Source organism: Phyllobates terribilis, unplaced genomic scaffold (assembly GCF_046119375.1).
Source record: "Phyllobates terribilis strain yellow unplaced genomic scaffold, ASM4611937v1 Scaffold_9__5_contigs__length_417890890, whole genome shotgun sequence".
In the NCBI taxonomy this organism is placed as follows: Eukaryota; Metazoa; Chordata; class Amphibia; order Anura; family Dendrobatidae; genus Phyllobates; species Phyllobates terribilis.
In genome coordinates this window covers 190,205,741-190,349,919 of record NW_027362769.1, presented here as the reverse complement: position 1 = coordinate 190,349,919, position 144,179 = coordinate 190,205,741, and the positions used below count along the sequence as shown (strand labels likewise).

Below are 144,179 nucleotides of genomic sequence, written 5' to 3'. Positions count from 1 at the left end.
AGAAAACGTTTCACCTCTGTCATTGCCAACAAAGGAAATATAACAAAGTATTCAGATGAACTTGTAATTGACAAAATACTTATTTTCCACCAAAATTTGAAAACACTTTCTTTCGAAATCAGACAATGTGATTTTCAGGATTTGTTTTCTCATTTTGTCTCTCATAGTTGAGGTCGACCTATGATGTCAATTACAAGGCCGACCTCATCTTTGTAAGTGGGAGAACTTGCACAATTGGGGGCTGAATAAATACTTTTTTTCCCCACTGTATATCTGTCACTTGTGTGTCAGAGGTGACAGACAGTCGCCCTGCAGTGGGTTGCAGGAGATCTCTACATTTGGCATTGCAGACAGTTTCTTAGATAAGAGGCTGTCTTTAGGACCGAGTGGCTACCTCTCTCTTGTTAATTAGCTCTCTGGCCTGGGTGTATATATACCTGGTGTGTCTCAGAGGCTGTATCCATTTCTACTTGTGAAGCTTAGCAGGAGCAGTACTTCGTCCTCTCTGGAGCTTGAGGCCGTGTATATATTTGGAGTTCATCTAAAGCTAAGCCATTTCCCCTGTTTTGTCCACCCTTGTTGTCTATAGAGTTTAATGGAGGTTGACTAGTGCTCATCTCCTTCCATCCCTAGCCTTAGCCATACGCCAGGGAGAGTAGGGCGAGGCACACGTGCGGCGATTGCTGAGAAGGCTATATAGGGACGATAGTTGAGACAGGGTGACGCTAGACCAGACTAGGAGGTCTCCACTTCCCCCCTTTCCCTAGTGTCTAGGCTCCCTTTCCCTTTGTGTTGCACCAAGTCTTCCCCACACCTGGCGTGACAATATCTCTGTATACAGGGAGCTCCCCCTAGTAGAGACTGCAGACAGGATCTTATCATGTGTCTCTGTATACAGGGAACTCCCCCTAGTGGTGACTGCAGAGTATCTCTGTATACAGGGAGCTCCGCCTAGTGGTGACTGCAGACAGAATCTTATCATGTATCTCTGTATACAGGGAGCTCCCTCTAGTGGTGGCTGCAGACAGAATCTTATCATGTATCTCTGTATACAGGGAGCTCCCTCTAGTGGTGGCTGCAGACAGGATCTTATCATGTATCTCTGTATACAGGGAGCTCCCCCTAGTGGCGTCATACCCTATGTGCTCATGCTCCGGAGCCGCTGAGCGTCAGAGGCCACATGACAGTTTGTGAGTGTGCACGCTATGCACACCTGTCTTCCAGCTCGCCGCGCTGACGCTCAGCGGCTCCGGAGGCTGGACGTACACCCAGATTCAGTGCACAAGTGTGGGATCTGATGGGAGATTGCGGTTACGTAGGGAGCAGTGACCGGAAGGAATGATAATGCGATGGGCGGGGAGAATTTCAAAAGGCATTTCATTGACAGTGACTGAAAAGCCAGAAATCCCCCTGTGACTGAAGCAGAGGGCGTGTGAGGCAATCATGACAGTAGAAAAAGATTTTTGCACTGAATCCTGGGACGTTTTCCTTGAGATGAACATGTAGTGATGGCATTGGGGGCAGCTTAATAGCAAAAAAGAACGTGGCAGAAAACAAACCAACAATCGCCCTCCTCTTCCCGGGGTCTCGTCTGGTGTAATGTATTGGGAACCTGTGTATAGCAGCAATTATTGGGGGCTCTGCTGGAGTTATCAGGGGGAGGGGGGCTCTGCTGGAATTATTGGGGGTTCTGCTGGAGTTATCAGGGGGGTCTGCTGATATTATTGGGGGGCTCTGCAGGAGTTATTGGGGGGCTCTGCAGGAGTTATTGGGGGCTCTGCTGGACTTATCGAGGGGACTGCTGGAGTTATTGGGGGGGCTCTGCAGGAGTTATTGGGGGGCTCTGTAGGAGTTATTGGGGGGGCTGTCTGTAGGAGTTATTGGGGGGGCTCTGCAGGAGTTATTGGGGGGCTCTGCAGGAGTTATTGGGGGGGCTCTGCAGGAGTTATTGGGGGCTCTGTAGGAGTTATTGGGGGGACTGCTGGAGTTATTGGGGGGGCTCTGCAGGAGTTATTGGGGGGCTCTGTAGGAGTTATTGGGTGGGGCTGTCTGTAGGAGTTATTGGGGGGGCTCTGCAGGAGTTATTGGGGGGGCTCTGCAGGAGTTATTGGGGGGGCTCTGCAGGAGTTATTGGGGGGACTCTGTAGGAGTTATTGGGGGGGACTCTGCAAGAGTTATTGGGGGGGCTCTGCTGGAGTTATGGGGGGGGTTGGTCAGCCGGAGCAATTGGAAGGGGCTCTGCTGGAATTATTGGGGGGGGGTCTCTGCCGGAGTAATTGGGGGGCTCTGCCGTTATTATTGGGGGGGAGGGGGGCTCTGCCGGAGTAATTGGGGGGGGCTCTGCCGGAGTTATTCGGGGCTGATTCTATGTACAGTCTGCTGAAATAGTTCGGGGGTCTCTGCTGTCAGTATGTATGGGGGTTTGTGCCCAGTGTCGGTATCAGCCTCGGTCCCTGTCATCCTCCTGAGCAGAGAGGTTCTGCAGCAGCCGTGGTCTCTCTTCATCACACCTCAACCTAAGCCCGGGGCGGAGACTGGCCGCGCATGCGCCGTGCTCTCATCTCTACGGTTTTTATAGATACCGGGCGGAGCCTGAGACCGGAAGTTGTCAGCTGTGAGGGTCTGACACCCGGGCCGGGTCACTGTATACACCGGAGGCGGGAGATAGAGCGGAGAGATGAGCGGCGGAGAGGAGCCGTGCGGACTGTTCGACAACGAAGACACCGAGACCGGAGAAGAGGGAGCGGGCGGCGTCACACCGGGGGCGGCAGCGGTGAGGAGCGGCCCGGCGGACCTGGCCCTGCTTTGCCCTCCGTATCGTCACTTCGGCCCCTCTGTCGCCCCCTCCATATCGTTGCTGTGCCCTCTCCTCGCCCTCCGTATCGTCACTTCGGCCCCTCTGTCGCCCCCTCCATATCGTTGCTGTGCCCTCTCCTCGCCCTCCGTATCGTCACTTCGGCCCCTCTGTCGCCCCCTCCATATCGTTGCTGTGTCCTATCCTCGCCCTCCGTATCGTCACTTCGGCCCCTCGGTCGCCCCCTCCATATCGTTGCTGTGCCCTCCCCACGCTCCTCGCCCACCGTATCGTCACTTCGGCCCCGTGGTCGCCCCCTCCATATCGTTGCTGTGCCCTCCCCACGCTCCTCGCCCACCGTATCGTCACTTCGGCCCCTCGGTCGCCCCCTCCATATCGTTGCTGTGTCCTCCCCACGCTCCTCGCCCACCGTATCGTCACTTCGGCCCCTCTGTCGCCCCCTCCATATCGTTGCTGTGTCCTATCCTCGCCCTCCGTATCTTCACTTCGGCCCCTCGGTCGCCCCCTCCATATCGTTGCTGTGTCCTCCCCACTCTCCTTCGCCCTCCGTATCGTCACTTTGGCCCCTCTGTCGCCCCCTCCGTATCGTTGCTGTGTCCTCCCCACGCTCCTCGCCCACCATATCGTCACTTCGGCCCCTCGGTCGCCCCCTCCGTATCGTTGCTGTGTCCTCCCCACGCTCCTCGCCCACCATATCGTCACTTCGGCCCCTCGGTCGCCCCCTCCATATCGTTGCTGTGTCCTATCCTCTCCCTCCGTATCATCACTTCGGCCCCTCTGTCGCCCCCTCCATATCGTTGCTGTGTCCTATCCTCGCCCTCCGTATCATCACTTCGGCCCCTCGGTCGCCCCCTCCATATCGTTGCTGTGTCCTCCCCACGCTCCTCATTTCTCGCTCTCTGATGATCTCTCAGATCTTCTCTCACAGATGTTGGGGGAGGAATCTTTATTGAAGAAGTTTGAGATCAGCGTCTCAGAAGCGGAGAAGCGGACGGGGAAGAATGCGATGAACATGCAGGAGACGTACACAGCGTATCTGATAGAGACCAGGTGAGGCGCGTAGCCCCATGATGGTGTGGGGGCGGCGCTGGGACCTGGCTGACGTCTGTGCTTTCTGCAGGTTGCTGGACGCTCACGGTGACGGACACAGCTCTCTGGACTGTCTGTGGCGGAGATACAGCGAGTTTGAGCTTCTGCGCAATTATCTGTGCGTCACGTTTCCGTTCGTGGTTGTGCCGCCGTTACCAGAGAAGAGGGTAAAGTGCTGCATGGATGACACTGTTGTGCCGCGTGTTTGTAGGGACTGTTCAGCCTCCTGTAAATCATATCTTACTATTAATAAGATCTCTGCTTGCTGTCAGTGGTGGGACAGTTCATTATTTACACTTAGAGAATACTTGATGCATTGTAACAAACCCACTGCTGTGAGATGTTCAGTTTTCACATTCCCTAACAGGTAACAGAGGTCTGCCGCTTCTGTCTGTGGATGAGCTGCATGTGAAATCTCCAGTTGTGGGCGCTGTTCTGGGGTTTCAATAGTTGTGGGGTCCACTCTGTGCCTCGGGGTGGCCCTTGTCACCTAGTCCCTGTCTTTCCAGGCAGAGTTCGTGTGGCACAAGCTGTCGGCTGATAACATGGATCCGGACTTTGTGGAACGGAGGAGGATCGGACTGGAGAACTTCCTGCTGCGGGTGGCGTCTCACCCCGTCCTCTGTCACGACAAGCTCTTCACTTCCTTCCTGAACCAGGTACGCAGCTCCCTGCGGACCCATGTGGTAATAACACGTTCTGTGTGCTGCTCCCTCATACACGTGTGTTGTTTCCAGGAGAGTGGATGGAAGGAAGCGCTGAATGAAGCTGGGCTGCAAGGAAAGGTACCACGACCCGCTGCCGCCCCGAGGGACACAGGGCGCCATCATTGTGTTTTCTTTGTCTGGACCTCGGCGGTGAAATAACGAGAGCCGCTCTACGTGCACAGAACGAGCCACATACAGTCATAGCCAGCGAGTGCTGCCCACGTGGGGAGGAGACGGCTGTGATATACAGCCGCCCCTAACTGCAGTGTGACGCCCTCTACAGGCCGCTGACAGCAGTAGACATGGATCCTGTCCGCGTACGCGCCTGATTTCCGCTTCCATTACCCCTACGTGACACAATAGTGGGCTGCCGCCATCTTTGTACTCTCGTAACACCTGGCCAGTGGCAATAATGACCGCAGGCTGAAGACCCCTATAGGGGGGAGTTAAAATAATAAGTAGTAGTTAATAATAAAAATGTGCGAATCCGCCCCCCCTTCCCCTTGTTGTTTTTTCCAATCCAAAAATAAAGAAATACAAAAAAGAAGCAAAGTCTTCATCGCTGCATCCGTAAAAGTCTGATTCATGAAGATAGAAAAGTAATTAACCCGCACAGTAAACGCAAAACAGAAAGTACAAGTATCTAAACACCAAAATTGGTATTTTGTGGTCATCCGGCATCCCCCCCCCCCCCCCCCATCACCAAAAAAAAAACGACATCTCACCGCGCAAAAAATTCCTCCCACCGCTCCATCAACGGGAAAACAGCACACACGTTTGGTATCGTGTAATCACGGCCTGAAGAAGCGTGGCACCCGGTCATTTTCTGCTCAGTGAACGTCATAAAAACAATGGCAGCGTGGTGACTTTTATTTTACCTCAATTTCACCGCCCTCGGGTTCTTTTTCCTGTTTCCAGTTCATACACTATATGGCAAAATGAACGGTGTCATTCAAAACTACATCCTGTGATCGGAGTCCGTCCGTATGGTTGATGCCTCGGGATTTTTAACCAGTTCTCTGCTCTGTTTCTGACTAAATCAGTCTGGATACAGGGGTCTGGCCACCACGTCATGAACACGGGCCTCTTACCCCGGGCATTCCTCTACCTCGCTCTGGCGCCTCTCACTCTTCTGTATTTTACCTTTTTTTTTTTTCCCCTATTAGACTGATTCCCGGTTGAAGTCTCTGAGCGCAACTTTCCGCGTCAAAAACCCAGACAAGTGAGTGTGATAGGACGGTGTGTATTGGGGCAGCTGGGATCCCGCGTGTTGGGGCAGCCGTGCCCCCATCCCCTCAATAATACTCCATAAGTCGTCCCCTGTTACTTTAATACTGCTTCCACTGTTGTGTAAATGACAGTGATTGTAGTGATGAGTGAAGCTTCATTATTCAGGAGTCCTGATCACACAGCTGAGGGCCTGTTACAATTCCTTTGGCATTACATTCCAGACTGATACATTGTGACAAAGCTTTGTGCTGATTTGCTTAGCTCACAGAGAATTGTCTACACTGTAACAAACCATCTGCAGTGTGAGCAGAACTAGGTCAGAATGGATTTTTGAGCCTCTATATTCAGTTTTATTCACTGACAGGAAGCAGAAATCTACTTTTCCCGATCCCGAGTTTGGATAATGGGGCCAGTGATTATGTCTGTAAAGCGCCGTGGTATATGATGGCGATATATAAGTGAGTGAAGCAAACTCACAAATACTGCTGACCGCTCTCACGCTTTCATCTTGTTGGGGGTTGTGCTCAGCGGCTTCTCGGTGTGCGGTATCCGCAGTCTGCCTCTTCTCATGGTTACACCCAGCTCTTCCACTTTTGTAGGCGATTCACGGAGCTGAAACATTACAGCGATGAGCTGCAGTCCGTCATCTCTCACCTGCTGCGGGTCCGTGCGGTGAGTGACAAGAATCACGTAAACCTGTCCCATATCTGTGATAGATGCAGGATCCACCATCAGCATCGGTGTACCACCAGGCTGTGGCCCTCGCTGCTGTCAGCGAAGAGGCGTCTGCCTGACTCTTTAGCTGTACGGGAGATCCAAAAGATGCCTGTATAACGTCCATAGAAATGATTGTAGGCATGGTCCCCTCTGCACTGACAGCGGCACATCATGGGGTCCGCTCTCAAGAAAGCTGCAGCTCGCACCCCTGTATTCTGCATCCATCGGACATTTATGGCCCATCACATACTTGTGCCAGATGAAAGGAGTGGAGGGACCTATTAAAGCTTCCTCGGTATATGGTGGTAGAGGAAGCCCAGGGAAAGCTACAAGGTTCCCCTGAAATGTGTCCGCAGAGGAGGGAAGCTTATCCACTCGGTTTGCCACTGTCCCAGATTAACACTTTAAACGAAGTAGGCCGCAGTGTACTTGATGAGGATGGGCATGATTGGCCGATGGTTATTATCGCAGTTTGATATACTTTATAAGATGTCTTTCTCTGTGTCTCTTAGCGAGTGGCTGACCGGCTGTATGGCGTGTATAAAGTGCACGGGAATTATGGCCGAGTGTTCAGGTCAGTTTGTTCATCCTGCCACGTGGGCCGAGCATGTCCAGGTAGTGAGGCCGTAGTGGACCGTCCCGTGGGGGAAGATGTCCCCATGTAATGCTATCAAGAGCGGGGTAGTGAGATTAGGATGAATAAGGGAGGTGTCGGGGTAGTGAGGTCGGGACGACTGAGGGAGGGGTGGAGGTAGTGAGGGTTGGGACGACTGAGGGAGGTGCGGAGGTAGTGAGGGTCGGGACGACTGAGGGAGGTGCGGAGGTAGTGAGGGTCGGGACGACTGAGGGAGGTGCGGAGGTAGTGAGGGTCGGGACGACTGAGGGAGGTGCGGAGGTAGTGAGGGTCGGGACGACTGAGGGAGGTGCGGAGGTAGTGAGGGTCGGGACGACTGAGGGAGGTGCGGAGGTAGTGAGGGTCGGGACGACTGAGGGAGGTGCGGAGGTAGTGAGGGTCGGGACGACTGAGGGAGGTGCGGAGGTAGTGAGGGTCGGGACGACTGAGGGAGGTGCGGAGGTAGTGAGGGTCGGGACGACTGAGGGAGGTGCGGAGGTAGTGAGGGTCGGGACGACTGAGGGAGGTGCGGAGGTAGTGAGGGTCGGGACGACTGAGGGAGGTGCGGAGGTAGTGAGGGTCGGGACGACTGAGGGAGGTGCGGAGGTAGTGAGGGTCGGGACGACTGAGGGAGGTGCGGAGGTAGTGAGGGTCGGGACGACTGAGGGAGGTGCGGAGGTAGTGAGGGTCGGGACGACTGAGGGAGGTGGCGAGGGTCGGGACGACTGAGGGAGGTGGCGAGGGTCGGGACGACTGAGGGAGGTGGCGAGGGTCGGGACGACTGAGGGAGGTGTCCCAGGCTTTCTGGACGTGTTTTACAATGTTCTTGTCTGCAGTGAGTGGAGTGCGATAGAGAAGGAGATGGGGGACGGTCTGCAGAGCGCCGGACATCACATGGATGTGTAAGTGTAACGTGAGACCCGCTGGCCTTATTTCTTCTGCTTGTTCCTCTGACGTTCGGTCTCAGTGTTGTATCTTTTGGTTGGTCGTCTTCTGAAGTTTGATTTGGAGTTGATCGGGGGTGACTGCTCCTGAAGGTAACTCTTTCATGGTGTCCGCAGATACGCTGCTTCCATTGATGACATCCTGGAGGAGGAGGAACACTACGCCGATCAGCTCAAAGAATACTTATTCTATGCAGAAGCTCTAAGGTACTGGCGCACCTCTTATCTCCACTCTGTGCCGCTTATCATTGCGGAGGCCATAGACACTAGACAGATTATCGTCTGTAGGGATCTAACCATGGGAGCGGCGCAGGAGGAATCGGGAAGCCGTTCCATTCAGTATATAAACCTTGTATGGTGGCTGTACAGAAATACTTAAGATGCATAGACATCTCCCATCTCCCTGCCGGAGTGGAGACATCAGGTTATATTACAGTAGTAGAGAAGCCAGTGCTGGATTAACAGGTCCTTTCTCTAGCGTTTGCTGCCATATTAGCAGATTGCACTGTATTAGATCAGGGGACGGCGTGGAGAGCAATGCAGAGTTCTTGGTGGACTATTACCTTGGGTAGGATTGTATTTTTTAGCAATCCCTAATCCTGCAGTAAATCTGCTTGCAGAGCGGTGTGTCGGAAACATGAGCTCATGCAGTATGACCTGGAGATGTCGGCGCTGGATCTGGTCTCTAAGAAGCAGCAGTGTGAGGAGCTGGCCACCGGGGTGAGTGAGCCGCTGATCTGTGCGGTACCTGCACCATAGCTTAAACAGTCCTTCGAGGGCATTTCCACCATAATGGTGAGGTAGCATGGATCTACCTATGAAGGAGCATGAGGCCAGTATACTTGTACCTCGATATCCCATTGGTTTGACACTGACATGTCTCTGCTTTGACCCTCAGACGGTGAGAACTTTTTCACTGAAGGGAATGACCAGCAAACTGTTTGGTCAGGAGACTCCAGAGCAGAGAGAGTCCAAGATCAAGCAGCTGGAAGAGCAGATCGAGGAGGGCGAGGAGCAGCTGAAGGTGCAGAATGAAGACAGCAGGTGCGGCCATCTGTGGGTGCGGCCACCATTTTTGGGGGTATTTTATGTAGCACAATCTCACCATAAGAGATTTGACTTTTCAGAGACTTTGTGCAGAACGCCTGGCTAGAGATTGAACGGTTTAAGGATCAGAAGAATCGGGACCTGAAGGAGGCGCTGATCAACTACGCTGTGATGCAGATCAGCATGTGCAAGAAGGTGAGGAGCTGCGCTAGATGGGGGAAGAGCATCCACTCCAGGCCCAGAGTATCTGCAGCCCTTATTACATAAAGGCCTGATCATTTCTGATGCCCCCAGTATTGTACACTGTGATATGAAATTAGTTATCCAGCTCTACTGTCCTCGGGTAATATTGGCAGTGGAGAAGAGATTGGCAATGGTCAGGCTTGGCACTGCTATCGTGTGCTGTAGAGGGATGACCACGAGCGGCACCACAACCCACATCTGTCCTCGGCTGTGTCCCTTCCTACCACGCTCTGGCAGTCATGTCTGCACAAGGACTGCTCCTCCAGATCGGCTGATCCTTGTGGAATGAGATGAGGGAGCACATCCAGTTGTCCATGAGATCTCTGAAATGATTGTCACTTTCCTCAATTACTATGGATTTTATAGTTATTTTTTGCCACTTTTCCTCTGTTGGCCACAGGGCATCCAGGTCTGGACGAACGCTAAGGAATGCTTCAGCAAGATGTGACCCCCCCCCCCCCCGAGTCTGGAGTCCTCGAGTCAAGGAGCTAGATGGTGCTGTCACCACCTCGTCTGGTAACACGGGCATCCTCTATCCTGCCCACAGAACTGGTTATAACTGGAATATCTGTCACGGTGAAACCACGGTGGCCACACGCAGAATATGGCATCAGCCTTATGCCAAGAATTTTCTTGCGGCTTGCTTGCTATGTGACGGGCCAGGCCTTGTTCCCAACAGAACTGAAGCCGAATCCTCCTCTTATAAGTTAGGCTTTCACTTTCTAAGCTCGAGGAAATGACCTGGAGCAGATAATAAAGGGTCAAGTTCAGTCCTGGCTTAGTCCTTAGATCTGTACCTAAAGGTGGAAAGTCATGTGAATGCATCCAGGGCAGAGCGATCAGCACTCACTTAGTGATGTCACGTGGAGGTGATGGAAGCCATTTTTATAGCAATGTTCATCCAAGCTATGGGCCCCGCTGCTGTAACGTTGTCCACCACTTGCAGGACTCCAGCTACTTTTATACTTGTGTATATTAAAGGGCCGGTGCAGAGTAATAATGATTGGATGCCTAGTCCTCACCATTCCCAACACTTCTGCTTACCGCCATTTCACAGAAATATGGCCACAGGCTGTAACCGGTGCTGACCTAATCCTGCTCACACAGCCGAGGGTTTGTTATAATTATCGCCAGTAGTAACATCAGGAAAGGAGCGTTCAGTTGTGTGAGCAGGACAAGGTTGGGGTTTATGGCTGCTACCCTCACTGACAAATATATATATATCAGTTATTGGACTGGGTGGGCTGGTAGCCCTTCTTCCTACAGGCCGCGGTTACATTTGGTTGCCAGCCCATAACCTTCTGCATGGCGCTCTGCCTCACTATTGTCTTCTGATTGGTTCTTCTGTTTCCCTCATTACATGCCAGGTGCCAAATTTAATAAATTATCATTTCATCTGTTCTCCGCCGTCTCCTTCACACATTATAGCCATCGGAAAAACTGCAGCAAAAGTCACGACTACACTGACCAGAATAATGCAATGCAGAAGGCAGCTCCAGCCCCAATGTGGGACGAGCACACAACCACAATTTGCGGCCGTGCCTGGCCTATTTTTCATATGGCCATGTAGGTCTTTGATTTATTTTATATTGAAAGAATTTTTTTTACACTTTTTTTTCATATAGGGGTGTTAAATACTTTATCTACCTGAATACGAAAACAAAGTTTTCTGAGAAAATTGAACGTACTACTTTTGAATGTAATCCCCCTTGGCTTCACCATACTTATTTTACTTCCAATGACTAGATGGCGTCAGAATATGAGGAGATTTCTCCCTGTTGCAATCACCTTGCTCCTGCCTCTGGGACTGCATTATCAGCATTTGTTGCAAAAAATTTCTTCAGGTTCCAAAAAAGAAAGTAATAATTGTGAGCCGGGTCTGGACTGTAGGGCGGATGGTGACTAACACGTTGATCTTCCAAAATAATGGCCTCCACTTTATGGCACATTTCCTATGAAGGAGCTTTGACTGGTCGCCTTGAATGGGGGGGGTCCTCTTCAATTGATTTCCCCGCCCCATTTAAACTGCTTGGCCCAAAACTTTACTTGGTAGTAAAAGGTGCATCATCACCATATACAGCAATCATCCTTTCATGTGCTGCTTTTGTAATGAATTTAATTATTGACGCTCCAAATCCCTCACTTTCTTTGTAGAGCCGCAGTGTACTGCACTTGCCATCCTGTCATTTCCAGTGCTTTCATCAGACTGAACTTCTGTTGCATGTCCAGACCCGTCTCAACATGCACAGAAAACCTCAGAAAATGCGGGGGTAGATAACTTTTTGAACGCCTCTGTAATTTGTTCCCCAGAGATTTCTTTTCCACTGAAATTGGAACATCCATAGTTACAGGAAATAGTGCTGCATTATAATGAGTGACCCGTCACTGGAAAGTAAATCTGGCTCTGCTAGGACCCAGCCGCTCTGTTATCCAATCACATGATCACCAGGTCCTATAGTAGTATCGCTGTACTGACGCTTCTGTAGCCCTCACTGAGAGCTATGTAATAACCTGCTAGACCAGGATCCAAGGCTGTGACAGGAGCTATAATCTGGCACTCATGAGTGCCGGACTTTCTATTGACCATTTGATGTTTTACTCCTGAGCACCAGTTCAACACAATTGAGCATCCAATTTCCTATCCAAGGAGCTATAATCCTACGCTGTAAATTTACACTGGTGCAGGGTTATAGCCCAGGACCACGCACTACACATGTATAGGTTATCAGGTTAAAAACAATGTTTTGAGGATGTTTCTTTACAAAACATTGGTCTGCATGTAAAGACCACCCGCTATTCGCTATGGCACAGGCACTCTGCAGGGCAGTATCACCTACATAGTGAGCACTCCTCACCCCACTATTAGCTATGGCGGAGGCACTCTGCAGGGCAGTATCACCTACATAGTGAGCACTCCTCACCCCACTATTAGCTATGGAGCAGGCAAACTGCAGGGCAGTATCACCTACATAGTGAGCACTCCTCACCCCACTATTAGCTATGGAGCAGGCAAACTGCAGGGCAGTATCACCTACATAGTGAGCACTCCTCACCCCACTATTAGCTATGGAGCAGGCAAACTGCAGGGCAGTATCACCTACATAGTGAGCACTCCTCACCCCACTATTAGCTATGGAGCAGGCAAACTGCAGGGCAGTATCACCTATATAGTGAGCACTCCTCACCCCACTATTAGCTATGGAGCAGGCACTCTGCAGGGTAGTATCACCTACATAGTGAGCACTCCTCACCCCACTATTAGCTATGGCGGAGGCACTCTGCAGGGCAGTATCACCTACATAGTGAGCACTCCTCACCCCACTATTAGCTATGGCGCAGGCACACTGCAGGGTAGGACCATATATTTACTATAAGTTTATGCTCAAATTGTTACTCTGCTTTCTATCTGGCCAAACAAGTCTACTTCACCGCCCTCATCACATCACTTGCCGACATTCCAAAACAACTGTTTGAAACTTTCCACTCCCTACTGAGCTCTAAAAGTACAGGCCCCAGTCACCAATCTCAGCGCAGACGATCTGGCCACTTCCTAGAAAAAAAAAAAAAAATCAACAGTAATTGTCAGGACATTTTTGCACAGTTCCCTCGAAGCCTGGCTCCCCTTCTCTCCCACACCTCGAGCTCACTTTCCACCTTCAAGCCTAATACATAAGTAGACGTTACCAGGCTCCTCGCTTCTTCTTGCCCTACAGCCTGCACCAGTGACCCTATTCCCTCACGTCTCTTCCCAGTTGTTACTACCCACCTAACTAAAATATTTAACCTCTCTTTCTTCCGGTACCTTTCCCTCTTCATTCATACATGCCATCGTAACCCCTTTACTAAAAAAAAAAAAAAAAAAAAAAAAAAAAACCACAACAACCCTGGCTCAAAAGTGCACAGCTAATTATGCACCTGTCTCTAATCTTAGCTTAATCTCTAAACTCCTGGAACGCTCGGTCCACTCCCATCTAATCCACTATCTCTCAGGTTACTGTTTTCTTTTCTCGAGCTTTTACAATCAGGTTTCCACTTCTTACACTCTGCTGAAACTGAAAAAAAACACAAGCAAAAAACGACCCTCCTACTATATACACAACACTATTGAAATTACCATAAAAAGGGGGGAATTAGACATACTAATAAAGTTACAGGGGAGAAAACAGGCAGTGGGAATTACTCTATGAAGGCCTCATATACTGTCCCTGCCTTGCAGCGGAGGTTGGCACCATAATGTTGTGATCCTGCCCCCCATCTGCTTTCCCTCTTGACCCTTATTAAGCCCTATTCATAAAAAATATGATAAGTGCAGGTAGTAAAAATAATATCAATAATTCACGTCTAAAAAAGGCCATCAAAAAGAGATGGTTGAAGCATAAGATAGAATGCAACAAAGTACTGTTAAATAGAATATATAGATAGCTGTAAACATAACTCATTCAGGTAATTTCCAGTTATGTAGTGGAGAAATTATATAGGGAGGAAACGTTGCCACCTTTATGACATGATGGGTCAATAAAACCTCATATGAATTGGAACTCTGGAGTGCTGCATCTATTTTTCTTGGACTTGGAAGAGGACTAGAACTCTAGTGCCACCTATTGGTTAAGATTGTTACTTCAAATAGGTGGCACTAGAGTTCTAGTCCTCTTCCTCTCTGAAGAGGCGATTTGCATATTCCCTACAGCCAATCACTCACTCGCATCTTAAAAACATCTCCAGAAATCAACCTTTTATAACCTTATAAACAGCAAAAAACTCTTACTGTCGCTCTTATTCATTCTCATCTGGACTACTGTAACTCTATACTGATCGGTCTCCCTCTAACTAAACTCTCTCCTCTCCAATCCATCCTTAATGCGGCAGCCAGTGTCGTATTTCTGTCCAGCCGCTACAACAATGCCTCCTTCCTGTGCCAGTCATTGCACCGGTTGCCCATTCGCTACAGAATACAATACAAACTTCTCTCACCCACAAAACGCTCAACAGTTCTGCACCGCTCTACATCTCCTCACTCATTTCCATCACCCTATCCATCCTGCAACTGATCTAAGACCAACATCCTCCGTAACCTGAATTTCACACCTCTGTCTCCAAGATTTCTCTTGTGATGGGCCAGTTTTCTAGAATGCACTACCCCTGACAATCTGACTAATACCTAACCCCCACATTTTAAAACATGCTTTAAAGACATCTTTTTAAATAGTCCTATACCCTCAATTCACTAACCTAACCCTTATTTATTCCCAGAAAAAAAATAGTAACAAGTCCATTCACCTTGAGGGGTGTGGAGTATGTGCAATCCCGCACGGATCCAGTCAGAGCAGCTGTGATGAGGACTAGGAAAAAATAAACGATCCAGCGGGAACTGCTAAAGTTAGTAAAATGTAGCTTTTCTTTAGCCTTTAAAACAAAATACTCTACCATATGTTGACATTAGTGCACTATAAGAGTTACAACCCACACGTTTCAACGTTAGTCTTAATCTTGGATTAAGATTAACGTCAAAACACGTAGGTCGTAACTCTTATAGTGCACTAATGTCAACATATGCTGGAGTATTATGTTTTAAAGGCTAAAGAAAAGCTAAGTTTTCCGGCTGGATCGTTTTGTATTTTTTCCTTGCCTATTCCCACTTCCTAATTTTTACTCAGAATCTGGTCTCTTATTCTTCAGTCTCTACGCCTTCCAACCAACAGCGCTTGGTGATTGCACTAAGATAGCTCCTGACATTTATTATAATGATGGCCGGACCGTACGGGACGTTCTACCTATTGTTTCCAAGCTATTTCTTTACAAGTTGTAGTTTGCTGGCAGCAGGGCCCTCACTCCTCCTGTAACTAGTGAACGGTGTTACTTTGTTTTTATTGTCTGAACATGTCCCTGCTTAATTGTAAATTGCTGCAGGATATGTTGGTGTTCAAAGAAGAGGAGAACGCTGAGTTAAAGCTGATATAAAACTATTTTTATTGCATCAATTAATAAAATGATCAAGCTGACTTCAGCTATACTTTTGTGTCTGGCGGGTGGGTGGGTGCTCCAGCCTTACACTGGGTTTCTCTACGATTTCACCTCATGATTTGTGCTAATATCAGGTATGCAATATTTTATTAATTGATTCAATAAAAATTGATTTATATCAGCTTTAACTCTGCGTTCTCCTCTTCTTTGAAGTCTATCATGAGTTGTATAGCTACAATATAGGGCACTTGCCTCTTTTTGAAAATAAAACTAGGAATGTATTTCTGGAACATATATGTATTTATAATGATATGTTGGTGCTATAGAAATAAAATTTATTTATTTATAGTGCAGGCATTCTGCAAAGCAGCACGACATACATAGCAATTGCTCCTCACACCTACTACTATGGCACAGGCACGCGGCAGAGCAGCACCACATACATAGCGAGCACTACTCATCCCACTATTAGCTATGGTGCAGGCACTCTGCAGGCCAACACCACATGCATAGCAAGCGCTACTCACCCCTACTACTAGCTATGCTGCAGGCACTCTGCGGACCAATGCCACTTACATAGCGGACACTACTCACCCCTACTACTAGCTATGGTGCAGGCACTCTGCAGGGCAGCACCACATACATAGAAATTGCAACTCGATCCTATTAGCTATGATGCAAGCACTCTGCAGGGCAGCACCACATAAATAGCGAGCGCTACCCATCCCACTGTTAGCTCTGGAGCAGGCACTCTGCAAGGCAGTACTACATACACAGTGAGTGCTCCTCACCCCTACTACTAGCTATGGCGCAGGCACTCTGCAGGGCAGCGCCACATACATAGTGAGCACTCCTTACTCCCCGAGGCAGCACTGTATATGACATAATAAAACTTTCATAATCTCTGTACGACCGTGGGGAGTGGAGGTCACGCTCTCATTCTCCTCAGTCTATATTAACGCTTACAATGACACAGCACAACCCTCGCTCCAAATGAGCCTCAACCCTGCTCTCACCAATGCTACCCAGGCAGATCTCAGCTTGGTAGATGCCACAAATCACACAATGTCCTGTATAACACTGCATTTATGACATTACCATGGCAACTTAGGTAAATTCTCCACAGCAACAGGGACACTAGTAACCCATAGCAACCAAAAAAGACCTGACCGTTCATGGCAGAACAGTGGGGTCAGGTGGCACCAGTCATTCGTACCTAGCGGAGGGTGATAGACCCATCTTTAGGCTAAAGTCTCACGTCGGGGTACAACCCGAGATGTCAGGATCAGGCACGGGACTCCAGCTATAAATGAGGCTGTTGAGTTTGGCAAGGAGACATATGGAAATCATGGTCCGTACATGGACGTCTGTATTTGTCCTTCCCCTCGTACATGGGTAATGAGCGGATCTGGTATTAGTGCATCCTCCCCTCACTGCGTGCCAGCTGGAGATCCCGGAGACACAGAAGGACCTTTAGCTGCTGGCGGCCATAACTTCTCATCGACAATTATGCTAAGGTTTAGTTGCAAAAATATATATATTTTTTTAGAAGACAGTCATGGAAGCATTGGGCTTGCTGTGGCGTTGTCATGGTAATACCAGTAGACATGATGTCACTGCAGAGTGTTGATGCTGCCATGGCAACCTCAGAGGAAGCACACTATCTCTGTTTGCAGCAGTGCGGCGATTGAAGGGGGTCGTTACGCTCTTATAACGTGCGCGGTTTGGATGAAATTAATTCTTCTCCGGAATATGGTCCAGGCTCTGAATGTTTTCTGTGTAGGGGCCTGGGGTAGGACTTCAGATTTGTGCTCCACGTGAATCATGGCGCCCGCCACCTAATCCATACTGATAAGAGGGAAAACAATGTCGTCATGGCAGCAGCGGGTCCATGAAGCGATCTCAGGAGCAAATAGAAATTACGAAGAAAAAAATAAGAAAACATTTTGGTTCTTGCACAATAGAGAGGCAAAACTGGTAAAAAAGTTACCAGTACTGGTGCTACGTCTCCTAGTATAGGTTGCGTCATGGAGAATATGGTGCTCACGGAACGGCACCCAATTTCCCTCCAACAACTCCACGTACCCCGGCTGTGACATCTGTCCAGTATCATCACGGCGATTTCCCCCAATGACTCCACATGCCCCGTCTGAGACTCCTTTCCAGTATTATCATGGCACAGCGCCCTATTTCCCAGATGACTCCATGTTCCCCAGCTGTGATGCCTGTCCAGTATCATTACGGCGCGCACGGAATAGCGCCAGATTTCCGCGATGACTCCACGTGCCCTGGCTGTGACGCCTGTCCAGTATCATCACGGCGCTCACGGGATGGCACCCAATTTCCCCGATGGCTCCACGTGCCCCGGCTGTGACACCTGTCCAGTACAATCACAGCACCCAGTTTCCGCGATGACTCCCTGTGCCCCGGCTGTGATGCCCGTCCAGCATCATCACGGCAGTGTCCGATTTCACAGATGACTCCACGTGCCCCGGCTGTTATGATCGTCCAGTATCATCACGGCACATGGGACAGCACCAGATTTCTTTGTGCCTCAGCTGTGACGTCCGTCCAGTATCATCACGGCACATGGGACGGCACCAGATTTCTGCCATGACTCCACGTGCCCCGGCTGTGACGACAGTCCAGTATCATCACGGCACACATGGGAAGGCGCCCAGTTTCCCAAATGACACCACGAGCCCCGGCTGTGACGCCCGTCCAGTACAATCACAGCACCCAATTTCCGCGATGACTGCCCGTGCCCCAGCTGTGACGCCCGTCCAGTATCATCACAACGCAGTGTCCGCTTTCACCGATGGCTCCCGGTGCCCCGGCTGTGACGCCCGTCCAGTACAATCACAGCGCAGTGTCCGCTTTCACCGATGGCTCCCCGTGCCCCGGCTGTGACGCCCGTCCAGTATCGTCACAGCGCAGTGTCCGCTTTCACCGATGGCTCCCCGTGCCCCGGCTGACACCCGTCCAGTACAATCACAGCGCAGTGTCCGCTTTCACCGATGGCTCCCTGTGCCCCGGCTGACGCCCGTCCAGTACAATCACAGCACAGTGTCCGCTTTCACCGATGGCTCCCCGTGCCCCGGCTGTGACGCCCGTCCAGTATCGTCACAGCGCAGTGTCCGCTTTCACCGATGGCTCCCCGTGCCCCGGCTGTGACGCCCGTCCAGTATCGTCACAGCGCAGTGTCCGCTTTCACTGATGGCTCCCCGTGCCCCGGCTGTGACGCCCGTCCAGTATCGTCACAGCGCAGTGTCCGCTTTCACCGATGGCTCCCCGTGCCCCGGCTGTGACGCCCGTCCAGTATCGTCACAGCGCAGTGTCCGCTTTCACCGATGGCTCCCCGTGCCCCGGCTGACGCCCGTCCAGTATCGTCACGGCAACAGTGTCCGCTTTCACAGATGGCTCCCCGTACCCCGGCTGACGCCCGTCCAGTATCGTCACGGCAGCAGTGTCCCCTTTCACCGATGGCTCCCCGTACCCCGGCTGACGCCCGTCCAGTATAGTCACGGCAGCAGTGTCCGCTTCCATCGATGGCTCCCCGTGCCCCGGCTGACGCCCGTCCAGTACAATCACAGCGCAGTGTCCGCTTTCACCGATGGCTCCCCGTGCCCCGGCTGACGCCCGTCCAGTATCATCACAGCGCAGTGTCCGCTTTCACCGATGGCTCCCCGTGCCCCGGCTGACGCCCGTCCAGTATCGTCGTGGCACACGGGGCGGCGGCAGTAATCCACGAGGCAGCCTTCTTCAGTCTGTGACATGGCAGCAGGATATAATAGCGGCAGATCGGCGCTGCTCTTCGTTCTTACGGGTGAGTGGTCGTCTTCTGGACAAATCACGAGTCCACGTCCTCAGTGAACCGCGACCGGCTCCAGCCGCCCCGTTACCCGGCCGTACAGCGGTGCTGCGCACATATATCACCGGTCACACTGACTCCGCCGCGGTCACACCGCCATGTGCTGCGCCTTTCGCCTCCACAGGCCTCGTACGCCGCTGGTTCAGTCGCCATTTTCTGTTCCTCAGCGATGGAGGCAGGGGACATATCGGTGGAGATCACCACACGGTGTGACAGGATCGCTGTGTTATGTGGAGCCGGTGTGATGAAGGCCATGGTGACCGCAGATTCCTGTCAACCATCTGACCATGGCGCCGTCAGTGACAAAAATTCACCTCAGATTCTGCGCTGAGGGGACTCCCGCCATTATATCTGCCCCGAGACTGAGAGAACGCGCCACCCGCGGCAGCCAATCAGATCACCTTTTCCATAACGTCACTGAGAGAAGAAATGAAAGCTGATCTTTGATTGGCTGCGTCTCCTGTGAGGCGATTTCCCGCCGGTTCTGAGCTCTGTACCGTGCGCGCTCAGTGATGGCGCTGCCGTGTGCAGCATAGAGCGCGTGTTGTGCGTTATACGTCGTACACACAGGGCCGTCCCGCCCTCTTCCCCCGGCATGCATTGCACGGGGCCGCCCAGTCTCCGGTTCCGGTGGGGGAGGAGGAAGAAGCCGCCGCTGACACCGGTTGGACCGGCCCGGGACTCAGGAGAATGCGGGTTAGTGCAGGAATAGAGCCCAAATACAGGCAGAAGAACGGAGAGGCCTCAGGTCCGGGGGAAACTCAGGAAAGTCCGGAGCTCTGAGGAAGCAGCAGGCCGCGCGCACCGGAACCGGGGCTGGGGGAGGAGCCAGAGACCGGGGGAGGCGGGGCCAAACACCCGAGACCGGTGGTGGGGGAGGGGGAAGTGTCTACAGGAGCGGAGCCTCTATATAACGGGGGGAGGAGGAGGAGAGGAGCTTCTATATAACGGAGGAGAGGAGCCTCTATATAACGGGGGAGAAGGAGAGGAACCTCTGTATAACGGGGGAGAAGGAGAGGAACCTCTGTATAACGGGGGAGGAGGAGAGGAACCTCTATATAACGGGGAAGGAGGAGAAGGAGAGGAGCCTCTATATAACGGGGGAGAAGAGGAACCTCTATATAACGGGGGAGGAGGAGAGGAACCTCTATATAACGGGGGAGGAGGAGAACGAGAGGAGCCTCTATATAACGGGGAGAAGAGGAGCCTCTATATAACAGGGGAGGAGGAGAGGAGCCTCTATATAACGGGGGAGGAGAAGGAGAGGAGCCTCTATATAACGGGGAAGGAGAGGAGCCTCTATATAACGGGGAAGGAGGAGAAGGAGAGGAGCCTCTATATAACCGGGGGAGGAGGAGAGGAAACTCTATATAACGGGGGAGGAGGAGAACAAGAGGAGCCTCTATATAAACGGGGGGGGAGAAGGAGGAGAGGAGCCTCTATATAACGGGGGAGGGGGAGGAGGAGAGGAGCCTCTATATAACGGGGGGAGGAGGAGAGGAGCCTCTATATAACGGGGGAGGAGGAGAGGAGCCTCTATATAACGGGGGAGAAGGAGAGGAGCCTCTATATAACGGGGGAGAAGGAGAGGAGCCTCTGTATAACGGGGGAGGAGAGGAGCCTCCTAGATAACGGGGGGAGGAGGAGAGGAGCCTCCTAGATAACAGGGGGAGGAGAGGAGCCTCTATATAACGGGGGAGAAGGAGAGGAGCCTCTATATAACGGGGGAGAAGGAGAGGAGCCTCTATATAACGGGGAAGGAGGAGGAGAGGAGCCTCTATATAACGTAGGAGGAGAGGAGCCTCTATATAACGGGGAAGGAGGAGGAGGGGAGCCTCTATATAACGGGGAAGGAGGAGAAGGAGAGGAGCCGCCTCCTCCCCCATTATATAGAGGTTCCTCTCCTCCACCTCCGTTATATAGAGGCTCCTCTCCTACTCCTCCCCCGTTATATAGAGGCTCCTCTCCTTCTCCTCCCCCGTTTATATAGAATCTCCTCTCCTTCTCCTCCCTCGTTATATAGAAGCTCCTCTTTTCCTCCTCATCTCCCGCTACGTAGAGACTCCTTCCCTCCATTATATAGAGGCTCCTCTCTTTCTCCTCCTCCCCCGTTATATAGAGGCTCCTCTCGTTCTCCTCCTCCCCCATTATATAGAGGTTCCTCAGCTCCTCTCCTCCTCCCTCGTTATATAGAGGCTCCTCTCTTCCTCCTCCTCCTCTCCTCCCCCGTTATATAGAGGCTCCTCTCCCTCTCCTCCCCCGTTATATAGAGGCTCCTCTCCCTCTCCTCCCCCTTTATATAGAGGCTCCTCTCCCTCTCCTCCCCCGTTATATAGAGGCTCCTCTCCCTCTCCTCCCCCGTTATATAGAGGCTCCTCTCCCTCTCCTCCCCCGTCATATAGAGGCTCCGCTCCCTCTCCTCCCCCATTATATAGAGCTCCTCTCCTTCTCCTCCGTTTATATAGAGGCTCTTCTCTTCCTCCTCCTCTGTAATATAGGGGCTCCTCTATAATAATAATCTAATAATAATTTTATTTATATAGCTTAAACATATTCCGCAGCGCTTTACAATTCAGACAATTTTACAGACATTATCGCCCCTGTCCTCACTGGGGCTCACAATCATTTCCTATCAGTCTTTTGGAGCATGGGAGGAAACCCGAGAACCCGGAGGAAGCCCACACAAACATGGGGAGAACGTACAAACTCCTTGCAGATCTTATCCTTGGTGAGATTTGAACCCAGGACCCCAGCTCTGCAAGGCTGCAGTGCTAACCACTGAGCCACCATGTACTAACCACTGAGCCACCGTGCTGCCCAGTTCCGTTATACAGAGGCTCCTCTCCTCCTCCGTTATACAGAGGCTCCTCCTCCTTCCCAGTTATACAGAGGCTCCTCTCCTCCTCCTCCTCCCCCCCAGTTATACAGAGGCTCCTCTCCTCCTTCCCCGTTATATAGGGGCTCCTCTCTTCTTACTCCCTTGTTATAGAGACGACTCCTCTCCTCCTCCCCGTTATATAGAGGTTCCTCTCCTCCTCCCCTTTATATAGAGGCTCCCCCACCCCCCTCCCGTTATATAGAGGCTCCTCTCTCCTTCCTCCCTTGTTATACAGAGGCTCCTCTCCTCCTCCTCCGTTATACAGAGGCTCCTCCCCTCCTCCTCCGTTATACAGAGGCTCCTCCCCTCCTCCTCCGTTATACAGAGGCTCCTCCCCTCCTCCTCCGTTATACAGAGGCTCCTCCCCTCCTCCTCCGTTATACAGAGGCTCCTCCCCTCCTCCGTTATACAGAGGCTCCTCCCCTCCTCCTCCGTTATACAGAGGCTCCTCCCCTCCTCCGTTATACAGAGGCTCCTCCTCCGTTATACAGAGGCTCCTCCCCTCCTCCTCCGTTATACAGAGGCTCCTCCCCTCCTCCTCCGTTATACAGAGGCTCCTCCCCTCCTCCTCCGTTATACAGAGGCTCCTCCCCTCCTCCGTTATACAGAGGCTCCTCCTCCGTTATACAGAGGCTCCTCCCCTCCTCCTCCGTTATACAGAGGCTCCTCCCCTCCTCCTCCGTTATACAGAGGCTCCTCCCCTCCTCCTCCGTTATACAGAGGCTCCTCCCCTCCTCCTCCGTTATACAGAGGCTCCTCCCCTCCTCCGTTATACAGAGGCTCCTCTCCTCCTCCTCCGTTATACAGAGGCTCCTTTCCTCCGTTATACAGAGGCTCCTCTCCCTCTCCTCCCCCGTTATATAGAGGCTGCTCTCTCGTTATACAGAGGCTCCTCTCTTCTTCCTCCCTTGTTATAGAGACGGCTCCTCTCCTCCTCCGTTATAGAGAAGCTCCTCTCCTCCGTTATACAGAGGTTCCTCTCCTCCTTCCCAGTTATACAGAGGCTCCTCTCCTCCTCCTCCTCCTTCCCCATTATATAGGGGCCACTCTCCCGTTATATAGAGGCTCCTCTCTTCTTCCTCCCTAGTTATAGAGACGACTCCTCCTCCCCGTTATATAGAGGTTCCTCTCCTCCTCCCCCCACCCCCCCCCCCCGTTATATAGAGGCTCCTCTCTTCTTCCTCCCTTGTTATATGGAGGTTCCTCTCCCCCCTCCCTGTTATATAGAGGCTCCTCTCCTCCTGCTCCTCCGTTATACAGAGGCTCCTCTCCTCCCCAGTTATACAGAGGCTCCTCTCCTCCCCAGTTATACAGAGGCTCCTCTCCTCCCCAGTTATACAGAGGCTCCTCTCCTCCCCAGTTATACAGAGGCTCCTCTCCTCCTCCCCAGTTATACAGAGGCTCCTCTCCTCCTCCTCCGTTATACAGAGGCTCCTCTCCTCCTCCTCCGTTATACAGAGGCTCCTCTCCTCCTCCTCCGTTATACAGAGGCTCCTCTCCTCCGTTATACAGAGGCTCCTCTCCTCCGTTATACAGAGGCTCCTCTCCTCCGTTATACAGAGGCTCCTCTCCTCCGTTATACAGAGGCTCCTCTCCTCTTCCTCCTCCGTTATACAGAGGCTCCTCTCCTCTTCCTCCTCCGTTATACAGAGGCTCCTCTCCTCTTCCTCCTCCGTTATACAGAGGCTCTTCTCCTCCTCATCCCCAGTTATACAGAGGCTCCTCTCCTCCCCAGTTATACAGAGGCTCCTCTCCTCCCCAGTTATACAGAGGCTCCTCTCCTCCTCCCCAGTTATACAGAGGCTCCTCTCCTCCTCCTCCGTTATACAGAGGCTCCTCTCCTCCGTTATACAGAGGCTCCTCTCCTCCGTTATACAGAGGCTCCTCTCCTCCGTTATACAGAGGCTCCTCTCCTCTTCCTCCTCCGTTATACAGAGGCTCCTCTCCTCTTCCTCCTCCGTTATACAGAGGCTCTTCTCCTCCTCATCCCCAGTTATACAGAGGCTCCTCTCCTCCTTCTCCCCCGTTATACAGAGGCTCCTCTCCTCCTCATCCCCCGTTATATAGAGGCTCCTCTCCTCCTCATCCCCCGTTATATAGAGGCTCCTCTCCTCCTCATCCCCCGTTATACAGAGGCTCCTCTCCTCCTCCCCGTTATATAGAGGCTCCTCTCCTCCTCCTCCCTTGTTATAGAGACGACTCCTCTCCTCCTCCCCGTTATATAGAGGTTCCTCTCCTCCTCCCTGTTATATAGAGGCTCCTCTATTCTTCCTCCCTTGTTATATAGAGGTTTACTCTCCCCCTCCCCGTTATACAGAGGCTCCTCTCCTCCTCCCCAGTTATACAGAGGCTCCTCTCCTCCCTTTTATATAGAGGTTCCTCTCCTCCCCTGTTATATAGAGGCTCCCCCCCCCACCCATTATATAGAGGTTCCTCTCCCCCCCCCCCCCTTATATAACGGACTTGAAGAGAAGAGCCTCTATATTTAAGGGGGGGGGGTGAGGAGAGAAGCCTTTATATAATGGGGGAGGAGGAGAGGAGTCTCTATATAACGGGGGAGGAGAGAGGAGCCTCTAGATAACGGGGGGAGGAGGAGAGGAGCCTCTATATAACGGGGGAGAAGGAGAGGAGTCTCTATATAACGGGGGAGGAGAGAGGAGCCTCTATATAACGGGGGAGGAGAGAGGAGCCTCTATATAACGGGGGGGGGGGGGGTACAGAGATTTTTCTGTCGGTCATGTGATCTGTCTAGAGAATGTGATTGGTTGCAGATCTAGCATGTAATAGATAATACATTACGGACGATCCTTATTATTGGACATTTAGGGACGATTTACCTTTGCATTTCTGCCCTTTTTGTGGTGACCTCTCGATCAGGGTTGGTTCACATGAGTGTATTTTTGTTCCGAGTGCTGTGAAAACAGATGACCGTGAGAAAAAACATGTGGACGAAAAAGAGATGATTTCTTAAATGCTTGTGTGAACTCGGCTTTAGTGATTTTTTTTTTTGATTTGCGACATATTAATCAAACGTCTTTTGTTATGTAGTTTTACTACAAGTTAAAGAATAGAAGCAATTAATGAAAGGTCCCTTAGAGCTGTAATAGGGAGGAATAAAACCTTAAGGCCACGTCCCCACTATCAGTATCCGGTCAGTATCCGGTCAGTATTATTTCTCAGGAGTTGGAGCCAAAACCAGGTGAGGAACAATCAGAGGAAAGGTAGAATAGAAACAAGTCACCAATTCAGCATTTATTACCCACTCCTGAGATCAAATACTGACCGAATACTGACAGTGGGGCCGTGGCCTAAGACGTGTGCACACAATGAGTATTTTTAGCGGATTTTTCTGTATCGTATGCACATTTGTGATGCGATTTTTTTTTTTTTTTTGCTTTAATTTTATTTGAATAAGTGAAAAAACCTTCAAAGAATTGACGCTGCAGACTAGAAACAACGCGTCAATGGCTAAAATTCACAAGGGAAAAAGTAAGCAGCCAGAGACTTCAGAAAACGCGTGGCAAAAACGTGTGTGAACAAGCCCTGAAGGGGTTTTCCACCACTGGACGACCTTAGCTTAATCAATTCAGGGCCCCCAATAAGAATAAAATCAGTATTTACTCGCCTGCTGTTCCCGGAGAGTGATGGGACTTGTGCCACGTGCCGCCGGGTGATGTCCGCCATGACCTCATATATTAGCTGTGGCCGTCCATTGGCTGCAGCCGTCAGGTGACACTAGTCACATCGCTCTCCAGGAAGGAGATCTGGAGGCTGATTGGATGTTATGTGCCTTTTCTTTACAGGGGGATTGGGACCATGAAGTCATTGATGGAGTGTAGGACCAGGGTTGTGGTGGGGCGGCCATCCCACATGGCTCCTCCATTATTGCACGTGTCTGTAGCGCTCCAGCACTGGGGCTGACAGGGTGGACGTTGTCATAGCCCCTTGTCATTTTCTCATTGCCACTTTTAACCTCCGCAAATCCCCCCTTCTACATCAAGAGGCCGTCCTATATTGCTGCCCATGCTTACATGTGGCTGTGATCTGCTGCAGGTGATCCACTCCTGCACCTGTACATGTGATTAACCCCATAATGACCAGCCTGCTTATAGAACCGTGCCAGGAACATAATGCCGCACATACTGTATGGTGGTGTCACGTTAGGCCTCATTCAACGGTGCTCCATGACTAACAGCTGGCGCCTCATGGGTGAAATAAAGTTCACTTTCTCCCGGTGCCTCACGTTCAGCACAGCCGCCAGGCACCTCGTACCGCCATTATCTTTCAGATTAACCCTATATCTGCAGGTTAATGCTGCTATTGAACCTGACAAGTTCCCTTTAGAAACAGGCAGCATACAGATAGCAATATGGGCCTTCAGTGATTTTTCACAGACCCACAGGGGCTGATACATGAAAGTGTTTATGCCAAAAAAAAACTGGTTTTAAACACTTTGAACAGTCTCAAAATTTGTTGTGCAAAAATGTTGGACTTTGGTACTTTTCCACAAATTTCCACAAATTAGTGAAGCTAAGAGAGGAGCCAGGGCTGAATGGGACCCACCCGCCAAAGTCATAGAAAGTGGTGATGCTTCTTCCAGAAATGTTCCTCGAGGTCCTGGCGCGGAGCACAAGCCGCTCACTGACTACATCCGCCACAGTCATCGGCCATTCTTATTTCTTCAGCCGGTATCGTCTTCCGTGTTTCTGTTTTCCTTCCCTTCTTCCAGGAGCCATAGCTTTTATTTAATTACTGTCGGCATAGCTGTACGAGGGCTTGTTTTTTTGCGGGACAAGTTGTACTTTTGAAGGGCATCGTTCATTGTATCGTATGGCTTACTGGAAACTCCAAGTTCAGAGGAATGATGTAAGAAGCTCTATTTTGCCATTGTTTCAGGTTTTGTTTTTACAGCGTTCATTGTACGGTAGGAGTGACGTTATCACTCTCCAGGTTGGTACGATTACAGTGATACCAAACGTTCACTGGGGTTTTTTTTATTATGTTTTTTTTTTTACTTGGGGGCAAAAATTTACGAACAAAAAAAAAAATGTGCTTGTCGTCCTATTCCAAGATCTGTGCCGTGTTCAGTTTTGGGTGGTGGGCGAGGGATGTTTTTTTTGTGCCCAGACTTTTTTCTTGGTACCACTTTGGGGTAGATATATTTTGATCGCCTCTTATTGTTTTTTTTCGGCTTCTGAATCATCGCAGTTCTGCGTTACAGCTTTTGGTTTTTCTCCTTCTAACGTTTTCCGATGGGGTTATTGTGCTTTTTGATATGTTGATAGATCGGTCTTTTATGGATGTGGAGATAGATGTGTATTTTTTTTTTTAATTTCTTTATTTTTAATTCGGGTAAATGTAGCAAAATAATAAAAAGTCCTATAAATCTGTTATGATTGTAATTGTATTGACCTGAAGAATAAAGCCGTCTTATCACTTATTTCACTCCGAACGTCGTATCAAAATAAAAACAAGTTGTGAATTGTTATTTATTTGTTCTCTGCCTCCCAAAAATTAGAATTAGGCTATGTTCACATGTTGTATTTTTGCCATTCGGGTTTGCAATGAAAAACGCCTTATGTTACTGTCCCAGCAAAGTGAATGAGATTTCTGAAATCTCCCTTGTGTTGCTTATTTTTCCTTACAGATTTGAAGCAGTTTCATATCTGAAGCATTTTGGCGTTTTTGTAGCATTTTCCACCTTTTTAATGAATGGGGAAAACACATTAGAAATACCCAATTATACACATCGTCTCCTAACCTCACCCCTGCATTACTACAAAACACCAGTGATTGTCTTTCCGCTGTCTCTAACATTATGTCCTCCGTCTATCTGAAACTGAACCCATCAAAAACTGAACTTCTTGTATTTCCTCCCTCCACTAACCTACCTGTGCCCAATATTGCCATCTCCGTGTGTGGCTCCACCATTACTCCCCTGCAGCAACAAGCCCGCTGTCTTGGGGTCATACTTGATTCAGATCTTTCCTTCTCTCCCCAGATCCAATTACTCGCTCGTGTCCTCTACACCTCAAAATCATCTCTAGAATTCGATCGTTTCTTACCTATGACTCTGCAAAAACTCTTACTGTCGCTCTTATTCATTCTCGTCTGGACTATTGTAACTCTCTACTTATCGGTCTCCCTCTTACTAAACTCTCCCCTCTCCAATCCATCCTGAACGCAGCAGCCAGCATCATATTCCTCGCCAACCAATACACCAATGCCTCCACCCTGTGCCAGTCGTTGCACTGGTTGCCCATCCAATATAGAGTTCAATATAAACTCATCACCCTCACCACAAAGCGCTCCATGCTTCAGTACCCCCCTACATCTCCTCCCTCGTCTGTCTACCACCCTACACGTGCCCTCCGTTCTGCTAATGACCCAAGATTAACATCCTCAATAATCCGGACCTCCCACTCCCATCTCCAAAACTTCTCATGTGCTGCGCCAATTCTTTGGAAAGCACTAACCAGGACTCTTAGATTAATCCCCAATACCCACAGTTTTAAGCGTGGCCTAAAAACCCATTTCTTTAGACTGGCCTATCGCCTCACTTATCTAACTATCCCCCCCCACCTGCCATACAAAACTTCCTTCCAAATCAGGACCCTCGTATCATCTGTTCACACCCCCATGTTGTCTACTTGTTCACATTCTGGTTGGTGACTGGTTCATGCAGCGTTATGTGATTACCCTTTTTATTACATTGATGGTTGACCGTATAATACAAGCAATTGTTACCCTCCACCATTCGTGTCCCCCCTATTTCCTCATAGATTGTAGCTTTCGAGCAGCGGGGTCCTCGCTCCTCCTGGTATCTGGTGATTTATATGATTATTGTTATTCTGTAATGTCTTTTATTGTCTGTACAAGTCCCCTCTAAAATGTAAAGTGCTGCCGAATATGTTGGCGCTATAGAAATAAAAATTATTATTATTAAATAAAAAAACACATCACAAACGGCAACACGCGCGTATTCTCACTCAGCATTTTTCCTGCCAACACATCAGGATTTGCAACAGATTTTTCTGCTTCAGATACTGACCATGTGCGCAGAGCTCAAGGCTGCGGGAGTCCGAGTCGCTTCTCATTTATCCTGCGCTCTTCGCTGAGTGCTTACATCGGGACTTCTGTGCAAATCCCTGAAAACATGATTCAGGTAACCCCCCGGCAGAAGCACTCGCTACAGTCAGGCAGATGGGGTCTCTGGTACGTCTGGCCTCTGTTCCCACTGAGCCCCCGTCATTTTATCGCCAAAATGGGTTGTCAACTTCAGTCATGTGCATGAGTCAAAAGTCAGACACCACCGAGACCGGGGCCAAAGTGGCTTCATCCGCCTCATTATAGTCAGGGCTTCCACCGGGGGTTTCTTTTTTATCACAGTTTTGGGGGTTTAGATAGAAACCCCGATGTAAGTGCTCAAGCATAGAGAACAGGATAAATGTGATTCTAGACTTTTACTGAAAGTGAGAAAAACATGTTCTGTAACCCAGAAATGTCATCAATAAAAGCTTCAACTTATCCCACAAACAACAAGACCCCACTCAGGTCATCATCTGTCAGTGGAGATATAGGGGGTTTCCACATTACTAGGAGGACACATGACCTGGCTCCCATCCCCCACTTTCCCCAAATAAAATCCACTGAAATCTGCGCTCCCAATGCCCCCTTCATTCTGAGTCCATTTGTGCCTAAACCGCAGATAGAATCTCCATGTTTAGCATTATTGTAGTGGGGAGAGTGCTCGTAACAATTTACAGGGTGCATGTCACCAGAATCACGAGCTGGGCACAATGTATGGGGTGATACAATGTATGGAGGCACTACACTGTGGGGGCACAATGTATGGGGTGATACAATGTATGGGGGCGCTACACTGTATGGGGTGATACAATGTATGGGGGCGCTACACTGTGGGGGCACAATGTATGGGGGCGCTACACTGTGGGGGCACAATGTATGGGGGCGCTACACTGTGGGGGCACAATGTATGGGGGCGCTACACTGTATGGGACACTACGATGTATGGGACACTACGAAGTATGGGGGCGCTACACTGTATGGGACACTACGATGTATGGGGGCGCTACACTGTATGGGACACTACGATGTATGGGGGCGCTACAATGTATGGGGGCGCTACACTGTGGGGGCACAATGTGTGGGGGCACAATGTATGGGGGCGCTACACTGTGTGGGACACTGCAATGTATGGGGGCGCTACACTGTATGGGACACTACGATGTATGGGGGCGCTACACTGTGTGGGACACTACGATGTATGGGGGCGCTACACTGTGTGGGACACTACGATGTATGGGGGCGCTACACTGTGTGGGACACTACGATGTATGGGGGCGCTACACTGTGTGGGACACTACGATGTATGGGGGCGCTACACTGTGTGGGACACTACAATGTATGGAGGCGCTACACTGTGTGGGACACTGCAATGTATGGAGGCGCTACACTGTGTGGGACACTACAATATATGGGGGCGCTACACTGTGTGGGACACTACAATGTATGGAGGCGCTACACTGTGTGGGACACTACAATGTATGGAGGCGCTACACTGTGTGGGACACTACAATGTATGGAGGCGCTACACTGTATGGGACACTACAATGTATGGGGGCGCTACACTGTATGGGACACTACTGTGTGGGACACTACGATGTATGGGGGCGCTACACTGTGTGGGACACTACAATGTATGGGGGCGCTACACTGTGTGGGACACTACAATGTATGGAGGCGCTACACTGTGTGGGACACTGCAATGTATGGGGGCGCTACACTGTGTGGGACACTACAATGTATGGAGGCGCTACACTGTGTGGGACACTACAATGTATGGAGGCGCTACACTGTGTGGGACACTACAATGTATGGAGGCGCTACACTGTGTGGGACACTACAATGTATGGAGGCGCTACACTGTGTGGGACACTACAATGTATGGGGGCGCTACACTGTGTGGGACACTACAATGTATGGAGGCGCTACACTGTGTGGGACACTACAATGTATGGGGGCGCTACACTGTGTGGGACACTACAATGTATGGGGGCGCTACACTGTGTGGGACACTACAATGTATGGAGGCGCTACACTGTATGGGACACTACAATGTATGGGGGCGCTACACTGTATGGGACACTACTGTGTGGGACACTATTATGTATGGGGGCGCTACACTGTGTGGGACACTACGATGTATGGGGCGCTACACTGTGTGGGACACTACGATGTATGGAGGCGCTACACTGTATGGGGTGATACAATGTATGGGGGCGCTACACTGTATGGGACACTACAATGTATGGGGGCGCTACACTGTATGGGACACTACGATGTATGGGGGCGCTACACTGTGTGGGACACTACAATGTATGGGGGCGCTACACTGTGTGGGACACTACAATGTATGGAGGCGCTACACTGTGTGGGACACTGCAATGTATGGAGGCGCTACACTGTGTGGGACACTACAATGTATGGAGGCGCTACACTGTGTGGGACACTACAATGTATGGAGGCGCTACACTGTATGGGACACTACTGTGTGGGACACTACGATGCATGGGGGCGCTACACTGTGTGGGACACTACGATGTATGGGACACTACTGTGTGGGACACTACGATGTATGGGGGCGCTACACTGTGTGGGACACTACGATGTATGGGACACTACTGTGTGGGACACTACGATGTATGGGGGCGCTACACTGTGTGGGACACTACGATGTATGGGGGCGCTACAATGTATGGGGGCGCTACACTGTGTGGGACACTACGATGTATGGGGCGCTACACTGTATGGGACACTACTGTGTGGGACACTACGATGTATGGGGGCGCTACACTGTGTGGGACACTACGATGTATGGGGGCGCTACAATGTATGGGGGCGCTACACTGTGTGGGACACTACAATGTATGGGGACACTACACTGTGTGGGACACTACAGTGTATGGGGGCGCTACACTGTGTGGGACACTACGATGTATGGGACACTACGATGTATGGGGGCGCTACACTGTATGGGACACTACAATGTATGGGGCGCTACACTGTATGGGACACTACAATGTATGCGGGCGCTACACTGTGGGACACTACAATGTATGGGGGTGTTACACTGTGTGGGACACTACGATTTATGGGGGCGCTACACTGTATGGGACACTACAATGTATGGGGGCGCTACACTGTATGGGACACTACAATGTATGGGGCGCTACACTGTATGGGACACTACAATGTATGGGGGCGCTACACTGTGGCACACTACGATGTATGGAGGCGCTACACTGTGTGGGACACTACAATGTATGGGGGCGCTACACTGTGTGGGACACTACGATGTATGGGGGCGCTACACTGTATGGGACACTACTGTGTGGGACACTACGATGTATGGGGGCGCTACACTGTGTGGGACACTACGATGTATGGGGGCGCTACACTGTGTGGGACACTACGATGTATGGGGGCGCTACACTGTGTGGGACACTACGATGTATGGGGGCGCTACACTGTGTGGGACACTACGTTGTATGGGGGCGCTACACTGTGTGGGACACTACGATGTATGGGGGCCCTACACTGTGTGGGACACTACAATGTATGGGGACACTACACTGTGTGGGACACTACAGTGTATGGGGGCGCTACACTGTGTGGGACACTACGATGTATGGGACACTACGATGTATGGGGGCGCTACACTGTATGGGACACTACAATGTATGGGGCGCTACACTGTATGGGACACTACAATGTATGGGGGCGCTACACTGTATGGGACACTACAATATATGGGGGCGCTACACTGTGTGGGACACTGCGATGTATGGAGGCGCTACACTGTATGGGACACTACAATGTATGGGACACTACGATGTATGGGGGCGCTACACTGTATGGGACACTACAATATATGGGGGCCCTACACTGTGTGGGACACTACAATGTATTGGGGCGCTACACTGTGTGGGACACTACAATATATGGGGGCGCTACACTGTATGGGACACTACAATGTATGGGGGCGCTACACTGTATGGGACACTACAATGTATGGGGGCGCTACACTGTATGGGACACTACAATATATGGGGGCGCTACACTGTATGGGACACTACAATGTATGGGGGCGCTACACTGTATGGGACACTACAATGTATGGGGGCGCTACACTGTATGGGACACTACAATATATGGGGGCGCTACACTGTGTGGGACACTGCGATGTATGGAGGCGCTACACTGTATGGGACACTACAATGTATGGGACACTACGATGTATGGGGGCTCTACACTGTATGGGACACTACGATGTATGGGGGCGCTACACTGTATGGGACACTACAATATATGGGGGCGCTACACTGTGTGGGACACTGCGATGTATGGAGGCGCTACACTGTGTGGGACACTACATGTATGGGGGCGCTACACTGTATGGGACACTACAATGTATGGGACACTACACTGTATGGAGGCGCTACACTGTATGGGACACTACAATGTATGGGACACTACGATGTATGGGACACTACGATGTATGGGGGCGCTACACTGTGTGGGACACTACAATGTATGGAGGCGCTACACTGTGTGGGACACTACGATGTATGGAGGCGCTACACTGTGTGGGACACTACGATGTATGGGGGCGCTACACTGTATGGGACACTACAATGTATGGAGGCGCTACACTGTGTGGGACGCTACAATGTATGGGGGCGCTACACTGTGTGGGACACTACAATGTATGGGAGCGCTACACTGTGTGGGACACTACGATGTATGGGGGCGCTACACTGTATGGGACGCTACAATGTATGGGGGCGCTACACTGTGTGGGACACTACAATGTATGGGAGCGCTACACTGTGTGGGACACTACGATGTATGGGGGCGCTACACTGTATGGGACGCTACAATGTATGGGGGCGCTACACTGTGTGGGACACTACAATGTATGGGAGCGCTACACTGTGTGGGACACTACAATGTATGGAGGCGCTACACTGTGTGGGACACTACGATGTATGGGGGCGCTACACTGTATGGGACACTACAATGTATGGAGGCGCTACACTGTATGGGACGCTACAATGTATGGGGGCGCTACACTGTGTGGGACACTACAATGTATGGGGGCGCTACACTGTGTGGGACACTACAATGTATGGGAGCGCTACACTGTGTGGGACGCTACAATGTATGGGGGCGCTACACTGTATGGGACGCTGCAATGTATGGGGGCGCTACACTGTGTGGGACACTACAATGTATGGGGGCGCTACACTGTGTGGGACACTACAATGTATGGGGGCGCTACACTGTATGGGACACTACAATGTATGGAGGCGCTACACTGTATGGGACACTACGATGTATGGGGGCGCTACACTGTGTGGGACACTACTGTGTGGGACACTACGATGTATGGGGGCGCTACACTGTATGGGACACTACAATGTATGGGGGCGCTACACTGTATGGGACACTACAATATATGGGGGCGCTACACTGTGTGGGACACTGCGATGTATGGAGGCGCTACACTGTATGGGACACTACACTGTATGGGACACTACAATGTATGGGACACTACGATGTATGGGGGCTCTACACTGTATGGGACACTACGTTGTATGGGGGCTCTACACTGTATGGGACACTACGATGTATGGGGGCGCTACACTGTATGGGACACTACAATGTATGGGGGCACTACACTGTGTGGGACACTACAATGTATTGGGGCGCTACACTGTATGGGACACTACGATGTATGGGGGCTCTACACTGTATGGGACACTACGATGTATGGGGGCGCTACACTGTATGGGACACTACAATGTATGGGGGCACTACACTGTGTGGGACACTACAATGTATTGGGGCGCTACACTGTGTGGACCACTACAATGTATGGAGGCGCTACACTGTGTGGGACACTACAATGTATGGAGGCGCTACACTGTGTGGGACACTACGATGTATGGGGGCGCTACACTGTATGGGACACTACAATATATGGGGGCGCTACACTGTGTGGGACACTGCGATGTATGGAGGCGCTACACTGTATGGGACACTACAATATATGGGGGCGCTACACTGTGTGGGACACTGCGATGTATGGAGGCGCTACACTGTATGGGACACTACAATGTATGGGACACTACGATGTATGGGGGCTCTACACTGTATGGGACACTACGATGTATGGAGGCGCTACACTGTGTGGGACACTGCGATGTATGGAGGCGCTACACTGTATGGGACACTACAATGTATGGGACACTACACTGTGTGGGACACTACAATGTATGGGGGCGCTACACTGTGTGGGACACTACAATGTATGGAGGCGCTACACTGTGTGGGACACTACGATGTATGGGGGCGCTACACTGTATGGGACACTACAATGTATGGAGGCGCTACACTGTGTGGGACACTACGATGTATGGGGGCGCTACACTGTATGGGACACTACGATGTATGGAGGCGCTACACTGTGTGGGACACTACGATGTATGGGGGCGCTACACTGTATGGGACACTACAATGTATGGAGGCGCTACACTGTATGGGACGCTACAGTGTATGGGGGCGCTACACTGTGTGGGACACTACAATGTATGGGAGCGCTACACTGTGTGGGACGCTACAATGTATGGGGGCGCTACACTGTGTGGGACACTACGATGTATGGGGGCGCTACACTGTGTGGGACACTACAATGTATGGGGGCGCTACACTGTATGGGACACTACACTGTATGGGACACTACGATGTATGGAGGCGCTACACTGTGTGGGACACTACGATGTATGGGGGCGCTACACTGTATGGGACACTACAATGTATGGAGGCGCTACACTGTATGGGACGCTACAATGTATGGGGGCGCTACACTGTGTGGGACACTACAATGTATGGGGGCGCTACACTGTGTGGGACACTACAATGTATGGGGGCGCTACACTGTGTGGGACACTACGATGTATGGGGGCGCTACACTGTATGGGACACTACTGTGTGGGACACTACGATGTATGGGGGCGCTACACTGTGTGGGACACTACGATGTATGGGGGCGCTACACTGTGTGGGACACTACGATGTATGGGGGCGCTACACTGTGTGGGACACTACGATGTATGGGGACACTACACTGTGTGGGACACTACAGTGTATGGGGGCGCTACACTGTGTGGGACACTACGATGTATGGGGGCGCTACACTGTATGGGACACTACAATGTATGGGGCGCTACACTGTATGGGACACTACAATGTATGGGGGCGCTACACTGTATGGGACACTACAATATATGGGGGCGCTACACTGTGTGGGACACTGCGATGTATGGAGGCGCTACACTGTATGGGACACTACAATGTATGGGACACTACGATGTATGGGGGCGCTACACTGTATGGGACACTACAATATATGGGGGCCCTACACTGTGTGGGACACTACAATGTATGGGGGCGCTACACTGTGTGGGACACTACAATGTATGGAGGCGCTACACTGTATGGGACACTACAATATATGGGGGCGCTACACTGTATGGGACACTACAATGTATGGGGGCGCTACACTGTATGGGACACTACAATGTATGGGGGCGCTACACTGTATGGGACACTACAATATATGGGGGCGCTACACTGTGTGGGACACTGCGATGTATGGAGGCGCTACACTGTATGGGACACTACAATGTATGGGACACTACGATGTATGGGGGCTCTACACTGTATGGGACACTACGATGTATGGGGGCGCTACACTGTATGGGACACTACGATGTATGGGGGCGCTACACTGTATGGGACACTACAATGTATGGGGGCACTACACTGTGTGGGACACTACAATGTATTGGGGCGCTACACTGTGTGGACCACTACAATGTATGGAGGCGCTACACTGTGTGGGACACTACGATGTATGGGGGCGCTACACTGTATGGGACACTACAATATATGGGGGCGCTACACTGTGTGGGACACTGCGATGTATGGAGGCGCTACACTGTATGGGACACTACAATGTATGGGACACTACGATGTATGGGGGCTCTACACTGTATGGGACACTACGATGTATGGGGGCGCTACACTGTATGGGACACTACAATATATGGGGGCGCTACACTGTGTGGGACACTGCGATGTATGGAGGCGCTACACTGTGTGGGACACTACATGTATGGGGGCGCTACACTGTATGGGACACTACAATGTATGGGACACTACACTGTATGGAGGCGCTACACTGTATGGGACACTACAATGTATGGGACACTACGATGTATGGGACACTACGATGTATGGGGGCGCTACACTGTGTGGGACACTACGATGTATGGAGGCGCTACACTGTGTGGGACACTACGATGTATGGGGGCGCTACACTGTATGGGACACTACAATGTATGGAGGCGCTACACTGTGTGGGACGCTACAATGTATGGGGGCGCTACACTGTGTGGGACACTACAATGTATGGGAGCGCTACACTGTGTGGGACACTACGATGTATGGGGGCGCTACACTGTATGGGACGCTACAATGTATGGGGGCGCTACACTGTGTGGGACACTACAATGTATGGGAGCGCTACACTGTGTGGGACACTACGATGTATGGGGGCGCTACACTGTATGGGACGCTACAATGTATGGGGGCGCTACACTGTGTGGGACACTACAATGTATGGGAGCGCTACACTGTGTGGGACACTACAATGTATGGAGGCGCTACACTGTGTGGGACACTACGATGTATGGGGGCGCTACACTGTATGGGACACTACAATGTATGGAGGCGCTACACTGTATGGGACGCTACAATGTATGGGGGCGCTACACTGTGTGGGACACTACAATGTATGGGGGCGCTACACTGTGTGGGACACTACAATGTATGGGAGCGCTACACTGTGTGGGACGCTACAATGTATGGGGGCGCTACACTGTATGGGACGCTGCAATGTATGGGGGCGCTACACTGTGTGGGACACTACAATGTATGGGGGCGCTACACTGTGTGGGACACTACAATGTATGGGGGCGCTACACTGTATGGGACACTACAATGTATGGAGGCGCTACACTGTATGGGACACTACGATGTATGGGGACACTACTGTGTGGGACACTACGATGTATGGGGGCGCTACACTGTATGGGACACTACAATGTATGGGGGCGCTACACTGTATGGGACACTACAATATATGGGGGCGCTACACTGTGTGGGACACTGCGATGTATGGAGGCGCTACACTGTATGGGACACTACACTGTATGGGACACTACAATGTATGGGACACTACGATGTATGGGGGCTCTACACTGTATGGGACACTACGTTGTATGGGGGCTCTACACTGTATGGGACACTACGATGTATGGGGGCGCTACACTGTATGGGACACTACAATGTATGGGGGCACTACACTGTGTGGGACACTACAATGTATTGGGGCGCTACACTGTATGGGACACTACGATGTATGGGGGCTCTACACTGTATGGGACACTACGATGTATGGGGGCGCTACACTGTATGGGACACTACAATGTATGGGGGCACTACACTGTGTGGGACACTACAATGTATTGGGGCGCTACACTGTGTGGACCACTACAATGTATGGAGGCGCTACACTGTGTGGGACACTACGATGTATGGGGGCGCTACACTGTATGGGACACTACAATATATGGGGGCGCTACACTGTGTGGGACACTGCGATGTATGGAGGCGCTACACTGTATGGGACACTACAATATATGGGGGCGCTACACTGTGTGGGACACTGTGATGTATGGAGGCGCTACACTGTATGGGACACTACAATGTATGGGACACTACGATGTATGGGGGCTCTACACTGTATGGGACACTACGATGTATGGAGGCGCTACACTGTGTGGGACACTACAATGTATGGGACACTACACTGTGTGGGACACTACAATGTATGGGGGCGCTACACTGTGTGGGACACTACAATGTATGGAGGCGCTACACTGTGTGGGACACTACGATGTATGGGGGCGCTACACTGTATGGGACACTACAATGTATGGAGGCGCTACACTGTGTGGGACACTACGATGTATGGGGGCGCTACACTGTATGGGACACTACGATGTATGGAGGCGCTACACTGTGTGGGACACTACGATGTATGGGGGCGCTACACTGTATGGGACACTACAATGTATGGAGGCGCTACACTGTATGGGACGCTACAATGTATGGGGGCGCTACACTGTGTGGGACACTACAATGTATGGGAGCGCTACACTGTGTGGGACGCTACAATGTATGGGGGCGCTACACTGTGTGGGACACTACGATGTATGGGGGCGCTACACTGTGTGGGACACTACAATGTATGGGGGCGCTACACTGTATGGGACACTACACTGTATGGGACACTACGATGTATGGAGGCGCTACACTGTGTGGGACACTACGATGTATGGGGGCGCTACACTGTATGGGACACTACAATGTATGGAGGCGCTACACTGTATGGGACGCTACAATGTATGGGGGCGCTACACTGTGTGGGACACTACAATGTATGGGGGCGCTACACTGTGTGGGACACTACAATGTATGGGGGCGCTACTGTATGGGACACTACAATGTATGGAGGCGCTACACTGTATGGGACACTACAATGTATGGAGGCGCTACACTGTATGGGGACACAATGCTGTATGGGGGCGTTACACTGTATGGGGACACAATGCTGTATGGGGGCGCTACTCTGTATGGGGACACAATGCTGTATGGGGGCTCTACTCTGTATGGGGACACAATGCTGTATGGGGGCTCTACTCTGTATGGGGACACAATGCTGTATGGGGGCGTTACACTGTATGGGGACACAATGCTGTATGGGGGCTCTACACTGTATGGAGACACAATGCTGTATGGGGGCTCTACTCTGTATGGGGACACAATGCTGTATGGGGGCTCTACTCTGTATGGGGACACAATGCTGTATGGGGGCGTTACACTGTATGGGGACACAATGCTGTATGGGGGCTGTACTCTGTATGGGGACACAATGCTGTATGGGGGCGTTACACTGAATTGGGGCACAAGGTACTGACAATTATCTGGCAGATTTGCAATTTTCCAGAAAAAAAAAAAGCTTAAAGTGGAAGCCACAAAGTGAGAACATTTGTGGGGCCAAGACCGTCCCTGCAGCCGTAGATGCCTTCATTGAGAGCTGCAATTTCCAATATGTGGTCACTTTTGTGTTTTTTTGCTGTTCTGGCTCCTTCCAGACGTCACCCCGTCTCCCGCTCAGCCCGGCCGCACTGCAGCTCCCAACAGCGAGGGATAGGAAATCTCATAATAATTCCTGCAAAAAAAAAAATAATAATAATGAAAGATTTGTGGCTATTAATCAATATTTTAGCAGAAAAAAAAGTTAGTTTTCATTCCACTGTGCCTTACTTAATTCCTGTGAAGCTCTTGAGGGGTTAAAAAAAATTCCTGAAAGCCGTTTAGAATAATTGAGGGGGAAGTTATTGAAGTTCTACCATTTTTGGTTTTTGTTCCGATACATCGGCCCCTCGAAGTCCCTTAAATACTGAATAGGTCCAGAAAAAATAGGAGGTTCTGTAAGAGAAAATTGTTGCTTAATTTTAACCCTTCTAACAATCTAGCAAAATAAAAGGAGGCTTGAAAAGTGTTGCTGAGGAGCAGAGATACGGAAATGTCCTTTATTAACTACTGTGAGGTCTGACTATTTGGCTTAAGGATATAAATTGCAAATTTTTCTAGTTGCATCAAATCTCAGATTTTTCACACAAAAAAAAGCACAAAACATATTGACTTAAATTTACTGATAACATAAAGTACAATATATCATAAAGGCCAGGCTCGGGCTCTGTTCACACGTTACGTATTTGCTGCAGATATTAAATGTGTGCATGGTTTTTGCGGTTTTTGATTCATCATTTTTCCTGTTGATTGGAAGGTGTGAATATCTGGCTAGAAGCCCCTCTTCATGGTTGCTGGGGTCCCCACTGATGCAGGTGTATGACTTGTGGGCTTTGTGTCAGTGCCCGATGCTTCACAGGATTGGACCCTTCAATCCCCCTGTTTTCTTCTCAGGTCTCTGTGTGAATTATGAACACTGAAAGCAGCAGTATCATCGATGGTTTTCTTAAATGTGGGGACATAAGCGTCCTGCAGCGTCCCACCAGGGCTCTGCCTGGAAAGGGGGGCACTGAGCCGCTCTGCTCCACCGCGCTGTCACGGACAGACCCCGACCTCGGTTTAGAGGGTCCTGCTTTATCGGTGCGTGCGGAGATGATGTCACAAGATGAGCTAATGGTACAAGAGGAAACAGTGAAAAATGATGAGGAGGATGTGGACCCCCACGAGAGGCTGCTGCCCCCAGGATTCCAGTACATGGTCAGTATTGTCCCTCTGTGCATCCCCTACACACCTCGCCCTTTTGTGCTGTACAACTGTAACTTAGGTTGTATACCATAGTCAGGAATAGTGTTATTTGTGCATGATGAGGTTCTGCGGCAGCTGAGGTGTCTTATGAGGCTGTGCAGCAGCTGAGGTGTGTATGATGAGGTTCTGCAGCAGCTGAGGTGTGTATGATGAGGTTCTGCGGCAGCTGATGTCTGTATGATGAGGTTCTGCAGCAGCTGAGGTGTGTATGATGAGGTTCTGCAGCACCTGAGGCATGTATGATGAGGTTCTGCAGCAGCTGAGGCGTGTATGATGAGGCTCTGTGGCAGCTGAGGTGTGTATGATGAGGTTCTGCGGCAGCTGATGTCTGTATGATGCGGTTCTGCAGCAGCTGAGGTGTATGATGAGGTTCTGCAGCAGCTGAGGTGTGTATGATGAGGTTCTGCAGCAGCTGAGGTGTGTATGATGAGGTTCTGCGGCAGCTGAGGTGTGTATGATGAGGTTCTGTGGCAGCTGAGGTGTGTATGATGAGGTTCTGTGGCAGCTGAGGTGTGTATGATGAGGTTCTGCAGCAGCTGAGGTGTGTATGATGAGGTTCTGCAGCAGCTGAGGTGTATGATGAGGCTGTGCAGCAGCTGAGGTGTGTATGATGAGGTTCTGCAGCAGCTGAGGTGTGTATGATGAGGTTCTGCAGCAGCTGAGGTGTATGATGAGGCTGTGCAGCAGCTGAGATGTGTATTATGAGGTTCTGCAGCAGCTGAGGTGTATGATGAGGTTCTGCGGCAGCTGAGGTGTGTATGATGAGGTTCTGCGGCAGCTGAGGTGTGTATGATGAGGTTCTGCGGCAGCTGAGGTGTGTATGATGAGGTTCTGCGGCAGCTGATGTCTGTATGATGAGGTTCTGCGGCAGCTGATGTCTGTATGATGAGGTTCTGCGGCAGCTGAGGCGTGTATGGTGAGGTTCTGCGGCAGCTGAGGCATGTATGATGAGGTTCTGCAGCACCTGAGGCATGTATGATGAGGTTCTGCGGCAGCTGAGGCGTGTATGATGAGGTTCTGCGGCAGCTGATGTCTGTATGATGAGGTTCTGCAGCAGCTGAGGTGTGTATGATGAGGTTCTGCAGCAGCTGAGGTGTGTATGATGAGGTTCTGCAGCAGCTGAGGTGTGTATGATGAGGTTCTGCGGCAGCTGAGGTGTGTATGATGAGGTTCTGCGGCAGCTGATGTCTGTATGATGAGGTTCTGCAGCAGCTGAGGTGTGTATGATGAGGCTCTGCGGCAGCTGAGGCGTGTATGATGAGGTTCTGCGGCAGCTGATGTCTGTATGATGAGGTTCTGCAGCAGCTGAGGTGTGTATGATGAGGTTCTGCAGCAGCTGAGGTGTGTATGATGAGGTTCTGCAGCAGCTGAGGTGTGTATGATGAGGTTCTGCGGCAGCTGAGGTGTATGATGAGGCTGTGCAGCAGCTGAGGTGTGTATGATGAGGTTCTGTGGCAGCTGAGGTGTGTATGATGAGGTTCTGCAGCAGCTGAGGTGTATGATGAGGCTGTGCAGCAGCTGAGGTGTGTATGATGAGGTTCTGCAGCAGCTGAGGTGTATGATGAGGTTCTGCAGCAGCTGAGGTGTGTATGATGAGGTTCTGCAGCAGCTGAGGTGTGTATGATGAGGTTCTGCAGCAGCTGAGGTGTATGATGAGGCTGTGCAGCAGCTGAGGTGTGTATGATGAGGCTGTGCAGCAGCTGAGGTGTGTATGATGAGGTTCTGCAGCAGCTGAGGTGTGTATGATGAGGTTCTGCAGCAGCTGAGGTGTATGATGAGGCTGTGCAGCAGCTGAGGTGTGTATTATGAGGTTCTGCAGCAGCTGAGGTGTATGATGAGGTTCTGCGGCAGCTGAGGTGTGTATGATGAGGTTCTGCGGCAGCTGAGGTGTGTATGATGAGGTTCTGCAGCAGCTGAGGTGTGTATGATGAGGTTCTGCGGCAGCTGAGGTGTGTATGATGAGGTTCTGCGGCAGCTGAGGTGTGTATGATGAGGTTCTGCAGCAGCTGAGGTGTGTATGATGAGGTTCTGCAGCAGCTGAGGTGTGTATGATGAGATTCTGCAGCAGCTGAGGTGTATGATGAGGTTCTGCAGCGGCTGCGGTGTATGATGAGTTTCTGCAGCGGCTGAGGTGTATGATGAGGTTCTGCGGCAGCTGAGGTGTATGATGAGGTTCTGCGGCAGCTGAGGTGTATGATGAGGTTCTGCAGCAGCTGAGGTGTGTATGATGAGGTTCTGCGGCAGCTTAGGTGTGTATGATGAGGTTCTGCGGCAGCTGAGGTGTGTATGATGAGGTTCTGCAGCAGCTGAGGTGTATGATGAGGTTCTGCAGCAGCTGAGGTGTATTATGAGGTTCTGCAGCAGCTGAGGTGTATGATGTGGTTCTGCAGCAGCTGAGGTGTATGATGAGGTTCTGCAGCAGCTGAGGTGTATGATGAGGTTCTGCAGCAGCTGAGGTGTATGATGTGGTTCTGCAGCAGCTGAGGTGTATGATGAGGTTCTGCAGCAGCTGAGGTGTATGATGAGGTTCTGCGACAGCTGAGGCGTGTATGATGAGGTTCTGCAGCAGCTGAGGCGTGTATGATGAGGTTCTGCAGCAGCTGAGGTGTATGATGAGGTTCTGCAGCAGCTGAGGTGTATGATGAGGTTCTGCAGCAGCTGAGGTGTGTATGATGAGGTTCTGCAGCAGCTGAGGTGTGTATGATGAGGTTCTGCAGCAGCTGAGGTGTGTATGATGAGGTTCTGCAGCACCTGAGGTGTGTATGATGAGGTTCTGCAGCAGCTGAGGTGTGTATGATGAGATTCTGCGGCAGCTGAGGTGTGTATGATGAGGTTCTGCAGCAGCTGAGGTGTGTATGATGAGATTCTGCGGCAGCTGAGGTGTGTATGATGAGGTTCTGCGGCAGCTGAGGTGTATGATGAGGTTCTGCAGCACCTGAGGTGTGTATGATGAGATTCTGCGGCAGCTGAGGTGTGTATGATGAGGTTCTGCGGCAGCTGAGGTGTATGATGAGGTTCTGCAGCAGCTGAGGTGTGTATGATGAGGTTCTGCGGCAGCTGATGTCTGTATGATGAGGTTCTGCAGCAGCTGAGGTGTGTATGATGAGGCTCTGCGGCAGCTGAGGCGTGTATGATGAGGTTCTGCGGCAGCTGATGTCTGTATGATGAGGTTCTGCGGCAGCTGAGGTGTGTATGATGAGGTTTTGCGGCAGCTGAGGTGTGTATGATGAGGTTCTGCGGCAGCTGATGTCTGTATGATGAGGTTCTGCGGCAGCTGAGGTGTGTATGATGAGGTTCTGCGGCAGCTGATGTCTGTATGATGAGGTTCTGCGGCAGCTGAGGTGTGTATGATGAGGTTCTGCGGCAGCTGATGTCTGTATGATGAGGTTCTAAGGCAGCTGAGGTGTGTATGATGAGGTTCTGCGGCAGCTGAGGTGTATGATGAGGTTCTGCGGCAGCTGAGGTGTGTATGATGAGGTTCTGCGGCAGCTGAGGTGTGTATGATGAGGTTCTGCGGCAGCTGAGGTGTGTATGATGAGGTTCTGCGGCAGCTGAGGTGTATGATGAGGTTCTGCAGCAGCTGAGGTGTGTATGATGAGGTTCTGCAGCAGCTGAGGTGTATGATGAGGTTCTGCAGCAGCTGAGGTGTATGATGAGGTTCTGCAGCAGCTGAGGTGTGTATGATGAGGCTCTGCGGCAGCTGAGGCGTGTATGATGAGGTTCTGCGGCAGCTGATGTCTGTATGATGAGGTTCTGCGGCAGCTGAGGTGTGTATGATGAGGTTCTGCGGCAGCTGAGGTGTGTATGATGAGGTTCTGCGGCAGCTGATGTCTGTATGATGAGGTTCTGCGGCAGCTGATGTCTGTATGATGAGGTTCTGCGGCAGCTGAGGTGTGTATGATGAGGTTCTGCGGCAGCTGATGTCTGTATGATGAGGTTCTGCGGCAGCTGAGGTGTGTATGATGAGGTTCTGCGGCAGCTGATGTCTGTATGATGAGGTTCTAAGGCAGCTGAGGTGTGTATGATGAGGTTCTGCGGCAGCTGAGGTGTATGATGAGGTTCTGCGGCAGCTGAGGTGTATGATGAGGTTCTGCGGCAGCTGAGGTGTGTATGATGAGGTTCTGCGGCAGCTGAGGTGTGTATGATGAGGTTCTGCGGCAGCTGAGGTGTGTATGATGAGGTTCTGCGGCAGCTGAGGTGTATGATGAGGTTCTGCAGCAGCTGAGGTGTGTATGATGAGGTTCTGCAGCAGCTGAGGTGTATGATGAGGTTCTGCAGCAGCTGAGGTGTATGATGAGGTTCTGCGGCAGCTGAGGTGCATGATGAGGTTCTGCAGCAGCTGAGGTGTGTATGATGAGGTTCTGCGGCAGCTGAGGCGTGTATGATGAGGTTCTGCAGCAGCTGAGGCGTGTATGATGAGGTTCTGCAGCAGCTGAGGTTTGTATGTACTACTCCCTGATGCGCGGGGTTTGGCGGGGAGCACCGGGCGTCTCATGGGTCTTCCGCTTCCTCACATCAGGTCCATGTGAAGCAGGAGATGAAGTTCACCGAGGAGATGGAGGCTCAGATGATGGAGACCACGCAGCTGCCGGAGCCGGTCGATCTGCAGAAAAAGAAGAAAAGGAAGCAGCGATCCCCGGCCAAGGTAGAGCAGAGCCAGGTGTGTGCAGGACGGGTGCAGAGCAGGCGGAGCCGTATGTCACCACACACTACTGCTTGTCTTTCAGATCCTCACTATTAATGAGGACGGCTCGCTGGGATTGAAGATCCCCAAATGTCACGTGTGTGAGCACTGCAACGCCGCGTTCAGGACCAACTATCACCTGCAGAGACACGTCTTCATCCACACAGGTAACGGCGCAGGAGACGCGGGCAGTGGGGGGCACGGGAGACGCGGGCTGCATGGGGGCACGGGAGCACGAGCTGCAGGGGGCACGGGAGACACGGGCTGCGGGGGGGCACGGGAGACACGGGCTGCGGGGGGGCACGGGAGACACGGGCTGCGGGGGGCACGGGAGACACGGGCTGCGGGGGGCACGGGAGACACGGGCTGCATGGGGGCACGGGAGACACGGGCTGCATGGGGGCACGGGAGACACGGGCTGCGGGGGGCACGGGAGACACGGGCTGCATGGGGGCACGGGAGCACGAGCTGCGGGAGGCATGGGGGCACGGGAGACACGGGCTGCGGGGGGCACGGGAGACACGGGCTGCGGGAGACACAGGCTGCAGGGGCATGGGAGATACGGACTGTGGAGGTGCAGCACGGGGTCCATCATATTGTCAGCACCTGCTGTGATGCTCCTAGACGTTGCTGCCCCTCACATTGTTTCCCAGTCGTGCCTCCTATAAGTCCTGCGGCCAGAGCTGAGCATGCTCGGCAGTGGGACTCGGCAGTGGGGCTCGGCAGTGGGGCTCGGCAGAGGGGCTCGGCAGTGGGGCTCGGCAGTGGGGCTCGGCAGTGGGGCTCGGCAGTGGGGCTCGGCAGAGGGGCTCGGCAGAGGGGCTCGGCAGAGGGGCTCGGCAGTGGGGCTCGGCAGTGGGGCTCGGCAGAGGGGCTCGGCAGAGGGGCTCGGCAGTCGGTGATAAACATGTTTTGGGCCAGTAAGTGAGTCTCACCGCTCTCCCTCTCTCAGTAAATGGCGCCGCTGGTTGTAATGCAGACGTGTGGTTCATCAGTCACACCAGCGATGGCAGGTTACTGACCAGTGTCTCCCCGAGGTCGGCGTCTACCTGATGGCTGCGTTGTGTCGTTGCAGGGGAGAAGCCGTTTCAGTGCAGTCAGTGTGACATGCGTTTCATTCAGAAGTACCTGCTGCAGAGACACGAGAAGATCCACACGGGTGAGCGGCCGGCACCTGCTCCTCTCATGCTGCACCTGATTCCTTGTACCTGCAGACTCCAGGGCTAAGGGGTTGTGTTCTGCCATTATGTAGACTCCACTAATAGAAATTATCTTGTATCACAGGAGAAAAACCTTTCCATTGTGATGAATGTGGGATGCGCTTTATTCAGAAATACCACATGGAAAGACACAAGAGGACGCATAGCGGAGAGAAACCATACCAGTGTGAATACTGCCTACAGGTGTGTAATAATACCAGAGCGCTGCCCGCACCGTGTAATAATACCAGAGCGCTGCCCGCACCGTGTAATAATACCAGAGCGCTGCCCGCACCGTGTAATAATACCAGAGTGCTGCCCGCACCGTGTAATAATACCAGAGCGCTGCCCGCACCGTGTAATAATACCAGAGCGCTGCCCGCACCGTGTAATAATACCGGAGCGCTGCCCGCACCGTGTAATAATACCGGAGCGCTGCCCGCACCGTGTAATAATACCGGAGCGCTGCCCGCACCGTGTAATAATACCGGAGCGCTGCCCGCACCGTGTAATAATACCGGAGCGCTGCCCGCACCGTGTAATAATACCAGAGCGCTGCCCGCACCGTGTAATAATACCAGACTGCTGCTCGCACCGTGTAATAATACCGGAGCGCTGCCCGCACCGTGTAATAATACCAGACTGCTGCCCGCACCGTGTAATAATACCAGAGCGCTGCCCGCACCGTGTAATAATACCAGAGCGCTGCCCGCACCGTGTAATAATACCAGAGCGCTGCCCGCACCGTGTAATAATACCAGAGCGCTGCCCGCACCGTGTAATAATACCAGACTGCTGCTCGCACCGTGTAATAATACCAGAGCGCTGCCCGCACCGTGTAATAATACCAGAGCGCTGCCCGCACCGTGTAATAATACCAGACTGCTGCTCGCACCGTGTAATAATACCAGACTGCTGCCCGCACCGTGTAATAATACCAGAGCGCTGCCCGCACCGTGTAATAATACCAGACTGCTGCTCGCACCGTGTAATAATACCGGAGCGCTGCCCGCACCGTGTAATAATACCAGACTGCTGCCCGCACCGTGTAATAATACCAGAGCGCTGCCCGCACCGTGTAATAATACCAGAGCGCTGCCCGCACCGTGTAATAATACCAGAGCGCTGCCCGCACCGTGTAATAATACCAGACTGCTGCCCGCACCGTGTAATAATACCGGAGCGCTGCCCGCACCGTGTAATAATACCAGAGCGCTGCCCGCACCGTGTAATAATACCAGAGCGCTGCCCGCACCGTGTAATAATACCAAACTGCTGCCCGCACCGTGTAATAATACCAGAGCGCTGCCCGCACCGTGTAATAATACCAGAGCGCTGCCCGCACCGTGTAATAATACCAGAGCGCTGCCCGCACCGTGTAATAATACCAGAGCGCTGCCCGCACCGTGTAATAATACCGGAGCGCTGCCCGCACCGTGTAATAATACCAAACTGCTGCCCGCACCGTGTAATAATACCAGAGCGCTGCCCGCACCGTGTAATAATACCAGAGCGCTGCCCGCACCGTGTAATAATACCAGAGCGCTGCCCGCACCGTGTAATAATACCAGAGCTCTGCCCGCACCGTGTAATAATACCAGAGCGCTGCCCGCACCGTGTAATAATACCAGAGCGCTGCCCGCACCTTGTAATAATACCAGAGCGCTGCCCGCACCGTGTAATAATACCAGAGCGCTGCCCGCACCGTGTAATAATACCAGAGCGCTGCCCGCACCGTGTAATAATACCAGAGCGCTGCCCGCACCGTGTAATAATACCAGAGCGCTGCCCGCACCGTGTAGTAATACCAGAGCGCTGCCTGCACCGTGTAATAATACCAGAGCGCTGCCCGCACCGTGTAATAATACCAGAGCGCTGCCCGCACCGTGTAATAATACCGGAGCGCTGCCCGCACCGTGTAATAATACCAGAGCGCTGCCCGCACCGTGTAATAATAACGGAGCGCTGCCCGCACCGTGTAATAATACCGGAGCGCTGCCCGCACCGTGTAATAATACCGGAGCGCTGCCCGCACCGTGTAATAATACCGGAGCGCTGCCCGCACCGTGTAATAATACCGGAGCGCTGCCCGCACCGTGTAATAATACCGGAGCGCTGCCCGCACCGTGTAATAATACTGGAGCGCTGCCCGCACCGTGTAATAATACCGGAGCGCTGCCCGCACCGTGTAATAATACCAGACTGCTGCCCGCACCGTGTAATAATACCAGAGCGCTGCCCGCACCGTGTAATAATACCAGAGCTCTGCCCGCACCGTGTAATAATACCAGAGCGCTGCCCGCACCGTGTAGTAATACCAGAGCGCTGCCTGCACCGTGTAATAATACCAGAGCGCTGCCCGCACCGTGTAATAATACCAGAGCTCTGCCCGCACCGTGTAATAATACCAGACTGCTGCCCGCACCGTGTAATAATACCAGACTGCTGCCCGCACCGTGTAATAATACCAGACTGCTGCCCGCACCGTGTAATAATACCAGAGCGCTGCCCGCACCGTGTAATAATACCAGAGCGCTGCCCGCACCGTGTAATAATACCAGAGCGCTGCCCGCACCGTGTAATAATACCAGAGCGCTGCCCGCACCGTGTAATAATACCAGAGCGCTGCCCGCACCGTGTAATAATACCAGACTGCTGCTCGCACCGTGTAATAATACCGGAGCGCTGCCCGCACCGTGTAATAATACCAGACTGCTGCCCGCACCGTGTAATAATACCAGAGCGCTGCCCGCACCGTGTAATAATACCAGAGCGCTGCCCGCACCGTGTAATAATACCAGACTGCTGCTCGCACCGTGTAATAATACCGGAGCGCTGCCCGCACCGTGTAATAATACCAGAGCGCTGCCCGCACCGTGTAATAATACCAGACCGCTGCCCGCACCGTGTAATAATACCAAACTGCTGCCCGCACCGTGTAATAATACCAGAGCGCTGCCCGCACCGTGTAATAATACCAGAGCGCTGCCCGCACCGTGTAATAATACCAGAGCGCTGCCCGCACCGTGTAATAATACCAGAGCGCTGCCCGCACCGTGTAATAATACCGGAGCGCTGCCCGCACCGTGTAATAATACCAAACTGCTGCCCGCACCGTGTAATAATACCAGAGCGCTGCCCGCACCGTGTAATAATACCAGAGCGCTGCCCGCACCGTGTAATAATACCAGAGCGCTGCCCGCACCGTGTAATAATACCAGAGCTCTGCCCGCACCGTGTAATAATACCAGAGCGCTGCCCGCACCGTGTAATAATACCAGAGCGCTGCCCGCACCTTGTAATAATACCAGAGCGCTGCCCGCACCGTGTAATAATACCAGAGCGCTGCCCGCACCGTGTAATAATACCAGAGCGCTGCCCGCACCGTGTAATAATACCAGAGCGCTGCCCGCACCGTGTAATAATACCAGAGCGCTGCCCGCACCGTGTAATAATACCAGAGCGCTGCCCGCACCGTGTAATAATACCGGAGCGCTGCCCGCACCGTGTAATAATACCAAACTGCTGCCCGCACCGTGTAATAATACCAGAGCGCTGCCCGCACCGTGTAATAATACCAGAGCGCTGCCCGCACCGTGTAATAATACCAGAGCGCTGCCCGCACCGTGTAATAATACCAGAGCTCTGCCCGCACCGTGTAATAATACCAGAGCGCTGCCCGCACCGTGTAATAATACCAGACTGCTGCCCGCACCGTGTAATAATACCAGAGCGCTGCCCGCACCGTGTAATAATACCAGAGTGCTGCCCGCACCGTGTAATAATACCAAACTGCTGCCCGCACCGTGTAATAATACCAAACTGCTGCCCGCACCGTGTAATAATACCAGAGCGCTGCCCGCACCGTGTAATAATACCAGAGCGCTGCCCGCACCGTGTAATAATACCAGAGCGCTGCCCGCACCGTGTAATAATACCAGACTGCTGCCCGCACCGTGTAATAATACCAGAGCGCTGCCCGCACCGTGTAATAATACCAGAGTGCTGCCCGCACCGTGTAATAATACCAAACTGCTGCCCGCACCGTGTAATAATACCAAACTGCTGCCCGCACCGTGTAATAATACCAGAGCGCTGCCCGCACCGTGTAATAATACCAGAGCGCTGCCCGCACCGTGTAATAATACCAGAGCGCTGCCCGCACCGTGTAATAATACCAGAGCTCTGCCCGCACCGTGTAATAATACCAGAGCTCTGCCCGCACCGTGTAATAATACCAGACTGCTGCCCGCACCGTGTAATAATACCAGAGCGCTGCCCGCACCGTGTAATAATACCAGAGCTCTGCCCGCACCGTGTAATAATACCAGAGCTCTGCCCGCACCGTGTAATAATACCAGAGCGCTGCCCGCACCGTGTAATAATACCAGACTGCTGCCCGCACCGTGTAATAATACCAGAGCGCTGCCCGCACCGTGTAATAATACCAGAGCGCTGCCCGCACCGTGTAATAATACCAGAGCGCTGCCCGCACCGTGTAATAATACCAGAGCGCTGCCCGCACCGTGTAATAATACCAGACTGCTGCCCGCACCGTGTAATAATACCAGACTGCTGCCCGCACCGTGTAATAATACCGGAGCTCTGCCCGCACCGTGTAATAATACCGGAGCACTGCCCGCACCGTGTAATAATACCGGAGCGCTGCCCGCACCGTGTAATAATACCAGACTGCTGCCCGCACCGTGTAATAATACCAGACTGCTGCCCGCACCGTGTAATAATACCAGAGCGCTGCCCGCACCGTGTAATAATACCAGAGCGCTGCCCGCACCGTGTAATAATACCAGAGCGCTGCCCGCACCGTGTAATAATACCAGAGCGCTGCCCGCACCGTGTAATAATACCAGAGCGCTGCCCGCACCGTGTAATAATACCAGAGCGCTGCCCGCACCGTGTAATAATACCAGAGCGCTGCCCGCACCGGGTAATAATACCGGAGCGCTGCCCACGGGCGAGCAGTTGTGCTGGCACCGCCATCCTGAAAATCAGCTGTGTGATATAGCAGTAACATTGTGGATTAGATTTTATAGAACATCATTCACACACTGGAGAATTTCTGTAATGTAGATTGACGAAATCTACAATGAATCCATTTTTGCTGCAGATTTTGCTGATGATTTCCTGCTGTGGATTTGAGATTTTGGGGGATTTGTGCAGCCGGTCCTTGTGCTGATACGTTTCCGTGGGTTCAGCATCTCTGTACTAACCCGACCTTTGTTCTTACAGTACTTCTCCCGGACCGACCGCGTTCTGAAACACAAGCGCATGTGCCATGAAAACCGCGAAAGGAAACTGGGCAAAGGCTCCAGCAAATCTTCCCTCTTACCCTCCGACGGAGACATCTGCTTCTCTCCCACGTGTCAGGATGGGGCATTACCCAAGAAGAAGCAGAGGGCCGATAAGATGAAGCTCTTGGGGATGAGCGCGAAGGAAAACCCTCTAGAGAAACCAGAGCAAAAAAAGGAGAACGACTTCCTCCCCCTCTTCCCGGAAAATACCAAAGTGAAGGATGAATTCATGGTGGCCGAGTACGCGGTGGAGATGCCTCACGCTTCGGGCAGTGATTTGCACTTGCAGGAGGCGGTGGTGGGAGATATCAGTCCTACCAAGCTGCTGATTAAGAAAGTGAACAGCAAGAAGAGCATGAAGCTTGGGGTGCTGGAGCAGAGCTCGGCCATGACAGGACTCGCAGCCTTTGATGATGCCAAAGTGGCTAAGTACACCTTTGAGCTTGTAGATAAGCAGGCACTGCTGGACTCGGGAAGCAATTCAGACATGGATCACAATGATCCGCTCCAAGAAGGAAGCGCCAAACCAGCCAACAGCAGCGTCAGCTACGACGAGGCCATGCAGTTCTCCAAGAAGAAGCGCTACCTGCTGGCCGCCAGCACCAACAGCAGGGAGTACGCTCTGAACGTGGGCACCATGGCGTCTCAGCCGTCTGCCACCCAGGCAGCAGTGGCCAGCGTCATAGATGAGAGCGGCACGGCTGCCCTTATAGAGGCCCAGGCATTGAGTGTGGACATTAAGGCAAACCACGACAAGAATGTGATTCCAGATGAGGTGTTACAGACGCTCCTGGACCACTACTCACACAAGGCCAACGGGCAGCACGAGATTGCTTTTAGTGTAGGAGACGCTGAAGTCACCTCCAGTATTTCCATAAACTCTACAGAGGTGGGAGAATCCAGCCAGACAGAGACTTTGGGGTCCTCCATCCAGGTCCCCCAATCTGACAAGGCCAGCATGCTGCAGGAGTACAGTAAGTTTTTGCAGCAGGCTTTGGAGCGGACGAGCCAGAATGACGCCTATCTGAACAACACCAGCCTTAACTTTGTCACTGACGCCCAGAGTCTCTCCAGCACAACTACCTTCCCACCGCTGGACAAACAAGTCTACGCCACACTACCCATAAGCACCTTTCGAGCAGGTCTGAGCACCCCGCTCCGAGTATCCCCCGACAAATCTCACTTCGGCCTCATCGTGACCGACTCCCAGAACGCCTTCAGTTTCACAGCGGATGATGGTAGCCACACGTCTCCTGCATCGTCCTCTTCCACGCAGGATTTTATAGATCAAGTGACTGGACAGAAGAAGACGGAGGCTCAGACTGTCCTTCAGACCTACCAGCTTAATGCTTTTGAGCCGCCCTTTAGGGCACAGTACCATGGCAGTCGGCCTGGAATATCACCCCAGTTCAATGCTGCCAATGGACAGGTGAACCTGAGGCAGCCGGCCACCAGCAGTGATTTTACAGACTTTTCCCTGGTAAATGTTAATGAAAGCAGGACCCAGATGGCTTCTGCCCCTGACCCCGCTACTAGCCAGACTTTTGGCTAATTCACTCTCTTCGCCTTTTGTCACCAGAGAGGATTGTTGCATATTGCTAAACAAAGCGAGCCTTTCAAGAAGTCACTGTGTCACAGCAGACACCTGCGTGTAGCGTTACAGCAGACGTTGCTTTCTCCTCTGGGTCCGCTGCGCTGGCTGCTTCTGCTGTCTCGTGTGATGCAGCCGGCCGGCACTTTCTCCTGGGGGTCCGTGCCGCTGGCAGTACTCCTCCTGATCTCGTGTGATGCAGCCGGCCGGCACTTTCTCCTGGGGGTCCGTGCCGCTGGCAGTACTCCTCCTGATCTCGTGTGATGCAGCCGGCCGGCGCTTTCTCCTGGGGATCCGTGCTGCTGGCAGTGCTCCTCCTGATCTCGTGTGATGCAGCCGGCCGGCACTTTCTCCTGGGGATCCGTGCTGCTGGCAGTGCTCCTCCTGATCTCGTGTGATGCAGCCGGCCGACGCTTTCTCCTGGGGTCCGTGCCGCTGGCAGTACTCCTCCTGATCTCGTGTGATGCAGCCGGCCGGCGCTTTCTTCTGGGGGTCCGTGCTGCTGGCTGCTTCTCCTGTCTCGTGTGATGCAGCCGGCCGGCTCTTTCTCCTGGGGGTCCGTGCTGCTGGCTGCTTCCCCTGTCTCTTGTGTTGGAGCCGGCGCTTTCTCCTGGGGGTCCGTGCTGCTGGCTTCTTCTGATCTCTTATAATGCAGCCGGCCGGCGCTTTCTCCTGGGGGTCCGTGCTGCTGGCTGCTTCTGATCTCGTGTGATGCAGCCGGCCGGCGCTTTCTCCAGGGGGTCCGTGCTGCTGGCTGCTTCTCCTGTCTCGTGTGTTGGAGCCGGCCAGCGCTTTCTCCTGGGGGTCCGTGCTGCTGGCTGCTTCTCCTGCCGGCCGGCGCTTGGCTTTTTCTTTCCCTGTTCTGCATCCTGATATGTGAGGTCTGGGATAAGAGAAGCTGCACTTACTGCACACGCAGTCATCCCGACAGTAACAGGACCTGATTACCACAGGGTTTGGTCCTTGCTGTGCTCGATCTGCTGTGTTTAACCCTTAGGGGCCCACTGGAGATGCTGATTTTACCCCCAAGAAAGGTAAAAATTAGATATATGGCACTTTAAAGAAAACATTTCAAGTTGTGGTCCAGGCCAGGAGGGCGAGCTCTACAACCTGGGATCTCACAGGTTAAAGGAGCCGTCAGGGTTTGGGATGTTTTCTGGTCCCTGTTGATATCTGCAGAGCATTGCTCTGAGAGGTGTGTAACGTGGGTGCAATAGTCTGTAGAGGAGGCAAAGCACTTACCTTTCATTTATACCTTTTGTTTCTGGATTATTATTATTGTTTTCTGTGCACTTATTTAGGATTCTGGTTTTGTGTGACACATGAAGCTGTTGTACTTGTGGCCGGTGCACAGGCAGGGTATACATGTATACATATATATATACTTATATGTATGGACAGCTCTGTTACATTGTAGCTCTTGACATGGGGTCACAATTTATCTCTTTGTATTGATTATTATGCAGGCTGCATCCCGGTAGAGATCAGTCCCCGTCCCACTTGCACCTTTTAAATGTTTTTAGCTTTTTTTCTGCAATGTCTTAATGTTAGTGGCAGGAATAAGATTTAAAGAGAAAAAAAAAAGTTTTAGTTTTTCAGCTTTTTAGTTGTTTATTCAGTCACTCGCATCAGCACCCAAAGATCGTCGTATGTGAAATCCTCCAGCTTTATGGTAGAGAAGCTGCTGGTACATGTAGTACGTGAGGCGGACGGCACAACCATTGGCCAGAGGCTTCTCCTGCCATCTTGGAAGCTAACCTGTCACCTCGGAAAATGCTATTTCCCTGCAGTTATAGGGTTAATCTGCCTGGCCGCCACCCTGAGAGTGCGACACGCTGTGATCGGCGGCTGTAGCCGCGGCCGCTGTGCTGCCCAGCTGTCAGTCACAGTACGGGGCTGCGGTTACAGCCGCCGCTCACAGTATGTCGAGCAGCTCTGTGCGCGGTGTCTGCAGCCGCTCCGCACGTCCCAGGACTAACAGACGGCGGCGCCTCCCGGTCACAAACCAGTTTCTCACGGTAGCCGCACTCTCGGTACGGTGGCCAGGCAGCGTTGTAGCCCTAATTACCAGCAGATGACCCCACATTGTTTTCGGAGGTGACTTGTTCCCACTAACAGTCGCCCTTTTGTGTTTTTTATTTGCGCCCAAAATCCACCGTTGCATTGTAATAAAGAGCAACGTCCGCCCTCGTAACAGCTGCCGCTCCGCAGTCCGGCCCGTAGGGGGCATCATTCTTATATGTTGCGGCTGACGGCTACATCTGAATCCTGTGATCTGTTGTCGCTGCCCCTCCCCCACACATTGGCACTTCATATCATCAATGTGTACGGGCAGGGGACATTCAGGAGAATATTAGCCTTTGCCATTTCACGGCCGGAGTTGCTCTTTACGTTTCGCACTTTAGAGACGGGTGAGGACGGTGTCGTTCTGGGGGGCATTGTTCTGTGTTCGGCATCACGTCTCCTCATGGACCCTCGCGGTGTCACCGCTGCGCCTGACACTGTAATCCGTGTCCATTGGGACATTTCAGCTAAAGCACTTACACCGAAATATAGCACTTACATCACTCTGTGATTGGTAAATTATTGATATCGTCCTTATTAGAGCGCCTCATACAATGCTGCCACATTTAAAAATGGCGTCCAGATGGCTAAATCACCCGATTGTAGTCTGTGTCACAGTGTGTCAGTGCAGAATGGACCGACTGATACATTGTAACAAATGGTCACGTGTGATTTGTATCATTCATGTCCTTTTTGATGATTGGCTAAGATGAACCGGGGGTAAAAGTTTATGAAAGAGTTGCAGAGCTTTCCATTCTAGAAGGATTTGGCCTCTGATGACCCCGAGTTCAGAGGTCGGTCGTCCTCCTCCTCTGCAGTCCACATAGTGAGGGCTGTGAGGTGAACACTGCTGGGGCAGGAGACGTCCTGGTGGCGGTTTTGGCCCCGCTCCCCTGCACTTTATATACATTTGTCTCACCGTTTTAGTGGTACTTTTTATTTCACATCTCTGTGGAGGTTTGTTACGTCTGAAGCTTTAATGTGCTGGTGGTGATGGCTCCCGGGAGCCGTCCGGGGGGGCCCCGTCCAGCTGCTCGCACTAAACCGCTCTTACAGCCCTAACACCAGAGAATAATCCCACCTGATAAAAATTGGGGTTATAATCCCATCAGCTTTCCCACAGTCCTGAACAATAAATCCAACTACTTCCTTTCTGCACAGTGGTATATACCATCCATTCAGGGCTCTAGAAAAACCGGGTGCTTGCCCGTCACACCGGTCATGGCAGCGCTCGTGACCGGACGCACATATCTTTGGGGCTAATCCTAAATTCGGGGATTTCCTGCCCTGTAATGTCCGCTCTCAAGAGTAAGGAGGGGTCCGACCACGGGACGTGTGCAGGTACTTCTCTGCCCATGCACTTACCATGGGGGGAACCCGTTATGAGGGGGTGCCGTGATGGTATGGTAGTAATAATCACCTTCATGATCTCTCTTCCAGGGGACGTATTGTTCGTAATGCTGATGCTTTCTGAATACTTTCCCACATTGTAATTTCTATAAGTGATGGATCCCTGTGCGGGGCGCCGTGATTAAAGTGTCAGCCCTAATGTCCTCCGACTTCAAAAGGGTTTTCTGTAAAAGATTAAGATGAAAAGTTCTCCATCTTTCTATACACTTGTATTACTGTTCATCACAATATTCCAGCTCTTTGCTTCCTGTCAGTAAATTACCTAAAAATCTGATGTAGAGATTTTGTAACAGCTGACGACCTTGTCACCATGTACAGGCCGGGGGACAAAACCGCCGGTCCCTTCTGGTAAAGTAAGAGAACCCCACAATGATCGCTAAAGTAACCAGACACTGACAAAAGTGATAATGACAATTTCCTGAATATCAATGACAATCAGACTTAGCTCCTGAATTTTAGCTCAACAGAAAAACATAAAAAAACAGCTAATGTCCCGGCCCAGACACAAACGAGGGTCCTGAAACTCTGGATTTTGTTGCACGACCTTGAGAGGCGATCGCTGCACGCAGAATTTCTGTGCCTCAGTGAGACTTCTGCCCCCGTCCACAGATATCGTGGCCGCTCCTCATAAGCTCCTTGTGTCTCAGGTGTGGAGGCGTCTTCTCCAGACTGCAGGTCTCGGCTCCGTCCACAGATGTTCTGTAGGATTTAGATCAAGGCGGTAGAAGCCTCTTAAGAAGAGTCCGACGCTTTGTTCTGAGCCGTTCTTGGATGTTACTCTCTGTGTTGGGTCATTTTCCTGTTGGAGGAACCACGACCTGCGGTTCAGACCGAGCTTTCTATTCTAAACTCTGCAGCACATTTCTCTCCAGATAGCCTAGCTAGTACCGAGATTTCATTGTACCCTGTGTCAGATGCAGCCGCCCCAGAACATCCCCGAGCTCCTCCATGTGTCAGATGCAGCCGCCCCCGAACATCCCCGAGCTCCTCCATGTGTCAGATGCAGCCGCCCCCGAACATCCCCGAGCTCCTCCATGTACCAGATGCAGCCGCCCCCGAACATCCCCGAGCTCCTCCGTGTGTCAGATGCAGCCGCCCCAGAACATCCCCGAGCTCCTCCATGTGTCAGATGCAGCCGCCCCAGAACATCCCCGAGCTCCTCCATGTACCAGATGCAGCCGCCCCCGAACATCCCCGAGCTCCTCCGTGTACCAGATGCAGCCGCCCCCGAACATCCCCGAGCTCCTCCGTGTGTCAGATGCAGCCGCCCCAGAACATCCCCGAGCTCCTCCATGTACCAGATGCAGCCGCCCCAGAACATCCCCGAGCTCCTCCATGTACCAGATGCAGCCGCCCCCGAACATCCCCGAGCTCCTCCGTGTGTCAGATGCAGCCGCCCCAGAACATCCCCGAGCTCCTCCATGTGTCAGATGCAGCCGCCTCAGAACATCCCCCAGCTCCTCCGTGTGTCAGATGCAGCCGCCCCAGAACATCCCCGAGCTCCTCCGTGTGTCAGATGCAGCCGCCCCAGAACATCCCCGAGCTCCTCCGTGTGTCAGATGCAGCCGCCCCAGAACATCCCCCAGCTCCTCCGTGTGTCAGATGCAGCCGCCCCAGAACATCCCCGAGCTCCTCCGTGTGTCAGATGCAGCCGCCCCAGAACATCCCTGAGCTCCTCCGTGTGTCAGATGCAGCCGCCCCAGAACATCCCCAAGCTCCTCCATGTGTCAGATGCAGCCGCCCCAGAACATCCCTGAGCTCCTCCATGTACCAGATGCACCCGCCCCCGAACATCCCCGAGCTCCTCCATGTACCAGATGCAGCCGCCCCAGAACATCCCCGAGCTCCTCCATGTACCAGATGCAGCCGCCCCAGAACATCCCCGAGCTCCTCCATGTGTCAGATGCAGCCGCCCCAGAACATCCCCGAGCTCCTCCATGTACCAGATGCAGCCGCCCCAGAACATCCCTGAGCTCCTCCATGTGTCAGATGCAGCCGCCCCCGAACATCCCCGAGCTCCTCCATGTACCAGATGCAGCCGCCCTAGAACATCCCTGAGCTCCTCCATGTGTCAGATGCAGCCGCCCAGAACATCCCCGAGCTCCTCCATGTACCAGATGCAGCCGCCCCAGAACATCCCTGAGCTCCTCCATCTACCAGATGCTGCCGCCCCAGAACATCCCTGAGCTCCTCCATGTGTCAGATGCAGCTGCCCCAGAACATCCCCGAGCTCCTCCATGTACCAGATGCAGCCGCCCCCGAACATCCCCGAGCTCCTCCATGTGTCAGATGCAGCCGCCCCAGAACATCCCTGAGCTCCTCCATGTGTCAGATGCAGCCGCCCCAGAACATCCCTGAGCTCCTCCATGTGTCAGATGCAGCCGCCCCCGAACATCCCCGAGCTCCTCCATGTACCAGATGCAGCTGCCCCAGAACATCCCCGAGCTCCTCCATGTGTCAGATGCAGCCGCCCCCGAACATCCCCGAGCTCCTCCATGTGTCAGATGCAGCTGCCCCAGAACATCCCCGAGCTCCTCCATGTGTCAGATGCAGCTGCCCCAGAACATCCCCGAGCTCCTCCATGTGTCAGATGCAGCCGCCCCAGAACATCCCCGAGCTCCTCCATGTGTCAGATGCAGCCGCCCCAGAACATCCCCGAGCTCCTCCATGTGTCAGATGCAGCCGCCCCAGAACATCCCCGAGCTCCTCCATGTACCAGATGCAGCCGCCCCCGAACATCCCCGAGCTCCTCCATGTGTCAGATGCAGCCGCCCCCGAACATCCCCGAGCTCCTCCATGTGTCAGATGCAGCCGCCCCCGAACATCCCCGAGCTCCTCCATGTGTCAGATGCAGCCGCCCAGAACATCCCCGAGCTCCTCCATGTACCAGATGCAGCCGCCCCAGAACATCCCTGAGCTCCTCCATCTACCAGATGCTGCCGCCCCAGAACATCCCTGAGCTCCTCCATGTGTCAGATGCAGCTGCCCCAGAACATCCCCGAGCTCCTCCATGTACCAGATGCAGCCGCCCCCGAACATCCCCGAGCTCCTCCATGTGTCAGATGCAGCCGCCCCAGAACATCCCTGAGCTCCTCCATGTGTCAGATGCAGCCGCCCCAGAACATCCCTGAGCTCCTCCATGTGTCAGATGCAGCCGCCCCCGAACATCCCCGAGCTCCTCCATGTACCAGATGCAGCTGCCCCAGAACATCCCCGAGCTCCTCCATGTGTCAGATGCAGCCGCCCCCGAACATCCCCGAGCTCCTCCATGTGTCAGATGCAGCTGCCCCAGAACATCCCCGAGCTCCTCCATGTGTCAGATGCAGCTGCCCCAGAACATCCCCGAGCTCCTCCATGTGTCAGATGCAGCCGCCCCAGAACATCCCCGAGCTCCTCCATGTGTCAGATGCAGCCGCCCCAGAACATCCCCGAGCTCCTCCATGTGTCAGATGCAGCCGCCCCAGAACATCCCCGAGCTCCTCCATGTACCAGATGCAGCCGCCCCCGAACATCCCCGAGCTCCTCCATGTGTCAGATGCAGCCGCCCCCGAACATCCCCGAGCTCCTCCATGTGTCAGATGCAGCCGCCCCCGAACATCCCCGAGCTCCTCCATGTGTCAGATGCAGCCGCCCCCGAACATCCCCGAGCTCCTCCATGTGTCAGATGCAGCCGCCCCCGAACATCCCCGAGCTCCTCCATGTGTCAGATGCAGCCGCCCCAGAACATCCCCGAGCTCCTCCATGTTTCCCAGTCGGTACAATGTTCTGTTCTTTGCTTCGTTCTTGCATCTGTTAACACAGCTGATGTGATGCCACAAGCTCCATTTCTGTCTCTTCCGTCCACAGGACTTTCTCCCAGAAGCTTTGTGACTTGATAATATATATTGTGACAAATTCCAGTTTCACTTTATGATTTGCTTTCAGCGGTTTCTTCCTCGGTTGTCTTTTCTGAAGTCCGCCGGACGGTGCGATCTGACACTGATGGACATTGACCACAAAGTTCTCCTCTAATCTCTGGAAGTTGTTCTGGGCGCTTTGGTTTCCATTCAAATTATCAGTATCATCGATTTATCAACAGTTTTCCTCATGCGACTGCGTTCAGGGAAGTCGGCTACAGACCCATGCTGCATGCCTTTACTGTAGCTGCACAGATTATCCAGAAATGTAATAAGGGTATGTGCACACGGTGCGTTTTTTATGCATTTTTTATGTAAATCCGCGTGGAATTGGCTCCCAGAACATATTGCAAACCTTATCCGAGCATTTTCTATGAGAATTTGGAAGATCTGTGCACATGATAGGAATTTTCCTGACCGGATTTCACGTGCATTTAAATAAGCAGCCTGTCCATTCTTTGTGCGTTTTTCCTATACAATGCATTGGGAAAAACGCATGGCAAAAACGCTGTGGAATTTGCCAAGTGGTGCAGAACCTTGCAGAAATTTCTGTAAGCAAATACTGATCGTGCGCACATACCCTAACAGGAACATCCGGCTGTAGGAGACGTCTTGTAGCCTTTACCTTTCCTCTCTAACCTTCTGAGACAACTCTCTTCTCAGCTTTCTGTGCTCCGTGTCGTACATCATGATACCAAACAGCACAGTGACTACTTTTCACCCTGTAAATAGGCGACTTACCGATTACAAGTTTAGTTTTACAACCCCTGGCAAAAATTATGGATTCACTGGGCTCATTTCAAATGGCAACTTTAGGGCTTTAAGAAACACTAAAAGAAATCAAGATTAAAAATGTGGTACTCAGTAAGGGTAATTTTTTTCAGACCAAGCAGAGGGAAAAAATTATGGAATCACCCAATTTTGAGGAAAAAATTATGGAATCATGAAAAACAAACACTAAAAAGAACACTCCGATACATCACTAGTATTTTGTTGCACCACCTCAGGCTTTAATAACAGCTTGCAGTCTCTGAGGCATGGACTTAATGAGTGACAAACAGTACTCTTCATCAATCTGGCTCCAACTTTCTCTGATTGCTGTTGCCAGATCAGCTTTGCAGGTTGGAGCCTTGTCAAGGACCATTTTCTTCAACTTCCACCAAAGATTTTCAATTGGATTGAGATCCGGACTATTTGCAGGCCATGACATTGACCTTATGTGTCTTCTTTCAAGGAATGTTTTCACAGTTTTTACTCTATGGCAGGATGCATTATCATCTTGAAAAATGACATCATCATCCCCAAACATCCTTTCAATTGATGGGATTAGAAAACTGTCCAAAATATCAATGTAAACATGGACATTTATTGAAGATGTAATGACAGCCATCTCCCTAGTGCCTTTACCTGACATGCTGCCCCATATCATCAATGACTGTGGGAATTTGCATGTTCTCTTCATGCCGTCATCTTTATAAATCCTATTGGAACGGCACCAAACAAAAGTTCCAGCATCATCACCTTGCCCAATGCAGATTCACGATTCATCACTGAATAGGACTTTCATCCAGTCATCCACAGTCCACGGTTGCTTTTCCATTGTAACCTTGTTTTTTCTGTTTAGGTGTTAATGATGGCTTATGTTTAGCTTTTCTGTATGTAAATCCCATTTCCTTTAGGCCGTTTCTTACAGTTCGGTCACAGACATTGACTCTAGTTTCCTCCCATTCGTTCCTCATTTGTTTTGTTGTGCATTTCCCGTTTTGGAGACATAATTGCTTTAAGTTTTCGGTCTTGACGCTTTGATGTCTTCCTTGGTCTACCAGTATGTTTGCCTTTAACAACCTTCCCATGTTGTTTGTATTTGGTCCAGATTTTAGACACAGCTGACTGCGAACAACCAACATCTTTTGCAACACTGCGTGATGATTTACCTTCTTTTAAGAGTTTGATAATCCTCTCCTTTGTTTCAATTGACATCTCTGGTGTTGGAGCCATGATTCATGTCAGTCCACTTGGTGCAACAGATCTCCAAGGTGTGATCACTCCTTTTTAGATGCAGACTAACGAGCAGATCTAATTTGATGCAGGTGTTAGTTTTGGAAATTAAAATTTACACGGTGATTCCAAAATTTTTTCCTCAGAATTGAGTGATTCCAAAATTTTTTCCGTCTGCTTGGTCTGAAAAAAATTACCCTTACTGAGTACCACATTTTTTATCTTGATTTCTTTTAGTGTTTCTTAAAGCCATAAAGTTGCCATGTGAAATGACTTTAGTTTTGTGCCATGTCTGTGATCGGCTTTTTTTCAACAACATTAAACAACTGAATGAACATCCTCCGAGCCCGGTGATTCCATCATTTTTGCCAGGGTTTGTACGTGTCCCTATGGACAAGTGATTTTCCATCTTTTCTAGGGGAACCACCATTTGTGTCCAGGACATTTTCATTAAGTTTGTTGCTTTTTTTTTTTTCTTTCATTTTTTTGTGGAACCAAAATTCACAAGCAAAAAAAAATCAAAGTCTGATTCTCATTACTGTTATTCAGTAAATTTACATTGACAAACGTTATTTTCAGTCTCAGGTTATTTCAGTGACCTTTGTGGGATTTTCTTACTTTACCAGAAGGGACCAACTATTTTGTCCACGTGTGTATCCGTGTCCTCTGCGAGGTGCAGACATCAGACGCCCACATTTTCTGCCCTGATAGTTTGTTACCATGTATCAGTCTGGAGTTTACAATCGCTGTAAGGCTCTGTTCACTCGCAGCAATTTTTTTCTGCATCCAAAACCTGCTTTCTTGGCAATAAACGCTAATAAACATGCCTAATAAAGTTGGTTTTTATTCACAAAAAATGCAGAAAAACCCTTTATGCTGCATTTTTACTGCATTTACTCTCATTGCTTTCTATGGGTGAAAAAAACACTGAAAGATTTCACAAGCTGCCGATTTCAGTAACGCCGCTATTCTCAAATTCAGTCAGGAAAAAAAAAAACAAGGGCGTCCAGGGACTTTCTGAAATCTCAGAAGGGCAACTTCTGAATTGCAAAAACTGTATGTGTGAACATAGGCTAAGAGTTAGGTCAAAATGGATTTTCAGTCTGGGTTTATATCAGCATTTTGTGATTCACAGAAAGCAAGCAGTGGTATGGAAACCAATGAAAAACTAATATAAAGACTTAAATTGACAGAACTGTTCAGAAATGAGGGAGGGTGCGTCCACAATAGAATTTGGGGGGGGGGAGGGTCCCACTTAGTGATGACCAGGGTACATGGCTGTTATGGAGGGTGGACACAGCCGTCGCTTCCCCCCTGTGACATTATCCAGTCTCCTTTTGTCGCCGTGCAGCTGCCGCTTGTCTCCAACCGGGGTCGCCCGTCGCACGGACACTTTTTCTATTTGCTTTTTCATTATTCTGTTCTGCTGACATTGGTTTTGCTTAGCAGTTGTCACCCCGCAGCAGATTTCCTGACCAAACCCGCATCATTTCTAATGAATAAAATCAATTGTATACGTATCCGTGTGATTTATCATCAGTGCGATATCGCGACTCATGGGGCGCAGCTAACAGTGCTGGCAGAGAGGAAACCACATGGAGTGGAGGTGATCACCGCCCTGCGGGGGCGGAGCTGAAGGTGTTAGCGGAGAGGAAATCACGTGGAGTGGAGGTGATCACCGCCCTGCGGGGGCGGAGCTGAAGGTGTTAGCGGAGAGGAAATCACGTGGAGTGGAGGCGATCATCGCCCTGCGGGGGCGGAGCTAAAGGTGTTAGCAGAGAGGAAATCACGTGGAGTGGAGGCGATCACCGCCCTGCGGGGGCGGAGCTAAAGGTGTTAGCAGAGAGGAAATCACGTGGAGTGGAGGCGATCACTGCCCTGCGGGGGCAGAGCTGAAGGTGTTAGCGGAGAGGAAATCACGTGGAGTGGAGGTGATCACCGTGCTGCGGGGGCGGAGCTGAAGGTGTTAGCAGAGAGGAAATCACGTGGAGTGGAGGCGATCACCGCCCTGTGGGGGCAGAGCTGAAGGTGTTAGCAGAGAGGAAATCACGTGGAGTGGAGGCGATCACCGCCCTGTGGGGGCGGAGCTGAAGGTGTTAGCAGAGAGGAAATCACGTGGAGTGGAGGCGATCACCGCCCTGTGGGGGCAGAGCTGAAGGTGTTAGCAGAGAGGAAATCACGTGGAGTGGAGGCGATCATCGCCCTGCGGGGGCGGAGCTGAAGGTGTTAGCAGAGAGGAAATCACGTGGAGTGGAGGCGATCACCGCCCTGCGGGGGCAGAGCTGAAGGTGTTAGCGGAGAGGAAATCAGGTGGAGTGGAGTCGATCACCGCCCTGTGGGGGCAGAGCTGAAGGTGTTAGCGGAGAGGAAATCACGTGGAGTGGAGTCGATCACGGCCCTGTGGGGGCAGAGCTGAAGGTGTTAGCAGAGAGAAAATCACATGGCGTGGAGGCGATCATCACCCTGCGAGGGCGGAGCTGAAGGTGTTAGCAGAGAGGAAACCACATGGCGTGGAGGCGATCACCGCCCTGCGGGGGCAGAGCTAAAGGTGTTAGCGGAGAGGAAATCACATGGAGTGGAGGCGATCATCGCCCTGCGGGGGCAGAGCTGAGGGTGTTAGTGGAGAGGAAATCACATGGACTGGAGGCGATCATCGCCCTGCGAGGGCGGAGCTAAAGGTGTTAGCGGAGAGGAAACGACATGGCGTGGAGGCGATCATCACCCTGCGAGGGCAGAGCTGAGGGTGTTAGCAGAGAGGAAATTACATGGACTGGAGGCGATCATCACCCTGCGAGGGCGGAGCTGAAGGTGTTAGCGGAGAGGAAATCACATGGACTGGAGGCGATCATCACCCTGCGAGGGCGGAGCTAAAGGTGTTAGCGGAGAGGAAACCACATGGCGTGGAGGCGATCATCGCCCTGCGGGGGCAGAGCTGAGGGTGTTAGCGGAGAGGAAATTACATGGACTGGAGGCGATCATCGCCCTGCGAGGGCGGAGCTAAAGGTGTTAGCGGAGAGGAAACGACATGGCGTGGAGGCGATCACCGCCCTGCGAGGGCAGAGCTGAGGGTGTTAGCGGAGAGGAAACCACATGGCGTGGAGGCGATCATCGCCCTGCGGGGGCAGAGCTGAAGTTGTTAGAGAGGAAACCACATGGAGTGGAGGCGATCACCACCCTGCGGGGGCAGAGCTAAAGGTGTTAGCAGAAAGGAAATCACGTGCAGTGGAGGCGATCACCGCCCTGCGAGGGCAGAGCTGAGGGTGTTAGTGGAGAGGAAGCCACGTGGAGTGGAGGCGATCACCGCCCTGCGGGGGCGGAGCTATAGGTGTTAGCGGAGAGGAAACCACATGGCGTGGAGGCGATCATCGCCCTGCGGGGGCAGAGCTGAGGGTGTTAGCGGAGAGGAAATTACATGGACTGGAGGCGATCATCGCCCTGCGGGGGCGGAGCTGATGGTGTTAGTGGAGAGGAATCCACGTGGAGTGGAGGCGATCACCGCCCTGCGGGGGTGGAGCTGATGGTGTTAGTGGAGAGGAATCCACGTGGAGTGGAGGCGATCACCGCCCTGCGGGGGTGGAGCTGATGGTGTTAGTGGAGAGGAATCCACGTGGAGTGGAGGCGATCACCGCCCTGCAGGGGTGGAGCTGATGGTGTTAGTGGAGAGGAATCCACCTGGAGTGGAGACTATCACCGCCCTGCGGGGTCGTTGCTGATGGTGTTAGTGGAGAGGAATCCACGTGGAGTGGAGGTGATCACTGACCGGCTGCTGCTCTGGGGATCCGGCCTGAGCCCAGTCTGTGCTGAAATTGAGTTAATATTTAAATGCATTTAAAAAAAAAAAAAAATTAAACAATTTTGCAAAAGTTCTTGACTAAACTCACTTTTATGAATGCAACATCGGGCGGTGCTTATATGATTGCATTAGTGTGCACAGCCCTTTATTATAGTGTAGCAGCAAGGTGCATTTCATGGTGTAAGATGAGGCGTTTCATAAGCTTGGGGGGCCACATGTTACTTTACTCTGCCACTAGGGGGTGCTGCTGCACTGCTTAATATGGCCAAGATAAACGTGGTAGCAAACGTGTCAGATACAGCGGTCCTGATGCATCTGTGGATGGGGATGGTGTCCTTGTTATGTGGTCACCTCTGTTACCTTGACCCTTCTGATCTTCCTCTTACCACACAATGCCCACGACTTCCATCTGTCCTCGGTTTTATATTCAGTAGTAGATATCACATACAACACTGCACAGATAATGTAGTAGATGTCACTTGCAGTCCTATGTAACACCACAGGTAATTTGGTAGATGCCCTATTTAACACCACAAATAACATGGTGCAGATAATGTAGTAAATGTCATCTGCAGTCTTATGTAACACCACAGATAACACATTGTGAATATACACTACCGTTCAAAAGTTTGAGGTCATTTAGAAATTTCATTATTTTTGAAAGAAAAGCTAATTTTTTTTCAATGAAGCCGACATTAAATGAATCAGAAGTACCCTCTATACATTGTTAATGTGGTAAATGACTATTCTAGCTGCAAACATCTTGTTTTTATTGCAATATCTACATAGGTGTATAGAGGCCCATTTCCAACAACCACCACTCCAGTGTTTTAATGGTACATTGTGTTTGCTAACTGTGTAAGAAGCTAATGGATGTTTAGAAAACTGATTGGCTGATTTGAGAAGCTATAAAATTGACCTTCCTTTGAGCTAGTTGAGAATCTGGAGCATTACATTTGTTTGTTCTATGAAACTCTAAAAATGGCCAGAAAAAGAGAACTTTCATGTGAAACTCGACAGTCTATTCTTGTTCTTAGACATGAAGGCTATTCCATGCGAGAGATTGCCAAGAAACTGTAGATTTCCTCCAACGGTGTGTACTACTGCCTTCAGAGGAGAGAACAAACAGGCTCTAACCAGAGTAGAAAGAGAAGTGGGCGCCGCGCTGCACAACTGAGCAACAAGACAAGGACATTAGAGTCTCTAGTCTGAGAAATCGACGCCTCACAGCTCCTCAACTGGCAGCTTCATTAAATAGTACACGCAAAACGCCAGTATCAACGTCTACAGTGAAGAGGCGACTCCGGGATGCTGGCCTTCAGGGCAAAGTGGCAATGGAAAAGCCATATCTGAGACTGGCTAATAAAAGTAAAAGATTAATATGGGCAAAAGAACACAGACATTGGACAGAGGAAGATTGGAAAAAAGTTTTATGGACAGACGAATCAAAGCTTTAGGTGTTTGGATCACACAGAAGAACATTTGTGAGATGCAGAACAACTGAAAAGATGCTGGAAGAGTGCCTGACGCCACCTGTCAAGCATGGTGGAGGTAATGTGATGGTCCGGGGTTGCTTTGGTGCTGGTAAAGTGTGAGATTTGTAGAAGGTAAATGGGATTTTGAATAAGGAAGGCTATCACTCCATTTTGCAACGCCATGCCATACCCTGTGGACAGCGCTTGATTGGAGCCAATTTCATCCTACAACAGGACAATGACCCAAAGCACACCTCCAAATTATACATGAACTATAGGGAAGAAGCAGGCAGCTGGTATTCTATCTGTAATGGAGTGGAGAGCGCCGTCACCAGATCTCAACCCCATTGAGCTGTTGTGGGAGCAGCTTGACCGCATGGTGCAAAAAGTGCCCATCAAGCTAATCCAACTTGTGGAGGGGCTTCAGGAAGCATGGGGGGAAATGTCTCAAGATGACCTCAGCAAATTAAAGCTAGAATGCCAAAGGTCTGCAATGCTGGAATTGCTGCAAAGGAGCATTCTGTGACCAGTATACAGTATAATGGGTCCCGCATAGTCCTCCATACAGTATAATGGGTCCCGCATAGTCCTCCATACAGTATAATGGGCCCCACATAGTCCTCCGTACAGTATAATGGGCCCCACATAGTCCTCCATACAGTATAAAGGGTCCCACATAGTCCTCCATACAGTATAATAGCCCCACAAAGTCCTCCGTAAAGTATAATGGGCACCATATAGTCCTCCGTACAGTATAATGGGCACCACATAGTCCTCCATACAGTATAATGGGCACCACATAGTCCTCCATATAGTATAATGGGCCCCACATAGTCCTCCATACAGAATAATGGCCCCACATAGTCCTCCATACAGAATAATGGCCCCACATAGTCCTCCATACAGAATAATGGGCCCCACATAGTCCTCCATACAGAATAATGGGCCCCACATAGTCCACCATACAGAATCGCCCCACATAGTCCTCCGTACAGTATAATGGGCCCCACATAGTCCTCCGTACAGAATAATGGCCCCACCTAGTCCTCCGTACAGAATAATGGCCCCACATAGTCCTCCATACAGTATTATGGCCCACATAGTCCTCCATACAGTATTATGGCCCACATAGTCCTCCATACAGTATAATGGCCCCACATAGTCCTCCATACAGTATAATGGCCTCACATAGTCCTCCATACAGAATAATGGCCCCACATAGTCCTCCATACAGTATAATGGGCACCGCATAGTCCTCCATACAGTATAATGGGCCCCACATAGTCCTCCATACAGTATAATGGGCCCCACAGAGTCCTCCATACAGTATAATGGGCCCCACAGAGTCCTCCATACAGTATAATGGGCCCCACATAGTCCTCCATACAGTATAATGGGCCCCACATAGTCCTCCATACAGTATAATGGGCCCCACAGTCCTCCATACTGTATAATGGGCCCCACAGAGTCCTCCATACAGTATAATGGGCCCACATACTCCTCCATACAGTATAATGGGCGCCACATAGTCCTCCATACAGTATAATGGCCCCACATAGTCCTCCATACAGTATAATGGCCCCACATAGTCCTCCATACAGAATAATGGGCCCCACATAGTCCATCGTACAGTATAATGGGCCCCACATAGTCCTCCGTACAGTATAATGGGCCCCACATAGTCCTCCATACATTATAATGGGCCCCACATAGTCCTCCATACAGTATAATGGCCCCACATAGTCCTCCATACAGTATAATGGCCCCCACATAGTCCTCCATACAGTATAATGAGCCCCACATAGTCCTCCATACAGTATAATGGTCCCCACATAGTCCTCCACACAGTATAATGGACCCACATAGTCTTCCATACAGTATAATGGCCCCACATAGTCCTCTATACAGTAAAATGGACCCCACATAGTCCTCCATACAGAATAATGGCCCCACATAGTGCTCCATACAGTATAATGACCCCACATAGTGCTCCATACAGTATAATGGTCCCCACATAGTCCTCCACACAGTATAATGGACCCACATAGTCTTCCATACAGTATAATGGCCCCACATAGTCCTCTATACAGTAAAATGGACCCCACATAGTCCTCCATACAGTATAATGGCCCCACATAGTCCTCCATACAGTATAATGGCCCCACATAGTCCTCCATACAGTATAATGGCCCCACATAGTCCTCCATACAGTATAATGGCCCCACATAGTCCTCCATACAGTATAATGGCCCCACATAGTCCTCCATACAGTATAATGGCCCCACATAGTCCTCCATACAGTATAATGGCCCCACATAGTCCTCCATACAGTATAATGGGCCTCACATAGTCCTCCATACAGTATAATGGGCCCCACATAGTCCTCCATACAGAATAATGGGCCCCACATAGTCCTCCATACAGAATAATGGGCCCCACATAGTCCTCCATACAGAATAATGGGCCCCACATAGTCCTCCATACAGAATAATGGGCCCCACATAGTCCTCCATACAGAATAATGGGCCCCACATAGTCCTCCATACAGTATAATGGCCCCACATAGTCCTCCATACAGTATAATGGCCCCACATAGTCCTCCATACAGTATAATGACCCCACATAGTGCTCCATACAGTATAATGGCCCCACAAAGTCCTCCGTACAGAATAATGGGCCCCACAGAGTCCTCCATACAGTATAATGGCCCCACATAGGCCTCCATATACAGTCATGGCCAAAAGTATTGAGAATGAGACAAATAGTAATTTTTCCAAAGTTTACTGCTTCAATTTTTGTAATGGCAATTTGCATATACTCCTGAATGTCAAAGAGTGATCAGCTTAACAGCAATTACTGTACTTGCAAAGTCAATATTTGCCCAGAAAATGAACTTTAACCCCCAAAACACATTTCAACATCATTGCAGTCCTGCCTTAAAAGGAGCAGCTAACATCGTTTTAGTGATTGATCCATTAACACAGGTGTGGGTGTTGATGAGGACAGGGCTGGCGATCAATGAGTCATGATTAAGTAAGAATGACATCACTGGACACTTTAAAAGGAGGCTGGTTCTTGGTATCATTGTTTCTCTTCAGTTAACCATGGTTATCTCTAAAGAAACACGTGCAGCCATCATTGCACTGCACAAAAATGGCCTAACAGGGAAGAGTATCGCAGCTACAAAGATTGCGCCTCAGTCAACAATCTATCACATCATCAAGAACTTCAAGGAGAGAGCTTCCATTGTTGTCAAAAAGGCTCCAGGGCGCCCAAGAAAGACCAGCAAGCGCCAGGACCGTATCTTAAAACTGTTTCAGCTGCGGGATCGGACTACCAGCAGTGCCGAGCTTGCTCTGGAATGGCAGCAGGCTGGTGTGAGTGCTTCTGCACGCACTGTGAGGCGGAGACTCTTTGAGCAAGGGCTGGTTTCAAGGAGGGCAGCAAAGAAGCCACTTCTCTCCAGAAAAAACATCAGGGACCGACTGATATTCTGCAAAAGGTACAGGGAGTGGACTGCTCAGGACTGGGGCAAAGTCATTTTCTCTGATGAATCCCTTTTTCGATTGTTTGGGACATCTGGAAAACAGCTTATTCGGAGAAGAAGAGGTGAGCGCTACCACCAGTCTTGTCTCATGCCCACTGTAAAGCATCCTGAAACCATTCATGTGTGGGGTTGCTTCTCAGCCAAGGGAATCGGCTCACTCACAGTCTTGCCTAAAAACACAGCCATGAATAAAGAATGGTACCAGAATGTCCTCCAAGAGCAACTTCTCCCAACCGTCCAAGAGCAGTTTGGCGCCCAACAATGCCTTTTCCAGCATGATGGAGCACCTTGCCATAAATCAAAGGTGATAACTAAATGGCTCATGGAGCAAAACATAGAGATTTTGGGTCCATGGCCTGGAAACTCCCCAGATCTTAATCCCATTGAGAACTTGTGGTCAATCATCAAGAGAGGGGTGGACCAACAAAAACCAACAAATTCTGGCAAAATGCAAGCATTGATTATGCAAGAATGGACTGCTATCAGTCAGGATTTGGTCCAAAAGTTGATTGAGGGCATGCCAGGGAGAATTACAGAGGTCTTGAAGAAGAAGGGACAACACTGCAAATATTGACTTGCTGCATTAACTCATTCTAACTGTCAATATAACCTATTGGTCCTCATAATATGATTGCAATTATATTTCTGTATGTGATATAAACATCAGACAAACACTAATAAAAACCAGAGGCCAGCAGATCATGGGAAAAGATCATTTTGGTGTCATTCTCAAAACTTTTGGCCATGACTGTAGTATAATGGGCCCCACATAGGGGTGGGGGTTCTGGTGTCGTGGGTCAAAGAAAAACCACCCTGCGGGCCAGATTTGGCATGTATGGGTTACACTAATGCACTGTAACAAACCAGTAGCAGCGGCATCGACATCCAGTGTACGACCCCACAGAAGCGTTGTGAAATGTCTCCATTTAACACAGTGGAAGTAATGGAAGAGCTGAAGCCTCCAGTCAGACATTTCTGCTTTAGTCCTCTTACCGTGTTGCCACTCATTTTTTTATGCCATTTTGCCTTTATAAATGGTTATTGATTGGCTAAGCCAGGGGTCCTCAAACTACGGCCCGCGGGCCACATGCGGCCCGCGGAGGACTTTTATCCGGCCCGCTGGGCTGTGGGCAGAGGAGAGCGGTGTCAGCGCCCGCCCTTCCCCCCGCTTTCTCAGAGCCCCGGCAGCCCGATACCTCTCCCCGTGCCTCCGCCGATCCGCTGTCTTCCTGGTCTGCGCTCCCTGTGACGTCTTTACACCGCGCCCTCCCCTGAGCCGTCACAGGCAGCGCAGAGAGGGACGACGACGCCGCGACGCTGGAGTCCGGACCTGAGCAGCGGCACCAGGCAAGGAGGGAGGTGAGTATTGGAATTTTTTTTTTTTAATGTATGGAGGCATGGGACATAATATTAGGGGTGACATCCTGCATGGGGCATTATATGGGGGGGGGGTGACATCCTGCATGGGGCATTATATGGGGGGGGGGGTGACATCCTGAATGGGGCATTATATGGGGGGGGTGACATCCTGAATGGGGCATTATATGGGGGGGGTGACATCCTGAATGGGGCATTATATGGGGGGGTGACATCCTGAATGGGGCATTATATGGGGGGGGGGTGACATCCTGAATGGGGCATTATATAGGGGAGGGTGACATCCTGAATGGGGCATTATATGGGGGGGTGACATCCTGAATGGGGCATTATATGGGGGGGTGATATGCTGCATGGGGCATTATATGGGGGGTGACATCCAGCATGGGGCATTATATGGGGGGGTGACATCCAGCATGGGGCATTATATAGGGGGGGTGACATCCTGAATGGGGCATTATATGGGGGGGTGACATGCTGCATGGGGCATTATATGGGGGGGTGACATCCTGAATGGGGCATTATAAAGACAGGGGAGTGATATCTTGCACGAGGCATTATATGGTGGGAGAAAGGGAAATCCTGCATGGGGCATAATAAGGGGGGAACAGCCTGCATAGGACATTATAAGGGGGAAACAGCCTGCCTATTAAGGACATTTACCTGCCTATTGGGGACCTATGCTGCCTATTGGGTACATTACCTGCCTATTGGGGACATTTACTTGCCTATTGGGGACCTATGCTGCCTATTTGGGACATTTACCTGCCTATTGGGAACATTTACCTGCCTATTGGGGACCTATGCTGCCTATTGGGAACATATGCTGCCTATTGGGAACATTTACCTGCCTATTGGGGACCTATGCTGCCTATTGGGAACATATGCTGCCTATTGGGAACATTTACCTGCCTATTGGGGACCTATGCTGCCTATTGGGGACCTATGCTGCTTATTGGGAACATTTACCTGCCTATTGGGGACCTATGCTGCCTATTTGGGACATTTACTTGCCTATTGGGGATATTTACCTGCCTATTGGGGACCTATGCTGCCTATTAGGGACATTTACCTGCCTATTGGGGACCTATGCTGCCTATTGGGGACATTTACCTGCCTATTGGGGACCTATGCTGCCTATTGGGGACATTTACCTGCCTATTGGGGACCTATGCTGCCTATTGGGGACATTTACCTGCCTATTGGGGATATTTACCTGCCTATTGAGGACCTATGCTGCCTATTGGGTACAGTTACCTACCTATTGAAATACCGGTTGATTTAACTTTACTTGTTCTTCATTTTAAATATTGTATTTGTTCCTGTATTGTTTTTTTTTACTACAAAATAAGATATGTGCAGTGTGCATAGGAATTTGTTCATATTTTTAAAAAAAAAACTATATTCCGGCCCTCCAATGGTCTGAGGGACCGTGAACTGGCCCCCTGTTTAAAAAGTTTGAGGACTCCTGGGCTAAGCGCAGTGTAGAAAATATTTTCACAGTGGCTTGTATGGATGAACTATTTTATATTGGGATTGGAGGAGAACTTATATAAAACTGCAACATTCATTAGGTGCATAAACCACAGCGATCAGCAGATTCATAGACCACAGCGATCAGCAGATGCATAAACCATAGCGATCAGCAGATGCATAAACCACAGCGATCAGCAGATGCATAAACCACAGCGATCAGCAGATGCATAAACCACAGCGATCAGCAGATGCATAAACCACAGCGATCAGCAGATGCATAAACCACAGCGATCAGCAGATTCATAGACCACAGCGATCAGCAGATGCATAAACCACAGCGATCAGCTGATTCATAGACCACAGTGATCAGCAGATGCATAAACCACAGCGATCAGCAGATGCATAAACCACAGCGATCAGCAGATGCATAAACCACAGCGATCAGCAGATGCATAAACCACAGCGATCAGCAGATGCATAAACCACAGATTACACTAGTATCCCCACATCAAAAAATCAGTATATAAAATACTCAGAATACTAAATACATCATTATGTCCCTTATACCATTACGTTTAAGGAAACCAAGAGTATTTTGCCAAACAAGCAATCTTTATTATTAGACAGAATCTTAAAAAAGAGTGCGAGTGCATACCACAGAAGCAGGGAATATATAGCAATACAAATAATTCTCTGGCCGTCTCATTAGGGCCCATATAGATACAAGTTAATATACCATCTCAAATTATAGACAAACTGTCCTTAATAAAGCACTTAAAGTACCATATAGCTCAGATCGTCTCTGTAAAGTGACAGTGCATCCCTAAGGCTAATAAAGTGCCACTAGTGAGATGTGCAAATTGGCATAATACAGAACTATACAGTCATTTGTAAGTCAATATTACCTGATATTGGATGGTTATGGAATGAACGCTGCTGCCTCTACGCACGTTTCGCCCTTTTCTTCTTCAGGGAGCAAATCAGCAGATGTATAAACCACAGCGATCAGCAGATGCATAAACCACAGCGATCAGCAGATGCATAAACCACAGCTATCAGCAGATGCATAAACCACAGCTATCAGCAGATGCATAAACCACAGCTATCAGCAGATGCATAAACCGCAGCGATCAGCAGATGCATAAACCGCAGCTATCAGCAGATGCATAAACCGCAGCGATCAGCAGATGCATAAACCGCAGCGATCAGCAGATGCATAAACCGCAGCGATCAGCAGATGCATAAACCGCAGCGATCAGCAGATGCATAAACCGCAGCGATCAGCAGATGCATAAACCGCAGCGATCAGCAGATGCATAAACCGCAGCGATCAGCAGATGCATAAACCGCAGCGATCAGCAGATGCATAAACCGCAGCGATCAGCAGATGCATAAACCGCAGCGATCAGCAGATGCATAAACCGCAGCGATCAGCAGATGCATAAACCGCAGCGATCAGCAGATGCATAAACCGCAGCGATCAGCAGATGCATAAACCGCAGCGATCAGCAGATGCATAAACCAAAGCGATCAGCAGATGCATAGACCACAGCGATCAGATGCATAGACCACAGCGATCAGCAGATGCATAGACCACAACGATCAGCAGGTTCATAGACCAAAACGATCAGCAGATGCATAAACCACAGTGATCAGATTCATAGACCACAGCGATCAGCAGATGCATAAACCACAGCAATCAGCAGATTCATAGACCACAGCGATCAGCAGATGCATAAACCACAGAAATCAGCAGATTTAGACAACAGCGATCAACAGATGCATAAACCACAGAAATCAGCCGATTCATAGACAACAGCGATCCGCAAGTACAGAAGCTACAATGATCAGTGGATATTATATACTGTAGCTAGCCCTTTTCTCGTATCATCTATGACTGTGGAGATCTTCTCTACTCCCATCACAAGCTCCACACACAAGGTTTGGAGTCAGAAGCCACTTGTCATACAGTCCCCAGGGCTACTGGCTCCAACCTGCATGTCCAGAATCGACGAACAAGGATGGCAGAGCTCAGGATGTTAAAGGTTGACATTGTCAGGTCTCGCTAATTTTTCTGTATATTTATGGACCTCACCAATAACAGATTACAGTCACAGATTCCCGGTGAAATCAAGTTACCATGATCCACAGGATAGGAGATAAATGATAGATTGTTGGGGCCGACCGCTGGAACCAGCCAACACATTGGGGCACATGTGTCCTTAGAATGGAACAGCGCACGCCGAACGGCATCCTGCAGCCGACCGTCTAAATGGCTCAATTTCTGCGGTTGGTCGTGGTCTCGTCAGGTCACTATGAGATCCCTTCAGTGCTGCTAACTTGACTTTTTATTTTTTCTGGGTGGTTTATCAAAATTTAATTGATTAATTGTAAGTGGGCGGAGTTTTGGCCTTGGGTGGGCGGTGTTTTGGCTGCATCAACGTCATCTTAAATATATGTTCACCTATGGTGAACACATATTTAATAGGGATCTATTTAGGATCCAAAAGCCGGCTCTTTTTGGTGAGCGGAGCCAGAAAAGCCAGATCACCAAAGAAGAGCTGGACTGCCGATCACTAATCTCCATACATAACTAACAAATTTACACTCTTAGCGCTATAGCATGCAAACTTGAAATATATGACATTTGAATTGCATTACTGCTCTAGAAAATAGGAAAAAATGAAGATATTTAGCACATAATTTGGCCAATTCATGCATGCCCAGTAGCCACGGCAAGGCGACCTTTTCTGGGAACCTAATAAAATGTAGACAAAAAAGATAATTAGCTCATATCACCTGATACTCACAGGAATCCCAGGCTCATGTATTAGTGTCCAGCGTACACTTGCAAGAATATATAAAGAAGGTAAAATCCGGTGCCACACGCGATAAATCCTTTTATTCCAAAATTAAAAATCACAACATGTCCTTAGGAGGGGAACAACTGGACGCGTTTCGAGGACACAGCCCCTTATTCGTCAGTGTAATAAAATGTGACTCCTCTCCTGGGCTGATAGCCTACATTTATATGTATAGGTAGGATCCTGTTGTGATTAAAACTGCCTCAGGCTGATGGGTGGAGTGCTCGGTCACAGAGCCTACGTATAAATATCAAAGACTGACCGTCACTTCCAAACACAATACTGGTGTGTACAGGTGCATACTAAGAGCAGCAAACTCCATACATAACTAACAAAGTTGCACTCTGTAGTGCTATGTAGGCTATCAGCCCATGAGAGGAGTCACATTTTATTAGGTTCCCAGCAAAGAAGGTTGCCTTGCCGTGGCTGCTGGGCATGCATGAATTGGCCAAATTATGTGCTAAGTATCTTAGTTTTTTCCTATTTTCTAGAGCAGTAATGCAATTCAAGTTTCATGTTTACTATAGCGTTACAGAGTGCAACTTTATTTGTTAGTATTATTACAGACTGTAAGCAACCCTGGACACACTGACAAGTATAGTGGGATGTATACTATAGTGAGAGCAGTTCCCTATATTGGGGGGTTGTATTATACAGTGGGGGGGCAGGTCACTGTATTTGGGGGATATATAGTATAGTGGGGGGCAGTTCACTGTATTAGGGGGATGTATACTATAGTGAGAGCAGTTCCCTATATTGGGGGTTGTATTATACATTGGGTGGGCATGTCACTGTATTTGGGGGATGTATAGTATAGGGGGGACAGTTTCCTGTATTGGAGGGTTGTATAGTATAGTGGGGGCAATTCACTGTATTGGGGTGTTGTATAGTATAGTGAGGGTCAGTTTCCTGTATTGGGGGGTTGTATAGTATAGTGAGGGGCAGTTTCCTGTATTGGGGGCAGTTCCCTGTATTGGGGGGTTGTATAGTATAGTGGGGGGCAGTTCCCTGTATTGGGGGGTTGTATAGTATAGTGGGGGGCAGTTCCCTGTATTGGGGGTTGTATACTATAGTGAGGGGCAGTTCCCTGTATTGGGAGGTTGTATAGTATAGTGGGGGCAGCTTCCTGTATTGGGGGGCAGTTCCCTGTATTGGGGGGTTGTATAGTATAGTGGGGGGCAGTTCCCTGTATTGGGGGGTTGTATACTATAGTGAGGGGCAGTTCCCTGTATTGGGGGGTTGTATACTATAGTGAGGGGCAGTTCCCTGTATTGGGGGGTTGTATAGTATAGTGAGGGGCAGTTTCCTGTATTGGGGGGGTTGTATAGTATAGTGGGGGCAGCTTCCTGTATTGGGGGGCAGTTCCCTGTATTGGAGGAGATTGTATAGTATAGTGGGGGGCAGTTCCCTGTATTGGGGGTTGTATAGAATAGTGAGGGGCAGTTCCCTGTATTGGGGGGGGACTGTATAGTATAGTGGGGGGCAGTTCCCTGTATTGGGGGTTGTATACTATAGTGAGGGGCAGTTCCCTGTATTGGGGGGTTGTATACTATAGTGAGGGGCAGTTCCCTGTATTGGGGGGTTGTATACTATAGTGAGGGGCAGTTCCCTGTATTGGGGGGTTGTATAGTATAGTGAGGGGCAGTTTCCTGTATTGGGGGGGTTGTATAGTATAGTGGGGGCAGCTTCCTGTATTGGGGTGCAGTTCCCTGTATTGGGGTGGATTGTATAGTATAGTGGGGGGCAGTTCCCTGTATTGGGGGGTTGTATAGTATAGTGGGGGCAGCTTCCTGTATTGGGGGGCAGTTCCCTGTATTGGGGGGGATTGTATAGTATAGTGGAGGGCAGTTCCCTGTATTGGGGGGTTGTATAGTATAGTGGGGGGCAGTTCCCTGTATTGGGGGGTTGTATAGTATAGTGGGGGCAGCTTCCTGTATTGGGGGGGTTGTATAGTATAGTGGGGGGCAGTTCCCTGTATTGGGGGGTTGTATAGTATAGTGGGGGCAGTTCCCTGTATTGGGGGGTTGTATAGTATAGTGGGGGCAGCTTCCTGTATTGGGGGGCAGTTCCCTGTATTGGGGGATTGTATAGTATAGTGAGGGGCAGTTCCCTGTATTGGGGGGGTTGTATAGTATAGTGAGGGGCAGTTCCCTGTATTGGGGGGTTGTATAGTATAGTGAGGGGCAGTTCTCTGTATTGGGGGGTTGTATAGTATAGTGAGGGGCAGTTCCCTGTATTGGGGGGTTGTATAGTATAGTGGGGGGCAGTTCCCTGTATTGGGGGGTTGTATAGTATAGTGGGGGGCAGTTCCCTGTATTGGGGGGTTGTATAGTATAGTGAGGGGCAGTTCCCTGTATTGGGGGGTTGTATACTATAGTGAGGGGCAGTTCCCTGTATTGGGGGGTTGTATACTATAGTGGGGGGCAGTTTCCTGTATTGGGGGGGTTGTATACTACAGTGAGGGGCAGTTCCCTGTATTGGGGGGGGGGGTTGTATACTATAGTGAGGGGCAGTTCCCTGTATTGGGGGGTTGTATACTATAGTGGGGGGCAGTTTCCTGTATTGGGGGGGTTGTATACTATAGTGAGGGGCAGTTCCCTGTATTGGGGGGGTTGTATACTATAGTGAGGGGCAGTTCCCTGTATTGGGGGGTTGTATACTATAGTGGGGGGCAGTTCCCTGTATTGGGGGGTTGTATAGTATAGTGAGGGGCAGTTCCCTGTATTGGGGGGGTTGTATACTATAGTGGGGGGCAGTTTCCTGTATTGGGGGGGTTGTATACTATAGTGAGGGGCAGTTCCCTGTATTGGGGGGGTTGTATACTATAGTGAGGGGCAGTTCCCTGTATTGGGGGGGGTTGTATACTATAGTGGGGGGCAGTTTCCTGTATTGGGGGGGTTGTATACTATAGTGAGGGGCAGTTCCCTGTATTGGGGGGTTGTATACTATAGTGGGGGGCAGTTTCCTGTATTGGGGGGTTGTATACTATAGTGAGGGGCAGTTTCCTGTATTGGGGGGGTTGTATACTATAGTGAGGGGCAGTTCCCTGTATTGGGGGGTTGTATACTATAGTGAGGGGCAGTTCCCTGTATTGGGGGGGTTGTATACTATAGTGAGGGGCAGTTCCCTGTATTGGGGGGTTGTATACTATAGTGAGGGGCAGTAACCTGTATTGGGGGGTTGTATACTATAGTGAGGGGCAGTTCCCTGTATTGGGGGGGGGTTGTATACTATAGTGGGGGGCAGTTTCCTGTATTGGGGGGGTTGTATACTATAGTGAGGGGCAGTTCCCTGTATTGGGGGGTTGTATACTATAGTGGGGGGCAGTTTCCTGTATTGGGGGGTTGTATACTATAGTGAGGGGCAGTTCCCTGTATTGGGGGGTTGTATAGTATAGTGAGGGGCAGTTCCCTGTATTGGGGGGTTGTATAGTATAGTGGGGGCAGTTCCCTGTATTGGGGGGTTGTATAGTATAGTGAGGGGCAGTTCCCTGTATTGGGGGGTTGTATAGTATAGTGGGGGGCAGTTTCCTGTATTGGGGGGGTTGTATACTATAGTGAGGGGCAGTTCCCTGTATTGGGGGGTTGTATAGTATAGTGAGGGGCAGTTCCCTGTATTGGGGGGGTTGTATACTATAGTGAGGGGCAGTTCCCTGTATTGGGGGGTTGTATACTATAGTGGGGGGCAGTTTCCTGTATTGGGGGGTTGTATACTATAGTGAGGGGCAGTTCCCTGTATTGGGGGGTTGTATAGTATAGTGAGGGGCAGTTCCCTGTATTGGGGGGTTGTATAGTATAGTGGGGGCAGTTCCCTGTATTGGGGGGGTTGTATAGTATAGTGAGGGGCAGTTCCCTGTATTGGGGGGGTTGTATAGTATAGAGGGGGCAGTTCCCTGTATTGGGGGGTTGTATAGTGGGGGGCAGTATAGTATAGTGGAGGGCTGTACAGTATAATGTGGGTGAAGGTTGTATGTCCTCAGGAGCTTTCTAGGAGATAGATTTTGCTGGACCCTGAGACCCCCGGTCGCTCCAGTGTCGGCTCCCGCGCGGGCTCTGGGCGCACACAGGTGACCCGTCCATCGTCCTGGAGGAGGTGTCGGGCGGTCGGGGCGGGTCGGAGCTTGTGGTGTCCGAAGAACACGTGGCTGAGGTGACGAAGGAGCGGATCCCGGGACACAGAGGAGCGGGTGAGTGAGGGCAGACGCCGGGAACTGCTGCTCCGGGATATATGTCTGCACGAGAGATACCGGCCACCCCGCCTGTATATATCTGTATACACCACTGGTAGGGAACCACCTATAGAAGCTATATACCTGTATACACCGCTGAGAGCCACCTATAGTAGCTATATACCTGTATACACCGCTGAGAGCCACCTATAGTAGCTATATACCTGTATACACCGCTGAGAGCCACCTATAGAAGCTATATACCTGTATACACCGCTGAGAGCCACCTATAGAAGCTATATACCTGTATACACCGCTGAGAGCCACCTATAGTAGCTATATACCTGTATACACCGCTGAGAGCCACCTATAGAAGCTATATACCTGTATACACCGCTGAGAGCCACCTATAGAAGCTATATACCTGTATACACCGCTGAGAGCCACCTATAGAAGCTATATACCTGTATACACCGCTGAGAGCCACCTATAGAAGCTATATACCTGTATACACCGCTGAGAGCCACCTATAGAAGCTATATACCTGTATACACCGCTGAGAGCCACCTATAGAAGCTATATACCTGTATACACCGCTGAGAGCCACCTATGGAAGCTATATACCTGTATACACCGCTGAGAGCCACCTATAGAAGCTATATACCTGTATACACCGCTGAGAGCCATCTATAGAAGCTATATACCTGTATACACCGCTGAGAGCCACCTATAGAAGCTATATACCTGTATACACCGCTGAGAGCCACCTATGGAAGCTATATACCTGTATACACCGCTGAGAGCCATCTATAGAAGCTATATACAGTACAGACCAAAAGTTTGGACACACCTTCTCATTTAAAGATTTTTCTGTATTTTCTTGACTATGAAAATTGTACATTCACACTGAAGGCATCAAAACTATGAATTAACACATGTGGAATTATATACTTAACAACAAAGTGTGAAACAACTGACAATATGTCTTCTATTCTATCTATCACACCGGTGAAGTCTCCAGTTCTTGCTCTTATTTTATTGTTATTTTTTCTTGCCGCTCACCTGCTTTTTCTGTTGTCTTTTTTTTACATCCACAATACAGGTCCAGAGATCTGGGCCTCTTTATTCAGTGTTAATTTTCACTGTCTTTACCAAGAGGGAGTGGCTTAGAGTAATTATGAAAATCAGCCTAAAGCCACGCCCTCAGGGAATCCTGTCAGCTCCGCCCCCTCCGTAAAGTCCATAACATTTAGCTCTAAATAAAAAGACCCAAATTTCCGTAAACCGCACGACAGGTTAAAAAAACCCCCAGAATACAGAAAATCATGAGTTGTGTGTGAGGCCCGGCTCAGGAGCCGCGTTTCCAGACTGCGTAAGGTGGGCTTTGCTGCCACATCCAGGGGTCCAGCCTTTCTGTACCGGTTATCGTCATAGCTTTGTATCCGCTCTGTGTGGTCTTATGGCGGTCACAGATGAAACGTTTCGGGCATTAGGGCTCGCTCACATGAGGGTAGGACACGGCCGAGTCCTATGTAATGTGTTATCACATCGCCCTTGGACCAATGTTCTATTATGGGTCAGTGCCGACCAGAACTTTTTTTCTAGTGACAATTACAACCAACAAAACTGTCAGTGGATCAGCCGGGTAATCGCACAGATCCCACCGCTGTCACCAATATGTCAGGGAACAGCTCTCTGCTGCCTCCAGTCATCAGGACTATTACACAATTGACTGAGTGACGGACGAGGCCGCAGCTGCTTCTACCACTAGGCCGGTTATTAGGAAACTCACAGTGAGCGGACGGTATATACACCTCTGATTCCAGCGCATGGAATATGCTGTATATATACGCCGGTACAGTCACTGCCAGCTACAAAATAACTAAGGGAAACTACTTGCTGCCACCGCTAATCGTTTATACAGGCCGATTGGACGCCCGTTACAGGTAGCGTATGGATACAGGGGTTTACAGAGCAAGAGGAACAGAAATATTACATTTTATAGAATTAATCTAGAAAGACAGGCAGTGTTTATAAAAAGTATGCAAGATATTACCAAAAGGAAACAAAACAATACGTTCTACACAATTACATAGAATAAAAAGGGATAACGAAGAGAGAACCAATCCTGTGACATCAGGTTTAGTATTTGTCTCGAGGGGAGATCCTAGTTTTTGGGGGGGTTTACAGTACAGAAATACAGTGCACTGTGTCTCCCAGGACTGACAGTGATCATAGCTCCGCATTTACTTTTATTAACACCAATCACGCCAGCATACCTCCCCTCTGGTGACTTTTAACAGGGCTGGTCAGGGGATGTGACTATGTCTTTAGAAAATTATGGGATCCCCAACTTTCACGATATCTTCACCCCTGGAGGTCCCAGGCGAGAGACATTAATGCCATATTTCCTATCACGATTTTATCTTTCTGTTTAGGGAAAATATATATCTCTGTACCGTGTTAGCCAGTAATTAGTTGATTTATGTCATTCTACATCAACTAAGGAATGTGCTCCTCAGACCTGTGGGGGCATCACAGCCCCTGAACAGACTTTAATCACAGGATAATAAAACTTTCACACTCCTTATCTATGAACTATTCCAATATTTACGGCCACAACTGTTTATCCCTCTCCCATAGTAATAGCTCTGCTTTACGTCACTTGTCTCATCTATTGCATTATTTCTGTGTCTTATTGTGTATAAATATGTGACTCTTCAGATTTTGTGGTATACTATGCCTGATGAAGAGACCTGAGTAGTCTCGAAAGCTGCAATTTGTTACCATCTTTTCAGTTAGCCATTAAAAGGTATCAACCACTGAGGACTCTCAAATCTAAATATTTGTCTTTCTATATATAAGAAACATGGCATAGATGTTGTCATCCATCTGACCGATATTAATTTGGAGCTGCTGCTGCGACCGCTCAGTGATGTAAGACAATGCGTCACGTTCGCCTCTCATATCGGTCATAGCGCTGCCATTCATAAAAACGCCAATATTCAAACTGGTCACCGTGAAGCCAAAGGTGATGGGTTATGTCCACCGGCCATAAATCTGTCGTCTTCCAAGTCCCTCTGTCAGCTGTACCTGATCTGCAATCCATCAGCAGGGGGGTGGGGGGGTCCCAGCCGAGAATAAGGGTCATGTGGATGTCATAGAGTGCGAGCCTCCAGCCTCGCTTCAGTGTTCACTTGTGAGAATTATGAGATGGCTTTATAGATTTTGCAGTTACATCTATGACAAAAACAATCGCAGCATGCTACGAGTGCATCAGATGATCCGACCATGCGCACCCATACAACTCTATGGGTGAGTGTGAAACATCGTAATGTGACTCACCCCCTGGGCCGTGGGGCACCCGGAACCGGGCTTCAGTGCGATGCTGGGGGTAGTAGTGGCAACCCGGTCCCGTGGCTCAGGGTGGTCAGACCAGTGGCAGTCTTTTATATGTTTTAGGTAATGTCCGACTACGCCACCCGTGGATTGCGGTCAGGGATGACCGCCGCTGCAAGGCAGACCTCTGAGGCTGGTGTTGGTGTGCAGCACAGGGATAGGATAACTCCCCACGGGGAGAGTGTAGCCTCAGGGCAATGTAGGTGGATGCTGGGAGTGATGGTGCAGGCGCAGCAGAAATCACACAGAGTCCAATGATGCAGTCCAGGGTCTTTATTGTTGGTATTACTAATGACCCAAGAGGAGTACCGGGCAGGAATGGGCCTGGGTGTCTGAGAGCATTCGGGCGAGCCCCACTGGTCAGGGTGAGTGGGTAGGCCTACCGTTCCTTCTCTGCCCTTGCTGACTATCCCCCTTTTCGTGGTGTAATAGCCCACGTCCCTGAGCTGGCCGTGTACTTCGCCTGTATGGCTTGCGACTCGGGCCTTAGGTACCTGTAGCTTCTCCGTGCTGTACTGGTCCCTCTGTGTGGCGGACCTAGAATCCCTCGCGAGTTGGTTCTCTGCTGCTGGGCTTGCAAGCCTGACAGCCTCGGACCCCAGTGTCCGGTTGTGTAGTTCCCTCAGCCAGGACCGGCTCTCGTCGCCTCTGTCCCTGGCTCGCAGCTTCTCCTCGGCTACAGCTGAACTGTCCCTCCTTCTCTGGGACTAGTCTCAGTCCTGAGCTAGGTCATCCAGTTCTCCCTAACCCTGCCCCCAGTACCAGCTTTTATAGGGGCAGCCAGCTCCCCCTACTGGCCTGGGAGAGGAGGTGCTGTATGCTAATTGTCCCTGACCAGAGAACCTCCCTCCTGCTCTCAGACACAGCCTTTAATATTCGTGGCATCCAGGCCTGGGGTGACACATTCCCCCCTAGTAAATTTTAGTACTCCGGGACTAAACAGGAAACACAAATACAGGCTATAAATACACGACCATAAACACAACAGGGAAGGAAATAACGAACAACATCACATATTGAGTTCTTTAGGTCACAGTGTGGTCTGTGACCGGGTGTCCATATCACCAACAAAAGGAGAGGGTCACAGTATGATCTGTGACCGGGTGTCCATTTCACCAACACAACGGGAGCCTTAACCAGGTGGGGGTCTGTCCTTGCCCGAGTCCTTGACAGTCTTTATTCATTCCTTTGGTTAGGCTCCGAACATATTTACAAGGAAGTCCCGGTTACTCAAAGTTCATAACCTGTTAGTCCATATATCTAGAAAAACTGGGAAAACAGTATTAATAACCAGAGGCAACGGAGGAGATGGAGAAATTAAAGGGACTCTGTTAGCACAGAATGACTGATCAAACCAAGTCCAGGTGTTCTGTGCTTCACGACGGCCAATCATTTATATACATTTTCCCGCCTACTAGTTTTCCATCTTTGCCTTTCTCTGACTCTGTGAAGCCGGAGCTGTCAATCAAAGTAAAAGGGGTGGTGGAGATTGAGGGGAAAAAAAGCAGGTGGGAAGGTGCACTGACCTGTATGGAGCCATGAAGCACCGAGCGGCGGGACTTTGTCAGCACAGAACGATAGTTCAGAGACCCTTTCAGTTCTCCGTCTTCTCCGCACCTGTGCTGCGATTCCGTCGAGGATGACCCTAAGGTGACGCTCTGATGGCCCTAAGGTGACGCTCTGATGGCCCTAAGGTGACGCTCTGATGGCCCTAAGGTGACGCTCTGATGACCTTAAGGTGACGCTCTGATGACCCTAAGGTGACACTCGGATCTGACTGTGAACCTAGCATAATCAGGCCAATTGTCTTTCATGAGAGAATCGAGGGCCGTGTGACCCCGGCTAAGGATAAGAAGCGTTGCAGAGACATCTGAGTGGATGGACATATAGGGCTGCGTTCACACGGAGTGATAACAGCGGATTTTCTGCTGCCTGTTTGTTTGTTGCATTTTCCAGTGGGAACAAGGAACCTGATGCACGAGCTGCATGATACATGCGCGGCGCAGATTGACCGGAGCTGCGAGTTTGAGATCCACAGCATGTCGATTTATGCCACAGATGTAGGTGCCAGTTTCGCCCTTTACATGGTTTCCTACTTCTTTTTTCGCACTGATATCTGCAGTGGTAAATCCTGCTGCAGGTGGTCCGCAATGAAGATGGGACCCTAGCCTGAGGGTGACTGTATGGATAAGGACAGGGCAGATTATCTACGCTGATACATTGTAACAAACCCTCAGCTGTGAGACATATTAGAGCTGCATAGAAATGAGATTTTTTTCCCATTCCCTGACATGAAGCAGAGCCAGTGAGGCCGCATACACGGAGCACTATACAGGGGTGAGGTTACAGGTGGGTGTGCAGTGGCGGCTCTTGCTCTCAGGGTCCGGCCCGGTCTTTGTAGTGGGCTGAGCGCTCCCGGATATAAGGAGGAAGCAGAGCCGGGTGGTGTCTGCGCCGTGTGCTGGAAGGTTTGCTGATGTTAACCCCTTCCCTGCTGCAGTGTGACCTCACCAGGTGCTCCTGACCCCGGCGCTGTCTGCACACAGGTGACAGCTGTTCTCGCAGGGAGGCGGCTGCTGACATACGTGTTACACCGGAGGCTCGCACAGGAGAATCCCGGCTGCACGAGTGACCCCCATACACATAAGGGCCACACAGGTAACATTATTGATCGTGACCAGCAGCCGGCAGGGAGGGGTTAACTTAAAGCTGCACTGTATGGCCAGGATTATTTCTCGGAGCGCTGCGTCTGACGGATCTTTGACGTTTTCTGCTCCATAGATTTCTGGTAACTTTTACCAGAGCGACGCAACCGCCATAACCAGGGACCGCAAAGCTGGTGCAACATGCGGCCTCCAGTCCTCGGGGGCCGCGCCGTCTATACGCCTCTAGCAGCGGAATCGCTCTGTCCCCCAAGAGTCCTCGCAGCCGCTATAACCAGGGAGAGCAAAGCTGGTGCAACATCCGGCCTCCAGTCCTCGGGGGCCACGCCATCTATACGCCTCTAGCAGCGGAATCGCTCTGTCCCCCAAGAGTCCTCGCAGCCGCCATAACCAGGGAGAGCAAAGCTGGTGCAACATGCGGCCTCCAGTCCTCGGGGGCCGCGCCGTCTGTGCGCCTCTAGAAGCGAAATCGATCTGTCCCCCGAGAGTCCTCGCAGCCGCCATAACCAGGGAGGGCAAAGCTAGTGCAAAACGCTTCCTCCAGTCTTTGGGGGCCGCGCCGTCTATACGCCTCTAGCAGCGGAATCGCTCTGTCCCCCGAGAGTCCTCGCAGCCGCCAAACCAGGGAGAGCAAAGCTGGTGCAACATGCGTCCTCCAGTCCTCGGGGGCCGCGCCGTCTATACGCCTCTAGCAGCGGAATCGCTCTGTCCCCCTAGAGTCCTCGCAGCCGCCATAACCAGGGAGAGCAAAGCTGGTGCAACATGCGTCCTCCAGTCCTCGGGGGCTGCGCCGTCTATACGCCTCTAGCAGCGGAATCGCTCTGTCCCCCTAGAGTCCTCGCAGCCGCCATAACCAAGGAGAGCAAAGCTGGTGCAACATACGTCCTCCAGTCCTCAGGGGCCGCGCCGTCTATACGCCTCTAGCAGCGGAATCGCTTTGTCCCCCGAGAGTCCTCGCAGCCGCCATAACCAGGGAGAGCAAAGCTGGTGCAACATGCATCCTCCAGTCCTCGGGGGCCGCGCCGTCTATACGCCTCTAGCAGCGGAATTGCTCTGTCCCCCAAGAGTCCTCGCAGCCGCTATAACCAGGGAGAGCAAAGCTGGTGCAACATCCGGCCTCCAGTCCTCGGGGGCCACGCCATCTATACGCCTCTAGCAGCGGAATCGCTCTGTCCCCTAAGAGTCCTCGCAGCCGCCATGCCGCTGTCTCTCACCGGTACGAGTGTGCAGACCCTGCCGTCCTGCGAGCCGCTCCATCGCTGTACAGTAGCCGAGCCTGTAGCCTGCCGCGTAAGGCCCTGTTCACATGACCCAATTAACACACGGCTGAGAAGTGACTGGTAAAACTATAACCTACTTAAAGTGCGAGTAGATTTTCCTTGGAAAAGGCAGGGGGCAATTTACAGATAACTGTTGAAATCTCATTTCCAAAACTTCAAAGGGGGTTTAAACAAAGACTGCAGGATTTTCGACTTCGATACGAAATATGGAATAACTAAAATTCCATACATCCGGTAATGATGGGACCCATATTTTTAGGAGCAGAGTCAGCTAGGGAACAATATGGATATTTTTTCTGTCGCTGAAAAACCCTCCGTGTAGCTGTAGCGCAAAAGCAACAGAATAGCAGACTGCAACAGCGCAATGTGTGGTCTCTAAATGAAGGTAAAATCATAATAGAAAATTTGGTATCACTTTTGGGCTTCTGGGATCAACTCGCGATAAGTTATCCTAGAAGTTAGAGTTTTTTAATAAAGACATGAAGGACGGAGCCTAGCACTGTGATGTCAGCACAGGGGGGTGTTGGCAAGTCTCTCCCTTCAGCATAAAATAGTTTGCTGAGGTTGGAGATGCATTCATTGCCAGGGGGGGTATAAGGATTATAAGCAACAGATCACGTTTGATAACAGTCTAATCAAATCGGGGAGCCCCTCCTCCACCTATATTGAATCGTCTCAGCGATCGTATAGTAAGCTTCTAACTTAATCCTTATTATTTTGTGTAACTGCTTATGTATTTTAATGTCTCCCTTTGTAAAATCTTTGTATATTTTTCATAAACACTGCCTCCCTTTTGGATTAAATATAAAATTTAATAGTTCTGTTTCTTTTGTTCTGTAATCGTTCTCCTCCCCGAAGTCATACGCTGCCAAAACGCAGCTGGACGGTGGTGTCAGCAAATAATATTAATAATCGGGCTATCGTGAAGCTGACAGTGACCGTACGGAGGGTGTAAACACGTATTCCATGTGTTGAAATCCAGAGGTGTGACGCCATACTCTCACTGGTCACTTACCGGTACCTAAGTAGTGAGTAGTCTGGATCGTGTGCTCGCGATTCCGGACGAAATCCGTGACACAGTGATGGCACGGTGAGATATTGAATGACCTCCCCGGTGTCGTCACTGTGGGAATTCCTGACACACTGCATTCACCGTCAGTGCAGCCCTGGACTTCATGGGGCCAAATGTCGTCTGAGAGGATCGAGAATATGGGGGCAAATGTATCCACACTGTCTGAAGGAGGGACTGTCACCCATAGCAACCAGTGAGACTTTCATATTACCTCAGCAGCCAATCGGAGCCCAGCTTTCATATTACCTCAGCAGCCAATCAGAGCGCGGCTTTCATATTACCACAGCAGCCAATCGGAGCGCAGCTTTCATGTTACCACAGCAGCCAATCGGAGCACAGCTTTCATATTACCACAGCAGCCAACCAGAGCTCAGCAGTAATTTGTGTAGAGCAGTTTAAAAAAATTAAAGTCACTTTGATTGGTCGCTGTGGTAACATTAATGCTGTGCTGTGATTGGTCGCACTGGTATTATGTACGCTGCCCTATGATTGGTCGCTCTGGTATTATGTACGCCGCGCTGTGATTGGTCGCTCTGGTATTTTGTACGCCGCGCTGTGATTGGTCAATCTGGTATTGTGTACACCGCGCTGTGATTGGTCGCTTTGGTATTATATACGCTGCGCTGTGATTGGTCGCTCTGGTATTATGTATGCCGCGCTGTGATTGGTCGCTCTGGTATTATATACGCTGTGCTGTGATTGGTCGCTCTGGTATTATATACGCTGCGCTGTGATTGGTCGCTCTGGTATTATATACGCTGCGCTGTGATTGGTCGCTCTGGTATTATATACGCTGCGCTGTGATTGGTCGCTCTGGTATTATATACGCTGCGCTGTGATTGGTCGCTCTGGTATTATGTACGCCGCGCTGTGATTGGTCGCTCTGGTATTATATACGCTGTGCTGTGATTGGTCGCTCTGGTATTATGTACGCTGCGCTGTGATTGGTCGCTCTGGTATTATGTACGCCGCGCTGTGATTGGTCGCTCTGGTATTATATACGCTGTGCTGTGATTGGTCGCTCTGGTATTATGTACGCTGCGCTGTGATTGGTCGCTCTGGTATTATGTACGCCGCGCTGTGATTGGTCGCTCTGGTATTATATACGCTGTGCTGTGATTGGTCGCTCTGGTATTATGTACGCCGCGCTATGATTAGTCGCTGTGGTAACATTAATGCTGCGCTGTGATTGGTCGCTCTGCTATTATATACGCTGCGCTGTGATTGGTCGCTCTGGTATTATGTACATTGTGCTGTGATTGGTCGCTCTGGTATTATGTATACCGCACTGTGATTGGTCGCTCTAGTATTATGTACGCCGCGCTGTGATTGGTCGCTCTGGTATTATGTACGCCGCGCTGTGATTGGTCGCTCTGGTATTATGTACGCTGCGCTGTGATTGGTCGCTCTGGTATTATGTACGCCGCGCTGTGATTGGTCGCTCTGGTATTATGTACGCTGCGCTGTGATTGGTCGCTCTGGTATTATGTACGCTGCGCTGTGATTGGTCGCTCTGGTATTATGTACGCCGCGCTGTGATTGGTCGCTCTGGTATTATGTACGCCGCGCTGTGATTGGTCGCTCTGGTATTATGTACGCCGCGCTGTGATTGGTCGCTCTGGTATTATGTACATTGTGCTGTGATTGGTCGCTCTGGTATTATGTACGCCGCGCTGTGATTGGTCGCTCTGGTATTATATACGCTGCGCTGTGATTGGTCGCTCTGGTATTATGTACATTGTGCTGTGATTGGTCGCTCTGGTATTATGTATACCGCACTGTGATTGGTCGCTCTAGTATTATGTACGCCGCGCTGTGATTGGTCGCTCTGGTATTATGAACGCCGCGCTGTGATTGGTCGCTCTGGTATTATGTACACTGCGCTGTGATTAGTCGCTCTGGTATTATATACATTGCGCTGTGATTGGTCGCTCTAGTATTATGTACGCCGCGCTGTGATTGGTCGCTCTGGTATTATGTACATTGCGCTGTGATTGGTCGCTCTGGTATTATGTACGCCGCGCTATGATTGGTCGCTCTGGTATTATGTACATTGCGCTGTGATTGGTCGCTCTGGTATTATATACGCTGTGCTATGATTGGTCGCTCTGGTATTATGTACATTGCGCTGTGATTGGTCGCTCTGGTATTATGTACGCCGCGCTATGATTGGTCGCTCTGGTATTATGTACATTGCGCTGTGATTGGTCGCTCTGGTATTATGTACGCCGCGCTATGATTGGTCGCTCTGGTATTATGTACATTGCGCTGTGATTGGTCGCTCTGGTATTATGTACGCCGCGCTATGATTGGTCGCTCTGGTATTATGTATACCGCACTGTGATTGGTCGCTCTGGTATTATATACGCCGCGCTGTGATTGATCGCTCTGGTATTATGTATACCGCGCTGTGATTGGTCGCTCTGGTATTATGTATACCGCGCTGTGATTGGTCGCTCTGGTATTATGTATACCGCACTGTGATTGGTAACTCTAGTATTATGTACGCTGCGCTGTGATTAGTCGCTCTGGTATTATGTACGCCGCGCTGTGATTGGTCGCTCTGGTATTATATACATTGCGCTGTGATTGGTCGCTCTGGTATTATGTACGCCGCGCTATGATTGGTCGCTCTGGTATTATGTACATTGCGCTGTGATTGATCGCTCTGGTATTATATACGCCGCGCTGTGATTGATCGCTCTGGTATTATGTATACCGCGCTGTGATTGGTCGCTCTGGTATTATGTATACCGCACTGTGATTGGTCGCTGTGGTATTATGTATACCGCACTGTGATTGGTCGCTCTGGTATTATATACGCCGCGCTGTGATTGATCGCTCTGGTATTATGTATACCGCACTGTGATTGGTCGCTCTGGTATTATGTATACCGCACTGTGATTGGTCGCACTGGTATTATGTATACCGCGCTATGATTGGTCGCACTGGTATTATGTATACCGCGCTATGATTGGTCGCTCTAGTATTATGTATACCGCACTATGATTGGTCGCTCTGGTATTATGTATACCGCGCTATGATTGGTCGCTCTAGTATTATGTATACCGCACTATGATTGGTCGCTCTGGTATTATGTATACCGCGCTATGATTGGTCGCTCTAGTATTATGTATACCGCACTATGATTGGTCGCTCTGGTATTATGTATACCGCACTGTGATTGGTTGCTCTGGTATTATATACGCCGCGCTGTGATTGGTCGCTCTGGTATTATGTACGCCGCGCTGTGATTGATCGCTCTGGTATTATATACGCTGCGCTGTGATTGATCGCTCTGGTATTATGTATACCGCACTGTGATTGGTCGCTCTGGTATTATGTATACCGCACTGGTATTATGTATACCGCACTGTGATTGGTCGCACTGGTATTATGTATACCGCGCTATGATTGGTCGCTCTGGTATTATATACGCTGCGCTGTGATTGATCGCTCTGGTATTATGTATACCGCACTGTGATTGGTCGCTCTGGTATTATGTATACCGCACTGTGATTGGTCGCACTGGTATTATGTATACCGCGCTATGATTGGTCGCTCTAGTATTATGTATACCGCGCTATGATTGGTCGCTCTAGTATTATGTACACCGCGCTATGATTGGTCGCTCTAGTATTATGTACGCCGCGCTATGATTAGTCGCTGTGGTAACATTAATGCTGCGCTGTGATTGGTCGCTCTGGTATTATGTATACCGGGCTATGATTGGTCGCTCTGGTATTATGTATGCCGCGCTATGATTAGTCGCTGTGGTAACATTAATGCTGCGCTGTGATTGGTCGCTCTGGTATTATATACGCTGCGCTGTGATTGGTCGCTCTGGTATTATGTACGCCGCGCTATGATTAGTCGCTCTAGTATTATGTACGCCGCGCTATGATTAGTCGCTGTGGTAACATTAATGCTGCGCTGTGATTGGTCGCTCTGGTATTATATACGCTGCGCTATGATTGGTCGCTCTAGTATTATGTACGCCGCGCTATGATTAGTCGCTGTGGTAACATTAATGCGGCGCTGTGATTGGTTGCTCTGGTATTATGTACGCCGCGCTGTGATTGGTCGCTCTGGTATTATGTACGACGCGCTGTGATTGGTCGCTCTGGTATTATGTACGCCGCGCTGTGATTGGTCGCTGTGGTAACAATGCTGCGCTGTGATTGGTCGCTCTGGTATTATGTACGCCGCGCTATGATTAGTCGCTGTGGTAACATTAATGCGCTGTGATTGGTCGCTCTGGTATTATATACGCTGCGCTGTGATTGATCGCTCTGGTATTATATACATTGTGCTGTGATTGGTCGCTCTGGTATTATGTACGCCGCGCTGTGATTGGTCGCTCTGGTATTATATACGCTGCGCTGTGATTGGTCGCTCTGGTATTATATACGCTGCGCTGTGATTGGTCGCTCTGGTATTATGTACGCCGCACTGTGATTAGTCGCTCTGGTATTATATACGCTGCGCTGTGATTGGTCGCTCTGGTATTATATACGCTGCGCTGTGATTGGTCGCTCTGGTATTATATACGCTGCGCTGTGATTGGTCGCTCTGGTATTATGTACGCCGCACTGTGATTAGTCGCTCTGGTATTATATACGCTGCGCTGTGATTGGTCGCTCTGGTATTATGTACGCCGCACTATGATTAGTCGCTGTGGTAACATTAATGCTGCGCTGTGATTGGTCGCTCTGGTATTATGTACATTGTGCTATGATTAGTCGCTCTGGTATTATATACGCCGCGCTGTGATTGGTCGCTCTGGTATTATGTACGCCGCACTGTGATTGGTCGCTCTGGTATTATGTACGCCGCGCTGTGATTGGTCGCTCTGGTATTATATACGCTGCGCTGTGATTGGTCGCTCTGGTATTATATACGCTGCGCTATGATTAGTCGCTCTGGTATTATATACGTCGCGCTGTGATTGGTCGCTCTGGTATTATGTACGCCGCGCTGTGATTGATCGCTCTGGTATGATGTACGCCGCACTGTGATTGGTCGCTCTGGTATTATGTACGCCGCACTGTGATTGATCGCTCTGGTATTATATACATTGTGCTGTGATTGGTCACTCTTGTATTATGTACGCCGCGCTGTGATTGGTCGCTCTGGTATTATGTACGCCGCGCTGTGATTGGTCGCTCTGGTATTATTTACGTTGCGCTGTGATTGGTCGCTCTGGTATTATGTACGCCGCGCTGTGATTGGTCGCTCTGGTATTATATACATTGTGCTGTGATTGGTCACCCTGGTATTATGTACGCCACGCTGTGATTGGTCGCTCTGGTATTATATGCGCCGCGCTGTGATTGGTTCTTCTGGGCGGCGGTTTGGATAATGGAGGTCTTGTATATATTAGCAGTTGTAGAATCCGCGTTATACAAAGATTAAGCCATAATTGTGCACTGAGCTGATGCAGGAGCGACGTCCGTGGACGCGGCACGCAGACCCTCAGCCCCATGCATCCAGTGCCGTATGACCCCGATTTTCGCCTCTTGTCCCCTGATTGGCCTTCGATACACTCGTCTGCTTGGCTCCGCCTCCTGACGATCATGTGACTTTCTTTCGCGTTTGTGCAGGTGTCAGGATGCAGAGGGGACCGTGTGGCGCGGCCGCTCCCGTCAGGTGACTCGTCATGGCGACTTCTCTCCGTGCCGCAGACATGAGCGCAGAGATCCACCACACAACGGAGAGCCGCCATATCACCGACCTGTTCCATGAGGACGCTCAGGTGGGTGAGGGTCCGGAGAGCCACTGCTCCCAGCATGCTGCAGGGCCGCCGAGCTGACATGACCCCAGACCTCACATGACCCCCATCTGTGTTATTTCAGGTCTCCCAGTTACAGTCGCGGCCATGGTGGAAGATTCAGCTCTTCGTCTGGGAGCCGGTGCTGTTCGGGACATGGGACGGCGTCTTCACCTCCTGTATGATTAATATATTCGGTGTGGTGTTATTTCTCCGCACCGGCTGGCTCGTGGTAAGTGATCGACAGGATCAGCCGCCCAAATACTGAAAGAGGCCGTCACGACGTGATGTCACCACCAGGGGGCGGGGCTGACAACCTCTCACACATACACAGGCGGGTTGTCGGCAGTAATAGAGTGCTGGAGTATAAGGGGTGTGGTCTCAGGTCATTATATCAGTGATGTCATCACCAGGGGGCGGGGCTGACAACCTCTCACACATACACAGGCGGGTTGTCAGCAGTAATAGATGAGTGCTGGAGTATAAGGGGTATGGGCTCCATAGCTCTCAACCGTCCTGGATCCAGCGGGACAGTCCTGATTTGGGGGTGCTGCCCCGGGACGTCAGGGCTATGCCTCAACTTTCACTCACTCTGTGCGATGTCTCACCTCCGGCATGCAGTCACTGTGTGACCCGGTGTCAGCCACGGGTGGCTTTTTTTAGGGACCAAAAGAGCTGTCTCTGTGTGGTGAGTGGAGCCAAGTGATCCAGATGACCAAAATAATCCAGATTGCCATCATTAGTCTATCGTCCTCCTCCCCTGTCTTCCAGCGAGGAGCCGGCATCTTTCTGCTCTATACATAGCACAGGTTGCACTGTCAAGTGTCCGAGGACTTTCTGTACATGAATCTGCATTGCATTCTTCTTCTTTACTGGCACGTTGTACTGGTACATGGAGCAACATTTCTGTATATCTATCCTAGGAGTAAAAGAAAACTCTGATTTTTTTTCTTGCTATAAAAACTATGAAAAACAAATACAATAATGTCATTGTTAATGCACTTTAAAAATACTAAACCTCGCAAATCAGCAAATAACAGACAATTGTGTCCCTGTAATGGTAACGACCTGCACAACCCAGCAGTCAGATTATTTATGGCGATTGATAAATGGCATAAAAAATGGAGTCATTGATATTTTTTTCTCTATTAAACCCATAAAAATTAGTAGTAAAAGTAACGCTGAGGCCGTGTTCACACGTAGCGTAAATGCTGCTTATTTTCTGCAGGTGTCGGCTCCACACGACGCAGTAACCGTTTTCTCTGATTATTGCATGTTTGCTTTGTTTTTATATGGATTTCCCCCTTATTTGATGCGAGTTTGGTGCAGATATGAAGCTGCGTTTTTAATGATTTCTTTTTATAAATCAGAAAAGCTTTGATTCTGCTCTTAAATATACAATGGCTTTTCTTTTACATGTGTATTTTCCACATTGAAGCTCAGAGAGAAAGGATTAAAAATAACGCACAGTTCAGCCGCATCGAGGGCGAGGTTTTCATGAAATCACTTCCCCGTTGCTTGGACATTTAGGCCGTGTTCACATGTAGCGTAAATGCTGCATTCTGCTGATTAACTGTCCAAGCAAAGTGGTTGTGATTTCATGAGAACTGCGCCCCCTGTGGTCTAAAGACGCGGCTGTCATGTTTTTTCTCTATCGGTTCTATGTGGAGCCTTAGAAAAACCCAGTTGCATTTTTTAGTTCAGCATCACAGCTTTTCTGTACTGTAGGGGCTTGTTCACACCACCATATTTCCCACCCGAGTGCGCTTCAGCAAAACATCAGATCACACTCAGACCAATGTTTTTCTATGGGGCCGCGCACATGTACAATTTTTTTCTCAGGTCCAAGGAAAAAATCCCTTCATGCCGTGTTTGATCTGATAAGGTTCAGGCCATGCAAGTCAATGAGTGCGTGGAAAGATCAGTCCGGCCCGGGTGACACCTGAGTGTGATCCCATTTCTGCGCACTGACACAATCATGAGGATGGAGACATTTTTCTCTCCATCTTCTCCCTTGTCCGAGAGAATCGGATCACAGTAAGGCGGCGCTCGGATCAGAGCTTGATCAGTGTCATTTCCAGAATCGGCCCGATTCCCTCAGTGAGACTCTTTGTCCGTCTGACCCCGGCCTACAGAACACATTGGTAAATCGGCTTCACATCTGCACCAGAAATGCATCAAATAAGGGGAAAAAAGCAATAAACGCAATAACCAGAGAAGACTGTGAGGCTTTGCCCACGATCCGGACGGAGCAGCGCGCCTGACCGTGGGCTCACAGCCTTGTGGAGTAGATTGGTGCGGCTCCTGACCGTGGGCACACAGCCTTGTGGAGTAGATTGGTGCGGATCCTGACCGCGGGCGCACAGCCTTGTGGAGTAGATTGGTGCGGATCCTGACCGTGGGCTCACAGCCTTGTGGAGTAGATTGGTGCGGATCCTGACCGTGGGCTCACAGCCTTGTGGAGTAGATTGGTGCGGATCCTGACCGTGGGCTCACAGCCTTGTGGAGTAGATTGGTGCAGATCCTGACCGCGGGCTCACAGCCTTGTGGAGTAGATTGGTGCAGATCCTGACCGCAGGCTCACAGCCTTGTGGAGTAGATTGGTGCGGATCCTGACCGCGGGCTCACAGCCTTGTGGAGTAGATTAGTGCGGATCCTGACCGTGCGCTCACAGCCTTGTGGAGTAGATTGGTGCGGATCCTGACCGTGGGCTCACAGCCTTGTGGAGTAGATTAGTGCGGATCCTGACCGTGGGCTCACAGCCTTGTGGAGTAGATTGGTGCGGATCCTGACCGTGGGCTCACAGCCTTGTGGAGTAGATTGGTGCGGATCCTGACCGTGGGCTCACAGCCTTGTGGAGTAGATTGGTGCGGATCCTGACCGTGGTCACACAGCCTTGTGGAGTAGATTGGTGCGGATCCTGACCGTGGGCTCACAGCCTTGTGGAGTAGATTAGTGCGGATCCTGACCGTGGGCTCACAGCCTTGTGGAGTAGATTGGTGCGGATCCTGACCGTGGGCTCACAGCCTTGTGGAGTAGATTGGTGCGGATCCTGACCGTGGGCTCACAGCCTTGTGGAGTAGATTGGTGCGGATCCTGACCGTGGGCTCACAGCCTTGTGGAGTAGATTGGTGCGGATCCTGACCGTGGGCTCACAGCCTTGTGGAGTAGATTGGTGCGGATCCTGACCGTGGGCTCACAGCCTTGTGGAGTAGATTGGTGCGGATCCTGACCGTGGGCTCACAGCCTTGTGGAGTAGATTGGTGCGGATCCTGACCGTGGGCTCACAGCCTTGTGGAGTAGATTGGTGCGGATCCTGACCGTGGGCACACAGCCTTGTGGAGTAGATTGGTGCGGATCCTGCAGAAAAAAAATACTATAAATGCTGCATTTTTACTTTGTGTGAACACGGCCTTACAGATGAGTTTGTCAAAATGGCACTGAAAACAAAGGACAGCTCGTCCCTCATATAGTGAAGCGAAGGGAAAACATTGTTAGGAGTAATAGATGAGGAGGCGGAGCTGCAGTATAAGGGGTGTGGTCTCATGTCATTATATCAGTGATGTCATCACCAGGGGTGTGGGGCTGACAACCTCATACTACATACAGGCAGGTTGTCAGCAGTAATAGATGAGGAGGCGGTGCTGTAGAATAAGGGGTGTGGTCTCATGTCATTATATCAGTGATGCCATCACCAGGGGGCGGGGCTGACAACTCCTCACCTCTATGATATACAGGCAGGTTGTCAGCAGTAATAGATGAGGAGGTGGAGCTGCAGTATAAGGGGTGTGGTCTCAGGTCATTATATCAGTGATGTCATCACCAGGGGGCGGGGCTGACAACCTCATGCTACATACAGGGTGGTTGTCAGCAGTAATAGATGAGGAGGCGCTGCTGCAGTATAAGGGGTGTGGTCTCAGGTCATATCAGTGATGTCACCACCAGGGGGCGGGGCTGACAACCTCATACTATATACAGGCAGGTTGTCAGCAGTAACAGAGGAGGAGGCTGTGCTGCAGTATAAGGGGTGTGGTCTCAGGTCATTATATCAGTGATGTCATCACCAGGGGGCGGGGCTGACAACCCCTCGCCCCTATGATATACAGGCAGGTTGTCAGCAGTAATGGACATTTCTTTCCTCTGTCTCTCAGGGTAACACGGGGATCCTTCTGGGCGTTTTCCTGGTCTCCATCGTCATCCTCGTGGCTCTGGTCACCGTCTTATCCGGTATCGGAGTGTGTGAGAGATGCAGCATAGGCAGCGGCGGCGTCTATTCCATGATTTCCACTGTCCTCGGGGGCAAGGTTGGGGGGACAGTTGGTCTGCTGTATGTGTTCGGCCAGGTAAGAGACCCCTATGGCCCTGGGCAGCAGAGCTCACACTCCTTCCCACACGTGACGCAGCCGCTGTGCAGTGTGTTGCAGGCGCCATGTACATCACCGGCTTTGCAGAATCCATCTCGGACCTCCTGCACCTGCAGAGCACCTGGGTGGTGCGCGGCATCTCGCTGGCGGTGCTGCTGGGACTGTTGGGCATTAATCTGGCAGGGGTGAAATGGATCATCCGGCTGCAGCTGCTGCTGCTCCTCTTACTCGCCATCTCCACCCTGGACTTTGTCATTGGCTCTTTCACTCACCTGGACCCAGGTAAGACCCCGCAGCAGCTGCTGTGCTGCCCCCCGGTGGGTGCCGCCCTGCACTTATGTCACTATGGTTACCATTCCCACAATGGCCGAATGGGGAGGAGCCAAATATGGCAACATTTGTATCCACAGAAAAGAATCCGACAAAATCATAGAAAGTCTTAAATTTCTGGTGTGCGATCCGGTATTGTGCAGATACGTGCGGCGGCCGAAAGAGGACAAACTGTAAAATAAGCATAAAAAGGAATATAGCAAGTGTAATCACGTGGTATAAGACGGAGAAATGGATCTGGTAATCTACAATGAGATCCATCCGCCCTGTATGATATACTGGCTGGAGGTTGGGGGTCGTTGTCCAGCTGCAGACGCCTCCGGAGGGATTGACCTGATGGAGAAGCGTCTGCCGGGATTTCTCAGCAGCTGTATATGACGCGCCCCCTGGGCCGTGGGGTACCCGGTGCCGGGCCGGTAGATGCTGGGGGTTGTAGTCACTGTGGCGGTGAACCGGTCCGTGACCCAGGGCGGTCAATCCAAGGGTAGTATAAGTGTATAGGTTATATATAATGTCCGACTACGCCACCTGTGGAGTGCGGCTAAAGGGGGCCGCCGCTGCGGAACAGTCCTCTGAAGCTGGTGGTATTGCAGCAATGGTATTATTACTCCCAACAGGAAGAGTGTAGCTTCAGGGCAGTGTGGGTGGATGATGGTGGTTGTAGTGCAGGGAGTCAGTAATGAACACAGAGTCCGTGTGATGCAGTCCCAAGATCTTTACTCACAGTTGTTGCAGTTCTGGTTACAGGGACCCATGTAACGGCCCTCGTCGTTCTGTGCTCACTCAGTGAGGGGTTCAGCCGACCCCCAGGTAACTCCGGAGTATTTAGCAGGACCCCCTTCTGTGTGTCCTTTCTCTGGCCTTCTCCCTGCACCTTACACCCAGTGACACTTCTATCCGGTACCCTCGGGCCTTAGCGGGCGACGTGTGTTCCGTCCCCTGGGTCCTATGTGGCTACCTTTTTAGTGAGGCTGGTGTGGACTTTTGGCTTACGGTACATAAAGTGCTGCAGCCTCCGGTTTCTAGTTGAGCCTTGCTGTTTCTCCGCTAGTTGAGGGACCGGTTCCCCTTATCTGGCCTGACCCCTCTACCTCCTGGTAGCAGCGGGCGTACGGGTGCCTTCTGCACAGCCCGTACCCCTAGGGTCCCTTCGGTTCCTGGAGCCTTCCTGTTCCCACTCCTCTCTTCTCTCCTTCAGTCCTGGGCCTCACAGACTAGGCCTACCTCTGGAGCAGAGCTCCTACAGAGCCTCTGCTCCTTCACTTCTCCTCCTCTGACTGGACTGACTGAACTCCCCAAATCTAAGATGGTGTCTCTATTTTATACCTCCTTCTGAAGTGCTCCCTTGATCTACGTCCTCCACCCACTACATGGTTCCCCCTCTCTAGGTGGTTCCCCCCACTCCAGCCAGGGACCAGGGACTGTGCTCTCCCATAGGAGCAATCTCGCCCTGTCCCCCGGAAATGTGGTGTAGTGAATGCAGGTGTTGGGGTCCTGAGCCATACTCCTTCCTTACCTGAGAGTGAGATACCACACCTCTGGATGAGATGCAATACCTCTGTGGCGACCTAACCCTCAGGGGCGCCACACACCCCCCTGGTAAAACACAGCACGTCCGCGGGCTGGAACAGAGTGAAAACAATTTTAAAGACATGCAAAAACTTTTAGGATGCATCCGCATATAAGAGCATAAACTACATTCCTTCCCTTTATGGGAGGTACACTTCTTTTTACGTTACTGGTTACGTTTCTTTATCAAAACATTATGAGACCTTTTAAAGAACATTTCTCTTTACACTTATAAAAAACATTATAAGACTTCTTCACATATACAAACACTTCTTCTGCATATAAAACATTTTCTCATTTAAACATTCTATCAGGTCACAGCATAATCTGCAACCAGGTGTTCATTTCTTTAATAAAGTGCAAACTGGTAAACACGAACATGAGGGACCCGTCCAAAACCCTCAACGGAGGTCCTGGGGTGGCTGCAGGGCATAGATGATCCAGGTGTTGGACCACGTCTTCGGCCACCTCCAACGGGTTTTTGTTCTGAGGTCACTTGTTGTAGATTTATAAAACCAATAGGGGGCACTTTAAGAAGCGCAACTTTTTACAAAGGAAAGTTTTTCGGGAGATCACCGTCCTCTTCCCCATTGTCTTTATACCCACACGGGTAACTGGTTAAACATAACAAAACTGGTCAAACTTGCAAAGTTTCCTGCACCCTTACGGGTAACTATTTACAGTTTCTGTAAAGACATATCAATAGCGGGGTTCCCGCCGGGGGAACTCCTCATTCCTGCCAACTGGCTTGGCCGGGTACTGCGGGGGTAGGTCTTTTGCTTCTCTCGCCACCTTGTGGACGTGGAGGGCATACCACCCGCGCTCTCCCTTATGACGGGTGAAGGTGACATAGTCGCCGGGATAGAGGTCCCGTCCGGGGTGCCCCTGCTGGAGGTGGGGTTCCACGTCCCGCTGGTTGACGAAGACGTCTCTATCGGTCTGTGGCTCCCGGATGAAGCCCCAGCCGGCGTCCAAGTCAAATTTGACTATGATTCCCTCCAGACGGGGACTTGGGGTTGTTGGTTTTTCCTGGCGACCCGAGCCTTGGCCGCCATGTTTCTGGCCTCCATACGCTCCCATCTCACCTGCCGGTCATACTGCTCCTTATCTAGCTGCAGGAGCTCCCTCCTGCAGTACTCTTTCCTCCGGAGAGCCTGGGCCTGCGTCTCCTGCGGGAACCCGATGAGGTCCCCCTCCCGGTTGTCCCACCGGAACTCCTCTCCCTCTGCGCAGGCAATCGGGGGCGCAGGTATGGGAGCCAGGGGTCTCTCTGCTGGCCTTCATTCCTGGCGGACCAGTCGAGGGCAGAGGTCCCATATTCCCACTCGGATGCGGGGGTAGGCAGTTCCAGTAAAGGGCCCAGGAGCAGGTTGGCTGAGCTGGCGTCCAGATGGTGCGGGGAGTCCGCCTGGGGATTGCGGAGCTGGTCAGGTGGTAGGGGAATTCCACCTGGGGATTGCGGAGCTGGTCGGCGATGGAGGCGCTCGGTGCCGTGGTGGATTCTGGGCCTGGAGGTAAGCTTAGAGCGTGCGTGCCCGGGTATGGAGGCGCCACCAGGGGGCCCAGGAGCAGGTCAGCGCAGTCTGCGCCCGGGACAGGGAAACTCTTCCTACCTGCTCCCGCGGCCGCTCCTGGGCTGCTCTCTGCCTCCTGGTCCTGGTCTGGCGGGGCTGGGGCGCTGTCGGTGGATTCTGGTGCTGGCTGCCGTCTGGTGCTTATCTTCTCCAGCACTTCCCTCTTCCAGCTGGCGATGGCGGTTCTCTCGGCCTCTCCTACCCGCCGGCTGAGCTCACGCATTTCTGCCTGGAGGAACTCCTCATCCTCTAGGGTCAGCTTGTAAATCACCTCCGTTAGGGTAGGAGGTGTCTCATCTAGCTGCAGGCCGCGGACCGAGGTCTCAGGCTCACTTCCCTCCATCTTGCCTGCCGGGTGTGTTCTCTCTGGTCTGCCCGAGGCCACACCCTGTCTCCCAGTTTTTGTTTCTCCTCTCCCCTTTCTGGGGCGTCCCATCGCTGCTTGCTGTCGGTCACACCTGGGGGCGTCTCCCCCACTTTGATGGACACATCTATGTGTATAGCCACAGTTGCAGAGAGCTGGTTGCGCTTTTGGCGCCATTCTGGGACCCGGCCCACGATGGGAGGTTCTGTAGTGTTGTCTTTGATCACGCCCATAATGGCGCCCGTTCTTCTGGGGCGGGCGCCACATTTAGTAGAAAGCACAGACTTTAGGCGCGAGATACCCGGTGATAACGGGTGGGCTCATATCCTGCCGACTACGCCAAAGTTGACGCGCCCCCTGGGCCGTGGGGTACCCGGTGCCGGGCCGGTAGATGCTGGGGGTTGTAGTCACTGTGGCGGTGACCCGGTCCGTGACCCAGGGCGGTCAATCCAAGGGTAGTATAAGTGTATAGGTTATATATAATGTCCGACTACGCCACCTGTGGAGTGCGGCTAAAGGGGGCCGCCGCTGCGGAACAGTCCTCTGAAGCTGGTGGTATTGCAGCAATGGTATTATTACTCCCAACAGGAAGAGTGTAGCTTCAGGGCAGTGTGGGTGGATGATGGTGGTTGTAGTGCAGGGAGTCAGTAATGAACACAGAGTCCGTGTGATGCAGTCCCAAGATCTTTACTCACAGTTGTTGCAGTTCTGGTTACAGGGACCCATGTAACGGCCCTCGTCGTTCTGTGCTCACTCAGTGAGGGGTTCAGCCGACCCCCAGGTAACTCCGGAGTATTTAGCAGGACCCCCTTCTGTGTGTCCTTTCTCTGGCCTTCTCCCTGCACCTTACACCCAGTGACACTTCTATCCGGTACCCTCGGGCCTTAGCGGGCGACGTGTGTTCCGTCCCCTGGGTCCTATGTGGCTACCTTCTTAGTGAGGCTGGTGTGGACTTTTGGCTTACGGTACATAAAGTGCTGCAGCCTCCGGTTTCTAGTTGAGCCTTGCTGTTTCTCCGCTAGCTGAGGGACCGGTTCCCCTTATCTGGCCTGACCCCTCTACCTCCTGGTAGCAGCGGGCGTACGGGTGCCTTCTGCACGGCCCGTACCCCTAGGGTCCCTTCGGTTCCTGGAGCCTTCCTGTTCCCACTCCTCTCTTCTCTCCTTCAGTCCTGGGCCTCACAGACTAGGCCTACCTCTGGAGCAGTGCTCCTACAGAGCCTCTGCTCCTTCACTTCTCCTCCTCTGACTGGACTGACTGAACTCCCCAAATCTAAGATGGTGTCTCTATTTTATACCTCCTTCTGAAGTGCTCCCTTGATCTACGTCCTCCACCCTCACCCACTACATGGTTCCCCCTCTCTAGGTGGTTCCCCCCACTCCAGCCAGGGACCAGGGACTGTGCTCTCCCGTAGGAGCAATCTCGCCCTGTCCCCCGGAAATGTGGTGTAGTGAATGCAGGTGTTGGGGTCCTGAGCCATACTCCTTCCTTACCTGAGAGTGAGATACCACACCTCTGGATGAGATGCAATACCTCTGTGGCGACCAAACCCTCAGGGGCGCCACATATTTATCGTAAAAAAGAACAAGGAGCCGCGATCCCCCTTTATCCCGTCTGTCTGGGATCACAAGAAGAGCCAGAAGGATCCGCACGATCCTCATACACAGGAGATCTGGGGGAAGAGCTCCAAGATGTCTGGAACAAGATCCTGCCGAAATCCTCCATAACCAGTGAATAAGTGACGAGAAGAAGTGAGGCGACGGGTGGTCACCAGATACTGACGATGGAGGCGACGGGCGGTCATCAGATACTGATGATGGAGGAGACGGGCGGTCACCAGATACTGACGATGGAGGCGGCGGGCGGTCACCAGATACTGATGATGGAGGAGACGGGCGGTCACCAGATACTGATGATGGAGGCGACGGGCGGTCACCAGATACTGATGATGGAGGCGACGGGCGGTCACCAGGTACTGATGATGGAGGCGACGGGCGGTCACCAGGTACTGATGATGGAGGAGACGGGCGATCACCAGATACTGATGATGGAGGCGACGTGCAGTCACCAGATACTGATGATGGAGGCGACGTGCAGTCACCAGATACTGATGATGGAGGCGACGTGCAGTCACCAGATACTGATGATGGAGGCGACGTGCAGTCACCAGATACTGATGATGGAGGCGACGTGCAGTCACCAGATACTGATGATGGAGGCGACGTGCAGTCACCAGATACTGATGATGGAGGCGGCGGTCGGATACCAGATACTGATGATGGAGGCGACGAGCGGTCACCAGATACTGATGATGGAGGCGACGAGCGGTCACCAGATACTGATGATGGAGGCGGCGGTCGGATACCAGATACTGATGATGGAGGCGACGAGCTGTCACCAGATACTGATGATGGAGGCGACGGGCGGTCACCAGATACTGACGATGGAGGCGACGGGCTATCACCAGATACTGACGATGGAGGCGACGGGTGGTCACCAGCTACTGATGATGGAGGCGACGGGCGGTCACCAGCTACTGACGATGGAGGCGACGGGCGGTCACCAGCTACTGATGATGGAGGCGACGGGCGGTCACCAGCTACTGACGATGGAGGCGACGGGCGGTCACCAGCTACTGACGATGGAGGCGACGGGCGGTCACCAGCTACTGACGATGGAGGCGACGGGCGGTCACCAGCTACTGACGATGGAGGCGACGGGCGGTCACCAGCTACTGATGATGGAGGTGACGGGCGGTCACCAGATACCGACGATGGAGGCGATGGGTGGTCACAAGATACTGATGATGGAGGTGACGGGCGGTCACAAGATACTGATGATGGAGGTGACGGGCGGTCACCAGATACTGATGATGGAGGGGATGGGCGGTCACCGGATACCGATGGCGGAGGGGACGGGCGGTCACCGGATACTGACTGGATTTAGATTTGCCTTTTGATAATTGATTGATATGATATATTAACCCTTCTAGTTTTGTGTATATACAGTGCCTACAAGTAGTATTCAACCCCCTGCAGATTTAGCTGGTTTGATAAGATGCAAATAAGTTCGAGCCTTCAAACTGCAAACGAGAGTAGGTTTTATGAACAGAAGCATAAATCTTACAAACCAAAAAGTTATGTTGCTCAGTTGAATTTTATTAAATTTTAAACATAAAAGTGTGGGTCAATTATTATACAACCCCTATGTTTAATATTTTGTGGAATAACCCTTGTTTGCAATTACAGCTAATAATCGTCTTTTATAAGACCTGATCAGGCCGGCACAGGTCTGTGGAGTTATCTTGGCCCACTCCTCCATGCAGATCTTCTCCAAGTTATCTAGGTTCTTTGGGTGTCTCATGTGGACTTTATTCTTGAGCTCCTTCCACAAGTTTTCAATTGGGTTAAGGTCAGGAGACTGACTAGGCCACTCCAACACCTTGACTTTTGCCCTCTTGAACCAGGCCTTGGTTTTCTTGGCTGTGTGCTTTGGGTCGTTGTCTTGTTGGAAGATGAAATTACGACCCATCTTAAGATCCTTGATGGAGGAGCGGAGGTTCTTGGCCAAAATCTCCAGGTAGGCCGTGCTATCCATCTTCCCATGGATGCGGACCAGATGGCCAGGCCCCTTGGCTGAGAAACAGCCCCACAGCATGATGCTGCCACCACCATGCTTGACTGTAGGGATGGTATTCTTGGGGTCGTATGCAGTGCCATCCAGTCTCCAAACGTCACGTGTGTGGTTGGCACCAAAGATCTCGATCTTGGTCTCATCAGACCATAGAACCTTGAACCAGTCTGTCTCAGAGTCCTCCAAGTGATCATGAGCAAACTGTAGACGAGCCTTGACATGACGCTTTGAAAGTAAAGGTACCATACAGGCTCTTCTGGAACGGAGACCATTGCGGTGGAGTACGTTACTTATGGTATTGACTGAAACCAATGTCCCCACTGCCATGAGATCTTCCCGGAGCTCCTTCCTTGTTGTCCTTGGGTTAGCCTTGACTCTTCGGACAAGCCTGGCCTCGGCACGGGAGGACACTTTCAAAGGCTGTCCTGGCCGTGGAAGGCTAACAGTAGTTCCATAAGCCTTCCACTTACGGATGATGCTCCCAACAGTGGAGACAGGTAGGCCCAACTCCTTGGAAAGGGTTTTGTACCCCTTGCCAGCCTTGTGACCCTCCACGATCTTGTCTCTGATGGCCTTGGAATGCTCCTTTGTCTTTCCCATGTTGACCATGTCTGAGTGCTGTTCACAAGTTTGGGGAGGGTCTTAAATAGTCAGAAAAGGCTGGCAAAAGAGATCTTTAATCCACACATGTGAAGCTCATTATTCTTGGTGCCTGAACTACTTCTTAATACTTTAGGGGGACCAAACAGAATTCTTGTGGTTTGAGGGGTTGAATAATAAATGACACTCTGAATTAACTTTTAACGTTTTAAAAAAAACAAAAAAAAACAATATTTGCTGCAGTGCATTTCCCACTTCCAGGCTGATCTACAGTACAAATGTCACAATGCCAAGTTACTTCCGCATGTGTCAACCAGCTAAATCTGCAGGGGTTTGAATACTACTTGTAGGCACTGTATATAATATGTGCGTGTGTGTGTTCTCCAGGGTAAATTTTCGGGGCACAGATTTGCTGCAGAGGTTTCGCCTCCATTCCTGTTCATCACTGATTGTAGATTTTTTTATCAATCACATGAACAAAACTAATTTCCAGTCAAAATTTTTTGCAAGAAATCTGTGAAATTGTCTCTTGGATCCGTCCTGATTCTGTGTACTCTTTGCATTACACAGGGGCGTCCAGCAGGGGGTGCCACTGCTCCATAACTTCAGATTTCTTGGCCTGATCTCCAGTGTTTTCTGTTTTTCCTTTGCATCGGTCCGGTCCGGGGTTCGGGATTACATGGAGACCCTCTCTGCTCACCTGCCCCTCAATGTGTGACCTGTCGTGATTACATCTATGTGACCCATCATGACAGTACATATAACCATAGACATGCCCGCTCTGTCCAGCCCCCTGGCCCGCTGCCCTCTCGGACCCTCACATTCTGCTCCTGTAAGATGCCTCCAGTCTGAAGGAGGACGACGATTAGGATCTCAGACTCTTATTTCCTCCCTGGAAGGGCGCGGCGGGCACGGGGGGTGCAGGAAGGATATGGCTGTCATTTGTTCTGTAGAGACCCACATCCATCCAGACGTCGGCCTTCCTGTCCCTGGACGGGCGGGTGGTACGTTCAGGATTGTTAATGCTTATCTGGATCCGGCGCCTCGGAGAGGACATTCTAGGGTTGGACACTGGTCCTATGTGAGAGCTTCCCTGCCCGCACGTTTTTACATATGGAAGTAGTGCTCTGGCTGTGTAGACACTTCTTCCAGGTGCATGGACACGCCCTATTGCACTTTCGGTCTAATTTGCATACTTCTTCTACACTAGATTTCTCATGATTTACACATCAGATCTCATTTTTATTAGATGACCTACTGTTGGCTGCAGGTCTGACTGTGTCCTCTTCCGGGCCAGAAATTGAATGGGGGTTTCCTACGTCCTGGGCTGCCCGTGCTGATGGGGAAGGGGGAGTCCTGGGCCGCACATGCTGGTGGTGGGGGGGGGGGTGTTCCTGGGCCGCACATGCTGGTGGGGGGGAGTGTTCCTGGGCCACCCGTGCTGATGGGGAAGGGGAAGTCCTGGGCCACTGTACTGGTGGGGGAGGGGTGGTCCTGGGCCGCCCTTGCTGGTGGAGGGGGGGTCCTGGGCCGCCCGTGCTGGTGGGGGGGGGTGTTCCTGGGCTGCCCGTGCTGATGGGGAAGGGGGAGTCCTGGGCCACTGTACGAGGGGGGGAGGGGTGCCTGGGCCGCCCTTGCTGGTGGAGGGGGGGTCCTGGGCCGCCCGTGCTGGTGAGGGGGGGGAGGGGTGTCCTGGGCCGCCCGTGCTGGTGGGGATGGGGGCGGGGGGGAGTCCCGGTCCGCACGTGCTTGTGGGGGGGAGTCCTGGGCCACACGTGCTTGTGGGGGAGGGGGAGTCCTGGGCCGCCCGTGCTGGAGGGGGAGTGGGGGTCCTGGGCCGCCCGTGCAGGTGGGGGGAGCGGGGAGTCCTGAGCCGCACGTGCTGGTGGGGGTAGGGGGGAGTCCTGGGCCACACGTGCTGGTGGGGGGACCGGGTGGGAGTCCTGGGCTGCACGTGCTGGTGGGGGTAGGGGAGAGTCCTGGGCCGCACGTGCTGGTGGGGGAAGGTTGGAGTCCTGGGCCGCACGTGGGGGAGGGGGGAGTTCTGGGCCGCACGTGCTGGTTGGGGGGAGGGGGAAGTCCTGGGCCGCAAGTGCTGGTGAGGGGAGTCCTGGGCTGCACGTGCTGGTGGGGGGAGGGGGGATTCCTGGGCCGCACGTGCTGGTGGGGGGAGGGGAGAGTCCTGGGCCGCACGTGCTGGTGGGGGGAGGGGGGCGTCCTGGGCCGCACGTGCCGGTGGGGGGAGGTTGGAGTCCTGGGCCGCACGTGCTGGTGGGGGGGAAGGTTGGAGTCCTGGGCCGCACGTGCTGGTGGGGGGAGTCCTGGGCCGCACGTGAGGGAGGCGGGAGTTCTGGGCCGCACGTGCTGGTGGGGGGAGGGGGGAGTCCTGGGCCACACATGCTGGTGGGGATAGGGGGGAGTCCTGGTCCACACGTGCTGGTGGGGGTAGGGGGGAGTCCTGGACCACACGTGCTGGTGGGGGGAGGGGGTGGGAGTCCTGAGCCGCATGTGCTGGTGGGGAGAGGGGGGAGTCCTGGGCCGCACGTGCTGGTGGGGGGAGGGGGGAGTCCTGGGCCGCACGTGCTGGTGGGGGGAGGGGGGAGTCCTGGACCACACGTGCTGGTGGGGGGAGGGGGTGGGAGTCCTGAGCCGCATGTGCTGGTGGGGAGAGGGGGGAGTCCTGGGCCGCACGTGCTGGTGGGGGGAGGGGGGAGTCCTGGGCCGCACGTGCTGGTGGGGGGAGGGGGGAGTCCTGGGCCGCACGTGCTGGTGGGGGGAGGGGGGAGTCCTGGGCCGCACTTGCTGGTGGGGGAAGGTTGGAGTCCTGGGCCGCACGTGGGGGAGGGGGGAGTCCTGGGCCGCACGTGGGGGAAGGGGGAGTCCTGGGCCGCACGTGGGGGAGGGGGGAGTCCTGGGCCGCACGTGGGGGAGGGGGGAGTCCTGGGCCGCACGTGGGGGAGGGGGGAGTCCTGGGCCGCATGTGGGGGAGGGGGGAGTCCTGGGCCGCACGTGGGGGAGGGGGGAGTCCTGGGCCGCACGTGCCGGTGGGGGGGGGGGGGTTGGAGTCCTGGGCCGCACGTGCCGGTGGGGGGGAGGGGGAGGTTGGAGTCCTGGGCCGCACGTGCTGGTGGGGGGAGGGGGAATCCTGGGCCGTCTGTGTTGGTGGGGTGGGGAGGGTCCTTGGCCGTTTGTGTTGGTGGGGTGGGGAGGGTCCTGGGTCGTCCTTGCTGGTGGGGGGAGAAGGGGTCCTGGGCCGCCCTTGCTGGTGGGGGAGGGGTCCTGGGCCACTGTGCTGGTGGGGGAGGGGAGGGTCCTGGGCCGCCCTTGCTGGTGGAGTAGGGAGGGTCCTGGGCCGCCCTTGCTGGTGGAGGAAAGGGGGGTCCTGGGCCGCCCGTGCTGGTGGGGCGGGAGGGGGTCCTGGGCCGTCCGTGCTGGTGGGGGAGGAGGGGGTCCTGGGCCGACCGTGCTGGTGGGGGAGGGGGGGTCCTGGGCCGCCCTTGCTGGTGGGGGAGGGGGGGTCCTGAGCCGCCCGTGCTGGTGTGAGGGTGGGGGTGTGTCCTGGGCCGCCCATGCTGGTGAGGGAAGGGAGGGTCCTGGGCCGCCCTTGTTGGTGGGGGAGGTGGGGGGTCCTGGGCTGCCCTTACTGGTGGGGGTCCTGGGCCGCCCGTGCTGGGTGGGGGAGGAGGGGGTCCTGGGCCGCCCGTGCTGGTGGAGGGGGGGTCCTGGGCCGCCCTTGCTGGTGGGGGAGGGGAGGGTCCTGGGCCGCCCTTGTTGGTGGGGGAGGTTGGGGGTCCTGGGCTGCCCGTACTGGTGGGGGTCCTGGGCCGCCCGTGCTGGTGGGGTCAGGGACATACCAGAATTTGGGTTCTGCACTTGTGCAATAGGAAATCCCTTCCTCCAGGTTTTCCCGATTACTGCACATAGATGAGGCATGACATCACAGGCAAGCAGCGCCAGGACTGCGGCAGGCTGAGCAGCGGTGAGCTGGATATTTGCCTGGGGAAGGGCGAGCACGGTGGATGCGGTGGTCTCTCTCGGCCGGTGTAATGATGAGGGGACGGTGCGACAAGGGGGCACATTATTCCTGGGGCAGATTCCAGATATTTCTGGACGCTTTCCCCGGTATTTTCTGTCACTTATGAGCTGCCCCGAGTGTGCCCAGCCCCCACCATTGTCCTGCAGTACATGCTCCTGGAATGATGGGGGCTTCTGGGCGTATGGAGCGCAGGTTGTTGCTGGGGCAAAGAATAGAGGACAGATAGGGTCCATCTATCGGTGTCAGCAGGGTGAGCGCAGCTCTGGGGGCAGCGGCTATGACCCTGCGCCTTGTCTCCTCTGTGTATCGGATCGGTGCCCCCCCACCTGCACTCTCTGGATTTTCGGTCCATTTATAAACTGGGGTCTGATTGTGACTGGTAGAAAGAGCGGGCAGAACAGGAAGAGATAAGGGGCTGCCGGGAAGATGAGAGCGTAGAATGTGTCCCATTATCGGGGTGTCACTGACTGAAGCCAGAGCTTTCCTTCAGATGAGGGGCCCGGAGGTGGCTCCAGATAAAGGGTGTATGGGGGGAGTACGGAAAATCTGAATCCAAAGGAACGAGCGAAAAACGGACACGACCCAAATGTTACGTCATGGTCTCCATTCCCCACCCAATCAGCGTCGAGCTCGAGAGTCCCCATGATCATTACTCTCACCACCATCATTACCCATCTTTTCACAGACCCTGCATTATACAATCCCCCACTCCCTGACTACTCTGCCTGTTCAGGGTATTAACCGTGTATTCTCTCCTCAGATCATGGATTTGTGGGATACTCCGAGGATTTGCTTTTTAATAACACGTTTCCAGACTATACCCCCGGAGAAAGCTTCTTCACGGTGTTTGGGGTGTTTTTCCCAGCTGCGACAGGTATGGTGGGGGAGTAAGGGGTCCAGGGTGGGGACGAATGTTTGCTCCACTGCTACAGCCCCAAATATGTCCTTACAGGACTGTGTATATATCTGTGTACAGCAAATACAAAGTGACTGACGGAAAGAGAAATGGAACGCTCTCTGGAACGCTCGCTCCGTCTGCAACACACTTTCCTACATCCATGATATTTTCATCACTAACAAACTTTCCTTCCTCGGCATCACCGAAACCTGGCTCACCTCCTCTGACACTGCCTCCCCAGCTGCACTTTCTTCTGGTGGATTCCACCTTTCCCACACCCCCCGCCCCAGCAGCAAGCATGGTGGAGGAGTAGGTTTTCTCCTGTCAGATAACTGCTCCTTCACCCCAAATCCACTGCCGCCCTCCGTTACCCTGCCCTCTTTTGAGGTGCATTCTGTGCACAACTATTCCCCCTCTAACCTCCAACTAGCAGTCATTTACCGACCCCCAGGACCAGCCAACACCTTTTTCGACCACTTCACGACCTGGCTACTTAATTTCCTCTCCGCTGACATCCCCACTATCATCATGGGCGACTTCAAAATCCTCATTGACACTTCTCTCAGCTGCCTCTAAGCTTCTATCCCTCACTTCCTCCTTCTGCCTCCCTCAATGGTCTGTCGCTACCACTCACAAAGATGGCCACACTCCGGACCTCATCTTCACCTGCCTCTGTTCCCTATGTAACTTCTCTAAGTAGGTTGTCTGACCACAACCTACTCAGATTCTCTTCCCTCTCCAGGTCCACAATCCCCACTCCACATACCTGCACACCCTCGCAGAAATCTCTACACTCACTCTCTCAATCCCTCTTCCTCTTACAGACATTAGTTCCTTACATGATGCAGATGCTGCTGCCGCATAATATAACACCGCAACAGCTGCAGCTCTCAAATTGGTCGCCCCCTCACACATACCAAAGTTCGCACAATCAACAGGCAACCTTGACACACCAGCTTGACTAAAGAACTGAGGCATGCTTCCAGGGTTGCTGAGCGAAGATGGAAAAGGTCCCACACCAATGAGCACTTCATCCCATTCAAACAGTTACTCACTATTTTCAAGTCCACACTCATTGCAGCAAAGCAAACCTACTTGTCATCTCTCATATTATCCCTGTCTCACAACCCTAAACAGCTGCTCAACACTTTCAATTCTATCCTCCATCCCCCTGCGCCTCCTCCCTCTCCTCTTATCTCAGCTGAAGACTTTGCCTCATTCTTCAAGCAGAAGATGAACTACATCAGAGAAAGCTTTGGCCTACAAACCCCACAGCCCCTCCTCATAACTACTCAGCACTTCTCCTCCAAAACCAGCTTCTCAGCCATCACAGAAGCTCAACCTTCTTTTCTACTCTCAAGGTCACATTTCACTACCCCTACACTTGACCTGATCCTGTCTCACCTCATCCCAAATCTCACTACAGTCTTCATCCCAACCCTAGCCCATATCTTCAACCTGTCGCTGACAATCGGTGTCTTCCCCTTTTGCTTCAAACATGCCTCAATCACACCCATCCTCAAAAAACCCTCCCTTGACCCATCCTCTCTGTCTAGCTATCGCCCCATATCACTTCTCCCCTATGCCTCAAAACACATCCATCTTGAACTGTCCTTCCACCTCTCCTCCTGCTCCCTCTTTGACTGCTTACAATTTGGCTTCCGACCGCATCACTTCACTGAAACTGCCCTGACTAAAGTCACCAATGACCTACTAACCGCCAATTCCAAGCGGCAATACTCTGTCCTCCTCCTCCTGGACCTGTCCTCCTCCTCCTCCTGGACCTGTCCTCCTCCTCCTCCTGGACCTGTCCTCCTCCTCCTCCTGGACCTGTCCTCCTCCTCCTGGACCTGTCCTCCTCCTCCTCCTCCTCCTCCTCCTCCTCCTGGACCTGTCCTCCTCCTCCTCCTGGACCTGTCCTCCTCCTTCGACACAGTGGACCATTCCCTCTTACTACAGACTCTCTCATCTCTCGGCATCACAGACTTGGCCCTATCCTGGATCTCCTCATGCATAAAAGACCGGACATTCAGCGTCTCCCACTCACACACCACCTCCTCATCTCGCCCCCTATCTGTCGGTGTCCCCCAAGGTTCAGTTCTAGGACCGCTGCTCTTCTCCATCTACACCTTCGGCCTGGGACAGCTCATAGAGTCTCACGGCTTTCATTATCACCTCTATGCTGACGACACACTGATCTACCTCTCCGGACCCGATATCTGCTCCCTACTAATCAGAATCCCACAATGTCTGTCCGCCATCTCATCCTTCTTCTCTGCTAGATTTCTAAAACTTAATATGGATAAAACAGAATTCATCATCTTTCCACCCTCTCATTCAACCCCCCCAACTGACCTATCTATCATAGTCAATGGCTGTCCACTCTCCCCAGTCCCTCAAGCTCTCTGCCTTGGGGTAACCCTGGACTCTGATCTCTCCTTCACCACATATCCAAGCCCTTTCCACTTCCTGCCGACTCCAACTCAAAAATATCTCCCGGATCCGCACATTCCTCAACCACAAATCTGCAAAAACACTAGTGCACCCTCATCATCTCCTCCCTCGACTACTGCAACCTCCTGCTCTATGGCCTCCCTTCTAATACTCTCGCACCCCTCCAATCTATCCTAAACTCTGCTGCTCGACTAATCCACCTGTCCCCCCGCTATTCCCCGGCCTCTCCTCTCTGTCAATCCCTTCACTGGCTCCCCATTACCCAGAGACTCCAGATCAAAACCCTAACCATGGCATACAAAGCCATCCACAACCTGTCTCCTCCATATATCTCTGACCTAGTCTCCCGGTATATACCTGCACGCAACCTCCGATCCTCACAAGATCTCCTTCTCTACTCCCCTCTTATCTCCTCTCCCCACAATCACATACAAGATTTCTCCTGTGCTTCCCCCCTACTCTGGAACTCTCTACCCCAACACATCAGACTCTAGCCTACCATGGAAACCTTCAAAAGGAACCTGAAGACCCCCCCTCTTCCGACAAGCCTACAACCTGCAGTAACCACCGCTCCACCAATACCACTGCACGGCCAGGCCTACCCTCACCTACTGTATCCTCACCCATCCCTTGTAGACTGAGCCCTCGCGGGCAGGGTCCTCGCTCCACCATACCGCTGCACGACCAACTCTACCCTCACCTACTGTATCCTCACCCATCCCTTGTAGATTGTGAGCCCTCGCTGGAAAGGTCCTCGCTCCACCATGCCGCTGCTCGACCAGCTCTACCCTCACCTACTGTATCCTCACCCATCCTCTGTAGATTGTGAGACCTCGCGGGCAGGGTCCTCCCTCCACCATACCGCTGCACGACCAGCTCTACCCTCACCTACTGTATCCTCACCCATCCCCTGTAGACTGTGAGCCCTCGCCGGCAGGGTCCTCGCTCCACCATACCGCTGCACAACCAGCTCTACCCTCACCTACTGTATCCTTACCCATCCCTTGTAGACTGTGAGCCCTCGCGGGCAGGGTCCTCGCTCCACCATACCGCTGCACGACCGGCTCTACCCTCACCTACTGTATCCTCACCCATTCCTTGTAGGCTGTGAGCCCTAGCGGGCAGGGTCCTCGCTCCACCATACTGCTCCACGACCAGCTCTGCCCTCACCTACTGTATCCTCACCCATCCCCTGTAGACTGTGAGCCCTCGCGGGCAGGGTCCTCGCTCCACCATACCGCTGCACGACCAGCTCTACCCTCACCTACTGTATCCTCACCCATCCCTTGTAGACTGTGAGCCCTCGCGGGCAGGGTCCTCGCTCCACCATACCGCTGCACGACCAGCTCTACCCTCACCTACTGTATCCTCACCCATCCCTTGTAGACTGTGAGCCCTCGCGGGCAGGGTCCTCGCTCCACCATACCGCTGCACGACCAGCTCTACCCTCACCTACTGTATCCTCACCCATCCCTTGTAGACTGTGAGCCCTCGCGGGCAGGGTCCTCGCTCCACCACACCGCTGCACGACCAGCTCTACACTCACCTACTGTATCCTCACCCATCCCCTGTAGATTGTGAGCCCTCGCGGGCAGGGTCCTCGCTCCACCATACCGCTGCACGACCAGCTCTACACTCACCTACTGTATCCTCACCCATCCCCTGTAGACTGTGAGCCCTCGCGGGCAGGGTCCTCGCTCCACCATACCGCTGCACGACCAGCTCTACACTCACCTACTGTATCCTCACCCATCCCCTGTAGATTGTGAGCCCTCGCGGGCAGGGTCCTCGCTCCTCCTGTACCAGTCGCTGACTTGTATTGTTTAAATTATTGTAATTGTTTTTGCTATGTATATCAATATCACATGTAAAGTGCCATGGAATAAATGCCGCTATAATAATAAATAATAATGAATACTCTCAGTATCTGATGACCGCCAGTCACCTACATCATAAGTATCTGGTGACCGACCGTCTCCTCTATACTCAGTATCTGATGTCATACTGAAGATTGAGGCGACGGGCAGTCACAACATACTGATGATGGAGGCGATGGGCGGTCACCAGATACTGAAGATTGAGGAGACGGGCAGTCACAAGATACTGATGATGGAGGCGATGGGCGGTCACCAGATACTGAAGATTGAGGCAACGGGCAGTCACAAGATACTGATGATGGAGGCGACGGGCGGTCACCAGATACTGATGATGGAGGCGACGGGCGGTCACCAGATACTGATGATGGAGGCGACGGGCGGTCACCAGATACTGATGATGGAGGCGATGGGCGGTCACCAGATACTGAAGATTGAGGCGACGGGCGGTCACCAGATACTGATGATGGAGGCGATGGGCGGTCACCAGATACTGAAGATTGAGGCGACGGGCAATCACAAGATACTGATGATGGAGGTGACGGGCGGTCACCAGATACTGATGATGGAGGCGATGGGCGGTCACCAGATACTGATGATGGAGGCGACGGGCGGTCACCAGATACTGATGATGGAGGCGACGGGCGGTCACCAGATACTGATGATGGAGGCGACGGGCGGTCACCAGATACTGATGATGGAGGCGACGGGCGGTCACCAGATACTGATGATGGAGGCGACGGGCGGTCACCAGATACTGATGATGGAGGCGACGGGCGGTCACCAGATACTGATGATGGAGGCGACGGGCGGTCACCAGATACTGATGATGGAGGCGACGGGCGGTCACCAGATACTGATGATGGAGGCGACGGGCGGTCACCAGATACTGATGATGGAGGCGACGGGCGGTCACCAGATACTGATGATGGAGGCAACGGGCGGTCACCAGATACTGATGATGGAGGCGACGGGCGGTCACCAGATACTGATGATGGAGGCGACGGGCGGTCACCAGATACTGATGATGGAGGCGACGGGCGGTCACCAGAAACTGATGATGGAGGTGGCGGGCGGTCACCAGATACTGATGATGGAGGTGACGGGCGGTCACCAGATACTGATGATGGAGGTGACGGGCGGTCACCAGATACTGATGATGGAGGTGACGGGCGGTCACCAGATACTGATGATGGAGGCGACGGTCGATCCCCAGATACTGATGATGGAGGCGACGGGCGGTCACCAGATACTGATGATGGAGGCGACGGGCGGTCACCAGATACTGATGATGGAGGTGACGGGCGGTCACCAGATTAGATTTCTGTTTTCTTCAGTCACTTTGAAATTAGTTAATTGATATAAATATTAACTCTTCTATTCCTGAAAGCTTCTTACTCTGCAGCATTTTTCCCACACCGGCCTAAATTTTTTGCACATTTCTGTATATACGGTGTGTATAACTTTATATAAAATTCTGCCTGTGATACAGATGTAGCAAAGCTGATCTTATACCATGTGTCTTACCCACAGTCCTATGTAACACCACAGATAACACAGTGATAACTCTCTGAGTACAGATAATGTAGTAGATGTCACCTGCAGTCCTATGTAACACCACAGATAACACAGTGATAACTCTCTGAGTACAGATAATGTAGTAGATGTCACCTGCAGTCCTATGTAACACCACAGATAACACAGTGATAACTCTCTGAGTACAGATAATGTAGTAGATGTCACCTGCAGTCCTATGTAACACCACAGATAACAGTGATCATTCTATGAGTACAGATAATGTAGTAGATGTCACCTGCAGTCCTATGTAACACCACAGATAACAGTGATGACTCTCTGAGTACAGATAATGTAGTAGATATCACCTGCAGTCCTATGTAACACCACAGATAACACAGTGATAACTCTGAGTACAGATAATGTAGTAGATATCACCTGCAGTCCTATGTAACACCACAGATAACACAGTGATAACTCTCTGAGTACAGATAATGTAGTAGATGTCACCTGCAGTCCTATGTAACACCACAGATAACACAGTGATAACTGTCTGAGTACAGATAATGTAGTAGATGTCACCTGCAGTCCTATGTAACACCACAGATAACACAGTGATAACTCTCTGAGTACAGATAATGTAGTAGATATCACCTGCAGTCCTATGTAACACCACAGATAACACAGTGATAACTCTCTGAGTACAGATAATGTAGTAGATATCACCTGCAGTCCTATGTAACACCACAGATAACACAGTGATAACTCTCTGAGTACAGATAATGTAGTAGATGTCACCTGCAGTCCTATGTAACACCACAGATAACAGTGATGACTCTCTGAGTACAGATAATGTAGTAGATATCACCTGCAGTCCTATGTAACACCACAGATAACACAGTGATAACTCTCTGAGTACAGATAATGTAGTAGATATCACCTGCAGTCCTATGTAACACCACAGATAACACAGTGATAACTCTCTGAGTACAGATAATGTAGTAGATGTCACCTGCAGTCCTATGTAACACCACAGATAACACAGTGATAACTCTCCGAGTACAGATAATGTAGTAGATGTCACCTGCAGTCCTATGTAACACCACAGATAACACAGTGATAACTCTGAGTACAGATAATGCAGCAGATATCGCCTGCAGTCCTATGTAACACCACAGATAACACAGTGATAACTCTCTGAGTACAGATAATGCAGCAGATATCGCCTGCAGTCCTATGTAACACCACAGATAACAGTGATCATTCTATGAGTACAGATAATGTAGTAGATGTCACCTGCAGTCCTATGTAACACCACAGATAACACAGTGATGACTCTCTGAGTACAGATAATGTAGTAGATGTCACCTGCAGTCCTATGTAACACCACAGATAACACAGTGATAACTCTCTGAGTACAGATAATGTAGTAGATGTCACCTGCAGTCCTATGTAACACCACAGATAACACAGTGATAGCTCTCTGAGTACAGATAATGCAGTAGATGTTACCTGCAGTCCTATGTAACACCACAGATAACACAGTGATAACTCTCTGAGTACAGATAATGTAGTAGATATCACCTGCAGTCCTATGTAACACCACAGATAACACAGTGATAACTCTCTGAGTACAGATAATGTAGTAGATATCACCTGCAGTCCTATGTAACACCGTATGTGCAGTTATCACTGACTGATGGATCTCCCTGATCTTCCTCACCTGATTGGGCGGCAGCTCAGGGATTATGGCTGATTACCATGGTTGCTATGGTGATAAGTCACTCATTGGCTATCAGTCTTTAGAGGAGAGCGCTGCTCCGGGTGTCGTCGTGTTCCCCAGCGATGCCTCCAGCACCTCCTGAATCTTACATGGGACTTCATATTGTAATACAAGAAGTTCTACAACTTTTAACAACCTTTGTGTCACTTCTGCTGTGGGTGGATGAGAAGGTCCCTCCTGGTCCGTGCTGGTCCGTCCTGCTCACAGCTGAGGGTTTGCTGCAGTGTGTCCAGACTGAGACAGTGTAACAGACTCCCATGTGCTGACCTCAGAGCATAGTGCAGACTGGCACATTGTAACAAACCCTCAGCAGAGAGCAGGATTCAATGCTGCCATGAATGTTCTCACTCACTGACAGCAGGCAGAGCTGCTGAGACCACCCATGATGAGGCACGGTGTCCAGCCTGACCCCTCCTGTGTCTTCCCCTGCAGGTGTCATGGTGGGCTTCAACATGGGCGGAGACCTGCGGCGGCCGGCCGTTAGTATTCCTGTGGGCTCGCTGGCTGCCATTGCCATCTCGTAAGTGTCAGGACATGGCTCTCCTGGTATACGGTATATACTGTGCACCAGGCGGCTCAGGATGAGCAGGTTCTTCTCTCTCTGCAGGTGGTTCCTTTACGTCGTCTTTGTCTTTTTACTCGGCGCCATTTGCATCAGGGAATCCCTGCGCCATGAATTCATGATCGCTGAGAAGGTAACGGCGCCATCACTGCATCATGTGACTGAGGGGGCGGGGCATGAGTATTAGGGAATTGTCTGATGAGCGATTGTCCCTGTAACAGCCCCACAGGGTCGGGACCTGGCCGCCATCATGGCAGTCACTGGTGACGGTGCAGGTACGAGGAGCGGAGAATCACTGGACGACGGCACGAGGGAGGCGCAGCTCCTCCGCCGCGCTCCGGATCCGTGGTACCGCGGCCAATCACAGCGCCCCCAGTGGCAGTGCCGGGAGCTGAGGCTTCTCGCGTGTCTGAGCTCAGAGCGCAGATTAATAATCATAATCCGGAGAATTAGACTCAGCGGCTCCATTATCCGGTGCTGTCCGCCCCTCGTACGCCCGGGGTCACTGCTGAACCCACAGACAATGATGGGGGTGATTGTACTGGCCGCCCCAGATGGTGGATCCAGTTCTTGTCCTGCAATTGCTTAAATAGCAATTCCCTAATGTCCGTCGCCCCCATACACGGTGGAGGGGGAGGAAGGAGCAGACTGCATGAGAGTTGTGGTCGTGTATCACATGTTGTGTCCCCTCCTCAGGTGTCTCTGGTGGGCTTCCTCTTTCTGCTGGGTCTCTACATCTCCTCATTGGCCTCCTGCATGGGGGGTCTCTACAGCGCTCCCAGAATCCTTCAGTGCATCGCACAGGAGAAGGTCATCCCTGTCCTGTCATTCCTGAGCCATGGAGTAAGTGCATCGTCCCCCAATGTGTCTGACCCCTCCTCAGCCGCTACATCCACCGACCGATGGCAGAATAGTGAGTGCAGCTCTGGAGTATAATACAGGATATAACTCAGGATCAGTAATGTAATGTATGTACACAGTGACTGCACCAGCAGAATAGTGAGTGCAGCTCTGGAGTATAATACAGGATATAACTCAGGATCAGTAATGTAATGTATGTACCCAGTGACTGCACCAGCAGAATAGTGAGTGCAGCTCTGGAGTATAATACAGGATGTAACTCAGGATCAGTAATGTAATGTATGTACACAGTGACTGCACCAGCAGAATAGTGAGTGCAGCTCTGGATGATAATACAGGATGTAACTCAGGATCAGTAATGTATGTACACAGTGACTGCACCAGCAGAATAGTGAGTGCAGCTCTGGAGTATAATACAGGAGGTAACTCAGGATCAGTAATGTAATGTATGTACACAGTGACTGCACCAGCAGAATAGTGAGTGCAGCTCTGGAGTATAATACAGGATGTAACTCAGGATCAGTAATGTAATGTATGTACCCAGTGACTGCACCAGCAGAATAGTGAGTGCAGCTCTGGAGTATAATACAGGATGTAACTCAGGATCAGTAATGTAATGTATGTACACAGTGACTGCACCAGCAGAATAGTGAGTGCAGCTCTGGAGTATAATACAGGAGGTAACTCAGGATCAGTAATGTAATGTATGTACCCAGTGACTGCACCAGCAGAATAGTGAGTGCAGCTCTGGAGTATAATACACGATGTAACTCAGGATCAGTAATGTAATGTATGTACACAGTGACTGCACCAGCAGAATAGTGAGTGCAGCTCCGGAGTATAATACAGGATGTAACTCAGGATCAGTAATGTAATGTATGTACACAGTGACTGCACCAGCAGAATAGTGAGTGCAGCTCTGGAGTATAATACAGGAGGTAACTCAGGATCAGTAATGTAATGTATGTACACAGTGACTGCACCAGCAGAATAGTGAGTGCAGCTCTGGAGTATAATACAGGATGTAACTCAGGATCAGTAATGTAATGTATGTACACAGTGACTGCACCAGCAGAATAGTGAGTGCAGCTCCGGAGTATAATACAGGATGTAACTCAGGATCAGTAATGTAATGTATGTACACAGTGACTGCACCAGCAGAATAGTGAGTGCAGCTCCGGAGTATAATACAGGATGTAACTCAGGATCAGTAATGTAATGTATGTACACAGTGACTGCACCAGCAGAATAGTGAGTGCAGCTCTGGAGTATAATACAGGATGTAACTCAGGATCAGTAATGTAATGTATGTACACAGTGACTGCACCAGCAGAATAGTGAGTGCAGCTCCGGAGTATAATACAGGATGTAACTCAGGATCAGTAATGTAATGTATGTACACAGTGACTGCACCAGCAGAATAGTGAGTGCAGCTCTGGAGTATAATACAGGATGTAACTCAGGATCAGTAATGTAATGTATGTACACAGTGACTGCACGAGCAGAATAGTGAGTGCAGCTCTGGAGTATAATACAGGATGTAACTCAGGATCAGTAATGTAATGTATGTACCCAGTGACTGCACCAGCAGAATAGTGAGTGCAGCTCTGGAGTATAATACAGGATGTAACTCAGGATCAGTAATGTAATGTACGTACACAGTGACTGCACCAGCAGAATAGTGAGTGCAGCTCTGGAGTATAATACAGGATGTAACTCAGGATCAGTAATGTAATGGATGTACACAGTGACTGCACCAGCAGAATAGTGAGTGCAGCTCTGGAGTATAATACAGGAGGTAACTCAGGATCAGTAATGTAATGTATGTACACAGTGACTGCACCAGCAGAATAGTGAGTGCAGCTCTGGAGTATAATACAGGAGGTAACTCAGGATCAGTAATGTAATGTATGTACACAGTGACTGCACCAGCAGAATAGTGAGCGCAGCTCTGGAGTATAATACAGGAGGTAACTCAGGATCAGTAATGTAATGTATGTACACAGTGACTGCACCAGCAGAATAGTGAGTGCAGCTCTGGAGTATAATACAGGATGTAACTCAGGATCAGTAATGTAATGTATGTACCCAGTGACTGCACCAGCAGAATAGTGAGTGCAGCTCTGGAGTATAATACAGGATGTAACTCAGGATCAGTAATGTAATGTACGTACACAGTGACTGCACCAGCAGAATAGTGAGTGCAGCTCTGGAGTATAATACAGGAGGTAACTCAGGATCAGTAATGTAATGTACGTACACAGTGACTGCACCAGCAGAATAGTGAGTGCAGCTCCGGAGTATAATACAGGATGTAACTCAGGATCAGTAATGTAATGTATGTACACAGTGACTGCACCAGCAGAATAGTGAGTGCAGCTCTGGAGTATAATACAGGATGTAACTCAGGATCAGTAATGTAATGTATGTACACAGTGACTGCACCAGCAGAATAGTGAGTGCAGCTCTGGAGTATAATACAGGATGTAACTCAGGATCAGTAATGTAATGTATGTACCCAGTGACTGCACCAGCAGAATAGTGAGTGCAGCTCTGGAGTATAATACAGGATGTAACTCAGGATCAGTAATGTAATGTACGTACACAGTGACTGCACCAGCAGAATAGTGAGTGCAGCTCTGGAGTATAATACAGGAGGTAACTCAGGATCAGTAATGTAATGTATGTACACAGTGACTGCACCAGCAGAATAGTGAGTGCAGCTCTGGAGTATAATACAGGAGGTAACTCAGGATCAGTAATGTAATGTATGTACACAGTGACTGCACCAGCAGAATAGTGAGCGCAGCTCTGGAGTATAATACAGGAGGTAACTCAGGATCAGTAATGTAATGTATGTACACAGTGACTGCACCAGCAAAATAGTAAGTGCAGCTCTGGAGTATAATACAGGATGTAACTCAGGATCAGTAATGTAATGTATGTACCCAGTGACTGCACCAGCAGAATAGTGAGTGCAGCTCTGGAGTATAATACAGGATGTAACTCAGGATCAGTAATGTAATGTACGTACACAGTGACTGCACCAGCTGAATAGTGAGTGCAGCTCTGGAGTATAATACAGGAGGTAACTCAGGATCAGTAATGTAATGTATGTACACAGTGACTGCACCAGCAGAATAGTGAGTGCAGCTCTGGAGTATAATACAGGACGTAACTCGGGATCAGTAATGTAATGTATGTACACAGTGACTGCACCAGCAGAATAGTGAGTGCAGCTCTGGAGTATAATACAGGATGTAACTCAGGATCAGTAATGTAATGTATGTACACAGTGACTGCACCAGCAGAATAGTGAGTGCAGCTCTGGAGTATAATACAGGAGGTAACTCAGGATCAGTAATGTAATGTATATACAGTGACTGCACCAGCAGAATAGTGAGTGCAGCTCTGGAGTATAATACAAGATGTAACTCAGGATCAGTAATATAATGTATGTACACAGTGACTGCACCAGCAGAATAGTGAGTGCAGCTCTGGAGTATAATACAGGAGGTAACTCAGGATCAGTAATGTAATGTATGTACACAGTGACTGCACCAGCAGAATAGTGAGTGCAGCTCTGGAGTATAATACAGGATGTAACTCAGGATCAGTAATGTAATGTATATACAGTGACTGCACCAGCAGAATAGTGAGTGCAGCTCTGGAGTATAATACAAGATGTAACTCAGGATCAGTAATGTAATGTATGTACATAGTGACTGCACCAGCAGAATAGTGAGTGCCGCTCTGGAGTATAATACAGGATGTAACTCCGGATCAGTAATGTAATGTATGTACACAGTGACTGCACCAGCAGAATAGTGAGTGCAGCTCTGGAGTATAATACAGGATGTAACTCAGGATCAGTAATGCAATGTATGTACACAGTGACTGCACCAGCTGAATAGTGAGTGCAGCTCTGGAGGATAATACAGGATGTAACTCAGGATCAGTAATGCAATGTATGTACACAGTGACTGCACCAGCAGAATAGTGAGTGCAGCTCTGAAGTATAATACAGGATGTAACTCAGGATCAGTAATGCAATGTATGTACACAGTGACTGCACCAGCAGAATAGTGAGTGCAGCTCTGGAGTATAATACAGAAGGTAACTCAGGATCAGTAATGTAATGTATGTACACAGTGACTGCACCAGCAGAATAGTGAGTGCAGCTCTGGAGTATAATACAGAAGGTAACTCAGGATCAGTAATGTATATACACAGTGACTGCACCAGCAGAATAGTGAGTGCAGCTCTGGAGTATAATACAGAAGGTAACTCAGGATCAGTAATGTAATGTATGTACACAGTGACTGCACCAGCAGAATAGTGAGTGCAGCTCTGGAGTATAATACAGAAGGTAACTCAGGATCAGTAATGTAATGTATGTACACAGTGACTGCACCAGCAGAATAGTGAGTGCAGCTCTGGAGTATAATACAGAAGGTAACTCAGGATCAGTAATGTAATGTATGTACACAGTGACTGCACCAGCAGAATAGTGAGTGCAGCTCTGGAGTATAATACAGGATGTAACTCAGGATCAGTAATGTAATGTATGTACACAGTGACTGCACCAGCAGAATAGTGAGTGCAGCTCCGGAGTATAATACAGGATGTAACTCAGGATCAGTAATGTAATGTATGTACACAGTGACTGCACCAGCAGAATAGTGAGTGCAGCTCTGGAGTATAATACAGGATGTAACTCAGGATCAGTAATGTAATGTATGTACACAGTGATTGCACCAGCAGAATAGTGAGTGCAGCTCTGGAGTATAATACAGGATGTAACTCAGGATCAGTAATGTAATGTATGTACACAGTGACTGCACCAGCAGAATAGTGAGCGCAGCTCTGGAGTATAATACAGGATGTAACTCAGGATCAGTAATGTAATGTATGTACACAGTGACTGCACCAGCAGAATAGTGAGTGCAGCTCTGGAGTATAATACAGGATGTAACTCAGGATCAGTAATGTAATGTATATACACAGTGACTGCACCAGCAGAATAGTGAGTGCAGCTCTGGAGTATAATACAGGAGGTAACTCAGGATCAGTAATGCAATGTATGTACACAGTGACTGCACCAGCAGAATAGTGAGTGCAGCTCTGGAGTATAATACAGAAGGTAACTCAGGATCAGTAATGTAATGTATGTACACAGTGACTGCACCAGCAGAATAGTGAGCGCAGCTCTGGAGTATAATACAGGAGGTAACTCGGGATCAGTAATGTAATGTATGTACACAGTGACTGCACCAGCAGAATAGTGAGTGCAGCTCTGGAGTATAATACAGGATGTAACTCAGGATCAGTAATGTAATGTATGTACACAGTGACTGCACCAGCAGAATAGTGAGTGCAGCTCTGGAGTATAATACAGGAGGTAACTCAGGATCAGTAATGTAATGTATATACAGTGACTGCACCAGCAGAATAGTGAGTGCAGCTCTGGAGTATAATACAAGATGTAACTCAGGATCAGTAATATAATGTATGTACACAGTGACTGCACCAGCAGAATAGTGAGTGCAGCTCTGGAGTATAATACAGGAGGTAACTCAGGATCAGTAATGTAATGTATGTACACAGTGACTGCACCAGCAGAATAGTGAGTGCAGCTCTGGGGTATAATACAGGATGTAACTCAGGATCAGTAATGTAATGTATATACAGTAACTGCACCAGCAGAATAGTGAGTGCAGCTCTGGAGTATAATACAAGATGTAACTCAGGATCAGTAATGTAATGTATGTACATAGTGACTGCACCAGCAGAATAGTGAGTGCCGCTCTGGAGTATAATACAGGATGTAACTCCGGATCAGTAATGTAATGTATGTACACAGTGACTGCACCAGCAGAATAGTGAGTGCAGCTCTGGAGTATAATACAGGATGTAACTCAGGATCAGTAATGTAATGTATGTACCCAGTGACTGCACCAGCAGAATAGTGAGTGCAGCTCTGGAGTATAATACAGGATGTAACTCAGGATCAGTAATGTAATGTACGTACACAGTGACTGCACCAGCAGAATAGTGAGTGCAGCTCTGGAGTATAATACAGGAGGTAACTCAGGATCAGTAATGTAATGTATATACAGTGACTGCACCAGCAGAATAGTGAGTGCAGCTCTGGAGTATAATACAAGATGTAACTCAGGATCTGTAATATAATGTATGTACACAGTGACTGCACCAGCAGAATAGTGAGTGCAGCTCTGGAGTATAATACAGGAGGTAACTCAGGATCAGTAATGTAATGTATGTACACAGTGACTGCACCAGCAGAATAGTGAGTGCAGCTCTGGAGTATAATACAGGATGTAACTCAGGATCAGTAATGTAATGTATATACAGTGACTGCACCAGCAGAATAGTGAGTGCAGCTCTGGAGTATAATACAAGATGTAACTCAGGATCAGTAATGTAATGTATGTACATAGTGACTGCACCAGCAGAATAGTGAGTGCCGCTCTGGAGTATAATACAGGATGTAACTCCGGATCAGTAATGTAATGTATGTACACAGTGACTGCACCAGCTGAATAGTGAGTGCAGCTCTGGAGTATAATACAGGATGTAACTCAGGATCAGTAATGCAATGTATGTACACAGTGACTGCACCAGCAGAATAGTGAGTGCAGCTCTGAAGTATAATACAGGATGTAACTCAGGATCAGTAATGCAATGTATGTACACAGTGACTGCACCAGCAGAATAGTGAGTGCAGCTCTGGAGTATAATACAGAAGGTAACTCAGGATCAGTAATGTAATGTATGTACACAGTGACTGCACCAGCAGAATAGTGAGTGCAGCTCTGGAGTATAATACAGAAGGTAACTCAGGATCAGTAATGTATATACACAGTGACTGCACCAGCAGAATAGTGAGTGCAGCTCTGGAGTATAATAGAGAAGGTAACTCAGGATCAGTAATGTAATGTATGTACACAGTGACTGCACCAGCAGAATAGTGAGTGCAGCTCTGGAGTATAATACAGAAGGTAACTCAGGATCAGTAATGTAATGTATGTACACAGTGACTGCACCAGCAGAATAGTGAGTGCAGCTCTGGAGTATAATACAGGAGGTAACTCAGGATCAGTAATGTAATGTATGTACACAGTGACTGCACCAGCAGAATAGTGAGTGCAGCTCTGGAGTATAATACAGGATGTAGCTCAGTATCAGAACAGGATCAGTAATGTAATGTATGTACATAGGACTGCACCAGCAGAATTGTGAGTGCAGCTCTGGAGTAAAATACAGGATGTAACTCAGTATCAGTACAGGATCAGTAATGTATGTACACAGTGACTGCACCAGCAGAATAGTGAGGGCAGCTCTGGAGTATAATACAGGATGTAACTCAGGATCAGTAATGTAATGTATGTACACAGTGACTGCACCAGTAGAATAGTGAGTGCAGCTCTGGAGTATAATGCCGGATGTTTTTTTTCTCTCTAGCTTAGTGTTCGTCCTTCTGACCAGATATTTTCTCTCTCTTCTCTTCCAGGCGATTAGCGAGTGAAGTGTTAATAGTCAGCGCTGAACATGTGTCCTGTAATTCTCCTGATAATTGGGATTAGCGCTTTGGCGGCATTTCCTCCTCGTTATAAGTAATATGCGCTGTCACATGATGAGGCCTCGTTCAGTCGGTGATTAGGGGCTGATTGTAGAGCTAATCGCTTTCAGCTTTATTATCCAGACATACGAGAGCCGCTGCATAGAAGTCACTGTGACGGCTCCGCAGACGGAGAATTTCTTCCCGGGTTTACTGATCTGCAGCAACATAGGTGACGTCCATATTATATCACAATATGTCCTGAGAGTGAACAGACAATTAAGTCTTATCCGCCAGTCACCTCCAGAGCTGCAGTCACTCTTCTGCTGTTACATCGTGTCTTAACCTCCAGTCACCTCCAGAGCTGCGGTCACTATTCTGCTGTTACATCATGTCTTCTCCTCTAGAGCTGCAGTCACTATTCTGCTGTTACATTGTGTCTCATCCTCCAGTCACCTCCTGAGCTGCAGTCACTCTTCTGCTGTTACATCGTGTCTTAACCTCCAGTCACCTCCAGAGCTGCGGTCACTATTCTGCTGTTACATCATGTCTTCTCCTCTAGAGCTGCAGTCACTATTCTGCTGTTACATTGTGTCTCATCCTCCAGTCACCTTCAGAGCTGCACTCACTATTCTGCTGTTACATCGTGTCTTAACCTCCAGTCACCTCCTGAGCTGCAGTCACTATTCTGCTGTTACATCATGTCTTCTCCTCCAGAGCTGCATTCACAATTCTGCTGGCTTCCTCGCTGAATCCACCTCCACTTTGCTGACTAATGCTCCAATTAGCACTTGGCCAACATCCCACAATGCATTTTCCTATTCTGTGTTGCATTGTGGGAGATGCGAGAATATTTAGATATTCTGCCTAATAAAGCAAACAGTATAATTCTCATGATGCACCAGTGCCGGTGACTATATATGAGGCGTTTGCTGCATTATGAGTGCAGCTCTGGATGTGACTGGTGCTTCAGCCATGATGTACCTCAGGATCAGGTAGTGATACATTAATGATACATCAGTCTGATTGTTGGGGGTCGGACTGTAGATGGTGGGGGGCTTTGTCCTCTGTTGCTGCGGAGCCTCCTGCGGCATGGCGCGATCATTCACGGCTGGTGGCCGCCGCTGGTGTCCTGATGGGGATTGCACCATTGATATCAGCTGTGCATGACTGTGTTATCTGAGAGGCCATCTGAGATTGTCCACAGGCCGTCTTATCAGTGTCTGCCTTCTTTTTATTTTCTTTAGAAAGGTCCTAACAAGACTCCGGTGGCCGCCATCTTTCTGACCGGCCTCCTCACTATGGCCTTCGTCTTCATCGGTCAGGTGAACATCCTGGCCCCCATCGTAACCATTAACTTCATGCTGACGTACAGCGCCGTGGACTACTCCTACTTCTCAGTCACCATGAGCTATGATCTGCAGCACTCCCGCAGGAAGGTGGGGAGAGCCACCTCCAGGACACCTGGACCCCTGCAGCCCCTCATCCTGGATAAGTCCACCAGTTATGGCTCTAACGGGACCCTACTGGAATTCACCAAAGACATGGACCAGATCTTCAGATCGGGTCAGGTGGAGACAGCGGACAGCACCAAGATCCAGGACCCAGAGCAGAAGAAGTTCATGAAGCTGAAGAAATCCCGAAAACCGGCGAAGGAGACGCTGCAGGACAGCTACCAACTGGACCTTCAGCACAACCAGGAGCCGGAGAGCAGGACCAGTGCTGAAGTAGAGCCAACCAGTGCTGAAGTAGAGCCGACCAGCACCGAGCAGGAGGATGACCGCAGCCAAGACCGGACCCCGAGCGATGGGCAGGAGCAAGTCGAGCAAAGCGACGAGGACCGGACCGGAGACCAGGAGCAGCTTGTCACCGACGTCCAGGAGCCGGGAGCCGACCTGAAGGATGGTGAGTTCTGATAGGTCACCAGACACCGAGGCCCATCATCCGGGGGAAGGATACCCACCATTGTGTGCCTGGCCCCATCTAGGAAGTGCATTGCAGGCCCCACCAGGACCTGCACCCCGATCGACATGTCCCCTCCCCCAACAGCGCTATGGTGGACGCAGTCTGCAAACAGCTCCTAATATCTCACCTTCCTGCACCCCCATTGGTCCCCCATGAGAAAGACACAGTGGGGTTCCCTGCAGTGGCCTCTGTAGATTTAGGGTTTGTTACACTAATGAATATTCTTCTTTTAGAGGCAAAAACAAAACAGAAAGCTCCAGAGTTTGAGATCCAAAGTCTATCAAGCTCCTTCTACAGCAAACTGTGCAATCACTGGGTGTCATTTATTGGGGTGAGTGCAGCTTTGATCGCGGGGTGGGTTCGGTTGTGATCGCTATGTGCCATCTATCGGGGTGAGCGCGGCTCTGTGATCACTGGGTGCCATCTATCGGGGTGAGCGCTGCTCTGTGATCGCTGGGTGCCGTCTATCGGGGTGAGTGCTGCTCTGTGATCGCTGGGTGCCGTCTATCGGGGTGAGTGCTGCTCTGTGATCGCTGGGTGCCGTCTATCAGGGTGAGTGCTGCTCTGTGATCGCTGGGTGCCATCTATCGGGGTGAGTGCATCTCTGTGATCGCTGGGTGCAGTCTATCGGGGTGAGTGCTGCTCTGTGATCGCTGGGTACCATCTATCGGGGTGAGTGCTGCTCTGTGATCGCTGGGTACCATCTATCGGGGTGAGTGCATCTCTGTGATCGCTGGGTGCAGTCTATCGGGGTGAGTGCTGCTCTGTGATCGCTGGGTGCCATCTATCGGGGTGAGTGCAGCTCTGTGATCGCTGGGTGCCTTCTATCGGGGTGAGTGCTGCTCTGTGATCGCTGGGTGCCGTCTATCGGGGTGAGTGCTGCTCTGTGATCGCTGGGTGCCATCTATCGGGGTGAGTGCTGCTCTGTGATCGCTGGGTACCATCTATCGGGGTGAGTGCATCTCTGTGATCGCTGGGTGCAGTCTATCGGGGTGAGTGCTGCTCTGTGATCGCTGGGTACCATCTATCGGGGTGAGTGCAGCTCTGTGATTGCTGGGTGCCTTCTATCGAGGTGAGTGCTGCTCTGTGATCGCTGGGTGCCGTCTATCGGGGTGAGTGCTGCTCTGTGATCGCTGGGTGCCATCTATCGGGGTGAGTGCATCTCTGTGATCGCTGGGTGCAGTCTATCGGGGTGAGTGCTGCTCTGTGATCGCTGGGTACCATCTATCGGGGTGAGTGCTGCTCTGTGATCGCTGGGTACCATCTATCGGGGTGAGTGCATCTCTGTGATCGCTGGGTGCAGTCTATCGGGGTGAGTGCTGCTCTGTGATCGCTGGGTACCATCTATCGGGGTGAGTGCAGCTCTGTGATTGCTGGGTGCCTTCTATCGGGGTGAGTGCTGCTCTGTGATCGCTGGGTGCCGTCTATCGGGGTGAGTGCTGCTCTGTGATCGCTGGGTGCCATCTATCGGGGTGAGTGCTGCTCTGTGATCGCTGGGTACCATCTATCGGGGTGAGTGCATCTCTGTGATCGCTGGGTGCAGTCTATCGGGGTGAGTGCTGCTCTGTGATCGCTGGGTACCATCTATCGGGGTGAGTGCAGCTCTGTGATTGCTGGGTGCCTTCTATCGGGGTGAGTGCTGCTCTGTGATCGCTGGGTGCCGTCTATCGGGGTGAGTGCTGCTCTGTGATCGCTGGGTGCCATCTATCGGGGTGAGCGCGGCTCTGTGATCGCTGGGTGCCTTCTATCGGGGTGAGTGCTGCTCTGTGATCGCTGGGTGCCGTCTATCGGGGTGAGTGCTGCTCTGTGATCGCTGGGTGCCATCTATCGGGGTGAGCGCGGCTCTGTGATCGCTGGGTGCCGTCTATCGGGGTGAGTGCTGCTCTGTGATCGCTGGGTGCCATCTATCGAGGTGAGCGCGGCTCTGTGACCGCTGGGTGCCATCTATCGGGGTGAGTGCATCTCTGTGATCGCTGGGTGCCGTCTATCGGGGTGAGTGCATCTCTGTGATCGCTGGGTGCCATCTATCGGGATGAGTGCGGCTCTGTGATCGCTGGGTGCCATCTATCGGGGTGAGTGCAGCTCTGAGATCGCTGGGTGCCATCTATCGGGGTGAGTGCTGCTCTGTGATCGCTGGGTGCCATCTATCGGGGTGAGTGCGGCTCTGTGATCGCTGGGTGCCATCTATCGGGCTAAGTGCGGCTCTGTGATCGCTGGGTGCCAGCTATCGGGCTGAGTGCGGCTCTGTGATCGCTGGGTGCCAGCTATCGGGCTGAGTGCGGCTCTGTGATCGCTGGGTGCCAGCTATCGGGCTGAGTGCGGCTCTGTGATCGCTGGGTGCCAGCTATCGGGCTGAGTGCGGCTCTGTGATCGCTGGGTGCCAGCTATCGGGCTGAGTGCGGCTCTGTGATCGCTGGGTGCCATCTATCGGGCTGAGTGCGGCTCTGTGATCGCTGGGTGCCATCTATCGGGCTGAGTGCGGCTCTGTGATCGCTGGGTGCCATCTATCGGGCTGAGTGCGGCTCTGTGATCGCTGGGTGCCATCTATCGGGCTGAGTGCGGCTCTGTGATCGCTGGGTGCCATCTATCGGGCTGAGTGCGGCTCTGTGATCGCTGGGTGCCATCTATCGGGCTGAGTGCGGCTCTGTGATCGCTGGGTGCCATCTATCGGGCTGAGTGCGGCTCTGTGATCGCTGGGTGCCATCTATCGGGCTGAGTGCGGCTCTGTGATCGCTGGGTGCCATCTATCGGGCTGAGTGCGGCTCTGTGATCGCTGGGTGCCATCTATCGGGCTGAGTGCGGCTCTGTGATCGCTGGGTGCCATCTATCGGGCTGATTGCGGCTCTGTGATCGCTGGGTGCCAGCTATCGGGCTGAGTGCGGCTCTGTGATCGCTGGGTGCCAGCTATCGGGCTGAGTGCGGCTCTGTGATCGCTGGGTGCCAGCTATCGGGCTGAGTGCGGCTCTGTGATCGCTGGGTGCCATCTATCGGGGTGAGTGCTGCTCTGTGATCGCTGGGTGCCATCTATCGGGGTGAGTGCTGCTCTGTGATCGCTGGGTGCCGTCTCTCGGGGTGAGTGCTGCTCTGTGATCGCTGGGTGCCGTCTATCGGAGTGAGTGCTGCTCTGTGATCGCTGGGTGCCGTCTATCGGGGTGAGTGCGGCTCTGTGATCGCTGGGTGCCATCTATGGGGGTGAGCGCTGCTCTGTGATCGCTGGGTGCCATCTATCGGGGTGAGTGCTGCTCTGTGATCGCTGGGTGCCATCTATCGGGGTGAGCGCGGCTCTGTGATCGCTGGGTGCCATCTATCGGGGTGAGCGCTGCTCTGTGATCGCTGGGTGCCATCTGTCGGGGTGAGTGCAGCTCTGAGATCGCTGGGTGCCATCTGTCGGGGTGAGTGCGGCTCTGATCGCTGGGTTCCATCTATCGGGGTGAGTGCTGCTCTGTGATCGCTGGGTGCCATCTATCGGGGTGAGTGGAGCTCTGATCGCTGGGTGCCGTCTATCGGGGTGAGTGCTGCTCTGTGATCGCTGGGTGCCATCTGTCGGGGTGAGTGCAGCTCTGAGATCGCTGGGTGCCATCTGTCGGGGTGAGTGCGGCTCTGATCGCTGGGTTCCATCTATCGGGGTGAGTGCAGCTCTGTGATCGCTGGGTGCCATCTATCGGGGTGAGTGGAGCTCTGATCGCTGGGTGCCGTCTATCGGGGTGAGTGCTGCTCTGTGATCGCTGGGTGCCATCTATCGGGGTGAGTGCTGCTCTGTGATCGCTGGGTGCCATCTATCGGGGTGAGTGCTGCTCTGTGATCGCTGGGTGCCATCTATCGGGGTGAGTGCTGCTCTGTGATCGCTGGGTGCCATCTATCGGGGTGAGTGCGGCTCTGTGATCGCTGGGTGCCATCTATCGGGGTGAGTGCGGCTCTGTGATCGCTGGGTGCCATCTATCGGGGTGAGTGCGGCTCTGTGATCGCTGGGTGCCATCTATCGGGGTGAGTGCGGCTCTGTGATCGCTGGGTGCCATCTATCGAGGTGAGTGCGGCTCTATGATCGCTGGGTGCCATCTATCGGGGTGAGTGCGACTCTGATCGCTGGGTGCCATCTTTCGGGCTGAGTGCGGCTCTGATCGCTGGGTTCCATCTATCGGGGTGAGTGCGGCTCTGTGATCGCTGGGTGCCATCTATCGAGGTGAGTGCGGCTCTGTGATCGCTGGGTGCCATCTATCGGGGTGAGTGCGACTCTGATCGCTGGGTGCCATCTTTCGGGCTGAGTGCGGCTCTGATCGCTGGGTTCCATCTATCGGGGTGAGTGTGGCTCTGTGATCGCTGGGTGCCCCCCATCGTGCTGAGTGCAGCTCTGATCGCTGGGTGCCATCTATCGGGGTGAGTGCTGCTCTGTGATCGCTGGGTGCCATCTATCGGGGTGAGTGCTGCTCTGTGATCGCTGGGTGCCATCTATCGGGCTGAGTGCTGCTCTGTGATCGCTGGGTGCCATCTATCGGGCTGAGTGCTGCTCTGTGATCGCTGGGTGCCATCTATCGGGCTGAGTGCTGCTCTGTGATCGCTGGGTGCCATCTATCGGGGTGAGTGCTGCTCTGTGATCGCTGGGTGCCATCTATCGGGGTGAGTGCTGCTCTGTGATCGCTGGGTGCCATCTATCGGGGTGAGTGCTGCTCTGTGATCGCTGGGTGCCGTCTCTCGGGGTGAGTGCTGCTCTGTGATCGCTGGGTGCCGTCTATCGGAGTGAGTGCGGCTCTGTGATCGCTGGGTGCCGTCTATCGGGGTGAGCGCGGCTCTGTGATCGCTGGGTGCCATCTATGGGGGTGAGTGCTGCTCTGTGATCGCTGGGTGCCATCTATTGAGGTGAGTGCGGCTCTGAGATCGCTGGGTGCCATCTATCGGGGTGAGTGCGACTCTGATTGCTGGGTGCCATCTTTCGGGGTGAGTGCGGCTCTGATCGCTGGGTGCCCCCCATCGGGCTGAGTGCGGCTCTGATCGCTGGGTTCCATCTATCGGGGTGAGTGCTGCTCTGATCGCTAGGTGCCATCTTTCGGGGTGAGTGCGGTGATCTGCCCCTCCTCTCTTGCAGGCCATCGTCTCCATCATCATCATGTTTGTCATCCAGTGGGCCTACGCTCTGGCTAACATCGGCGTTGCGGTTCTGCTGTTCTTCTATATCGGCCGGGTGAGCCCGGGGATGAATCCAGGTTGGTACCGTGTCAGACACCCGTAGGAGGTGGACGTGATGCGCGGCCTCCAATGCACGGGGTGCGCACCCAACTTTCCAGGCCTCTGAAGGGTGATGCTTCCTATTTTAGGGGCGGCTGCGAACTTCAGCTTCTTCGCCTGGATCCGACTCTTGGCCACGACGACGTTCAGGTTTGTGTTTAGGAGGACTGGGAGGAATATGGCGGCCAGGACGCTGAGGTTTAGATATTTCTGCTCACCCCTCCCCTCTGACTTCAGGAAGAAGCCCTCCCCGGAGCAGTTTGTGGTCACCCCGACCTTCGCTCACGTTGGCATGGAAACCACGCAATTGACTGAAGAGAACGCCGACTTTGCCTCTCGCGGGCGCTTCCACCATTCGTCTGTCATCAGCCAGGGGCATTTTATTAACCAGTTTAACTAGAGCGGGGAAACTCTCTGCGGCCTCCAGGACTGGACCTGGTGATGGCCGGCTGGGCACCACAGGAGGCGACTGTTGCTGCTACTGCTCATGGTGACTGCTATCACCATAGTGATAGTATCGGGTGACTGGGGGCCCCCAGTAGGTGACTCAATGTTTACAGGACATTGTGTCAGGTCACGGGCCCGGCTGTCATTAATGGATGAGGTCAAATATATTACTGAATTGAAGGAAGATGTGAGACGTGGAGCGGGGGAGGGGCGGAGGTAATAAACATTGCCGTCATGTGACTGCGGTGGTCTCCATTTACTCCTGTTACGGCCACCATTACATCGGCCGAGGTTGTCACCTGGATGTCCCAAATGACAAATCCAAGTATTGCCGCGCACTCTGGGGGCTGAGTGACCACCTGTATGGCTATTACCGCTTCCTCAGGGGTTGCCACCCAGCTTTATGATCACATCAGAGCCCACCCTAAATAAAGAAGAGTATTGCAGATCCGGTAAATACAGCGACGCACAAAGCCCCCTGGTGTCCGTCACTTCAGAGGCGCAGGTCTCTCAGCAGATTATTCCTGACCAACACAGGATAAAGCCCAGGACCGTGTGCGCCGCTCTCTCATCAGGTCCATCACACACCGGCCCCGTCAACTCCTTGTTACCCCCGCACCAACCCCGTCAGGTCCACTGCACCGGCCCCCTCAACTCCGTGTTACCCCCGCACCAACCCCGTCAGGTCCACTGCACCGGCCCCGTCAGCTCCATGTTACCCCCGCACCAACCCCGTCAGGTCCACTGCACCGGCCCCCTCAACTCCGTGTTACCCCTGCACCAACCCCGTCAGGTCCACTGCACCAGCCCTGTCAGGTCCACTGCACCGGCCCCGTCAGCTCCATGTTACCCCAGCACCAACCCCGTCAGGTCCACTGCACCAGCCCCCTCAACTCCGTGTTACCCCCGCACCAACCCCGTCAGGTCCACTGCACCAGCCCTGTCAGGTCCACTGCACCGGCCCCGTCAGCTCCATGTTACCCCCGCACCAACCCCGTCAGGTCCACTGCACCGGCCCCGTCAACTCCGTGTTACCCCCACACCTACCCCATCAGGTCCACTGCACCGGCCCCGTCAGCTCCGTGTTACCCCTGCACCAACCCCGTCAGGTCCACTGCACCGGCCCTGTCAACTCCGTGTTATCCTCGCACCAACCCCGTCAGGTCCACTGCACCGGCCCTGTCAACTCCATGTTACCCCCACACCAACCCCGTCAGGTCCACTGCACTGGCTCCGTTAGCTCCGTGTTATCCCCGCTCCGGCCCCCGTCAGCTCCGTGTTATCCCCGCTCCGGCCCCCGTCAGGTCCGTGTAGCCCCCCGCTCCGGCCCCCGTCAGGTCCGTGTTATCCCCCCGCACGGGCCCCTTCAGCTCCGTGTTACCCCTGCACCGACCTTCGTCAGCTCCGTGTTACCCCCGCACCGGCCCCGTCTGTCGTTACGTCACAGTTCCTGGCGTCTCAAGCCTTCAGTCTCGCACATGTTCTCTCTAGTTACGTCTCTTAAGCGCTCTCATTTCAGCGCTCTCGGCCCCCTCACCAGGCCCACCCTGCACTCAGTGGGTAGACTTCTGTTTTGCCTTGCTGTTTTCATGGGCTCACACTAAGGGCCCCCTTCATTATTGCATTTTTTGTCCTGTTTTTTGTTACTTGTGCCCTACTTTAATATTCAGCTTTTTGTAAAGTCTATTTTACATGTCCGCCTGTTTTTTATGTTCGCCATTGTTGGCGATTTTCGAGCTTTTAGCTCATTAATCAATTGCGACTTTTTAACAAGTCACCATTTTTTGCCCTTCAGTTTCCCCTGGAGTGATTTTATTTACGCCTGAAATTTCTGTGCAAATGTTGTAACTTTTTAGCTGTGTACTGTATGTGACTTCTTGAGGGCCATTTTGAAGAATTTGGTGTGAAAAATGTCAATAAATACCATAAAACAAAAGTGACCTAAAAAAAACAACAAATGATAAGTGGAACATTATTTTGGGAATACCCCTCTAATCCCCCGTCTCGGACAGCTTGAGTCCAGTCAGAAATACCCAGTTATGTTTGGGGTTTGCCTAAACTATGTTCTTTTTGTGTTTTGGTTCACTCTCCGAGCAAAATTGTGACTTTTTGACAATAATTCAGGCACAATTCCTTCACAAAGCACCGCAACTCCTCCACCTGCGATAGAAACGTCCGTAAGTGCCGCACACACATCTGCATGTACACGGCATCATGAGTAAGGTCGACGTGGCCTCTCAGCGCCTCCACCTGTCGTGTGCGGGGTCTCTGCCGCGCCACCCTAGGGTGACGTGTCGGCTGTGAGCGCCGTCTGATTGTCGATTGTTGTGCTGATTCCTCCCTTCCTGGGACGACGGTTCCACCCAGTACCAGAATGTCAGGAAAAGACCTTTTACACAGTTTCTGCAGGTCCCGGCGTCTCCTGCGTTACCAGCAACAATATACAGGACGCGGCGCCATCACGACATGTTGTATATAAGTGGAATATAGTGGCAGGAAGGAGGAATTGTGTGCGATGGAGGATCTGTAATGTAGGAGCCGGTGAAAGGAACAAACAGATAATTTGTAACTATTTCCACCTATAAAAAGCCTTTTTCAAGGAAATCTGTTGTACAGAAAACAACAATGAAAAATTACTTAATAGTAAAGAAATGAGGAGAAAAGAAGAGGAGGAGGTTGTTGTAGAGAGACGGACCGAACAGAATATCTCCAGGTACAATAAGGTCAATAACAGGGTAAAACTGGCACAATCAATGTGACGTTAGATATAACAGACATCGGTCAGAAGATCCCGTAGAAGGGATTCATCAATTGATGTATTAGGGGTGGCAGGGAATGGTAAATGTAAGACCAGCAATCTGTGTGTTCAGTTCTTGAAACAGGAGTGTTTCAGTTGTACCATTCTAAAAGAGGAAAATTTAATTAAAGTATCTCTTCCAAATAAGTATGTGTTGTTGATATCTTGTGTTTGTGTAGATACATTTATCCTCAAATTGGGCCATAAAGGAATGGGGCTACATTTGACCCCATTGCGGTCCCTTTCCTCTGTACATAAAACTGGTCCCTGATTCTGGTCATTTCTTATAAGGATAACTTAAACTATAATCCAAGCAAAACTGTATATGGGGTAAACAATCTAATGTAAATGTGCCTATAAATTGTTGTACTGTTTGCAAACTAGTGTAACATCCATGGCCACAAAGAGACAATTTGGTGTAATCATGTCAAATTTGGATAAAATGTTCAAAAATTTGTGGCTAAAAAGAATGATTTGGACTTACAAACCAGAGGAGTGAAGATTTATTTTTTTTTTTTCACATTATGACCAGTGGGGAGAAGATGGAGCCAGTGGTTACGACAATTGGGAGATCAGGTGATTGCTCTAAATTCCTAAAAAATGAGCTTTCCTTTTTCTTCATCCCCAATCATTTTCCCTTTTCCTCTTCTTTCTCTCTGTTTTCCTTATATCTTTCTTTCTGATGTCAGGTTTGCCTCTAAAACATAGACCAGCAAACCCTACTGCGATCTCACTGTATGTCCTGGACTTCTTCACCCTTAAGATGCTCCAAAGATTCGACACTACATGACGAGTGATGATGCATGCCCTCTCTGATTCCTCATGGTGCACTGATTGTGCCGGAGGCTGTACTCTATTCTCTGGTATTGACCTGATTGTATCTGGACATATTCTATTCGCTCCGGCTCCCCGTCCATCTCTCTTGTGCTCCTCGTATCTAATCTATTAAGTCATTTTCTTATTATTGGCTGTACAGCAGATTTCCTTGAAAAAGCCTTTTTATAGGTGGAAACGTCGGATACATCTGTTTGCTCCTTTCGACGGATCTACTAAAATATCAGATTATGAAGATAGCTCATAGAAAACAGCAGCATGATAAATACAACGTGATGTATACTGGTTTACAGAATTATATTGTGGCTATGGTGCTGTTACATATTGGGACTGGTAAGGACAGATCATGATGGTATAACATGGGGGGAGAGGGAGCAAAAATGATTAAAAGAGTCTAAAAGATTATAGAAATATATCAAAATGTTATATAAAATATCAGCAGGCTAGGGAAACTATATACATGTACATAAAACACAGCGCGCATGGGACGCACAGGAAGGGAGCAGTGTCATAACAGATGACTGACGCTACTATATGACCACCAGGGTGAGTACCCTGCAGACCAATAACAGTAGTAGCCAAGCGATATCAATGAGAATAAAGCATGAGTATGTATGTCATTGGAATGAATAGATACGTTACCGTGTGTACAGGTTCTCTATGGTGCCTGCGCGTCCACCCCAACGCGCGTTTCGCACCTGCCATCGTCAGGGAGCAAAGTGCAAGTGAAGTGAGGGAGTTTAAAAAGGGAACCAGAACCTATCGCATGCAGACCGAAAGTGACGCATGCGTTACTATGCCAACCGCGATGCTGGCAGGCGTCTGCATCATATGACGGACAACGTCAGAGTCACATGGTGGATGAGCTCTGACGTCGGCCACCACATAAAGATACAGAAAGCCAGCGGGGATAGCGAGGGCGGAGCACACATGTGTGCAGGTCCTGCAGGTATATAGTACGATATAAGGTATATGCGCATATCAAGTGACCAATACCAGTGGGGAAAATGGGAAGGGCTACACATGAAAATATATATACACTGCTCAAAAAAATAAAGGGACCCCTGAAATCCCCCCTCCTAGATGTGAATGATGAAATCTTCTCATTGAATACTTTGTTCTGTACAAAGCTGAATGTGCTGACAACAAAATCACCCAAAAATCATCAATGGAAATCACATTTATTAACCAATGGAGGCCTGGATGTGGAGTCACCCCCAAAATTAAAGTGGAAAAACCCACTACAGGCCGATCCAACTGTGATGTAATGTCCTTAAAACAAGTCACAATGAGGCTGAGTATTGTGTGTGGCCTCCACGTGCCTGTATGACCTCCCTACAACGCCTGGGCATGCTCCTGATGAGGCTGAGTATTGTGTGTGGCCTCCACGTGCCTGTATGACCTCCCTACAACGCCTGGGCATGCTCCTGATGAGGCTGAGTATTGTGTGTGGCCTCCACGTGCCTGTATGACCTCCCTACAATGCCTGGGCATGCTCCTGATGAGGCTGAGTATTGTGTGTGGCCTCCACGTGCCTGTATGACCTCCCTACAACGCCTGGGCATGCTCCTGATGAGGCTGAGTATTGTGTGTGGCCTCCACGTGCCTGTATGACCTCCCTAGAACGCCTGGGCATGCTCCTGATGAGGCTGAGTATTGTGTGTGGCCTCCACGTGCCTGTATGACCTCCCTACAACGCCTGGGCATGCTCCTGATGAGGCTGAGTATTGTGTGTGGCCTCCACGTGCCTGTATGACCTCCCTACAACGCCTGGGCATGCTCCTGATGAGGCTGAGTATTGTGTGTGGCCTCCACGTGCCTGTATGACCTCCCTACAATGCCTGGGCATGCTCCTGATGAGGCTGAGTATTGTGTGTGGCCTCCACGTGCCTGTATGACCTCCCTACAACGCCTGGGCATGCTCCTGATGAGGCTGAGTATTGTGTGTGGCCTCCACGTGCCTGTATGACCTCCCTAGAACGCCTGGGCATGCTCCTGATGAGGCTGAGTATTGTGTGTGGCCTCCACGTGCCTGTATGACCTCCCTACAACGCCTGGGCATGCTCCTGATGAGGCTGAGTATTGTGTGTGGCCTCCACGTGCCTGTATGACCTCCCTACAACGCCTGGGCATGCTCCTGATGAGGCTGAGTATTGTGTGTGGCCTCCACGTGCCTGTATGACCTCCCTAGAACGCCTGGGCATGCTCCT

The 144,179-nt window shown here is 51.3% G+C and overlaps 3 protein-coding genes across 8 annotated transcripts; all 3 read left to right on the top strand.

Annotated features, from left to right (window-relative positions):
- Positions 1-2,529: 2,529 nt before the first annotated feature.
- Positions 2,530-10,805, top strand: SNX4 (sorting nexin 4). 2 transcript variants are annotated; one of them, XM_073647546.1, is made up of 14 exons: positions 2,530-2,773; positions 3,730-3,865; positions 3,936-4,071; positions 4,414-4,563; positions 4,642-4,689; positions 5,778-5,833; positions 6,441-6,513; positions 7,071-7,132; positions 8,008-8,073; positions 8,233-8,322; positions 8,736-8,835; positions 9,014-9,159; positions 9,243-9,357; positions 9,806-10,805. In XM_073647546.1, exons 1-14 carry the CDS (start codon positions 2,545-2,547, stop codon positions 9,851-9,853), a joined length of 1,455 nt encoding a protein of 484 aa, XP_073503647.1. In that variant the 5' UTR covers positions 2,530-2,544; the 3' UTR covers positions 9,854-10,805. The 2 variants fall into 2 exon arrangements, with proteins under 2 accessions (XP_073503647.1, XP_073503648.1); XM_073647547.1 differs by having other exon boundaries at positions 2,557-2,773; positions 3,744-3,865.
- Positions 10,806-19,686: 8,881 nt separating this feature from the next.
- ZNF148 (zinc finger protein 148) lies at positions 19,687-58,201 on the top strand. Its single transcript, XM_073647545.1, has 7 exons — positions 19,687-19,933; positions 41,319-41,621; positions 46,189-46,314; positions 46,397-46,520; positions 47,429-47,512; positions 47,638-47,756; positions 52,803-58,201. The coding sequence occupies exons 2-7, from the start codon at positions 41,334-41,336 to the stop codon at positions 54,414-54,416; spliced, it is 2,355 nt and encodes a 784-aa protein (XP_073503646.1). The 5' UTR covers positions 19,687-19,933; positions 41,319-41,333; the 3' UTR covers positions 54,417-58,201.
- Positions 58,202-82,438: 24,237 nt separating this feature from the next.
- On the top strand, positions 82,439-140,289 carry SLC12A8 (solute carrier family 12 member 8). 5 transcript variants are annotated; one of them, XR_012250710.1, is made up of 15 exons: positions 88,309-88,580; positions 96,541-96,692; positions 96,793-96,939; positions 100,859-101,050; positions 101,122-101,353; positions 113,938-114,051; positions 122,134-122,221; positions 122,309-122,396; positions 122,960-123,106; positions 131,954-132,611; positions 132,905-133,002; positions 137,752-137,869; positions 137,981-138,041; positions 138,129-139,208; positions 139,263-140,289. XR_012250710.1 is itself a non-coding variant. In XM_073647537.1 (14 exons), the coding sequence occupies exons 2-14, from the start codon at positions 96,597-96,599 to the stop codon at positions 138,289-138,291; spliced, it is 2,202 nt and encodes a 733-aa protein (XP_073503638.1). In that variant the 5' UTR covers positions 82,439-82,541; positions 96,541-96,596; the 3' UTR covers positions 138,292-140,289. The 5 variants fall into 5 exon arrangements, 4 of the variants coding, with proteins under 4 accessions (XP_073503638.1, XP_073503639.1, XP_073503640.1 ...); XM_073647537.1 differs by lacking the exon at positions 88,309-88,580 and adding an exon at positions 82,439-82,541 and having other exon boundaries at positions 138,129-140,289; XM_073647538.1 differs by lacking the exon at positions 88,309-88,580 and adding an exon at positions 82,524-82,638 and having other exon boundaries at positions 138,129-140,289.
- The last annotated feature ends 3,890 nt before the right edge of the window (positions 140,290-144,179 follow it).

What these genes read in the sequence shown, in the direction of transcription:
- SLC12A8 (XM_073647537.1), top strand. Translation starts at nt 96,597, where the DNA reads ATGGCGACTTCTCTCCGTGCCGCAGACATGAGCGCAGAGATCCACCAC. An exon ending in TGTTCCATGAGGACGCTCAG is followed by an intron (nt 96,693 to 96,792) that starts GTGGGTGAGGGT and finishes GTGTTATTTCAG; the next exon opens with GTCTCCCAGTTACAGTCGCG. An exon ending in ACTGGGTGTCATTTATTGGG is followed by an intron (nt 133,003 to 137,751) that starts GTGAGTGCAGCT and finishes CCTCTCTTGCAG; the next exon opens with GCCATCGTCTCCATCATCAT.
- SNX4 (XM_073647546.1), top strand. Translation starts at nt 2,545, where the DNA reads ATGCGCCGTGCTCTCATCTCTACGGTTTTTATAGATACCGGGCGGAGC. An exon ending in TCACTTCCTTCCTGAACCAG is followed by an intron (nt 4,564 to 4,641) that starts GTACGCAGCTCC and finishes TGTTGTTTCCAG; the next exon opens with GAGAGTGGATGGAAGGAAGC. An exon ending in GTGCAGAATGAAGACAGCAG is followed by an intron (nt 9,160 to 9,242) that starts GTGCGGCCATCT and finishes TTGACTTTTCAG; the next exon opens with AGACTTTGTGCAGAACGCCT.
- ZNF148 (XM_073647545.1), top strand. Translation starts at nt 41,334, where the DNA reads ATGAACACTGAAAGCAGCAGTATCATCGATGGTTTTCTTAAATGTGGG. An exon ending in ACACGAGAAGATCCACACGG is followed by an intron (nt 47,513 to 47,637) that starts GTGAGCGGCCGG and finishes CTTGTATCACAG; the next exon opens with GAGAAAAACCTTTCCATTGT. An exon ending in AGTGTGAATACTGCCTACAG is followed by an intron (nt 47,757 to 52,802) that starts GTGTGTAATAAT and finishes TTGTTCTTACAG; the next exon opens with TACTTCTCCCGGACCGACCG.